Source organism: Anopheles darlingi, chromosome 3 (assembly GCF_943734745.1).
Source record: "Anopheles darlingi chromosome 3, idAnoDarlMG_H_01, whole genome shotgun sequence".
NCBI lineage: Eukaryota > Metazoa > Arthropoda > Insecta > Diptera > Culicidae > Anopheles > Anopheles darlingi.
The window spans coordinates 34,260,939-34,383,438 of NC_064875.1; the positions used below are offsets into that span (position 1 = coordinate 34,260,939).

A 122,500-nucleotide genomic window follows, 5' to 3' on the forward strand; every position below is an offset into this window, starting at 1 on the left:
GAACAGCGCGAAACACCCAAACTTAAATCACATCCGCCTTCCTCTTGAAAATGACTCACAATAACGCCGTCGAACCTTGAACGAGAGTGAGTAACGCCGCGCTGAAAACCGAATCCAGAACGGCCACCGTTGTGGATGCCGCTGATATTGGCCTGGACGCACTTCCATGCACTTTCCACTTTGGTGGTCGGCGAGTATTGATTTTCTCGCACGCCACCGCCGCCGACGACTGGCTAATCCCTTGCGGGAGGGAGCGTCTCCCGGACAGACAACTCTTGTTTACATTCGCGTTTCCGTGTTTCCGGAGCTCCCGATCGAGACTGTGCAAGACCCTTACTTTCCCTGCTCACCATTTGCAACGAAAAAGCCCATGCGTTTTGTGCTATTGAAGCCAGAAGAACGTAAGAAAACGACCGTGCCCTGTTCGCTCGTTACACGATTTCTACCACGATTTCATTGAAAACGATTTCATTCTGTAAAAATTCCGTTTTATGGTTTTGACTGATCGTTTGTAGGTCGTTTTTTATTTCGTTCGTTGTATCGTTTTGCTCGTTTTGGTCGTTTTATGTTCCGTTTATTTTGTTTATATCGTTTCACTTCTCGCTTCTCACAAATTCGCCGAAGGGCATCTCGCCTTCTCACGACCGCAGAATCACCCTGTACCGCCGCGCACCATGGAACATTTTTTGTTCCACGGAACAAATTTTAAATTTTAAAACGGAAAATTTTTTAAATTTTTTTGTTTTTTTTTTTTTTTTTTTAAAACGTGTTTTTTATTTTTTTTACAGATGTTTTTTTTTTAAACGTGTCAACCAGTCAGCCAGAAAAAAAATTGCCAGAAAAAAATGTGTAGTTACTTAAGTTATTCAAAAACTAGGAAAATTATTTATCGTATAATTAATTAAATAAAGGGGAATCTGACTAGACTTTTTGGTTTCCTTAAATTAATTCATTAAATTCAAAAACACGCTCAAAACCATGGTTGGCTAGTTAGGCTAGTCAAAAATTTTTATTGTTATTTAAGTTATAAGTTTAAGTTATATTGAATATAAGTTATATTGAGTTTAAGTTTAAGTTATATTAGAAAAAAATACAATAATACATAATTACATATATAATTACATTATATATTAGAAACCGCTACGACGAGTGGCCTGTGGTTGCGCTAGCATTCAGGCTATCATTCAGGGTTCCGGTTCCGTTTCATCCTGGGGGTCCAGTAACCGGTACCGGTAACATCATCTGTTCGTAGCTCTGTTCCGTACTATCAAGGGTCCAGATAATTTACGCCACCCGATGTTCCGAGTGCCGAGTGACGACAAATCGTCGCTCAAACAATCGCATCTGGCTGGTGGCAATCTCCAGTTCAGTCTGCAAAATTCGAAGCCTTTAGTTACAATCGTGCCTGTTCGCCTGTTGCCATCGCTGCGTGGCTCTCCACTTACCTCAAGATGTTTCAATTCTCTCCTCAGATCATGATGAATACGAAAATGGTTCGCCAGTTCGCTCACCGGTGGTACGTTGTTAACAGTGATCCCTGGTCGACCTTTCGGCGTTTTGGCTGGCTCCGGATTGAACCGTTTTAGCAGACACTCGAACACGAGCGGTAGGAGGGTTAACTCATCGGATTGTATCCGGAAACGGTTCGTGTTTTTGGCCGCGACGTCCATCGACCAGCGATTGTAATCCCAAGGCCGTCTGGCTACCTTCCGAAGTAAAAAACTCCGGAAACAGAGCACTCAATCCGGTACCTCCCACGGCCGCCACAGCATTGCTCGAGGCTGTTAGAGTGATCTTATGCTTGGCTTCCTTCGATGCGTTGCAGGACTCGTGTAATGCTTAGCTTGTTGGTGTAGGAACAGGATACGGTTACGGCTAGCGAGGCAGGCGTGGCCGCCTCGTACGGATACAGCCAAATCTCGAACAGTTCCGTTCCGAACAGGGCTGGCACCTTGAATAGCTCCGGCTCAGATCCGAGATAACCGATCGTAAGTGATCCCGTTTGACCGCTAACGACGGCACGACTGAGCGCTACTGGGATGTCCGGGAGTTGGGCCGACCAAAGGATTTGATCGTTTTCGTAGACCAACAGCGAACCGCTCTCCGATACGACGCCCAACAGTAACCGAGCACCGGGTTCTGTGGAGGAAAAAAATGATCAACAAGGGACTCTCAGAGGTGGGGAGGATCTTCGCTAGTAAACACAATACCCAGCCAGTACCAGCCGACGACGAACGCGTGGAAACAGATCGGTGAGTAGTCGGTGGGTGTCGGACACGCCCTCCAAGCACCAGGTTGTTCTCTCCACGCACCACGATGACGGATTCCGTGCTGGAAGCGAAAGAGCAGACATTCAGGCTTCTCGGTCAAATAAGTAATCGCACCTCGAGGGAGGACGTTTACCTGGAGATCTGATGGACGCTAAGATCGAGTGCGTACTCACCGACGGACAGTGACCAGATTGGATCGTGACGTCGCAACGCCTCCTGCGCCTCGACGGTCGGTCCGCACTACACACCTCACTGGTGATGGTAGATGGCGATCCGTGGCCAGCGTCCGTTCGTAGCTTATACCATCCTGCTCGAAGAACCGCAGCGAACTGTCCAGATGCTGCACGCACAGGAATTCGCGCCCCTTGATGCCCCCGAAAGGGCCTTGGCAGAAGGAGAAGGCAGGTTTGACGAGCGCATGATCGTACCAGCTTCGTGTTCAGCGATCCATGCTCAGCGATTCCTTCAACGCTGACGATCTGAAAGATGCACAATCGCATCGGATACAGTACGGCCAGCTGCTGCCGGGGATCGTTTCTGCTTGCTCTGCTTGCTGGAAAAAAGGTTATCAATCATTAGCTACATTACGGTCGACCGTGGTCCACTATTCTACGCTACCTACGTCATGAAACTGATTCTCGAAGGCATCGCCCGCCCTGAGGGCTGATAGATGCACAACTGTCCCGAGTGGCATCCAATCACGATACTGTCCTTCTCACCCTCTTCCAGACAAAGTCGGGCACAGTGTAGCGAGAACGAATCGTACGACGGTTCCACCGTGGGACACTGAGTTTTCCAGTAACCGATGAGGTTGTGTGAAGAGACGCTGTATCTGTTGAATCGGTTGACCAGCATTCACCGGTTCGTCAAAACGAAAATGGAATATATGAAAGCGTTTTTGTTGGTCACGGGAACGGACACAAGTAGGCTAGTCGTCTGGCCTGCGCTGTTGTTCGCAGAGTTATTTAACACACCCGTTGTCGTTCCTGACGACGTAGACGAAGACGGCCAGAGAAATCGGCTATGGAAGTCCGGCAATTTGAACCTGTTTGAGGGTGTATAAAGTGAACAATAATAAATCTCTCTCCCTGCCATCACCCTTTTTTCCACATCAACCAACCTGAACGTTTTGCAGTCCCGGAATTGACGCCATCGCACCGTGAAGACTGGTAAAGTTGAGTTCCTGCAAGTTAATCGTAGTTGGTACGGTCCGGTCGACGGTCGAGCATCACCCCCGCCCGCGTGATCTGGTGATCGTGCGGATGTCTGCTCCTGCCGCATCTCCTTTGATCGAGCGATCGATCAAAGCGAGCGGCCCACCGCTCCGGGTACTGGGGCTCACGCAGCTACGGAATTTCCGACAGGATTGCCCTTCTCGTACAACGTCGAGAGCGCCCGGGAAAACTCATCCTTTTCCTGTAGCCGTAGATAATGCTTGTACAGCTGCAGCGTCCTCGACGGAATCGTGCGTCTCCGACTGTATATTGATGCCGGAAAACTTGGTCAGATAGTCGACCACCTGCGTTCCTGCGTCGAGTTGTAATCATCCATGAACGGGACAACCTCATCCTCGCCCTGTCCCCGGATGCACGTGATGCGGACTACGCTCATGTGGCTCGGTTTCACCGTCGGAACAGATTGATGACGATGCGTGGCTGCCGCCCCTCCGGCCGGGGCTGCTGATATGACGCAGGTTGAAGATTTGCTGCAATCGAGATCGAACAATCAGAGAGGGCCATGAATAAATACCGACCGTGGACCTTACCGTGGATGTGCAAAGTGACAATCGACTCGTGAGCAGTTCGTCCCGTAACGACACATCTTGGTACTTGTGCTGGATCCGTTGAACGAAACGGCAATTCCCACGGTTCCGGATTGGTCTCCTGGTGATCCAGCTGGATGCTGTTGCTTCCTCCACTCCTTCCTTGTCCTTCGAGTGCGATAGGATCGCTTTGCGAAGCTTCATGATGAAGTACAGCACCTGCAGCATCGCGTTACAGTAAGCATTCGGGAGTTCCGTCTGGTTGTACTGCTCGAAGTCGAAATCCTGGCTACCGAGCTTACTGTACTTGACCTCTACCTTACCCTGCTGATCACTGGTACCGCTACAAGGTCCACCACCCGATGCACCGCCGACACCGCCGCCTTTAGCCGAAGATGCGAGATGCGACGTGCCCAAACTGCCAGCACCAGTTCCACCCTCCATTAGGTACGGTATCTGATTGCGAAGACGAGGGTACGGGCCTTGCATCTTCATCGTGGACAGAATCTGCGGATCGATTGGCTTCAGTCTCCGGTGTTCGTATGAATTCATCCAATCCTATCCAGGCCAATCTCTTAACCACCGATCACAGGTTACTAGATGTGGCAGCAGAATCGACGAAAGTGGAAAGTTGGTACAAACGGTGGTTGCTGCGATTCGATCTGTGTATCAGCAAACTCTGTTGCAATCTTGCGTCTGGCGTCTCATCATACATACCGATTTTTGGAAGCAGAAAACGATGTCGGAGGGAATAACGCCGCCTGCTGTCCAGATAGATAACGCGGACACCAACAATCCGAATGCCAGGGCCAGGGCTTCCGAGTGCGGCCAAACGTGCATCCTCGTTGCTGCAAAAGATAATCGAACATACGAATTACCGAGCAGGTAGGGGACGGAAACAGCAATTGTCGTAGCAAGGGCAAGCAGAACCAACGTGTTTCGTATCGACGACCGTTGCAGTTGATGTGCTGCTGCTTTTTTGCTCCCTTCAGCTGGGCTCCCTTCATACCATCCGGTCGCCGTCGTCGGTACGGCTTGTTTCCCATTTCCACGGCGTAGAATCCATTTCCTTCCCGTCTCCTTGATGCTAAAACCTGCAACCGAAAATGAATTAACAAAATAGGTCACCACAAGGCGAGCTATGCAGTTCTATCTCTTACATCGACACACTTGCTGCTGCTGGTCTCCTCCAAATACGGCTTTCGGCTGCGCTTGCCTGGGTGTTATGTTGTTGAGGGCTTATGTTGTTGTGTATGAAGAAACCCGCAAACAGCTATTCGTCGAACCGCTGGCTCATCTTGGATGGCATTCGCTGTTGTCCTCTCAGGCGCGGACGGCACGGACGGCGCGGACGGCACGGGAGGCACGGACGGCACGGACTGTACTGCTTTTCTTGCTTTTCTGTGGAGCTTGCGTTTTCTGTGGCTTGGCATTTCTTATCGCCCAGAAGAGCTAGGCGATCGAGCCTTCGTTCCCTTTGAGATGTTATGTGCCAATCGCCTGTGCTTACACATGGCACTTTGCGTCTTATAAATTTTACTGCACAATGAACATGGGAACTGTGCAGCTTTGGAGATCGGAGCCATCTCGGAGATCGGAGCGGTATATGGTGATGGCTCAGCTTCGATCTGCTCTGGGAACTCTTCCGGACTACCGGAAGAAGTAAATAAGACATCGTAGGTATAAGTAACCCACACATCGTGGATCTCTGTTGGTACATCGTCGAAGACGACGGAGCCTGTAGCAGGCCCTACGTCAATGGGCTCATCTACCTCTGCCGGACTGGCAGAAGTAAATGGGTCACCGTTGACGGAGTCCATAGCTTCGATGGTTACCTCTGCCTCTTTTGAGGGAGGAAGCACATCGTGGACCTCTGTTGCGGTAGATGAAGATGGTACATCGTCGAAGACGACGGAGCCTGTAGCAGGCCCTACGTCAATGGGCTCATCTACCTCTGCCGGACTGGCAGAAGTAAATGGGTCACCGTTGACGGAGTCCATAGCTTCGATGGTTACCTCTGCCTCTTTTGAGGGAGGAAGCACATCGTGGATCTCTGTTGCGGTAGATGAAGATGGTACGTCAATGGGCCCATCTACCTCTGCCGGACTGGCAGAAGTAAATGGGTCACCGTTGACGGAGTCCATAGCTTCGATGATTACCAATGGCCTGCTTAAAGTGCCGTCCGGCTCAATACCTACTTGCTTAATGAAGGTATAATCAAGCTGTGGAAAGAATATTATTTCATTTTAATTATTATTATATTATTATTATTAATGTTATTTAATTGTTAAATCTACATATATATAAAAATGAATCATGTCTGTCCGGATGTCCCTTATACGATCGGAATTGCATGCAGAAACATAAAAAGCAGCAGTAACCGAGTAGTAATAGAAAACAATACCAACAAATCCTATCTATCAGGAACGGTTTGCGATTGGAATGTCCACCGAGATCGTCCGAGAGAGAAGAAAGACCCTCGATCTGATCGATCGACGTTTGAGTAAATTTGAAGTGCGGTGCTTTTAGTTATGATCTACCATGTGACTATGTAAATCATCGTAAGATGAATACCGGAAAAATGGATCAAATGTGTCGTATTGTAATGTCGTTGACCCATACCACCATTCGAACTTAACGAGGTATGTGCAAACCGAACACTAAAGTCAAAGTATTTTATAAAAAAAATTCTTGGGAAAATATAATTCGTGGTCCCAAATGACATCATTTAGCCCGAAAGGCAAAGCCTTAAAACTCAAGCATCATTTCAAGTTTCCAGTTCATATTTACAATCACGTCGCATCTCTATTTCCAACATCACTAACAGACCTAACTATTGATTTGGTTTATTGATAAATCGAATACGACCAAATGATGGAATAGATAAAATAATATCTACTGAAATTTTCAAGTAGATATCTATATATATATATCAATGACGAATCCGGATCGATCATTGCGACACACTCTTCCCTCTTTATCGCCAACCTCCTGCTCCATAATACCGATGCTCCCTCCCTCCTCTCTGCCCTCCCGTTCTATGTCCCCTCACGTCGCCTTCGCGACAGACCACCATTCCTCATTCCTCCCCGCCGATCGCGATTTGGTGCCGTGGATCCTTTCCTGCGGGCGATTGTCTCGTTTAACTCCGTCGGATCCCTGTTTGACTTCCATCTCCCCATCTCCGTCTTCCGCTCTCGCCTCCGTGCCTCCTGTCCCCCTAGCCATTAAGACTCTAGAATGTAAGCAGTTATTGTCAAGCCAGCGGCGAACAATATTGAAATATATGAAATGAAATGAAATGAAATACTCGACCACGCTAAGGATGAACCACACCAATAGGATGAACCAACAGATGAAGCAAAAAACCGGTAAGGCTGTTCACCGGAATGCCAAGAAAGCTGTGACAAGGGAGACCGCGGTGGCCAAAAGGGTCCGCTACCCGAAACTAACCCAAGAGCCAGGGCAATTTATGGGGCGGAGCGTACACGCGGGGCCGCTGCCTGTAAACACAGATACATAATCACACATCTTAAACTTTCCATCATACCAGGTGTATGCATATGGAACCGCCTTTTTTGTCAGAAAAAAAACTTTTATTCTGCCAAAATGGAGCAACTCTTATTCTTCAAACAAATGGCAGTAGTTAGCTATACATTTTAACTATCTTTTGGGCAATTTACTATCTTTTGGGCAAATGAACGTTGATTCGATAGAGCCAAGTCTGGTGAGTTAGCCGCAAGCGATAAATGCTCGCAATTGAGGTCTCGTATAGTCTTCTTGGCCTTGGTCTTCTTCCACGGTGTGGCGGAGCATTTTTATCGAAAAAAACAATCGATCTATATTATCGATTTCGATATTCCAGTCGATTTATGCGGATTTCACGGTCCGAAATCGATTAAGTGTTGCTTGTATAGCTAATAACCGATTCGCGCAATACGGCATGCAATTCGATGTCTTCTAACGTTTTTGTTGGTTTTGGTTGGTTGGTTGTTGGTGAAATTTGGCGGAAACCCCAAAGATTGGCCAAATTTCAAAAAGACAATTTGCGACCGGCGGAAACTATTTGGGCACTATTTTAAAACCGGTTTGAAGTGTTTTTATTCTATTTTTAGATTTTATAGCCTGCTTCGATCGTTTTCACATTTTATGAAAATATTTAATAATAAATAATAAGTTTAATAATGAAACAAAACTGCATGGGTTTTGTACTTTTGGAGCACATTTTTGAATATTGAATTTCATATTATTATTTTGCACATTTTTTTATATCCATGTGATATTGTTTATATCGATGTGCTTCAGCACAGCCGATTCACCGCTTTGGCTTTGGCTTCGAAAGTTCTACGGCAGCAATGGGTCACGTACAATATACTGTTTTCGCTGTACACAACTATCTGCTTCTGTTCTTTTCACTTTCTGCTTCTTGATGTGATGCAGGAAATCTTGACTCCTCCCTGGTCCTCGGCGCAACTGCTTGTGTGTAGGATTGATATCAAACAATCTCTGTCGTCTTTACACGATCATACACCCGGTAGCTTTTAACCTGAAAAGCCGTGGCCACACGGGGCGAAAACTCTAGCGCAAACGAAAAAATTAATACCAAAACGGTTTCGCTTAACCCTTACACGCTGTCAAACTTTTATACGTCCGCGGACTTTTTCGCTGAACCCTTGACGCTATCGAACGCTTTATTTACGAAAATGTAGGTTCTTTTCGTATTGTTTTTGCATTTTTAATATAAATATAACAGCAACAGCAACAAAATCGTTAAAAACTGCAAAATTTATTCGGAAATCAACTTCAGCGGCCAAAACACAGATGAAAACAATACGTTTGACATTTCGGCATAAATTTTCGGGGTTTTACGCCTGCCACACGAAGCGAAAACATTTTGGCATTAATGTGCAAATTTGCTCGCAAATTTTCGCTCCGTGTGGCAGCATCTAAATGATCAGAGATCAGATAAATTTTCGAAACATAAATCTACTTCAAAACACAGCAATACTTACCATTGCACAAGCACTACACGAGTTTGCAATGCGCCTCTCAGTCGTTTTTTTCGCCAATGACTACGCGATGTAATTTTCCACTTTCGATCACAATCGCGGAATTAAATTTCTCACTCTTTCTTTGTCGAGAACGGGGTAACTGCATCATATTCACGGTTAGAAATTTCGTATCACACCAACGCGAAGTTGTAATTTCAAAAATAAAATAAATTAACGACCGACTGATTAGGCGACAAGTGTAGGAGCGTCTGGTATCCGCGTATGGTAACCGTGCGGGCGGCAACGCCATAGAGCGATAGGAATCCTAAACAGACAAATCAATGCGTTGGTCGCTTCTCAAAACATGGATGCACTTCGGGGTCTGTTTTATGTCAGCTAGGACTATCTTCGCGTTGGTGACTTTCCCACGCTATCACCAACAGGCTTCTTATATACATTTTGTAATCATTGCATGTGGTAGCATTTAAGGCATGCGGTATATCCGAAACGTATTTTCTAAATATGTAACTCTTGGAGCGAGATCATCCATCTCGCTCGCGCCTATCAATGATAGGAAACGAAAGGGTATATAAACCCTTAAACTTTGCATAAATCGTCACTTTACTTTCAGAAATCACGGTGTACTGTTTGATTCTAATCCCTCGGAGAACGGCAATTGAAGTTGAACACTGCTTGAAGTGATACACGTAGTCGATGATCATGCCCTCGCCCGGCATGGACACGTCAATCTTCCCGACCGCCTGAGCGACCAGGACACGGTCTAATAAGCTTTCTTATCGGTCGGATATCGGTCAATGCGCAAGCGCAAGCCCCGCTTATTCGCTTATTACGATAAGTACCTGGCGAAGTAGGATGGTGTGGAACGCCATCGCGTTATCCTTCGCATGATCGCCCCTCCCCATGTCCCCGAACGCCGATTCCCCTAATCAAAAAAACTTTTCTATTACCTTTTGCCATTCCTCCTCCTTCCTTCCTTCTTTAGCCAGGTCCTTTTCCATCACAACACAACTTTAAAGCCTGGCATCCACATTCATGCACGTCGTCATGCACGGAGCTCCTCCCACGTCCGCGGTTGCTCAACTAACGTTAGGATCAATCCAAGCTCAAAGCCTACTTCAATTTCAAGGCGCATTCAATTTGAGAGTTATAAACAACACCTGAAACTTTTTACTTTCTAAACCTCGCAGCACTCCTTGTAGAGTTGAATAAACTCTTTCTAAAAATATTTTTCACTCTCTTTCCGGGATTTGTAATCAATTTTGTAGTAGACAAAGTAAGTTTGTGTTTCATTTCGACCTGGCTGAAGTTTGGCAACACTTTGGCAGTGTTGCTTGCCAAATTAAACCGAGGGGCGTGGCCTATCGCCTTCATGCAAGCATAAATTTTCGGTCGAGCTCGAAAATCTCGGATCCGTCCAGATCCTAGCCAAGGTACTTTAAAAAGACAGGTAGCATCTTAACCGCTTTGACAGGTCACCATTTTCAATTTGTTTGACATTCATAGCAGGGCACTTTTATCAACAAAACCACGTGAGTTTCAAGAAGAAGAAGAAGAAGATATGGGCAAGTTTGGTGGTTTTATCAAGGAAAGTACCTGATTTCACTCTTTTTCGGATGTTTAAATGATTCATCTCTCTATTTAAGATCAATCGAGCAACCGAGTTATGTTTTACAGCGAGTGAGCACGGTCCAGGAACGCTAGCTAGCTCTTGTTCTAGGCCGGGTGGCAAGACCTACGGACCGATACCATATTGAAACACTAGGAAGAATTTTGAGAATATTTGCATAAACTTCAACTTTCGTGCCACTTTTCGTGAATTTGAACTGTTGTAATACCACAGAAAAGCGAAAACAGCTCCGAAAAGAGCGTTCCCGAAGTAAACATCCCACCATCCCGTGAATGTCAAACTCTGAAGTTTTTTCTAAAATACGATCGAGGATTTGTTCTGGATAAAGCTACCTGTCTTTTTAAAGTACCTTGATCCTAGCCACTCACTTTCCGATTTCGCCTCCGACATGGATTCCAGCTCCGTGCATGACGACCTGCATGAATGTGGATGCCGGGCTTAACTCACTCTGACTCTGACCACAAGTTAATCACTGGCCAAAAGTTAATCACTAACAACAAGTTAATTACTAACCACAAGTTGGCAAAAATACCAAACCAACCAAAACTGACTATGCATCAAAATGACTATCAACAAAAAGACTATGCGTAAACCAAAAATGACAGCAAAAACTTTTTATTTCGAGCAGTTGCCAAGGTCACTCCAAGATGGTGGGACTCTTGGAATGTCGTTTGCGAAAAACCAAGGTTACTGCATGTAGAACAAAAAACTTCAAGATTTGACAGTGAAAAGTGTGTGACGCGGTTTTTCGCTTTCGCGGTTTTTTCGCTTTCGCGGTTTCCGCTGTTCCCGTACCCGACCGACGCAGCTATGGGTCCGTCCGGCCCGTCCTGGTGTGGTGATGTACGCCGAAAGACCCCGATGAATTAAATTCGGCCAACTTTAATTCACAAGAGGTAAGCAGCAGCCTTCCTTCCTTACTTTACGGTTTTCGGTTACTCCCACTCTCCCTTGCAGCCTCTGATGTTGTTCTGTTTGGTGGCAAAACGTGTACGCTTCGACCGGTGCGCTGATCTTCTCGATCTACCTCGTCTACGATAATGCTCGGTGGTAGCCACAGTAGCCGGAGGAGGTTATTGATCGGTCCATGAAGCCGAGCTGGAGGCGGTGCAGGAAGGAATCCCGTACGCCGACAGCTTCTACGCGACCCAGCACTACGCACCAGCACTAACCCCAAACCAACATACAGAAAAGATACAGCGTATTATTCGTCGTAATAATGCCGACCAGCAGCAACAGCATCAGCATCAACAGTCGGTCAGTTATCAGTCAGTAGTCAGCACCAAACCTCTGCGCTTCTTGGTGAAATCGGATACTGGCGATGCTCAAGATCAAGATATCCGACATACTAGCGGAAAGGTGTGTCGTTACGGAACCTGAATCTCTTTGCCTCTTATAATAATCTGTATGTATAACGATGCTACAGCAACCTTCGTCGCAGCGTGAGGCTGATGAGTTATCGGAAGGCTTTAAACCGTTGGCAAGGAATGAAATCTTTAGCGCAGGCGATCTGGTCGCGATGGATGCCGAGTTTGTGACGCTGAAACCGGGGGAAAGTGAAATCCGTTCCGATGGAAAGATGTTGACGGTGAAACCCCGGGCATCACGTGCATCCGGGGACAGGGCGAGCATGAGATTGTCCCGTTCATAGATGATTACATCTCGACGCAGGAACGCAGGTGGTCGACTATCTGACCAAGTTTTCCGGTATCAATATACAGTCGAAGACGCACGATTCCGTCGAGGAATGCTTCTACAAGCATTACCTACGGCTACAGGAAAAGGATGAGTTTTCCAGGGCGCTCTCGACGTTGTACGAGAAGGGCAAGCCTGTTGGAAATTCCGTAGCTGCGTGAGCCCCAGTACCCGGAGCGGTGGGCCGCTCGCTTTGATCGATCGCTCGATCAAAGGAGATGCGGCAGGAGCGGGTGCTGGGGGAACGCGGGCATCCGCACGATCACCCGATCACGCGGGCGAGGGTGATGCCCGACCGTCGACCGGACCGGACCAACTACGGTTAACTTGCAGGGACTCAACTTTACCAGTCTTCACGGTGCGATGGCGTCCATTCCGGGACTGCAAAACGTTCAGGTTGGTTGATGTAGAAAACGAAAGTAAAGGTGATGGCAGGTAGTGAGATTTATTATTGTTCACTTTATGCGCCCTCAAACAGGTTCAAATTGCCGGACTTCCACAGCCGATTTCTCAGACTCTTTCGTCTACGCCGTCAGGAACGACAACCGGTCGACTAGCCTACTTAACCAGACGACTAGCCTACTTGTGTCCGTTCCAGTGACCAACACCACACAGGCTGCTGTGAACACCATCAACGCCGGTGCTAATAATACCATACTGTCTGGTAACTCGCAAACGACACAAACGGTCGTTTTGACGAATCCACAAACAAGTGGCTCCAGTCTACTCACTCTACCTACTGGTAGGTTTTTGGCCTTTGAAGGAATGCGCTTGGCAAACTCTTTCGTATATTCCATCTTCGCTTTGACGAACCGGTGGACCACTAACGGTGAATGCTGGTCAACCGGGTCAACAGATACAGCTACTGAACATCAGTCAACGGCCTAGGGCGGGCACACCGATTTCCGGTAGGTTAACGATTGCTAAATGATTCCCCAATATATACCGACGTATTGTGTTTGTATATTAAATGGTTTTATAATGGTTCCAACAGGTTCACATCACGGCGGCCAATGTTACTTCAAACACCACACCGAATCAGCTCCTCATGGCTACGAAGCAGCTACAATTGAAGATTCAACAACAGCAACACCATCATCAGTTGCAACAACAGCAGCAAATTATAACCGGAAGCAGTAACCAATCAACGGTTGGCGGAAATAATACCACGCAAATCCACATCCAGCCGCGGCCACGTCCACGTCCTCTCAGCATATTCATCTGTACATTTCTCACCATATACATGGTGTCTATGGCGGCTACATTAGCACGAAGAGCAAGGCGTCGCCGCTGCTCTCGCTCACGACGGGCGCGTCGTCCTGCTTGGCGCGTCCGGCGCCGGTTTCTTCCTCGGGATCCTGATGCTTCCTGATGCGGGACTTGTTGGGGCCCTTGCGCTGAATTTTGAGGCGGAATTTCAGCCTTCATTTCGGGACAACTCGGGGTCCACCTCAAGAAGCATGTCTTCCTCCAGAAGTCCTTCTTGGTCCTGATCGGACTTTAAATCGCCCTGCGTGGGGGAAAAAAGTGTAAAACAAGTTTTCTTCAAAAACTGTTTTCACAAGCTTACCATTTGTTCGCACAATTGTTCAATGTCCAATTCTTCCATTTTTACTTTTGTCGATAAGCCCATCATCGAGGAAGTAGTTCTAGCATGAAAATTTAAAAGTAATACGCTCTAATTTAAGGTGAGACGGAAGGAAGGGCGTGTTTCGCTGTGGAAATTTTCGCTGTTTTCCATTTTTAACAATATTTTATTCTGTACCAGCAGTGACGTTCAGCAACTTAAACGCGGCCGCGGCCACGTCCGTGGAACTCACCCATCCCGTAGCGCTGCGCTTCCCCGATCATGACCATTAGATGGTCATGAGACCGCGCCATATCCAGTGTCGTTAAGTGGGCGCGCAGAGCAAGGCGACGCCTCGCCTCGCGCTCACGGCGGGCGCGCCGCCCCGCTCTGCGCGTCCGGCGCCGTCTGGTGGTGGCGGATCCTGGTGGAGCTGGTGGTGGTGGTGTCGGGGGCACGGGGCCTGCCTGATCAGGGGGCGGTGTTCCCGAGGTGGCGGTGGCGGCGGCGGTGGCGGTGGCGTGGCGGTCAACCAGCAGTGGCGGTGTTAAGGCTTCCTCCTTGTTCTCCGGTGGCGGTGGCTCCTCCAGGAGCACATGCTCCATAAGCACATCCTGCGTGGGGGAAAAAAAGTGTAAAACAAAAAGTTTTCTTCAAAAACTGTTTTCACAAACTTACTATCTTTTCACAATGTTCATCAATGTCCATTTTTACACAGGAAAAAACCAATTGGTAAAAAAGCACAAACCACGCCGAACCACGCCGTCGAAATGAAATAAAATGTGACGAGGGGGTGGGCGGTGGATTTCCGGAAAAACGGTGTTGCTAAACTTTGACAGTCGATCGAACGATTTGTCGGATCGACGAATTGATTGACGAAAAAAATTGTTTAAAAACCCAAAAAAATTGGCAGCACGTTTTATGGCCAAAAGATTCCAAAATTAGGAAAGGGGGCACTTTTTAAACTATAAGTAAAATTAAGTGAGTGAGTCACAGTGAGTTTCTGAGTGACCGAATATTTTCGGTTTCAAGATATTTCATAAATTACCACTTTTTAGATAAACTAACCGTCATAAAAATATGTGGAACAGTGTTAGGAGGTTAGGGGGTGTAAAAGTTACATTTTACGGTTAAACAGCGATTTTTTGTGACACAAGGTGGGGGGTGAGGGGGTGGCGTATTTCGGCCTTTTACCGAAATGCAAAAAACATCGCACGGGAGAAGACGATTAAATTACATGATATGGATGGTTCGCCGTACCACCACCAAAATTATAACAAAAAACCATTCATCTTACAATAAATTCCATTTTTTTCAAATCAATAATATTTATCGATGATATCGATAAAAAAATGCATGCGGATGCTTTTAATCAATTTTTTTGTATTAATCGATGAAACGATTCAGCGAAAACGATTAATCGATTCGATCGATCGTTTCAGGTTATGTTCACGTAAAATCACGCACGTCACGCACAGCTTTGTTTTGTGCGAAGAAACACCCGTTTGTGCGAAGAAAGATTCTTAAGTGGAAGTGAGGTTGGATTTTGCATCCAAAATAATCCAAACAATTTTCAACAGCAACGTCCTGGGTAAGTGAATTTGGTTCAATTTGATAGATCACTCTATGATTTGAGAGATCACGGTATTAATACCAATTTTTTTTGTAACATATTTGCAGGTTGCAATTGATTACTAGTGCGACTTAGTACGAAAAAAGGAATATGGAAAAAAGAACACGGCCCATCATTCGAGAACCGTGAGTATCTAATAGTTTAATTCGTTTATATAGTTAAGTTTCGATAACAGTGTTTAGTACAGTTGCACTAAACAGTAGTGCAGTTCGTTGGATAACAGTGTTTAGTGCAGTTGCTCGTAGTGACGATTAAATGATCGCTCAGGAGGACATCATCTTCATCCAAGGACACCGTAAACGACAAAAGAGGAAGTCGTCGAGAGGTCCGGTTCGGTTGGCGTGATCAAACAAGATAAGCGCACCCAGAAGCCAAAAGTCTGGATGGACAAAGACAAGGAGAACATGAATGGTCACGTATGACGATACTAGGCTGCAGTGAATTTGCATGCACCGGAGGTGGTCCGCGATCGCGAAGGTGATTGGAACTGTGGTCATTGAAATAACAGGAACGCCTGGCGTAATAAGTGTAATCGCTGTAAGACTCCGAAGGGTGATAGTGGCAGTCTCGGTGGTGTTTACGGTAGAGGCGGCAACCGTAACAGGGGCAGACAGCGGTGGTTGCTGTGATCGAGGCTCGTTCGGAAGTAGTCGAGGAGTCTGCGGAGGAGGTGGACTGGACCGCGGACGAGCACATATTACTCCCATCCGGCTGAAGGATTCAAGGTCACATCACAAGCGCAATCGCTACGATGCCTATCACCAGTTGCGCGCGGTTATTTAATACTATCGATAGCATGTTCGATGTAAGGCAATCAATGTCGTAGTCGTGGAGCGCTGTCCTGGCCATCCTAAGCCAGGTGGTTCCATTTTCTGTTTGTTTGATGCGGTACATTTTTCATTAGATTAAACCCCGTAATCGACGAGCTGTTTCAACTCAAACTGTTAGTCTCTTGCTAAGAGATCTTCATAAAACCACGTTTATCATCAAGATGCTGGCAAAAGGTTTCCTCTTTTCACAAACCAGCGTGGCACCGGCACGAGACGGCTTATTTGCATTTCAGTTGCGACCTGTGGATTCGTAAGACTTCATTCGTCTCATTCTGGATTGGGGCAAATGGCATCAATCATGCTTACTGGCCAAAGCAGAATCATCTGGCTCTGGTCTGGCTCGGGGAATTCGAAATCCGAGAAAACTCTGACGCTATGATAAAGCCCCACACTTCTTACGGTCAACGATCGGTCTGGTGATCGGTCTGCAAATCAGCTCATTACCCCAAACCCACGGTGCTAGTTGGGTAGAAAAGTAGCTGCCATAGTTTGCTGGCCAAACTACTGTGGGGGGTGTTGGTCGTCCGACCAACCTGTGCGGTCGGTCGGTCGGTCATGGCGTTTCGAAGGAGAACACCCGTGGCGAGACGAAAGGTAAATTAACATCCTGCTAATCCTGCACCACATTAGCCGAGGTGCTAGGTGTAATGTCCTTCCCATAGCCCTGTCTCTCCGTGTCCTCCATCGTATGAACGGAGAATGGAGCTGATATGCATTGAAAGCGACGATGAAACGATGGCTACCATTCCAACTCGCCACCGATGGTGAATCGAGAGATCCAGATACTCCGTATGCTAATACGAGTAGTAGTGATGGTGTTGGTGATAAAAAAAATAATAAAAAAAATAAAACGATTAGCATCGGATAGCGGTGCTCTCACCAAAGGATCCAAACAGTCCACGGAACCTGCATTCGCTCAGCATGTCAACATGTTACTAAAACTAATGTTAACCAACATCCTGTAGCCGAGTAATCGCTCCCAGCATCCGATCTCGACATCAACAGCATCTCGGGATCCGATTCGTTTTTGTGAGTCACCAGTCCCTGGGTCGGTCATTCGTCGTCCCATTTCACCATACCAGTTCGCCAGTAGCAGCCGACAACAGATTCAAGAGGTTGTCAACACAAAGTGAGTGGCTGTTATTCGTGCCCGGGCACGCCATAACAGTTGGTTAGGAGTGAGGCAGAGTGTGATAGTCAGTATAAGATAGTATTAGATAGATAGATATAGTAGAGTCAGTGTGCAGAGTGTCAGAGTTAGTGTGTAAGAGAGTTAACTTAAAAATGAAAAAAAAAACAATAAAAATAAAAACAATAACATCAACTGTTGCTAACTGTAACTACCAATTGTTTTGCTCAACTGTCAACGGATTAATCATTTTGATATTAAAATGATACTCATCCTCTCCTTGCCTACCACATCCTTCGTCTACAAACGAAACGGCAACCTCGGCGATTGGGCCTTTCATGCTGTCCAGCAGGTCTTTTGTCAACTCGTATGCCAATAGATGACGGTTGTTGGCATTACGTCCAGAGCTGTTTTGAAAAGTCTAACCAATTCATTATGTTTCTATTATTATTAATATTTATTATTAATTGTAGCTCCCACGATCTGCATTGCAGGAACGTGCTTGGTGTGTAGCGATGCGACTTGATGGTCCTTGAACCTTGAAAGTAGACATAAAGTTGTCCAAAGATGTTGAAAACACCAATTGTATTTTCGAATGTTTTTAAGAAAACTCGTCGACCTACCAATAACTCATTGAGTTCGGCCTGGTCCAGGTCCAGACCCAACGAGGAAAGAGAGACCGTATTGATGCCCAATCCGCGGATTGTCTGATGCCCAAAGAGGTGCCCAATCCCAAAATATCAAGCAAATTTTCCATATATTTTTGCGTCCGTAGCACCTATTCGGCCGCAGCACAATCCGCGGATTGTCCCTCTCGATGGGCATCAATTTGGACGCTGTAGTGGGACAAATTGCGACCGGCGGAAACTATTTGGACACTGTTTTAAAACCGGCTTGGAGCGTTTTTATTCTATTTTTAGATTTTTTATATAGGCTTGGATCGTTTTCACATTTTATGAAAATATTTTATAATAAATAACATATTTAATAATGAAACAAAACTGCATGGGTTTTGTACTTTTGGAGCACATTTTTGAATATTGAATTTCATATTATTATTTTGCACATTTTTTTATATCCATGTGATATTGTTTATATCGATGTGCTACAGCACAGACGATTCACCGCTTTGGCTTTGGCTTCGAAAGTTCTACGGCAGCAATGGGTCACGTACAATATACTGTTTTCGCTGTACACAACTATCTGCTTCTGTAATTTTCACTTTCTCCTTCTTGATGTGATGCAGGAAATTTTGACTCCTCCCTGGTCCTCGGCGCAACTCCTTGTGTGTAGGATTGATATCAAACAATCTCTGTCGTCTCTACACGATCATAGACCCGGTAGCTTTTAACCTGAAATGATCAGAGATCAGATAACTTTTGGAAACATAAATCTACTTCAAAACACAACAATACTTACCATTGCACAAGCACTACACGAGTTTGCAATGCGCCTCTCAGTCGTTTTTTTCGCCAATGACTACGTGATGTAATTTTTCCACATTCGATCACAACCGCGGCCTTCAATTTCTCACTCTTTCTTTGTCGAGAACGGGGTAACTGCATCATATTCACAATTAGGAATTTCGTATCACACCAACGCGAAGTTGTAATTTCAAAAATAAAATAAATTAACGACCGACGCATTAGGCGACAAGTGTAGGAGCGTCTGGTATGCGCGTATGGTAACCGTGCGGGCGGCAACGCCATAGAGCGATAGGAATCCTAAACAGACAAATCAATGCGTTGGTCGCTTCTCAAAACATGGATGCACTTCGGGGTCTGTTTTATGTCAGCTAGGACTATCTTCGCGTTGGTGACTTTCCCACGCTATCACCAACAGGCTTCTTATATACATTTTGTAATCATTGCATGTGGTAGCATTTAAGGCATGCGGTATATCCGAAACGTATTTTCTAAATATGTAACTCTTGGAGCGAGATCATCCATCTCGCTCGCGCCTATCAATGATAGGAAACGAAAGGGTATATAAACCCTTAAACTTTGCATAAATCGTCACTTTACTTTCAGAAATCACGGTGTACTGTTTGATTCTAATCCCTCGGAGAACGGCAATTGAAGTTGAACACTGCTTGAAGTGATACACGTAGTCGATGATCATGCCCTCGCCCGGCATGGACACGTCAATCTTCCCGACCGCCTGAGCGACCAGGACACGGTCTAATAAGCTTTCTTATCGGTCGGATATCGGTCAATGCGCAAGCGCAAGCCCCGCTTATTCGCTTATTACGATAAGTACCTGGCGAAGTAGGATGGTGTGGAACGCCATCGCGTTATCCTTCGCATGATCGCCCCTCCCCATGTCCCCGAACGCCGATTCCCCTAATCAAAAAAACTTTTCTATTACCTTTTGCCATTCCTCCTCCTTCCTTCCTTCTTTAGCCAGGTCCTTTTCCATCACAACACAACTTTAAAGCCTGGCATCCACATTCATGCACGTCGTCATGCACGGAGCTCCTCCCACGTCCGCGGTTGCTCAACTAACGTTAGGATCAATCCAAGCTCAAAGCCTACTTCAATTTCAAGGCGCATTCAATTTGAGAGTTATAAACAACACCTGAAACTTTTTACTTTCTAAACCTCGCAGCACTCCTTGTAGAGTTGAATAAACTCTTTCTAAAAATATTTTTCACTCTCTTTCCGGGATTTGTAATCAATTTTGTAGTAGACAAAGTAAGTTTGTGTTTCATTTCGACCTGGCTGAAGTTTGGCAACACTTTGGCAGTGTTGCTTGCCAAATTAAACCGAGGGGCGTGGCCTATCGCCTTCATGCAAGCATAAATTTCCGGTCGAGCTCGAAAATCTCGGATCCGTCCAGATCCTAGCCACTCACTTTCCGATTTCGCCTCCGACATGGATTCCAGCTCCGTGCATGACGACCTGCATGAATGTGGATGCCGGGCTTAACTCACTCTGACTCTGACCACAAGTTAATCACTGGCCAAAAGTTAATCACTAACAACAAGTTAATTACTAACCACAAGTTGGCAAAAATACCAAACCAACCAAAACTGACTATGCATCAAAATGACTATCAACAAAAAGACTATGCGTAAACCAAAAATGACAGCAAAAACTTTTTATTTCGAGCAGTTGCCAAGGTCACTCCAAGATGGTGGGACTCTTGGAATGTCGTTTGCGAAAAACCAAGGTTACTGCATGTAGAACAAAAAACTTCAAGATTTGACAGTGAAAAGTGTGTGACGCGGTTTTTCGCTTTCGCGGTTTTTTCGCTTTCGCGGTTTCCGCTGTTCCCGTACCCGACCGACGCAGCTATGGGTCCGTCCGGCCCGTCCTGGTGTGGTGATGTACGCCGAAAGACCCCGATGAATTAAATTCGGCCAACTTTAATTCACAAGAGGTAAGCAGCAGCCTTCCTTCCTTACTTTACGGTTTTCGGTTACTCCCACTCTCCCTTGCAGCCTCTGATGTTGTTCTGTTTGGTGGCAAAACGTGTACGCTTCGACCGGTGCGCTGATCTTCTCGATCTACCTCGTCTACGATAATGCTCGGTGGTAGCCACAGTAGCCGGAGGAGGTTATTGATCGGTCCATGAAGCCGTGCTGGAGGCGGTGCGGGAAGGAATCCCGTACGCCGGCAGCTTCTACGCGACCCAGCACTACGCACCAGCACTAACCCCAAACCAACATACAGAAAAGATACAGCGTATTATTCGTCGTAATAATGCCGACCAGCAGCAACAGCATCAGCATCAACAGTCGGTCAGTTATCAGTCAGTAGTCAGCACCAAACCTCTGCGCTTCTTGGTGAAATCGGATACTGGCGATGCTCAAGATCAAGATATCCGACATACTAGCGGAAAGGTGTGTCGTTACGGAACCTGAATCTCTTTGCCTCTTATAATAATCTGTATGTATAACGATGCTACAGCAACCTTCGTCGCAGCGTGAGGCTGATGAGTTATCGGAAGGCTTTAAACCGTTGGCAAGGAATGAAATCTTTAGCGCAGGCGATCTGGTCGCGATGGATGCCGAGTTTGTGACGCTGAAACCGGGGGAAAGTGAAATCCGTTCCGATGGAAAGATGTTGACGGTGAAACCCCGGGCATCACGTGCATCCGGGGACAGGGCGAGCATGAGATTGTCCCGTTCATAGATGATTACATCTCGACGCAGGAACGCAGGTGGTCGACTATCTGACCAAGTTTTCCGGTATCAATATACAGTCGAAGACGCACGATTCCGTCGAGGAATGCTTCTACAAGCATTACCTACGGCTACAGGAAAAGGATGAGTTTTCCAGGGCGCTCTCGACGTTGTACGAGAAGGGCAAGCCTGTTGGAAATTCCGTAGCTGCGTGAGCCCCAGTACCCGGAGCGGTGGGCCGCTCGCTTTGATCGATCGCTCGATCAAAGGAGATGCGGCAGGAGCGGGTGCCGGGGGAACGCGGGCATCCGCACGATCACCCGATCACGCGGGCGAGGGTGATGCCCGACCGTCGACCGGACCGGACCAACTACGGTTAACTTGCAGGGACTCAACTTTACCAGTCTTCACGGTGCGATGGCGTCCATTCCGGGACTGCAAAACGTTCAGGTTGGTTGATGTAGAAAACGAAAGTAAAGGTGATGGCAGGTAGTGAGATTTATTATTGTTCACTTTATGCGCCCTCAAACAGGTTCAAATTGCCGGACTTCCACAGCCGATTTCTCAGACTCTTTCGTCTACGCCGTCAGGAACGACAACCGGTCGACTAGCCTACTTAACCAGACGACTAGCCTACTTGTGTCCGTTCCAGTGACCAACACCACACAGGCTGCTGTGAACACCATCAACGCCGGTGCTAATAATACCATACTGTCTGGTAACTCGCAAACGACACAAACGGTCGTTTTGACGAATCCACAAACAAGTGGCTCCAGTCTACTCACTCTACCTACTGGTAGGTTTTTGGCCTTTGAAGGAATGCGCTTGGCAAACTCTTTCGTATATTCCATCTTCGCTTTGACGAACCGGTGGACCACTAACGGTGAATGCTGGTCAACCGGGTCAACAGATACAGCTACTGAACATCAGTCAACGGCCTAGGGCGGGCACACCGATTTCCGGTAGGTTAACGATTGCTAAATGATTCCCCAATATATACCGACGTATTGTGTTTGTATATTACATGGTTTTATAATGGTTCCAACAGGTTCACATCACGGCGGCCAATGTTACTTCAAACACCACACCGAATCAGCTCCTCATGGCTACGAAGCAGCTACAATTGAAGATTCAACAACAGCAACACCATCATCAGTTGCAATAACAGCAGCAAATTATAACCGGAAGCAGTAACCAATCAACGGTTGGCGGAAATAATACCACGCAAATCCACATCCAGCCGCGGCCACATCCACGTCCTCTCTGCATATTCATCTGTACATTTCTCACCATATACATGGTCATCTATGGCGGCTACATTAGCACGAAGAGCAAGGCGTCGCCGCTGCTCTCGCTCACGACGGGCGCGCCGTCCTGCTCGGCGCGTCCGGCGCCGGTTTCTTCCTCGGGATCCTGATGCTTCCTGATGCGGGACTTGTTGGGGCGCTTGCGCTGAATTTTGAGGCGGAATTTCAGCCTTCATTTCGGGACAACTCGGGGTCCACCTCAAGAAGCATGTCTTCCTCCAGAAGTCCTTCTTGGTCCTGATCGGACTTTAAATCGCCCTGCGTGGGGGAAAAAAGTGTAAAACAAGTTTTCTTCAAAAACTGTTTTCACAAGCTTACCATTTGTTCGCACAATTGTTCAATGTCCAATTCTTCCATTTTTACTTTTGTCGATAAGCCCATCATCGAGGAAGTAGTTCTAGCATGAAAATTTAAAAGTAATACGCTCTAATTTAAGGTGAGACGGAAGGAAGGGCGTGTTTCGCTGTGGAAATTTTCGCTCTGTTCCATTTTTAACAATATTTTATTCTGTACCAGCAGTGACGTTCAGCAACTTAAACGCGGCCGCGGCCACGTCCGTGGAACTCACCCATCCCGTAGCGCTGCGCTTCCCCGATCATGACCATTAGATGGTCATGAGACCGCGCCATATCCAGTGTCGTTAAGTGGGCGCGCAGAGCAAGGCGACGGCTCGCCTCGCGCTCACGGCGGGAAAATTTTCGCTCTTTTCCATTTTTATTGTGGAAATTTTCGCTCTTTTCCATTTTTAACAATATTTTATTCTGTACCAGCAGTGACGTTCAGCAACTTAAACGCGGCCGCGGCCACGTCCGCGGAACCCACGCATCGCGTATCGTTGAGCATTTCCGATCATGGCCACTAGGTGGTCATGTGATCGCGCCATGTCTAGGGTGGTCATGTGAGCGCGCAGAGCAAGGCGGTGCCTGGCCTCCCGCTCACGGCGGGAAAATTTTCGCTCTTTTCCATTTTTATTGTGGAAATTTTCGCTCTTTTCCATTTTTAACAATATTTATTCTGTACCAGCAGTGACGTTCAGCAACTTAAACGCGGCCGCGGCCACGTCCGTGGAACTCACCCATCCCGTAGCGCTGCGCTTCCCCGATCATGACCATTAGATGGTCATGAGACCGCGCCATATCCAGTGTCGTTAAGTGGGCGCGCAGAGCAAGGCGACGCCTCGCCTCGCGCTCACGGCGGGAAAATTTTCGCTCTTTTCCATTTTTATTGTGGAAATTTTCGCTCTTTTCCATTTTTAACAATATTTTATTCTGTACCAGCAGTGACGTTCAGCAACTTAAACGCGGCCGCGGCCACGTCCGTGGAACTCACCCATCCCGTAGCGCTGCGCTTCCCCGATCATGACCATTAGATGGTCATGAGACCGCGCCATATCCAGTGTCGTTAAGTGGGCGCGCAGAGCAAGGCGACGCCTTGCCTCGCGCTCACGGCGGGCGCGCCGCCCCGCTCTGCGCGTCCGGCGCCGTCTGGTGGTGGCGGATCCTGGTGGAGCTGGTGGTGGTGGTGTCGGGGGCACGGGGCCTGCCTGATCAAGGGGCGGTGTTCCCGAGGTGGCGGTGGCGGCGGCGGTGGCGGTGGCGTGGCGGTCAACCAGCAGTGGCGGTGTTAAGGCTTCCTCCTTGTTCTCCGGTGGCGGTGGCTCCTCCAGGAGCACATGCTCCATAAGCACATCCTGCGTGGGGGAAAAAAAGTGTAAAACAAAAAGTTTTCTTCAAAAACTGTTTTCACAAACTTACTATCTTTTCACAATGTTCATCAATGTCCATTTTTACACAGGAAAAAACCAATTGGTAAAAAAGCACAAACCACGCCGAACCACGCCGTCGAAATGAAATAAAATGTGACGAGGGGGTGGGCGGTGGATTTCCGGAAAAACGGTGTTGCTAAACTTTGACAGTCGATCGAACGATTTGTCGGATCGACGAATTGATTGACGAAAAAAATTGTTTAAAAACCCAAAAAAATTGGCAGCACGTTTTATGGCCAAAAGATTCCAAAATTAGGAAAGGGGGCACTTTTTAAACTATAAGTAAAATTAAGTGAGTGAGTCACAGTGAGTTTCTGAGTGACCGAATATTTTCGGTTTCAAGATATTTCATAAATTACCACTTTTTAGATAAACTAACCGTCATAAAAATATGTGGAACAGTGTTAGGAGGTTAGGGGGTGTAAAAGTTACATTTTACGGTTAAACAGCGATTTTTTGTGACACAAGGTGGGGGGTGAGGGGGGGGCGTATTTCGGCCTTTTACCGAAATGCAAAAAACATCGCACGGGAGAAGACGATTAAATTACATGATATGGATGGTTCGCCGTACCACCACCAAAATTATAACAAAAAACCATTCATCTTACAATAAATTCCATTTTTTTCAAATCAATAATATTTATCGATGATATCGATAAAAAAATGCATGCGGATGCTTTTAATCAATTTTTTTGTATTAATCGATGAAACGATTCAGCGAAAACGATTAATCGATTCGATCGATCGTTTCAGGTTATGTTCACGTAAAATCACGCACGTCACGCACAGCTTTGTTTTGTGCGAAGAAACACCCGTTTGTGCGAAGAAAGATTCTTAAGTGGAAGTGAGGTTGGATTTTGCATCCAAAATAATCCAAACAATTTTCAACAGCAACGTCCTGGGTAAGTGAATTTGGTTCAATTTGATAGATCACTCTATGATTTGAGAGATCACGGTATTAATACCAATTTTTTTTGTAACATATTTGCAGGTTGCAATTGATTACTAGTGCGACTTAGTACGAAAAAAGGAATATGGAAAAAAGAACACGGCCCATCATTCGAGAACCGTGAGTATCTAATAGTTTAATTCGTTTATATAGTTAAGTTTCGATAACAGTGTTTAGTACAGTTGCACTAAACAGTAGTGCAGTTCGTTGGATAACAGTGTTTAGTGCAGTTGCTCGTAGTGACGATTAAATGATCGCTCAGGAGGACATCATCTTCATCCAAGGACACCGTAAACGACAAAAGAGGAAGTCGTCGAGAGGTCCGGTTCGGTTGGCGTGATCAAACAAGATAAGCGCACCCAGAAGCCAAAAGTCTGGATGGACAAAGACAAGGAGAACATGAATGGTCACGTATGACGATACTAGGCTGCAGTGAATTTGCATGCACCGGAGGTGGTCCGCGATCGCGAAGGTGATTGGAACTGTGGTCATTGAAATAACAGGAACGCCTGGCGTAATAAGTGTAATCGCTGTAAGACTCCGAAGGGTGATAGTGGCAGTCTCGGTGGTGTTTACGGTAGAGGCGGCAACCGTAACAGGGGCAGACAGCGGTGGTTGCTGTGATCGAGGCTCGTTCGGAAGTAGTCGAGGAGTCTGCGGAGGAGGTGGACTGGACCGCGGACGAGCACATATTACTCCCAATCGGCTGAAGGATTCAAGGTCACATCACAAGCGCAATCGCTACGATGCCTATCACCAGTTGCGCGCGGTTATTTAATACTATCGATAGCATGTTCGATGTAAGGCAATCAATGTCGTAGTCGTGGAGCGCTGTCCTGGCCATCCTAAGCCAGGTGGTTCCATTTTCTGTTTGTTTGATGCGGTACATTTTTCATTAGATTAAACCCCGTAATCGACGAGCTGTTTCAACTCAAACTGTTAGTCTCTTGCTAAGAGATCTTCATAAAACCACGTTTATCATCAAGATGCTGGCAAAAGGTTTCCTCTTTTCACAAACCAGCGTGGCACCGGCACGAGACGGCTTATTTGCATTTCAGTTGCGACCTGTGGATTCGTAAGACTTCATTCGTCTCATTCTGGATTGGGGCAAATGGCATCAATCATGCTTACTGGCCAAAGCAGAATCATCTGGCTCTGGTCTGGCTCGGGGAATTCGAAATCCGAGAAAACTCTGACGCTATGATAAAGCCCCACACTTCTTACGGTCAACGATCGGTCTGGTGATCGGTCTGCAAATCAGCTCATTACCCCACACCCACGGTGCTAGTTGGGTAGAAAAGTAGCTGCCATAGTTTGCTGGCCAAACCTGTGCGGTCGGTCGGTCGGTCATGGCGTTTCGAAGGAGAACACCCGTGGCGAGACGAAAAGTAAATTAACATCCTGCTAATCCTGCACCACATTAGCCGAGGTGCTAGGTGTAATGGCCTAATGGCATTGAAGGCGACGATGAAACGATGGCTACCATTCCAACTCGCCACCGATGGTGGATCGGGAGATCCAGATACTCCGTATGCTAATACGAGTAGTAGTGATGGTGTTGGTGATAAAAAAAATAATAAAAAAAATAAAACGATTAGCATCGGATAGCGGTGCTCTCACCAAAGGATCCAAACAGTCCACGGAACCTGCATTCGCTCAGCATGTTAACATGTACTAAAACTAATGTTATCCAACATCCTGTAGCCGAGTAATCGCTCCCAGCATACGATCTCGACATGAACAGCATCTCGGGATCCGATTCGTTTTTGTGAGTCACCAGTCCCTGGGTCGGTCGTTCGTCGTCCCATTTCACCATACCAGTTCGCCAGTAGCAGCCGACAACAGATTCAAGAGGTTGTCAACACAAAGTGAGTGGCTGTTATTCGTGCCCGGGCACGCCATAACAGTTGGTTAGGAGTGAGGCAGAGTGTGATAGTCAGTATAAGATAGTATTAGATAGATAGATATAGTAGAGTCAGTGTGCAGAGTGTCAGAGTTAGTGTGTAAGAGAGTTAACTTAAAAATGAAAATAAAAACAATAACATCAACAGTTGCTAACTGTAACTACTAACTGTTTTGCTCAACTGTCAACGGATTAATCAGTTTGATATTAAAATGATACTCATCCTCTCCTTGCTTACCACATACTTCGTCTACAAACGAAACGGCAACCTCTGTGATTGGGCCTTTCATGCTGTCCAGCAGGTCTTTTGTCAGCTCGTATGCCAATAGATGACGGTTGTTGGCATAACGTCCAGAGCTGTTTTGAAAAGTCTAACCAATTCATTATGTTTCTATTATTATTAATATTTATTATTGATTGTATAATTAATTAAATAAAGGGGAATCTGACTAGACTTTTTGGTTTCCTTAAATTAATTCATTAAATTCAAAAACACGCTCAAAACCATGGTTGGCTAGTTAGGCTAGTCAAAAATTTTTATTGTTATTTAAGTTATAAGTTTAAGTTATATTGAATATAAGTTATATTGAGTTTAAGTTTAAGTTATATTAGAAAAAAATACAATAATACATAATTACATATATAATTACATTATATATTAGAAACCGCTACGACGAGTGGCCTGTGGTTGCGCTAGCATTCAGGCTATCATTCAGGGTTCCGGTTCCGTTTCATCCTGGGGGTCCAGTAACCGGTACCGGTAACATCATCTGTTCGTAGCTCTGTTCCGTACTATCAAGGGTCCAGATAATTTACGCCACCCGATGTTCCGAGTGCCGAGTGACGACAAATCGTCGCTCAAACAATCGCATCTGGCTGGTGGCAATCTCCAGTTCAGTCTGCAAAATTCGAAGCCTTTAGTTACAATCGTGCCTGTTCGCCTGTTGCCATCGCTGCGTGGCTCTCCACTTACCTCAAGATGTTTCAATTCTCTCCTCAGATCATGATGAATACGAAAATGGTTCGCCAGTTCGCTCACCGGTGGTACGTTGTTAACAGTGATCCCTGGTCGACCTTTCGGCGTTTTGGCTGGCTCCGGATTGAACCGTTTTAGCAGACACTCGAACACGAGCGGTAGGAGGGTTAACTCATCGGATTGTATCCGGAAACGGTTCGTGTTTTTGGCCGCGACGTCCATCGACCAGCGATTGTAATCCCAAGGCCGTCTGGCTACCTTCCGAAGTAAAAAACTCCGGAAACAGAGCACTCAATCCGGTACCTCCCACGGCCGCCACAGCATTGCTCGAGGCTGTTAGAGTGATCTTATGCTTGGCTTCCTTCGATGCGTTGCAGGACTCGTGTAATGCTTAGCTTGTTGGTGTAGGAACAGGATACGGTTACGGCTAGCGAGGCAGGCGTGGCCGCCTCGTACGGATACAGCCAAATCTCGAACAGTTCCGTTCCGAACAGGGCTGGCACCTTGAATAGCTCCGGCTCAGATCCGAGATAACCGATCGTAAGTGATCCCGTTTGACCGCTAACGACGGCACGACTGAGCGCTACTGGGATGTCCGGGAGTTGGGCCGACCAAAGGATTTGATCGTTTTCGTAGACCAACAGCGAACCGCTCTCCGATACGACGCCCAACAGTAACCGAGCACCGGGTTCTGTGGAGGAAAAAAATGATCAACAAGGGACTCTCAGAGGTGGGGAGGATCTTCGCTAGTAAACACAATACCCAGCCAGTACCAGCCGACGACGCACGCGTGGAAACAGATCGGTGAGTAGTCGGTGGGTGTCGGACACGCTCTCCAAGCACCAGGTTGTTCTCTCCAAGCACCACGATGACGGATTCCGTGCTGGAAGCGAAAGAGCAGACATTCAGGCTTCTCGGTCAAATAAGTAATCGCACCTCGAGGGAGGACGTTTACCTGGAGATCTGATGGACGCTAAGATCGAGTGCGTACTCACCGACGGACAGTGACCAGATTGGATCGTGACGTCGCAACGCCTCCTGCGCCTCGACGGTCGGTCCGCACTACACACCTCACTGGTGATGGTAGATGGCGATCCGTGGCCAGCGTCCGTTCGTAGCTTATACCATCCTGCTCGAAGAACCGCAGCGAACTGTCCAGATGCTGCACGCACAGGAATTCGCGCCCCTTGATGCCCCCGAAAGGGCCTTGGCAGAAGGAGAAGGCAGGTTTGACGAGCGCATGATCGTACCAGCTTCGTGTTCAGCGATCCATGCTCAGCGATTCCTTCAACGCTGACGATCTGAAAGATGCACAATCGCATCGGATACAGTACGGCCAGCTGCTGCCGGGGATCGTTTCTGCTTGCTCTGCTTGCTGGAAAAAAGGTTATCAATCATTAGCTACATTACGGTCGACCGTGGTCCACTATTCTACGCTACCTACGTCATGAAACTGATTCTCGAAGGCATCGCCCGCCCTGAGGGCTGATAGATGCACAACTGTCCCGAGTGGCATCCAATCACGATACTGTCCTTCTCACCCTCTTCCAGACAAAGTCGGGCACAGTGTAGCGAGAACGAATCGTACGACGGTTCCACCGTGGGACACTGAGTTTTCCAGTAACCGATGAGGTTGTGTGAAGAGACGCTGTATCTGTTGAATCGGTTGACCAGCATTCACCGGTTCGTCAAAACGAAAATGGAATATATGAAAGCGTTTTTGTTGGTCACGGGAACGGACACAAGTAGGCTAGTCGTCTGGCCTGCGCTGTTGTTCGCAGAGTTATTTAACACACCCGTTGTCGTTCCTGACGACGTAGACGAAGACGGCCAGAGAAATCGGCTATGGAAGTCCGGCAATTTGAACCTGTTTGAGGGTGTATAAAGTGAACAATAATAAATCTCTCTCCCTGCCATCACCCTTTTTTCCACATCAACCAACCTGAACGTTTTGCAGTCCCGGAATTGACGCCATCGCACCGTGAAGACTGGTAAAGTTGAGTACCTGCAAGTTAATCGTAGTTGGTACGGTCCGGTCGACGGTCGAGCATCACCCCCGCCCGCGTGATCTGGTGATCGTGCGGATGTCTGCTCCTGCCGCATCTCCTTTGATCGAGCGATCGATCAAAGCGAGCGGCCCACCGCTCCGGGTACTGGGGCTCACGCAGCTACGGAATTTCCGACAGGATTGCCCTTCTCGTACAACGTCGAGAGCGCCCGGGAAAACTCATCCTTTTCCTGTAGCCGTAGATAATGCTTGTACAGCTGCAGCGTCCTCGACGGAATCGTGCGTCTCCGACTGTATATTGATGCCGGAAAACTTGGTCAGATAGTCGACCACCTGCGTTCCTGCGTCGAGTTGTAATCATCCATGAACGGGACAACCTCATCCTCGCCCTGTCCCCGGATGCACGTGATGCGGACTACGCTCATGTGGCTCGGTTTCACCGTCGGAACAGATTGATGACGATGCGTGGCTGCCGCCCCTCCGGCCGGGGCTGCTGATATGACGCAGGTTGAAGATTTGCTGCAATCGAGATCGAACAATCAGAGAGGCCCATGAATAAATACCGACCGTGGACCTTACCGTGGATGTGCAAAGTGACAATCGACTCGTGAGCAGTTCGTCCCGTAACGACACATCTTGGTACTTGTGCTGGATCCGTTGAACGAAACGGCAATTCCCCCGGTTCCGGATTGGTCTCCTGGTGATCCAGCTGGATGCTGTTGCTTCCTCCACTCCTTCCTTGTCCTTCGAGTGCGATAGGATCGCTTTGCGAAGCTTCATGATGAAGTACAGCACCTGCAGCATCGCGTTACAGTAAGCATTCGGGAGTTCCGTCTGGTTGTACTGCTCGAAGTCGAAATCCTGGCTACCGAGCTTACTGTACTTGACCTCTACCTTACCCTGCTGATCACTGGTACCGCTACAAGGTCCACCACCCGATGCACCGCCGACACCGCCGCCTTTAGCCGAAGATGCGAGATGCGACGTGCCCAAACTGCCAGCACCAGTTCCACCCTCCATTAGGTACGGTATCTGATTGCGAAGACGAGGGTACGGGCCTTGCATCTTCATCGTGGACAGAATCTGCGGATCGATTGGCTTCAGTCTCCGGTGTTCGTATGAATTCATCCAATCCTATCCAGGCCAATCTCTTAACCACCGATCACAGGTTACTAGATGTGGCAGCAGAATCGACGAAAGTGGAAAGTTGGTACAAACGGTGGTTGCTGCGATTCGATCTGTGTATCAGCAAACTCTGTTGCAATCTTGCGTCTGGCGTCTCATCATACATACCGATTTTTGGAAGCAGAAAACGATGTCGGAGGGAATAACGCCGCCTGCTGTCCAGATAGATAACGCGGACACCAACAATCCGAATGCCAGGGCCAGGGCTTCCGAGTGCGGCCAAACGTGCATCGTCGTTGCTGCAAAAGATAATCGAACATACGAATTACCGAGCAGGTAGGGGACGGAAACAGCAATTGTCGTAGCAAGGGCAAGCAGAACCAACGTGTTTCGTATCGACGACGCTGCTATGTGCTGCTGCTTTTTTGCTCCCTTCAGCTGGGCTCCCTTCATACCATCCGGTCGCCGTCGTCGGTACGGCTTGTTTCCCATTTCCACGGCGTAGAATCCATTTCCTTCCCGTCTCCTTGATGCTAAAACCTGCAACCGAAAATGAATTAACAAAATAGGTCACCACAAGGCGAGCTATGCAGTTCTATCTCTTACATCGACACACTTGCTGCTGCTGGTCTCCTCCAAATACGGCTTTCGGCTGCGCTTGCCTGGGTGTTATGTTGTTGAGGGCTTATGTTGTTGTGTATGAAGAAACCCGCAAACAACTATTCGTCGAACCGCTGGCTCATCTTGGATGGCATTCGCTGTTGTCCTCTCAGGCGCGGACGGCACGGACGGCGCGGACGGCACGGGAGGCACGGACGGCACGGACTGTACTGCTTTTCTTGCTTTTCTGTGGAGCTTGCGTTTTCTGTGGCTTGGCATTTCTTATCGCCCAGAAGAGCTAGGCGATCGAGCCTTCGTTCCCTTTGAGATGTTATGTGCCAATCGCCTGTGCTTACACATGGCACTTTGCGTCTTATAAATTTTACTGCACAATGAACATGGGAACTGTGCAGCTTTGGAGATCGGAGCCATCTCGGAGATCGGAGCGGTATATGGTGATGGCTCAGCTTCGATCTGCTCTGGGAACTCTTCCGGACTACCGGAAGAAGTAAATAAGACATCGTAGGTATAAGTAACCCACACATCGTGGATCTCTGTTGGTACATCGTCGAAGACGACGGAGCCTGTAGCAGGCCCTACGTCAATGGGCTCATCTACCTCTGCCGGACTGGCAGAAGTAAATGGGTCACCGTTGACGGAGTCCATAGCTTCGATGGTTACCTCTGCCTCTTTTGAGGGAGGAAGCACATCGTGGACCTCTGTTGCGGTAGATGAAGATGGTACATCGTCGAAGACGACGGAGCCTGTAGCAGGCCCTACGTCAATGGGCTCATCTACCTCTGCCGGACTGGCAGAAGTAAATGGGTCACCGTTGACGGAGTCCATAGCTTCGATGGTTACCTCTGCCTCTTTTGAGGGAGGAAGCACATCGTGGATCTCTGTTGCGGTAGATGAAGATGGTACGTCAATGGGCCCATCTACCTCTGCCGGACTGGCAGAAGTAAATGGGTCACCGTTGACGGAGTCCATAGCTTCGATGATTACCAATGGCCTGCTTAAAGTGCCGTCCGGCTCAATACCTACTTGCTTAATGAAGGTATAATCAAGCTGTGGAAAGAATATTATTTCATTTTAATTATTATTATATTATTATTATTAATGTTATTTAATTGTTAAATCTACATATATATAAAAATGAATCATGTCTGTCCGGATGTCCCTTATACGATCGGAATTGCATGCAGAAACATAAAAAGCAGCAGTAACCGAGTAGTAATAGAAAACAATACCAACAAATCCTATCTATCAGCAACGGTTTGCGATTGGAATGTCCACCGAGATCGTCCGAGAGAAAAGAAAGACCCTCGATCTGATCGATCGACGTTTGAGTAAATTTGAAGTGCGATGCTTTTAGTTATGATCTACCATGTGACTATGTAAATCATCGTAAGCTGAATACCGGAAAAATGGATCAAATGTGTCGTATTGTAATGTCGTTGACCCATACCACCATTCGAACTTAACGAGGTATGTGCAAACCGAACACTAAAGTCAAAGTATTTTATAAAAAAATTCTTGGGAAAATATAATTCGTGGTCCCAAATGACATCATTTAGCCCGAAAGGCAAAGCCTTAAAACTCAAGCATCATTTCAAGTTTCCAGTTCATATTTACAATCACGTCGCATCTCTATTTCCAACATCACTAACAGACCTAACTATTGATTTGGTTTATTGATAAATCGAATACGACCAAATGATGGAATAGATAAAATAATATCTACTGAAATTTTCAAGTAGATATCTATATATATATATATATATATCAATGACGAATCCGGATCGATCATTGCGACACACTCTTCCCTCTTTATCGCCAACCTCCTGCTCCATAATACCGATGCTCCCTCCCTCCTCTCTGCCCTCCCGTTCTATGTCCCCTCACGTCGCCTTCGCGACAGACCACCATTCCTCATTCCTCCCCGCCGATCGCGATTTGGTGCCGTGGATCCTTTCCTGCGGGCGATTGTCTCGTTTAACTCCGTCGGATCCCTGTTTGACTTCCATCTCCCCATCTCCGTCTTCCGCTCTCGCCTCCGTGCCTCCTGTCCCCCTAGCCATTAAGACTCTAGAATGTAAGCAGTTATTGTCAAGCCAGCGGCGAACAATATTGAAATATATGAAATGAAATGAAATGAAATACTCGACCACGCTAAGGATGAACCACACCAATAGGATGAACCAACAGATGAAGCAAAAAACCGGTAAGGCTGTTCACCGGAATGCCAAGAAAGCTGTGACAAGGGAGACCGCGGTGGCCAAAAGGGTCCGCTACCCGAAACTAACCCAAGAGCCAGGGCAATTTATGGGGCGGAGCGTACACGCGGGGCCGCTGCCTGTAAACACAGATACATAATCACACATCTTAAACTTTCCATCATACCAGGTGTATGCATATGGAACCGCCTTTTTTGTCAGAAAAAAAACTTTTATTCTGCCAAAATGGAGCAACTCTTATTCTTCAAACAAATGGCAGTAGTTAGCTATACATTTTAACTATCTTTTGGGCAAATGAACGTTGATTCGATAGAGCCAAGTCTGGTGAGTTAGCCGCAAGCGATAAATGCTCGCAATTGAGGTCTCGTATAGTCTTCTTGGCCTTGGTCTTCTTCCACGGTGTGGCGGAGCATTTTTATCGAAAAAAACAATCGATCTATATTATCGATTTCGATATTCCAGTCGATTTATGCGGATTTCACGGTCCGAAATCGATTAAGTGTTGCTTGTATAGCTAATAACCGATTCGCGCAATACGGCATGCAATTCGATGTCTTCTAACGTTTTTGTTGGTTTTGGTTGGTTGGTTGTTGGTGAAATTTGGCGGAAACCCCAAAGATTGGCCAAATTTCAAAAAGACAATTTGCGACCGGCGGAAACTATTTGGGCACTATTTTAAAACCGGTTTGAAGTGTTTTTATTCTATTTTTAGATTTTATAGCCTGCTTCGATCGTTTTCACATTTTATGAAAATATTTAATAATAAATAATAAGTTTAATAATGAAACAAAACTGCATGGGTTTTGTACTTTTGGAGCACATTTTTGAATATTGAATTTCATATTATTATTTTGCACATTTTTTTATATCCATGTGATATTGTTTATATCGATGTGCTTCAGCACAGCCGATTCACCGCTTTGGCTTTGGCTTCGAAAGTTCTACGGCAGCAATGGGTCACGTACAATATACTGTTTTCGCTGTACACAACTATCTGCTTCTGTTCTTTTCACTTTCTGCTTCTTGATGTGATGCAGGAAATCTTGACTCCTCCCTGGTCCTCGGCGCAACTGCTTGTGTGTAGGATTGATATCAAACAATCTCTGTCGTCTTTACACGATCATACACCCGGTAGCTTTTAACCTGAAAAGCCGTGGCCACACGGGGCGAAAACTCTAGCGCAAACGAAAAAATTAATACCAAAACGGTTTCGCTTAACCCTTACACGCTGTCAAACTTTTATACGTCCGCGGACTTTTTCGCTGAACCCTTGACGCTATCGAACGCTTTATTTACGAAAATGTAGGTTCTTTTCGTATTGTTTTTGCATTTTTAATATAAATATAACAGCAACAGCAACAAAATCGTTAAAAACTGCAAAATTTATTCGGAAATCAACTTCAGCGGCCAAAACACAGATGAAAACAATACGTTTGACATTTCGGCATAAATTTTCGGGGTTTTACGCCTGCCACACGAAGCGAAAACATTTTGGCATTAATGTGCAAATTTGCTCGCAAATTTTCGCTCCGTGTGGCAGCATCTAAATGATCAGAGATCAGATAAATTTTCGAAACATAGGGCCCTATTCCGAGTGTCTGTCTTGCAAACGAGACTGCTGTACTACTGCTGAAAAAATTTAGCAGTCTTGTTTAGCTCTTATGAATGAATTTGTGATTTTTTACAGCCGGATTTCAAAACAAATACTAATACTAACAAATTATTCACCAACACCACTAAAAACCAACATCTTTCGCTCCAATGGCAACTACGACCAAAACGAAAAAAAATACAATTTTCAGTCTCGTTTTCAAGACTCAGAGTCTGTTGCTAAAACCTACCAGACTCTGAGTCTTGAAAACGAGACTGAAAGACTCGTTGCCATTGGACCGAAAGATGTTGGGTTTTGGTGGTGTTGGTGAATAATTTGTTAGTATTAGTATTTGTTTTGAAATCCGGCTGTAAAATATCACAAATTCATTCATAAGAGCTCAACAAGACTGCTAAGTTTTTTTCAGCAGTAGTACAGCAGTCTCGTTTGCAAGACAGACTCTCGGAATAGGGCCCATAAATCTACTTCAAAACACAGCAATACTTACCATTGCACAAGCACTACACGAGTTTGCAATGCGCCTCTCAGTCGTTTTTTTCGCCAATGACTACGCGATGTAATTTTCCACTTTCGATCACAATCGCGGAATTAAATTTCTCACTCTTTCTTTGTCGAGAACGGGGTAACTGCATCATATTCACGGTTAGAAATTTCGTATCACACCAACGCGAAGTTGTAATTTCAAAAATAAAATAAATTAACGACCGACTGATTAGGCGACAAGTGTAGGAGCGTCTGGTATCCGCGTATGGTAACCGTGCGGGCGGCAACGCCATAGAGCGATAGGAATCCTAAACAGACAAATCAATGCGTTGGTCGCTTCTCAAAACATGGATGCACTTCGGGGTCTGTTTTATGTCAGCTAGGACTATCTTCGCGTTGGTGACTTTCCCACGCTATCACCAACAGGCTTCTTATATACATTTTGTAATCATTGCATGTGGTAGCATTTAAGGCATGCGGTATATCCGAAACGTATTTTCTAAATATGTAACTCTTGGAGCGAGATCATCCATCTCGCTCGCGCCTATCAATGATAGGAAACGAAAGGGTATATAAACCCTTAAACTTTGCATAAATCGTCACTTTACTTTCAGAAATCACGGTGTACTGTTTGATTCTAATCCCTCGGAGAACGGCAATTGAAGTTGAACACTGCTTGAAGTGATACACGTAGTCGATGATCATGCCCTCGCCCGGCATGGACACGTCAATCTTCCCGACCGCCTGAGCGACCAGGACACGGTCTAATAAGCTTTCTTATCGGTCGGATATCGGTCAATGCGCAAGCGCAAGCCCCGCTTATTCGCTTATTACGATAAGTACCTGGCGAAGTAGGATGGTGTGGAACGCCATCGCGTTATCCTTCGCATGATCGCCCCTCCCCATGTCCCCGAACGCCGATTCCCCTAATCAAAAAAACTTTTCTATTACCTTTTGCCATTCCTCCTCCTTCCTTCCTTCTTTAGCCAGGTCCTTTTCCATCACAACACAACTTTAAAGCCTGGCATCCACATTCATGCACGTCGTCATGCACGGAGCTCCTCCCACGTCCGCGGTTGCTCAACTAACGTTAGGATCAATCCAAGCTCAAAGCCTACTTCAATTTCAAGGCGCATTCAATTTGAGAGTTATAAACAACACCTGAAACTTTTTACTTTCTAAACCTCGCAGCACTCCTTGTAGAGTTGAATAAACTCTTTCTAAAAATATTTTTCACTCTCTTTCCGGGATTTGTAATCAATTTTGTAGTAGACAAAGTAAGTTTGTGTTTCATTTCGACCTGGCTGAAGTTTGGCAACACTTTGGCAGTGTTGCTTGCCAAATTAAACCGAGGGGCGTGGCCTATCGCCTTCATGCAAGCATAAATTTTCGGTCGAGCTCGAAAATCTCGGATCCGTCCAGATCCTAGCCAAGGTACTTTAAAAAGACAGGTAGCATCTTAACCGCTTTGACAGGTCACCATTTTCAATTTGTTTGACATTCATAGCAGGGCACTTTTATCAACAAAACCACGTGAGTTTCAAGAAGAAGAAGAAGAAGATATGGGCAAGTTTGGTGGTTTTATCAAGGAAAGTACCTGATTTCACTCTTTTTCGGATGTTTAAATGATTCATCTCTCTATTTAAGATCAATCGAGCAACCGAGTTATGTTTTACAGCGAGTGAGCACGGTCCAGGAACGCTAGCTAGCTCTTGTTCTAGGCCGGGTGGCAAGACCTACGGACCGATACCATATTGAAACACTAGGAAGAATTTTGAGAATATTTGCATAAACTTCAACTTTCGTGCCACTTTTCGTGAATTTGAACTGTTGTAATACCACAGAAAAGCGAAAACAGCTCCGAAAAGAGCGTTCCCGAAGTAAACATCCCACCATCCCGTGAATGTCAAACTCTGAAGTTTTTTCTAAAATACGATCGAGGATTTGTTCTGGATAAAGCTACCTGTCTTTTTAAAGTACCTTGATCCTAGCCACTCACTTTCCGATTTCGCCTCCGACATGGATTCCAGCTCCGTGCATGACGACCTGCATGAATGTGGATGCCGGGCTTAACTCACTCTGACTCTGACCACAAGTTAATCACTGGCCAAAAGTTAATCACTAACAACAAGTTAATTACTAACCACAAGTTGGCAAAAATACCAAACCAACCAAAACTGACTATGCATCAAAATGACTATCAACAAAAAGACTATGCGTAAACCAAAAATGACAGCAAAAACTTTTTATTTCGAGCAGTTGCCAAGGTCACTCCAAGATGGTGGGACTCTTGGAATGTCGTTTGCGAAAAACCAAGGTTACTGCATGTAGAACAAAAAACTTCAAGATTTGACAGTGAAAAGTGTGTGACGCGGTTTTTCGCTTTCGCGGTTTTTTCGCTTTCGCGGTTTTTCGCTGTTCCCGTACCCGACCGACGCAGCTATGGGTCCGTCCGGCCCGTCCTGGTGTGGTGATGTACGCCGAAAGACCCCGATGAATTAAATTCGGCCAACTTTAATTCACAAGAGGTAAGCAGCAGCCTTCCTTCCTTACCTTACGGTTTTCGGTTACTCCCACTCTCCCTTGCAGCCTCTGATGTTGTTCTGTTTGGTGGCAAAACGTGTACGCTTCGACCGGTGCGCTGATCTTCTCGATCTACCTCGTCTACGATAATGCTCGGTGGTAGCCACAGTAGCCGGAGGAGGTTATTGATCGGTCCATGAAGCCGTGCTGGAGGCGGTGCGGGAAGGAATCCCGTACGCCGGCAGCTTCTACGCGACCCAGCACTACGCACCAGCACTAACCCCAAACCAACATACAGAAAAGATACAGCGTATTATTCGTCGTAATAATGCCGACCAGCAGCAACAGCATCAGCATCAACAGTCGGTCAGTTATCAGTCAGTAGTCAGCACCAAACCTCTGCGCTTCTTGGTGAAATCGGATACTGGCGATGCTCAAGATCAAGATATCCGACATACTAGCGGAAAGGTGTGTCGTTACGGAACCTGAATCTCTTTGCCTCTTATAATAATCTGTATGTATAACGATGCTACAGCAACCTTCGTCGCAGCGTGAGGCTGATGAGTTATCGGAAGGCTTTAAACCGTTGGCAAGGAATGAAATCTTTAGCGCAGGCGATCTGGTCGCGATGGATGCCGAGTTTGTGACGCTGAAACCGGGGGAAAGTGAAATCCGTTCCGATGGAAAGATGTTGACGGTGAAACCCCGGGCATCACGTGCATCCGGGGACAGGGCGAGCATGAGATTGTCCCGTTCATAGATGATTACATCTCGACGCAGGAACGCAGGTGGTCGACTATCTGACCAAGTTTTCCGGTATCAATATACAGTCGAAGACGCACGATTCCGTCGAGGAATGCTTCTACAAGCATTACCTACGGCTACAGGAAAAGGATGAGTTTTCCAGGGCGCTCTCGACGTTGTACGAGAAGGGCAAGCCTGTTGGAAATTCCGTAGCTGCGTGAGCCCCAGTACCCGGAGCGGTGGGCCGCTCGCTTTGATCGATCGCTCGATCAAAGGAGATGCGGCAGGAGCGGGTGCTGGGGGAACGCGGGCATCCGCACGATCACCCGATCACGCGGGCGAGGGTGATGCCCGACCGTCGACCGGACCGGACCAACTACGGTTAACTTGCAGGGACTCAACTTTACCAGTCTTCACGGTGCGATGGCGTCCATTCCGGGACTGCAAAACGTTCAGGTTGGTTGATGTAGAAAACGAAAGTAAAGGTGATGGCAGGTAGTGAGATTTATTATTGTTCACTTTATGCGCCCTCAAACAGGTTCAAATTGCCGGACTTCCACAGCCGATTTCTCAGACTCTTTCGTCTACGCCGTCAGGAACGACAACCGGTCGACTAGCCTACTTAACCAGACGACTAGCCTACTTGTGTCCGTTCCAGTGACCAACACCACACAGGCTGCTGTGAACACCATCAACGCCGGTGCTAATAATACCATACTGTCTGGTAACTCGCAAACGACACAAACGGTCGTTTTGACGAATCCACAAACAAGTGGCTCCAGTCTACTCACTCTACCTACTGGTAGGTTTTTGGCCTTTGAAGGAATGCGCTTGGCAAACTCTTTCGTATATTCCATCTTCGCTTTGACGAACCGGTGGACCACTAACGGTGAATGCTGGTCAACCGGGTCAACAGATACAGCTACTGAACATCAGTCAACGGCCTAGGGCGGGCACACCGATTTCCGGTAGGTTAACGATTGCTAAATGATTCCCCAATATATACCGACGTATTGTGTTTGTATATTAAATGGTTTTATAATGGTTCCAACAGGTTCACATCACGGCGGCCAATGTTACTTCAAACACCACACCGAATCAGCTCCTCATGGCTACGAAGCAGCTACAATTGAAGATTCAACAACAGCAACACCATCATCAGTTGCAATAACAGCAGCAAATTATAACCGGAAGCAGTAACCAATCAACGGTTGGCGGAAATAATACCACGCAAATCCACATCCAGCCGCGGCCACGTCCACGTCCTCTCAGCATATTCATCTGTACATTTCTCACCATATACATGGTGTCTATGGCGGCTACATTAGCACGAAGAGCAAGGCGTCGCCGCTGCTCTCGCTCACGACGGGCGCGTCGTCCTGCTTGGCGCGTCCGGCGCCGGTTTCTTCCTCGGGATCCTGATGCTTCCTGATGCGGGACTTGTTGGGGCCCTTGCGCTGAATTTTGAGGCGGAATTTCAGCCTTCATTTCGGGACAACTCGGGGTCCACCTCAAGAAGCATGTCTTCCTCCAGAAGTCCTTCTTGGTCCTGATCGGACTTTAAATCGCCCTGCGTGGGGGAAAAAAGTGTAAAACAAGTTTTCTTCAAAAACTGTTTTCACAAGCTTACCATTTGTTCGCACAATTGTTCAATGTCCAATTCTTCCATTTTTACTTTTGTCGATAAGCCCATCATCGAGGAAGTAGTTCTAGCATGAAAATTTAAAAGTAATACGCTCTAATTTAAGGTGAGACGGAAGGAAGGGCGTGTTTCGCTGTGGAAATTTTCGCTGTTTTCCATTTTTAACAATATTTTATTCTGTACCAGCAGTGACGTTCAGCAACTTAAACGCGGCCGCGGCCACGTCCGTGGAACTCACCCATCCCGTAGCGCTGCGCTTCCCCGATCATGACCATTAGATGGTCATGAGACCGCGCCATATCCAGTGTCGTTAAGTGGGCGCGCAGAGCAAGGCGACGCCTCGCCTCGCGCTCACGGCGGGAAAATTTTCGCTCTTTTCCATTTTTATTGTGGAAATTTTCGCTCTTTTCCATTTTTAACAATATTTTATTCTGTACCAGCAGTGACGTTCAGCAACTTAAACGCGGCCGCGGCCACGTCCGTGGAACTCACCCATCCCGTAGCGCTGCGCTTCCCCGATCATGACCATTAGATGGTCATGAGACCGCGCCATATCCAGTGTCGTTAAGTGGGCGCGCAGAGCAAGGCGACGCCTCGCCTCGCGCTCACGGCGGGCGCGCCGCCCCGCTCTGCGCGTCCGGCGCCGTCTGGTGGTGGCGGATCCTGGTGGAGCTGGTGGTGGTGGTGTCGGGGGCACGGGGCCTGCCTGATCAGGGGGCGGTGTTCCCGAGGTGGCGGTGGCGGCGGCGGTGGCGGTGGCGTGGCGGTCAACCAGCAGTGGCGGTGTTAAGGCTTCCTCCTTGTTCTCCGGTGGCGGTGGCTCCTCCAGGAGCACATGCTCCATAAGCACATCCTGCGTGGGGGAAAAAAAGTGTAAAACAAAAAGTTTTCTTCAAAAACTGTTTTCACAAACTTACTATCTTTTCACAATGTTCATCAATGTCCATTTTTACACAGGAAAAAACCAATTGGTAAAAAAGCACAAACCACGCCGAACCACGCCGTCGAAATGAAATAAAATGTGACGAGGGGGTGGGCGGTGGATTTCCGGAAAAACGGTGTTGCTAAACTTTGACAGTCGATCGAACGATTTGTCGGATCGACGAATTGATTGACGAAAAAAATTGTTTAAAAACCCAAAAAAATTGGCAGCACGTTTTATGGCCAAAAGATTCCAAAATTAGGAAAGGGGGCACTTTTTAAACTATAAGTAAAATTAAGTGAGTGAGTCACAGTGAGTTTCTGAGTGACCGAATATTTTCGGTTTCAAGATATTTCATAAATTACCACTTTTTAGATAAACTAACCGTCATAAAAATATGTGGAACAGTGTTAGGAGGTTAGGGGGTGTAAAAGTTACATTTTACGGTTAAACAGCGATTTTTTGTGACACAAGGTGGGGGGTGAGGGGGTGGCGTATTTCGGCCTTTTACCGAAATGCAAAAAACATCGCACGGGAGAAGACGATTAAATTACATGATATGGATGGTTCGCCGTACCACCACCAAAATTATAACAAAAAACCATTCATCTTACAATAAATTCCATTTTTTTCAAATCAATAATATTTATCGATGATATCGATAAAAAAATGCATGCGGATGCTTTTAATCAATTTTTTTGTATTAATCGATGAAACGATTCAGCGAAAACGATTAATCGATTCGATCGATCGTTTCAGGTTATGTTCACGTAAAATCACGCACGTCACGCACAGCTTTGTTTTGTGCGAAGAAACACCCGTTTGTGCGAAGAAAGATTCTTAAGTGGAAGTGAGGTTGGATTTTGCATCCAAAATAATCCAAACAATTTTCAACAGCAACGTCCTGGGTAAGTGAATTTGGTTCAATTTGATAGATCACTCTATGATTTGAGAGATCACGGTATTAATACCAATTTTTTTTGTAACATATTTGCAGGTTGCAATTGATTACTAGTGCGACTTAGTACGAAAAAAGGAATATGGAAAAAAGAACACGGCCCATCATTCGAGAACCGTGAGTATCTAATAGTTTAATTCGTTTATATAGTTAAGTTTCGATAACAGTGTTTAGTACAGTTGCACTAAACAGTAGTGCAGTTCGTTGGATAACAGTGTTTAGTGCAGTTGCTCGTAGTGACGATTAAATGATCGCTCAGGAGGACATCATCTTCATCCAAGGACACCGTAAACGACAAAAGAGGAAGTCGTCGAGAGGTCCGGTTCGGTTGGCGTGATCAAACAAGATAAGCGCACCCAGAAGCCAAAAGTCTGGATGGACAAAGACAAGGAGAACATGAATGGTCACGTATGACGATACTAGGCTGCAGTGAATTTGCATGCACCGGAGGTGGTCCGCGATCGCGAAGGTGATTGGAACTGTGGTCATTGAAATAACAGGAACGCCTGGCGTAATAAGTGTAATCGCTGTAAGACTCCGAAGGGTGATAGTGGCAGTCTCGGTGGTGTTTACGGTAGAGGCGGCAACCGTAACAGGGGCAGACAGCGGTGGTTGCTGTGATCGAGGCTCGTTCGGAAGTAGTCGAGGAGTCTGCGGAGGAGGTGGACTGGACCGCGGGCGAGCACATATTACTCCCATCCGGCTGAAGGATTCAAGGTCACATCACAAGCGCAATCGCTACGATGCCTATCACCAGTTGCGCGCGGTTATTTAATACTATCGATAGCATGTTCGATGTAAGGCAATCAATGTCGTAGTCGTGGAGCGCTGTCCTGGCCATCCTAAGCCAGGTGGTTCCATTTTCTGTTTGTTTGATGCGGTACATTTTTCATTAGATTAAACCCCGTAATCGACGAGCTGTTTCAACTCAAACTGTTAGTCTCTTGCTAAGAGATCTTCATAAAACCACGTTTATCATCAAGATGCTGGCAAAAGGTTTCCTCTTTTCACAAACCAGCGTGGCACCGGCACGAGACGGCTTATTTGCATTTCAGTTGCGACCTGTGGATTCGTAAGACTTCATTCGTCTCATTCTGGATTGGGGCAAATGGCATCAATCATGCTTACTGGCCAAAGCAGAATCATCTGGCTCTGGTCTGGCTCGGGGAATTCGAAATCCGAGAAAACTCTGACGCTATGATAAAGCCCCACACTTCTTACGGTCAACGATCGGTCTGGTGATCGGTCTGCAAATCAGCTCATTACCCCACACCCACGGTGCTAGTTGGGTAGAAAAGTAGCTGCCATAGTTTGCTGGCCAAACTACTGTGGGGGGTGTTGGTCGTCCGACCAACCTGTGCGGTCGGTCGGTCGGTCATGGCGTTTCGAAGGAGAACACCCGTGGCGAGACGAAAGGTAAATTAACATCCTGCTAATCCTGCACCACATTAGCCGAGGTGCTAGGTGTAATGTCCTTCCCATAGCCCTGTCTCTCCGTGTCCTCCATCGTATGAACGGAGAATGGAGCTGATATGCATTGAAAGCGACGATGAAACGATGGCTACCATTCCAACTCGCCACCGATGGTGAATCGAGAGATCCAGATACTCCGTATGCTAATACGAGTAGTAGTGATGGTGTTGGTGATAAAAAAAATAATAAAAAAAATAAAACGATTAGCATCGGATAGCGGTGCTCTCACCAAAGGATCCAAACAGTCCACGGAACCTGCATTCGCTCAGCATGTCAACATGTTACTAAAACTAATGTTAACCAACATCCTGTAGCCGAGTAATCGCTCCCAGCATCCGATCTCGACATCAACAGCATCTCGGGATCCGATTCGTTTTTGTGAGTCACCAGTCCCTGGGTCGGTCATTCGTCGTCCCATTTCACCATACCAGTTCGCCAGTAGCAGCCGACAACAGATTCAAGAGGTTGTCAACACAAAGTGAGTGGCTGTTATTCGTGCCCGGGCACGCCATAACAGTTGGTTAGGAGTGAGGCAGAGTGTGATAGTCAGTATAAGATAGTATTAGATAGATAGATATAGTAGAGTCAGTGTGCAGAGTGTCAGAGTTAGTGTGTAAGAGAGTTAACTTAAAAATGAAAAAAAAACAATAAAAATAAAAACAATAACATCAACTGTTGCTAACTGTAACTACCAATTGTTTTGCTCAACTGTCAACGGATTAATCATTTTGATATTAAAATGATACTCATCCTCTCCTTGCCTACCACATCCTTCGTCTACAAACGAAACGGCAACCTCGGCGATTGGGCCTTTCATGCTGTCCAGCAGGTCTTTTGTCAACTCGTATGCCAATAGATGACGGTTGTTGGCATTACGTCCAGAGCTGTTTTGAAAAGTCTAACCAATTCATTATGTTTCTATTATTATTAATATTTATTATTAATTGTAGCTCCCACGATCTGCATTGCAGGAACGTGCTTGGTGTGTAGCGATGCGACTTGATGGTCCTTGAACCTTGAAAGTAGACATAAAGTTGTCCAAAGATGTTGAAAACACCAATTGTATTTTCGAATGTTTTTAAGAAAACTCGTCGACCTACCAATAACTCATTGAGTTCGGCCTGGTCCAGGTCCAGACCCAACGAGGAAAGAGAGACCGTATTGATGCCCAATCCGCGGATTGTCTGATGCCCAAAGAGGTGCCCAATCCCAAAATATCAAGCAAATTTTCCATATATTTTTGCGTCCGTAGCACCTATTCGGCCGCAGCACAATCCGCGGATTGTCCCTCTCGATGGGCATCAATTTGGACGCTGTAGTGGGACAAATTGCGACCGGCGGAAACTATTTGGACACTGTTTTAAAACCGGCTTGGAGCGTTTTTATTCTATTTTTAGATTTTATAGCCTGCTTGGATCGTTTTCACATTTTATGAAAATATTTTATAATAAATAACATATTTAATAATGAAACAAAACTGCATGGGTTTTGTACTTTTGGAGCACATTTTTGAATATTGAATTTCATATTATTATTTTGCACATTTTTTTATATCCATGTGATATTGTTTATATCAATGTGCTACAGCACAGACGATTCACCGCTTTGGCTTTGGCTTCGAAAGTTCTACGGCAGCAATGGGTCACGTACAATATACTGTTTTCGCTGTACACAACTATCTGCTTCTGTAATTTTCACTTTCTCCTTCTTGATGTGATGCAGGAAATTTTGACTCCTCCCTGGTCCTCGGCGCAACTCCTTGTGTGTAGGATTGATATCAAACAATCTCTGTCGTCTCTACACGATCATAGACCCGGTAGCTTTTAACCTGAAATGATCAGAGATCAGATAACTTTTGGAAACATAAATCTACTTCAAAACACAACAATACTTACCATTGCACAAGCACTACACGAGTTTGCAATGCGCCTCTCAGTCGTTTTTTTCGCCAATGACTACGTGATGTAATTTTTCCACATTCGATCACAACCGCGGCCTTCAATTTCTCACTCTTTCTTTGTCGAGAACGGGGTAACTGCATCATATTCACAATTAGGAATTTCGTATCACACCAACGCGAAGTTGTAATTTCAAAAATAAAATAAATTAACGACCGACGCATTAGGCGACAAGTGTAGGAGCGTCTGGTATGCGCGTATGGTAACCGTGCGGGCGGCAACGCCATAGAGCGATAGGAATCCTAAACAGACAAATCAATGCGTTGGTCGCTTCTCAAAACATGGATGCACTTCGGGGTCTGTTTTATGTCAGCTAGGACTATCTTCGCGTTGGTGACTTTCCCACGCTATCACCAACAGGCTTCTTATATACATTTTGTAATCATTGCATGTGGTAGCATTTAAGGCATGCGGTATATCCGAAACGTATTTTCTAAATATGTAACTCTTGGAGCGAGATCATCCATCTCGCTCGCGCCTATCAATGATAGGAAACGAAAGGGTATATAAACCCTTAAACTTTGCATAAATCGTCACTTTACTTTCAGAAATCACGGTGTACTGTTTGATTCTAATCCCTCGGAGAACGGCAATTGAAGTTGAACACTGCTTGAAGTGATACACGTAGTCGATGATCATGCCCTCGCCCGGCATGGACACGTCAATCTTCCCGACCGCCTGAGCGACCAGGACACGGTCTAATAAGCTTTCTTATCGGTCGGATATCGGTCAATGCGCAAGCGCAAGCCCCGCTTATTCGCTTATTACGATAAGTACCTGGCGAAGTAGGATGGCGTGGAACGCCATCGCGTTATCCTTCGCATGATCGCCCCTCCCATGTCCCCGAACGCCGATTCCCCTAATCAAAAAAACTTTTCTCTTACCTTTTGCCATTCCTCCTCCTTCCTTCCTTCTTTAGCCAGGTCCTTTTCCATCACAACACAACTTTAACTCACTCTGACTCTGACCACAAGTTAATCACTGACCAAAAGTCAGAAATCACACAAGTTAATTACTTACCACAAGTTGGCAAAAATACCAAACCAACCAAAACTGACTATGCATCAAAATGACTATAAACAAAAAGACTATGCGTAAACCAAAAATGACAGCAAAAACTTTTTATTTCGAGCAGTTGCCAAGGTCACTCCAAGATGGTGGGACTCTTGGAATGTCGTTTGCGAAAAACCAAGGTTACTGCATGTAGAACAAAAAACTTCAAGATTTGACAGTGAAAAGTGTGTGACGCGGTTTTTCGCTTTCGCGGTTTTTTCGCTTTCGCGGTTTTTCGCTGTTCCCGTACCCGACCGACGCAGCTATGGGTCCGTCCGGCCCGTCCTGGTGTGGTGATGTACGCCGAAAGACCCCGATGAATTAAATTCGGCCAACTTTAATTCACAAGAGGTAAGCAGCAGCCTTCCTTCCTTACCTTACGGTTTTCGGTTACTCCCACTCTCCCTTGCAGCCTCTGATGTTGTTCTGTTTGGTGGCAAAACGTGTACGCTTCGACCGGTGCGCTGATCTTCTCGATCTACCTCGTCTACGATAATGCTCGGTGGTAGCCACAGTAGCCGGAGGAGGTTATTGATCGGTCCATGAAGCCGTGCTGGAGGCGGTGCGGGAAGGAATCCCGTACGCCGGCAGCTTCTACGCGACCCAGCACTACGCACCAGCACTAACCCCAAACCAACATACAGAAAAGATACAGCGTATTATTCGTCGTAATAATGCCGACCAGCAGCAACAGCATCAGCATCAACAGTCGGTCAGTTATCAGTCAGTAGTCAGCACCAAACCTCTGCGCTTCTTGGTGAAATCGGATACTGGCGATGCTCAAGATCAAGATATCCGACATACTAGCGGAAAGGTGTGTCGTTACGGAACCTGAATCTCTTTGCCTCTTATAATAATCTGTATGTATAACGATGCTACAGCAACCTTCGTCGCAGCGTGAGGCTGATGAGTTATCGGAAGGCTTTAAACCGTTGGCAAGGAATGAAATCTTTAGCGCAGGCGATCTGGTCGCGATGGATGCCGAGTTTGTGACGCTGAAACCGGGGGAAAGTGAAATCCGTTCCGATGGAAAGATGTTGACGGTGAAACCCCGGGCATCACGTGCATCCGGGGACAGGGCGAGCATGAGATTGTCCCGTTCATAGATGATTACATCTCGACGCAGGAACGCAGGTGGTCGACTATCTGACCAAGTTTTCCGGTATCAATATACAGTCGAAGACGCACGATTCCGTCGAGGAATGCTTCTACAAGCATTACCTACGGCTACAGGAAAAGGATGAGTTTTCCAGGGCGCTCTCGACGTTGTACGAGAAGGGCAAGCCTGTTGGAAATTCCGTAGCTGCGTGAGCCCCAGTACCCGGAGCGGTGGGCCGCTCGCTTTGATCGATCGCTCGATCAAAGGAGATGCGGCAGGAGCGGGTGCTGGGGGAACGCGGGCATCCGCACGATCACCCGATCACGCGGGCGAGGGTGATGCCCGACCGTCGACCGGACCGGACCAACTACGGTTAACTTGCAGGGACTCAACTTTACCAGTCTTCACGGTGCGATGGCGTCCATTCCGGGACTGCAAAACGTTCAGGTTGGTTGATGTAGAAAACGAAAGTAAAGGTGATGGCAGGTAGTGAGATTTATTATTGTTCACTTTATGCGCCCTCAAACAGGTTCAAATTGCCGGACTTCCACAGCCGATTTCTCAGACTCTTTCGTCTACGCCGTCAGGAACGACAACCGGTCGACTAGCCTACTTAACCAGACGACTAGCCTACTTGTGTCCGTTCCAGTGACCAACACCACACAGGCTGCTGTGAACACCATCAACGCCGGTGCTAATAATACCATACTGTCTGGTAACTCGCAAACGACACAAACGGTCGTTTTGACGAATCCACAAACAAGTGGCTCCAGTCTACTCACTCTACCTACTGGTAGGTTTTTGGCCTTTGAAGGAATGCGCTTGGCAAACTCTTTCGTATATTCCATCTTCGCTTTGACGAACCGGTGGACCACTAACGGTGAATGCTGGTCAACCGGGTCAACAGATACAGCTACTGAACATCAGTCAACGGCCTAGGGCGGGCACACCGATTTCCGGTAGGTTAACGATTGCTAAATGATTCCCCAATATATACCGACGTATTGTGTTTGTATATTAAATGGTTTTATAATGGTTCCAACAGGTTCACATCACGGCGGCCAATGTTACTTCAAACACCACACCGAATCAGCTCCTCATGGCTACGAAGCAGCTACAATTGAAGATTCAACAACAGCAACACCATCATCAGTTGCAACAACAGCAGCAAATTATAACCGGAAGCAGTAACCAATCAACGGTTGGCGGAAATAATACCACGCAAATCCACATCCAGCCGCGGCCACGTCCACGTCCTCTCAGCATATTCATCTGTACATTTCTCACCATATACATGGTGTCTATGGCGGCTACATTAGCACGAAGAGCAAGGCGTCGCCGCTGCTCTCGCTCACGACGGGCGCGTCGTCCTGCTTGGCGCGTCCGGCGCCGGTTTCTTCCTCGGGATCCTGATGCTTCCTGATGCGGGACTTGTTGGGGCCCTTGCGCTGAATTTTGAGGCGGAATTTCAGCCTTCATTTCGGGACAACTCGGGGTCCACCTCAAGAAGCATGTCTTCCTCCAGAAGTCCTTCTTGGTCCTGATCGGACTTTAAATCGCCCTGCGTGGGGGAAAAAAGTGTAAAACAAGTTTTCTTCAAAAACTGTTTTCACAAGCTTACCATTTGTTCGCACAATTGTTCAATGTCCAATTCTTCCATTTTTACTTTTGTCGATAAGCCCATCATCGAGGAAGTAGTTCTAGCATGAAAATTTAAAAGTAATACGCTCTAATTTAAGGTGAGACGGAAGGAAGGGCGTGTTTCGCTGTGGAAATTTTCGCTGTTTTCCATTTTTAACAATATTTTATTCTGTACCAGCAGTGACGTTCAGCAACTTAAACGCGGCCGCGGCCACGTCCGTGGAACTCACCCATCCCGTAGCGCTGCGCTTCCCCGATCATGACCATTAGATGGTTATGAGACCGCGCCATATCCAGTGTCGTTAAGTGGGCGCGCAGAGCAAGGCGACGCCTCGCCTCGCGCTAACGGCGGGAAAATTTTCGCTCTTTTCCATTTTTATTGTGGAAATTTTCGCTCTTTTCCATTTTTAACAATATTTTATTCTGTACCAGCGGTGACGTTCAGCAACTTAAACGCGGCCGCGGCCACGTCCGTGGAACTCACCCATCCCGTAGCGCTGCGCTTCCCCGATCATGACCATTAGATGGTCATGAGACCGCGCCATATCCAGTGTCGTTAAGTGGGCGCGCAGAGCAAGGCGACGCCTCGCCTCGCGCTCACGGCGGGCGCGCCGCCCCGCTCTGCGCGTCCGGCGCCGTCTGGTGGTGGCGGATCCTGGTGGAGCTGGTGGTGGTGGTGTCGGGGGCACGGGGCCTGCCTGATCAGGGGGCGGTGTTCCCGAGGTGGCGGTGGCGGCGGCGGTGGCGGTGGCGTGGCGGTCAACCAGCAGTGGCGGTGTTAAGGCTTCCTCCTTGTTCTCCGGTGGCGGTGGCTCCTCCAGGAGCACATGCTCCATAAGCACATCCTGCGTGGGGGAAAAAAAGTGTAAAACAAAAAGTTTTCTTCAAAAACTGTTTTCACAAACTTACTATCTTTTCACAATGTTCATCAATGTCCATTTTTACACAGGAAAAAACCAATTGGTAAAAAAGCACAAACCACGCCGAACCACGCCGTCGAAATGAAATAAAATGTGACGAGGGGGTGGGCGGTGGATTTCCGGAAAAACGGTGTTGCTAAACTTTGACAGTCGATCGAACGATTTGTCGGATCGACGAATTGATTGACGAAAAAAATTGTTTTAAAACCCAAAAAAATTGGCAGCACGTTTTATGGCCAAAAGATTCCAAAATTAGGAAAGGGGGCACTTTTTAAACTATAAGTAAAATTAAGTGAGTGAGTCACAGTGAGTTTCTGAGTGACCGAATATTTTCGGTTTCAAGATATTTCATAAATTACCACTTTTTAGATAAACTAACCGTCATAAAAATATGTGGAACAGTGTTAGGAGGTTAGGGGGTGTAAAAGTTACATTTTACGGTTAAACAGCGATTTTTTGTGACACAAGGTGGGGGGTGAGGGGGGGGCGTATTTCGGCCTTTTACCGAAATGCAAAAAACATCGCACGGGAGAAGACGATTAAATTACATGATATGGATGGTTCGCCGTACCACCACCAAAATTATAACAAAAAACCATTCATCTTACAATAAATTCCATTTTTTTCAAATCAATAATATTTATCGATGATATCGATAAAAAATGCATGCGGATGCTTTTAATCAATTTTTTTGTATTAATCGATGAAACGATTCAGCGAAAACGATTAATCGATTCGATCGATCGTTTCAGGTTATGTTCACGTAAAATCACGCACGTCACGCACAGCTTTGTTTTGTGCGAAGAAACACCCGTTTGTGCGAAGAAAGATTCTTAAGTGGAAGTGAGGTTGGATTTTGCATCCAAAATAATCCAAACAATTTTCAACAGCAACGTCCTGGGTAAGTGAATTTGGTTCAATTTGATAGATCACTCTATGATTTGAGAGATCACGGTATTAATACCAATTTTTTTTGTAACATATTTGCAGGTTGCAATTGATTACTAGTGCGACTTAGTACGAAAAAAGGAATATGGAAAAAAGAACACGGCCCATCATTCGAGAACCGTGAGTATCTAATAGTTTAATTCGTTTATATAGTTAAGTTTCGATAACAGTGTTTAGTACAGTTGCACTAAACAGTAGTGCAGTTCGTTGGATAACAGTGTTTAGTGCAGTTGCTCGTAGTGACGATTAAATGATCGCTCAGGAGGACATCATCTTCATCCAAGGACACCGTAAACGACAAAAGAGGAAGTCGTCGAGAGGTCCGGTTCGGTTGGCGTGATCAAACAAGATAAGCGCACCCAGAAGCCAAAAGTCTGGATGGACAAAGACAAGGAGAACATGAATGGTCACGTATGACGATACTAGGCTGCAGTGAATTTGCATGCACCGGAGGTGGTCCGCGATCGCGAAGGTGATTGGAACTGTGGTCATTGAAATAACAGGAACGCCTGGCGTAATAAGTGTAATCGCTGTAAGACTCCGAAGGGTGATAGTGGCAGTCTCGGTGGTGTTTACGGTAGAGGCGGCAACCGTAACAGGGGCAGACAGCGGTGGTTGCTGTGATCGAGGCTCGTTCGGAAGTAGTCGAGGAGTCTGCGGAGGAGGTGGACTGGACCGCGGACGAGCACATATTACTCCCATCCGGCTGAAGGATTCAAGGTCACATCACAAGCGCAATCGCTACGATGCCTATCACCAGTTGCGCGCGGTTATTTAATACTATCGATAGCATGTTCGATGTAAGGCAATCAATGTCGTAGTCGTGGAGCGCTGTCCTGGCCATCCTAAGCCAGGTGGTTCCATTTTCTGTTTGTTTGATGCGGTACATTTTTCATTAGATTAAACCCCGTAATCGACGAGCTGTTTCAACTCAAACTGTTAGTCTCTTGCTAAGAGATCTTCATAAAACCACGTTTATCATCAAGATGCTGGCAAAAGGTTTCCTCTTTTCACAAACCAGCGTGGCACCGGCACGAGACGGCTTATTTGCATTTCAGTTGCGACCTGTGGATTCGTAAGACTTCATTCGTCTCATTCTGGATTGGGGCAAATGGCATCAATCATGCTTACTGGCCAAAGCAGAATCATCTGGCTCTGGTCTGGCTCGGGGAATTCGAAATCCGAGAAAACTCTGACGCTATGATAAAGCCCCACACTTCTTACGGTCAACGATCGGTCTGGTGATCGGTCTGCAAATCAGCTCATTACCCCACACCCACGGTGCTAGTTGGGTAGAAAAGTAGCTGCCATAGTTTGCTGGCCAAACTACTGTGGGGGGTGTTGGTCGTCCGACCAACCTGTGCGGTCGGTCGGTCGGTCATGGCGTTTCGAAGGAGAACACCCGTGGCGAGACGAAAGGTAAATTAACATCCTGCTAATCCTGCACCACATTAGCCGAGGTGCTAGGTGTAATGTCCTTCCCATAGCCCTGTCTCTCCGTGTCCTCCATCGTATGAACGGAGAATGGAGCTGATATGCATTGAAAGCGACGATGAAACGATGGCTACCATTCCAACTCGCCACCGATGGTGAATCGAGAGATCCAGATACTCCGTATGCTAATACGAGTAGTAGTGATGGTGTTGGTGATAAAAAAAATAATAAAAAAAATAAAACGATTAGCATCGGATAGCGGTGCTCTCACCAAAGGATCCAAACAGTCCACGGAACCTGCATTCGCTCAGCATGTCAACATGTTACTAAAACTAATGTTAACCAACATCCTGTAGCCGAGTAATCGCTCCCAGCATCCGATCTCGACATCAACAGCATCTCGGGATCCGATTCGTTTTTGTGAGTCACCAGTCCCTGGGTCGGTCATTCGTCGTCCCATTTCACCATACCAGTTCGCCAGTAGCAGCCGACAACAGATTCAAGAGGTTGTCAACACAAAGTGAGTGGCTGTTATTCGTGCCCGGGCACGCCATAACAGTTGGTTAGGAGTGAGGCAGAGTGTGATAGTCAGTATAAGATAGTATTAGATAGATAGATATAGTAGAGTCAGTGTGCAGAGTGTCAGAGTTAGTGTGTAAGAGAGTTAACTTAAAAATGAAAAAAAAAACAATAAAAATAAAAACAATAACATCAACTGTTGCTAACTGTAACTACCAATTGTTTTGCTCAACTGTCAACGGATTAATCATTTTGATATTAAAATGATACTCATCCTCTCCTTGCCTACCACATCCTTCGTCTACAAACGAAACGGCAACCTCGGCGATTGGGCCTTTCATGCTGTCCAGCAGGTCTTTTGTCAACTCGTATGCCAATAGATGACGGTTGTTGGCATTACGTCCAGAGCTGTTTTGAAAAGTCTAACCAATTCATTATGTTTCTATTATTATTAATATTTATTATTAATTGTAGCTCCCACGATCTGCATTGCAGGAACGTGCTTGGTGTGTAGCGATGCGACTTGATGGTCCTTGAACCTTGAAAGTAGACATAAAGTTGTCCAAAGATGTTGAAAACACCAATTGTATTTTCGAATGTTTTTAAGAAAACTCGTCGACCTACCAATAACTCATTGAGTTCGGCCTGGTCCAGGTCCAGACCCAACGAGGAAAGAGAGACCGTATTGATGCCCAATCCGCGGATTGTCTGATGCCCAAAGAGGTGCCCAATCCCAAAATATCAAGCAAATTTTCCATATATTTTTGCGTCCGTAGCACCTATTCGGCCGCAGCACAATCCGCGGATTGTCCCTCTCGATGGGCATCAATTTGGACGCTGTAGTGGGACAAATTGCGACCGGCGGAAACTATTTGGACACTGTTTTAAAACCGGCTTGGAGCGTTTTTATTCTATTTTTAGATTTTATAGCCTGCTTGGATCGTTTTCACATTTTATGAAAATATTTTATAATAAATAACATATTTAATAATGAAACAAAACTGCATGGGTTTTGTACTTTTGGAGCACATTTTTGAATATTGAATTTCATATTATTATTTTGCACATTTTTTTATATCCATGTGATATTGTTTATATCGATGTGCTACAGCACAGACGATTCACCGCTTTGGCTTTGGCTTCGAAAGTTCTACGGCAGCAATGGGTCACGTACAATATACTGTTTTCGCTGTACACAACTATCTGCTTCTGTAATTTTCACTTTCTCCTTCTTGATGTGATGCAGGAAATTTTGACTCCTCCCTGGTCCTCGGCGCAACTCCTTGTGTGTAGGATTGATATCAAACAATCTCTGTCGTCTCTACACGATCATAGACCCGGTAGCTTTTAACCTGAAATGATCAGAGATCAGATAACTTTTGGAAACATAAATCTACTTCAAAACACAACAATACTTACCATTGCACAAGCACTACACGAGTTTGCAATGCGCCTCTCAGTCGTTTTTTTCGCCAATGACTACGTGATGTAATTTTTCCACATTCGATCACAACCGCGGCCTTCAATTTCTCACTCTTTCTTTGTCGAGAACGGGGTAACTGCATCATATTCACAATTAGGAATTTCGTATCACACCAACGCGAAGTTGTAATTTCAAAAATAAAATAAATTAACGACCGACGCATTAGGCGACAAGTGTAGGAGCGTCTGGTATGCGCGTATGGTAACCGTGCGGGCGGCAACGCCATAGAGCGATAGGAATCCTAAACAGACAAATCAATGCGTTGGTCGCTTCTCAAAACATGGATGCACTTCGGGGTCTGTTTTATGTCAGCTAGGACTATCTTCGCGTTGGTGACTTTCCCACGCTATCACCAACAGGCTTCTTATATACATTTTGTAATCATTGCATGTGGTAGCATTTAAGGCATGCGGTATATCCGAAACGTATTTTCTAAATATGTAACTCTTGGAGCGAGATCATCCATCTCGCTCGCGCCTATCAATGATAGGAAACGAAAGGGTATATAAACCCTTAAACTTTGCATAAATCGTCACTTTACTTTCAGAAATCACGGTGTACTGTTTGATTCTAATCCCTCGGAGAACGGCAATTGAAGTTGAACACTGCTTGAAGTGATACACGTAGTCGATGATCATGCCCTCGCCCGGCATGGACACGTCAATCTTCCCGACCGCCTGAGCGACCAGGACACGGTCTAATAAGCTTTCTTATCGGTCGGATATCGGTCAATGCGCAAGCGCAAGCCCCGCTTATTCGCTTATTACGATAAGTACCTGGCGAAGTAGGATGGTGTGGAACGCCATCGCGTTATCCTTCGCATGATCGCCCCTCCCCATGTCCCCGAACGCCGATTCCCCTAATCAAAAAAACTTTTCTATTACCTTTTGCCATTCCTCCTCCTTCCTTCCTTCTTTAGCCAGGTCCTTTTCCATCACAACACAACTTTAAAGCCTGGCATCCACATTCATGCACGTCGTCATGCACGGAGCTCCTCCCACGTCCGCGGTTGCTCAACTAACGTTAGGATCAATCCAAGCTCAAAGCCTACTTCAATTTCAAGGCGCATTCAATTTGAGAGTTATAAACAACACCTGAAACTTTTTACTTTCTAAACCTCGCAGCACTCCTTGTAGAGTTGAATAAACTCTTTCTAAAAATATTTTTCACTCTCTTTCCGGGATTTGTAATCAATTTTGTAGTAGACAAAGTAAGTTTGTGTTTCATTTCGACCTGGCTGAAGTTTGGCAACACTTTGGCAGTGTTGCTTGCCAAATTAAACCGAGGGGCGTGGCCTATCGCCTTCATGCAAGCATAAATTTTCGGTCGAGCTCGAAAATCTCGGATCCGTCCAGATCCTAGCCACTCACTTTCCGATTTCGCCTCCGACATGGATTCCAGCTCCGTGCATGACGACCTGCATGAATGTGGATGCCGGGCTTAACTCACTCTGACTCTGACCACAAGTTAATCACTGGCCAAAAGTTAATCACTAACAACAAGTTAATTACTAACCACAAGTTGGCAAAAATACCAAACCAACCAAAACTGACTATGCATCAAAATGACTATCAACAAAAAGACTATGCGTAAACCAAAAATGACAGCAAAAACTTTTTATTTCGAGCAGTTGCCAAGGTCACTCCAAGATGGTGGGACTCTTGGAATGTCGTTTGCGAAAAACCAAGGTTACTGCATGTAGAACAAAAAACTTCAAGATTTGACAGTGAAAAGTGTGTGACGCGGTTTTTCGCTTTCGCGGTTTTTTCGCTTTCGCGGTTTTTCGCTGTTCCCGTACCCGACCGACGCAGCTATGGGTCCGTCCGGCCCGTCCTGGTGTGGTGATGTACGCCGAAAGACCCCGATGAATTAAATTCGGCCAACTTTAATTCACAAGAGGTAAGCAGCAGCCTTCCTTCCTTACCTTACGGTTTTCGGTTACTCCCACTCTCCCTTGCAGCCACTGATGTTGTTCTGTTTGGTGGCAAAACGTGTACGCTTCGACCGGTGCGCTGATCTTCTCGATCTACCTCGTCTACGATAATGCTCGGTGGTAGCCACAGTAGCCGGAGGAGGTTATTGATCGGTCCATGAAGCCGAGCTGGAGGCGGTGCAGGAAGGAATCCCGTACGCCGGCAGCTTCTACGCGACCCAGCACTACGCACCAGCACTAACCCCAAACCAACATACAGAAAAGATACAGCGTATTATTCGTCGTAATAATGCCGACCAGCAGCAACAGCATCAGCATCAACAGTCGGTCAGTTATCAGTCAGTAGTCAGCACCAAACCTCTGCGCTTCTTGGTGAAATCGGATACTGGCGATGCTCAAGATCAAGATATCCGACATACTAGCGGAAAGGTGTGTCGTTACGGAACCTGAATCTCTTTGCCTCTTATAATAATCTGTATGTATAACGATGCTACAGCAACCTTCGTCGCAGCGTGAGGCTGATGAGTTATCGGAAGGCTTTAAACCGTTGGCAAGGAATGAAATCTTTAGCGCAGGCGATCTGGTCGCGATGGATGCCGAGTTTGTGACGCTGAAACCGGGGGAAAGTGAAATCCGTTCCGATGGAAAGATGTTGACGGTGAAACCCCGGGCATCACGTGCATCCGGGGACAGGGCGAGCATGAGATTGTCCCGTTCATAGATGATTACATCTCGACGCAGGAACGCAGGTGGTCGACTATCTGACCAAGTTTTCCGGTATCAATATACAGTCGAAGACGCACGATTCCGTCGAGGAATGCTTCTACAAGCATTACCTACGGCTACAGGAAAAGGATGAGTTTTCCAGGGCGCTCTCGACGTTGTACGAGAAGGGCAAGCCTGTTGGAAATTCCGTAGCTGCGTGAGCCCCAGTACCCGGAGCGGTGGGCCGCTCGCTTTGATCGATCGCTCGATCAAAGGAGATGCGGCAGGAGCGGGTGCTGGGGGAACGCGGGCATCCGCACGATCACCCGATCACGCGGGCGAGGGTGATGCCCGACCGTCGACCGGACCGGACCAACTACGGTTAACTTGCAGGGACTCAACTTTACCAGTCTTCACGGTGCGATGGCGTCCATTCCGGGACTGCAAAACGTTCAGGTTGGTTGATGTAGAAAACGAAAGTAAAGGTGATGGCAGGTAGTGAGATTTATTATTGTTCACTTTATGCGCCCTCAAACAGGTTCAAATTGCCGGACTTCCACAGCCGATTTCTCAGACTCTTTCGTCTACGCCGTCAGGAACGACAACCGGTCGACTAGCCTACTTAACCAGACGACTAGCCTACTTGTGTCCGTTCCAGTGACCAACACCACACAGGCTGCTGTGAACACCATCAACGCCGGTGCTAATAATACCATACTGTCTGGTAACTCGCAAACGACACAAACGGTCGTTTTGACGAATCCACAAACAAGTGGCTCCAGTCTACTCACTCTACCTACTGGTAGGTTTTTGGCCTTTGAAGGAATGCGCTTGGCAAACTCTTTCGTATATTCCATCTTCGCTTTGACGAACCGGTGGACCACTAACGGTGAATGCTGGTCAACCGGGTCAACAGATACAGCTACTGAACATCAGTCAACGGCCTAGGGCGGGCACACCGATTTCCGGTAGGTTAACGATTGCTAAATGATTCCCCAATATATACCGACGTATTGTGTTTGTATATTACATGGTTTTATAATGGTTCCAACAGGTTCACATCACGGCGGCCAATGTTACTTCAAACACCACACCGAATCAGCTCCTCATGGCTACGAAGCAGCTACAATTGAAGATTCAACAACAGCAACACCATCATCAGTTGCAATAACAGCAGCAAATTATAACCGGAAGCAGTAACCAATCAACGGTTGGCGGAAATAATACCACGCAAATCCACATCCAGCCGCGGCCACATCCACGTCCTCTCTGCATATTCATCTGTACATTTCTCACCATATACATGGTCATCTATGGCGGCTACATTAGCACGAAGAGCAAGGCGTCGCCGCTGCTCTCGCTCACGACGGGCGCGCCGTCCTGCTCGGCGCGTCCGGCGCCGGTTTCTTCCTCGGGATCCTGATGCTTCCTGATGCGGGACTTGTTGGGGCGCTTGCGCTGAATTTTGAGGCGGAATTTCAGCCTTCATTTCGGGACAACTCGGGGTCCACCTCAAGAAGCATGTCTTCCTCCAGAAGTCCTTCTTGGTCCTGATCGGACTTTAAATCGCCCTGCGTGGGGGAAAAAAGTGTAAAACAAGTTTTCTTCAAAAACTGTTTTCACAAGCTTACCATTTGTTCGCACAATTGTTCAATGTCCAATTCTTCCATTTTTACTTTTGTCGATAAGCCCATCATCGAGGAAGTAGTTCTAGCATGAAAATTTAAAAGTAATACGCTCTAATTTAAGGTGAGACGGAAGGAAGGGCGTGTTTCGCTGTGGAAATTTTCGCTCTGTTCCATTTTTAACAATATTTTATTCTGTACCAGCAGTGACGTTCAGCAACTTAAACGCGGCCGCGGCCACGTCCGTGGAACTCACCCATCCCGTAGCGCTGCGCTTCCCCGATCATGACCATTAGATGGTCATGAGACCGCGCCATATCCAGTGTCGTTAAGTGGGCGCGCAGAGCAAGGCGACGCCTCGCCTCGCGCTCACGGCGGGAAAATTTTCGCTCTTTTCCATTTTTATTGTGGAAATTTTCGCTCTTTTCCATTTTTAACAATATTTTATTCTGTACCAGCAGTGACGTTCAGCAACTTAAACGCGGCCGCGGCCACGTCCGCGGAACCCACGCATCGCGTATCGTTGAGCATTTCCGATCATGGCCACTAGGTGGTCATGTGATCGCGCCATGTCTAGGGTGGTCATGTGAGCGCGCAGAGCAAGGCGGTGCCTGGCCTCCCGCTCACGGCGGGAAAATTTTCGCTCTTTTCCATTTTTATTGTGGAAATTTTCGCTCTTTTCCATTTTTAACAATATTTATTCTGTACCAGCAGTGACGTTCAGCAACTTAAACGCGGCCGCGGCCACGTCCGTGGAACTCACCCATCCCGTAGCGCTGCGCTTCCCCGATCATGACCATTAGATGGTCATGAGACCGCGCCATATCCAGTGTCGTTAAGTGGGCGCGCAGAGCAAGGCGACGCCTCGCCTCGCGCTCACGGCGGGAAAATTTTCGCTCTTTTCCATTTTTATTGTGGAAATTTTCGCTCTTTTCCATTTTTAACAATATTTTATTCTGTACCAGCAGTGACGTTCAGCAACTTAAACGCGGCCGCGGCCACGTCCGTGGAACTCACCCATCCCGTAGCGCTGCGCTTCCCCGATCATGACCATTAGATGGTCATGAGACCGCGCCATATCCAGTGTCGTTAAGTGGGCGCGCAGAGCAAGGCGACGCCTTGCCTCGCGCTCACGGCGGGCGCGCCGCCCCGCTCTGCGCGTCCGGCGCCGTCTGGTGGTGGCGGATCCTGGTGGAGCTGGTGGTGGTGGTGTCGGGGGCACGGGGCCTGCCTGATCAGGGGGCGGTGTTCCCGAGGTGGCGGTGGCGGTGGCGTGGCGGTCAACCAGCAGTGGCGGTGTTAAGGCTTCCTCCTTGTTCTCCGGTGGCGGTGGCTCCTCCAGGAGCACATGCTCCATAAGCACATCCTGCGTGGGGGAAAAAAAGTGTAAAACAAAAAGTTTTCTTCAAAAACTGTTTTCACAAACTTACTATCTTTTCACAATGTTCATCAATGTCCATTTTTACACAGGAAAAAACCAATTGGTAAAAAAGCACAAACCACGCCGAACCACGCCGTCGAAATGAAATAAAATGTGACGAGGGGGTGGGCGGTGGATTTCCGGAAAAACGGTGTTGCTAAACTTTGACAGTCGATCGAACGATTTGTCGGATCGACGAATTGATTGACGAAAAAAATTGTTTAAAAACCCAAAAAAATTGGCAGCACGTTTTATGGCCAAAAGATTCCAAAATTAGGAAAGGGGGCACTTTTTAAACTATAAGTAAAATTAAGTGAGTGAGTCACAGTGAGTTTCTGAGTGACCGAATATTTTCGGTTTCAAGATATTTCATAAATTACCACTTTTTAGATAAACTAACCGTCATAAAAATATGTGGAACAGTGTTAGGAGGTTAGGGGGTGTAAAAGTTACATTTTACGGTTAAACAGCGATTTTTTGTGACACAAGGTGGGGGGTGAGGGGGGGGCGTATTTCGGCCTTTTACCGAAATGCAAAAAACATCGCACGGGAGAAGACGATTAAATTACATGATATGGATGGTTCGCCGTACCACCACCAAAATTATAACAAAAAACCATTCATCTTACAATAAATTCCATTTTTTTCAAATCAATAATATTTATCGATGATATCGATAAAAAAATGCATGCGGATGCTTTTAATCAATTTTTTTGTATTAATCGATGAAACGATTCAGCGAAAACGATTAATCGATTCGATCGATCGTTTCAGGTTATGTTCACGTAAAATCACGCACGTCACGCACAGCTTTGTTTTGTGCGAAGAAACACCCGTTTGTGCGAAGAAAGATTCTTAAGTGGAAGTGAGGTTGGATTTTGCATCCAAAATAATCCAAACAATTTTCAACAGCAACGTCCTGGGTAAGTGAATTTGGTTCAATTTGATAGATCACTCTATGATTTGAGAGATCACGGTATTAATACCAATTTTTTTTGTAACATATTTGCAGGATGCAATTGATTACTAGTGCGACTTAGTACGAAAAAAGGAATATGGAAAAAAGAACACGGCCCATCATTCGAGAACCGTGAGTATCTAATAGTTTAATTCGTTTATATAGTTAAGTTTCGATAACAGTGTTTAGTACAGTTGCACTAAACAGTAGTGCAGTTCGTTGGATAACAGTGTTTAGTGCAGTTGCTCGTAGTGACGATTAAATGATCGCTCAGGAGGACATCATCTTCATCCAAGGACACCGTAAACGACAAAAGAGGAAGTCGTCGAGAGGTCCGGTTCGGTTGGCGTGATCAAACAAGATAAGCGCACCCAGAAGCCAAAAGTCTGGATGGACAAAGACAAGGAGAACATGAATGGTCACGTATGACGATACTAGGCTGCAGTGAATTTGCATGCACCGGAGGTGGTCCGCGATCGCGAAGGTGATTGGAACTGTGGTCATTGAAATAACAGGAACGCCTGGCGTAATAAGTGTAATCGCTGTAAGACTCCGAAGGGTGATAGTGGCAGTCTCGGTGGTGTTTACGGTAGAGGCGGCAACCGTAACAGGGGCAGACAGCGGTGGTTGCTGTGATCGAGGCTCGTTCGGAAGTAGTCGAGGAGTCTGCGGAGGAGGTGGACTGGACCGCGGACGAGCACATATTACTCCCAATCGGCTGAAGGATTCAAGGTCACATCACAAGCGCAATCGCTACGATGCCTATCACCAGTTGCGCGCGGTTATTTAATACTATCGATAGCATGTTCGATGTAAGGCAATCAATGTCGTAGTCGTGGAGCGCTGTCCTGGCCATCCTAAGCCAGGTGGTTCCATTTTCTGTTTGTTTGATGCGGTACATTTTTCATTAGATTAAACCCCGTAATCGACGAGCTGTTTCAACTCAAACTGTTAGTCTCTTGCTAAGAGATCTTCATAAAACCACGTTTATCATCAAGATGCTGGCAAAAGGTTTCCTCTTTTCACAAACCAGCGTGGCACCGGCACGAGACGGCTTATTTGCATTTCAGTTGCGACCTGTGGATTCGTAAGACTTCATTCGTCTCATTCTGGATTGGGGCAAATGGCATCAATCATGCTTACTGGCCAAAGCAGAATCATCTGGCTCTGGTCTGGCTCGGGGAATTCGAAATCCGAGAAAACTCTGACGCTATGATAAAGCCCCACACTTCTTACGGTCAACGATCGGTCTGGTGATCGGTCTGCAAATCAGCTCATTACCCCACACCCACGGTGCTAGTTGGGTAGAAAAGTAGCTGCCATAGTTTGCTGGCCAAACTACTGTGGGGGGTGTTGGTCGTCCGACCAACCTGTGCGGTCGGTCGGTCGGTCATGGCGTTTCGAAGGAGAACACCCGTGGCGAGACGAAAGGTAAATTAACATCCTGCTAATCCTGCACCACATTAGCCGAGGTGCTAGGTGTAATGTCCTTCCCATAGCCCTGTCTCTCCGTGTCCTCCATCGTATGAACGGAGAATGGAGCTGATATGCATTGAAAGCGACGATGAAACGATGGCTACCATTCCAACTCGCCACCGATGGTGAATCGAGAGATCCAGATACTCCGTATGCTAATACGAGTAGTAGTGATGGTGTTGGTGATAAAAAAAATAATAAAAAAAATAAAACGATTAGCATCGGATAGCGGTGCTCTCACCAAAGGATCCAAACAGTCCACGGAACCTGCATTCGCTCAGCATGTCAACATGTTACTAAAACTAATGTTAACCAACATCCTGTAGCCGAGTAATCGCTCCCAGCATCCGATCTCGACATCAACAGCATCTCGGGATCCGATTCGTTTTTGTGAGTCACCAGTCCCTGGGTCGGTCATTCGTCGTCCCATTTCACCATACCAGTTCGCCAGTAGCAGCCGACAACAGATTCAAGAGGTTGTCAACACAAAGTGAGTGGCTGTTATTCGTGCCCGGGCACGCCATAACAGTTGGTTAGGAGTGAGGCAGAGTGTGATAGTCAGTATAAGATAGTATTAGATAGATAGATATAGTAGAGTCAGTGTGCAGAGTGTCAGAGTTAGTGTGTAAGAGAGTTAACTTAAAAATGAAAAAAAAAACAATAAAAATAAAAACAATAACATCAACTGTTGCTAACTGTAACTACCAATTGTTTTGCTCAACTGTCAACGGATTAATCATTTTGATATTAAAATGATACTCATCCTCTCCTTGCCTACCACATCCTTCGTCTACAAACGAAACGGCAACCTCGGCGATTGGGCCTTTCATGCTGTCCAGCAGGTCTTTTGTCAACTCGTATGCCAATAGATGACGGTTGTTGGCATTACGTCCAGAGCTGTTTTGAAAAGTCTAACCAATTCATTATGTTTCTATTATTATTAATATTTATTATTAATTGTAGCTCCCACGATCTGCATTGCAGGAACGTGCTTGGTGTGTAGCGATGCGACTTGATGGTCCTTGAACCTTGAAAGTAGACATAAAGTTGTCCAAAGATGTTGAAAACACCAATTGTATTTTCGAATGTTTTTAAGAAAACTCGTCGACCTACCAATAACTCATTGAGTTCGGCCTGGTCCAGGTCCAGACCCAACGAGGAAAGAGAGACCGTATTGATGCCCAATCCGCGGATTGTCTGATGCCCAAAGAGGTGCCCAATCCCAAAATATCAAGCAAATTTTCCATATATTTTTGCGTCCGTAGCACCTATTCGGCCGCAGCACAATCCGCGGATTGTCCCTCTCGATGGGCATCAATTTGGACGCTGTAGTGGGACAAATTGCGACCGGCGGAAACTATTTGGACACTGTTTTAAAACCGGCTTGGAGCGTTTTTATTCTATTTTTAGATTTTATAGCCTGCTTGGATCGTTTTCACATTTTATGAAAATATTTTATAATAAATAACATATTTAATAATGAAACAAAACTGCATGGGTTTTGTACTTTTGGAGCACATTTTTGAATATTGAATTTCATATTATTATTTTGCACATTTTTTTATATCCATGTGATATTGTTTATATCGATGTGCTACAGCACAGACGATTCACCGCTTTGGCTTTGGCTTCGAAAGTTCTACGGCAGCAATGGGTCACGTACAATATACTGTTTTCGCTGTACACAACTATCTGCTTCTGTAATTTTCACTTTCTCCTTCTTGATGTGATGCAGGAAATTTTGACTCCTCCCTGGTCCTCGGCGCAACTCCTTGTGTGTAGGATTGATATCAAACAATCTCTGTCGTCTCTACACGATCATAGACCCGGTAGCTTTTAACCTGAAATGATCAGAGATCAGATAACTTTTGGAAACATAAATCTACTTCAAAACACAACAATACTTACCATTGCACAAGCACTACACGAGTTTGCAATGCGCCTCTCAGTCGTTTTTTTCGCCAATGACTACGTGATGTAATTTTTCCACATTCGATCACAACCGCGGCCTTCAATTTCTCACTCTTTCTTTGTCGAGAACGGGGTAACTGCATCATATTCACAATTAGGAATTTCGTATCACACCAACGCGAAGTTGTAATTTCAAAAATAAAATAAATTAACGACCGACGCATTAGGCGACAAGTGTAGGAGCGTCTGGTATGCGCGTATGGTAACCGTGCGGGCGGCAACGCCATAGAGCGATAGGAATCCTAAACAGACAAATCAATGCGTTGGTCGCTTCTCAAAACATGGATGCACTTCGGGGTCTGTTTTATGTCAGCTAGGACTATCTTCGCGTTGGTGACTTTCCCACGCTATCACCAACAGGCTTCTTATATACATTTTGTAATCATTGCATGTGGTAGCATTTAAGGCATGCGGTATATCCGAAACGTATTTTCTAAATATGTAACTCTTGGAGCGAGATCATCCATCTCGCTCGCGCCTATCAATGATAGGAAACGAAAGGGTATATAAACCCTTAAACTTTGCATAAATCGTCACTTTACTTTCAGAAATCACGGTGTACTGTTTGATTCTAATCCCTCGGAGAACGGCAATTGAAGTTGAACACTGCTTGAAGTGATACACGTAGTCGATGATCATGCCCTCGCCCGGCATGGACACGTCAATCTTCCCGACCGCGGTCCGGTCAATCTTCCCGACCGCCTGAGCGACCAGGAAATGGTCTAATAAGCTTTCTTATCGGTCGGATATCGGTCAATGCGCAAGCGCAAGCCCCGCTTATTCCCTTATTACGATAAGTACCTGGCGAAGTAGGATGGCGTGGAACGCCATCGCGTTATCCTTCGCATGATCGCCCCTCCCATGTCCCCGAACGCCGATTCCCCTAATCAAAAAAACTTTTCTCTTACCTTTTGCCATTCCTCCTCCTTCCTTCCTTCTTTAGCCAGGTCCTTTTCCATCACAACACAACTTTAACTCACTCTGACTCTGACCACAAGTTAATCACTGACCAAAAGTCAGAAATCACACAAGTTAATTACTTACCACAAGTTGGCAAAAATACCAAACCAACCAAAACTGACTATGCATCAAAATGACTATCAACAAAAAGACTATGCGTAAACCAAAAATGACAGCAAAAACTTTTTATTTCGAGCAGTTGCCAAGGTCACTCCAAGATGGTGGGACTCTTGGAATGTCGTTTGCGAAAAACCAAGGTTACTGCATGTAGAACAAAAAACTTCAAGATTTGACAGTTGTGTGACGCGGTTTTTCGCTTTCGCGGTTTTTTCGCTTTCGCGGTTTTTCGCTGTTCCCGTACCCGACCGACGCAGCTATGGGTCCGTCCGGCCCGTCCTGGTGTGGTGATGTACGCCGAAAGACCCCGATGAATTAAATTCGGCCAACTTTAATTCACAAGAGGTAAGCAGCAGCCTTCCTTCCTTACCTTACGGTTTTCGGTTACTCCCACTCTCCCTTGCAGCCTCTGATGTTGTTCTGTTTGGTGGCAAAACGTGTACGCTTCGACCGGTGCGCTGATCTTCTCGATCTACCTCGTCTACGATAATGCTCGGTGGTAGCCACAGTAGCCGGAGGAGGTTATTGATCGGTCCATGAAGCCGAGCTGGAGGCGGTGCAGGAAGGAATCCCGTACGCCGGCAACTTCTACGCGACCCAGCACTACGCACCAGCACTAACCCCAAACCAACATACAGAAAAGATACAGCGTATTATTCGTCGTAATAATGCCGACCAGCAGCAACAGCATCAGCATCAACAGTCGGTCAGTTATCAGTCAGTAGTCAGCACCAAACCTCTGCGCTTCTTGGTGAAATCGGATACTGGCGATGCTCAAGATCAAGATATCCGACATACTAGCGGAAAGGTGTGTCGTTACGGAACCTGAATCTCTTTGCCTCTTATAATAATCTGTATGTATAACGATGCTACAGCAACCTTCGTCGCAGCGTGAGGCTGATGAGTTATCGGAAGGCTTTAAACCGTTGGCAAGGAATGAAATCTTTAGCGCAGGCGATCTGGTCGCGATGGATGCCGAGTTTGTGACGCTGAAACCGGGGGAAAGTGAAATCCGTTCCGATGGAAAGATGTTGACGGTGAAACCCCGGGCATCACGTGCATCCGGGGACAGGGCGAGCATGAGATTGTCCCGTTCATAGATGATTACATCTCGACGCAGGAACGCAGGTGGTCGACTATCTGACCAAGTTTTCCGGTATCAATATACAGTCGAAGACGCACGATTCCGTCGAGGAATGCTTCTACAAGCATTACCTACGGCTACAGGAAAAGGATGAGTTTTCCAGGGCGCTCTCGACGTTGTACGAGAAGGGCAAGCCTGTTGGAAATTCCGTAGCTGCGTGAGCCCCAGTACCCGGAGCGGTGGGCCGCTCGCTTTGATCGATCGCTCGATCAAAGGAGATGCGGCAGGAGCGGGTGCTGGGGGAACGCGGGCATCCGCACGATCACCCGATCACGCGGGCGAGGGTGATGCCCGACCGTCGACCGGACCGGACCAACTACGGTTAACTTGCAGGGACTCAACTTTACCAGTCTTCACGGTGCGATGGCGTCCATTCCGGGACTGCAAAACGTTCAGGTTGGTTGATGTAGAAAACGAAAGTAAAGGTGATGGCAGGTAGTGAGATTTATTATTGTTCACTTTATGCGCCCTCAAACAGGTTCAAATTGCCGGACTTCCACAGCCGATTTCTCAGACTCTTTCGTCTACGCCGTCAGGAACGACAACCGGTCGACTAGCCTACTTAACCAGACGACTAGCCTACTTGTGTCCGTTCCAGTGACCAACACCACACAGGCTGCTGTGAACACCATCAACGCCGGTGCTAATAATACCATACTGTCTGGTAACTCGCAAACGACACAAACGGTCGTTTTGACGAATCCACAAACAAGTGGCTCCAGTCTACTCACTCTACCTACTGGTAGGTTTTTGGCCTTTGAAGGAATGCGCTTGGCAAACTCTTTCGTATATTCCATCTTCGCTTTGACGAACCGGTGGACCACTAACGGTGAATGCTGGTCAACCGGGTCAACAGATACAGCTACTGAACATCAGTCAACGGCCTAGGGCGGGCACACCGATTTCCGGTAGGTTAACGATTGCTAAATGATTCCCCAATATATACCGACGTATTGTGTTTGTATATTAAATGGTTTTATAATGGTTCCAACAGGTTCACATCACGGCGGCCAATGTTACTTCAAACACCACACCGAATCAGCTCCTCATGGCTACGAAGCAGCTACAATTGAAGATTCAACAACAGCAACACCATCATCAGTTGCAATAACAGCAGCAAATTATAACCGGAAGCAGTAACCAATCAACGGTTGGCGGAAATAATACCACGCAAATCCACATCCAGCCGCGGCCACATCCACGTCCTCTCTGCATATTCATCTGTACATTTCTCACCATATACATGGTGTCTATGGCGGCTACATTAGCACGAAGAGCAAGGCGTCGCCGCTGCTCTCGCTCACGACGGGCGCGCCGTCCTGCTCGGCGCGTCCGGCGCCGGTTTCTTCCTCGGGATCCTGATGCTTCCTGATGCGGGACTTGTTGGGGCGCTTGCGCTGAATTTTGAGGCGGAATTTCAGCTTTCATTTCGGGACAACTCGGGGTCCACCTCAAGAAGCATGTCTTCCTCCAGAAGTCCTTCTTGGTCCTGATCGGACTTTAAATCGCCCTGCGTGGGGGAAAAAAGTGTAAAACAAGTTTTCTTCAAAAACTGTTTTCACAAGCTTACCATTTGTTCGCACAATTGTTCAATGTCCAATTCTTCCATTTTTACTTTTGTCGATAAGCCCATCATCGAGGAAGTAGTTCTAGCATGAAAATTTAAAAGTAATACGCTCTAATTTAAGGTGAGACGGAAGGAAGGGCGTGTTTCGCTGTGGAAATTTTCGCTGTTTTCCATTTTTAACAATATTTTATTCTGTACCAGCAGTGACGTTCAGCAACTTAAACGCGGCCGCGGCCACGTCCGCGGAACCCACGCATCGCGTATCGTTGAGCATTTCCGATCATGGCCACTAGGTGGTCATGTGAGCGCGCCATGTCTAGGGTGGTCATGTGAGCGCGCAGAGCAAGGCGGTGCCTGGCCTCCCGCTCACGGCGGGAAAATTTTCGCTCTTTTCCATTTTTATTGTGGAAATTTTCGCTCTTTTCCATTTTTAACAATATTTTATTCTGTACCAGCAGTGACGTTCAGCAACTTAAACGCGGCCGCGGCCACGTCCGTGGAACTCACCCATCCCGTAGCGCTGCGCTTCCCCGATCATGACCATTAGATGGTCATGAGACCGCGCCATATCCAGTGTCGTTAAGTGGGCGCGCAGAGCAAGGCGACGCCTCGCCTCGCGCTCACGGCGGGCGCGCCGCCCCGCTCTGCGCGTCCGGCGCCGTCTGGTGGTGGCGGATCCTGGTGGAGCTGGTGGTGGTGGTGTCGGGGGCACGGGGCCTGCCTGATCAGGGGGCGGTGTTCCCGAGGTGGCGGTGGCGGCGGCGGTGGCGGTGGCGTGGCGGTCAACCAGCAGTGGCGGTGTTAAGGCTTCCTCCTTGTTCTCCGGTGGCGGTGGCTCCTCCAGGAGCACATGCTCCATAAGCACATCCTGCGTGGGGGAAAAAAAGTGTAAAACAAAAAGTTTTCTTCAAAAACTGTTTTCACAAACTTACTATCTTTTCACAATGTTCATCAATGTCCATTTTTACACAGGAAAAAACCAATTGGTAAAAAAGCACAAACCACGCCGAACCACGCCGTCGAAATGAAATAAAATGTGACGAGGGGGTGGGCGGTGGATTTCCGGAAAAACGGTGTTGCTAAACTTTGACAGTCGATCGAACGATTTGTCGGATCGACGAATTGATTGACGAAAAAATTGTTTAAAAACCCAAAAAAATTGGCAGCACGTTTTATGGCCAAAAGATTCCAAAATTAGGAAAGGGGGCACTTTTTAAACTATAAGTAAAATTAAGTGAGTGAGTCACAGTGAGTTTCTGAGTGACCGAATATTTTCGGTTTCAAGATATTTCATAAATTACCACTTTTTAGATAAACTAACCGTCATAAAAATATGTGGAACAGTGTTAGGAGGTTAGGGGGTGTAAAAGTTACATTTTACGGTTAAACAGCGATTTTTTGTGACACAAGGTGGGGGGTGGGGGGGGGGGGGGGGGCGTATTTCGGCCTTTTACCGAAATGCAAAAAACATCGCACGGGAGAAGACGATTAAATTACATGATATGGATGGTTCGCCGTACCACCACCAAAATTATAACAAAAAACCATTCATCTTACAATAAATTCCATTTTTTTCAAATCAATAATATTTATCGATGATATCGATAAAAAAATGCATGCGGATGCTTTTAATCAATTTTTTTGTATTAATCGATGAAACGATTCAGCGAAAACGATTAATCGATTCGATCGATCGTTTCAGGTTATGTTCACGTAAAATCACGCACGTCACGCACAGCTTTGTTTTGTGCGAAGAAACACCCGTTTGTGCGAAGAAAGATTCTTAAGTGGAAGTGAGGTTGGATTTTGCATCCAAAATAATCCAAACAATTTTCAACAGCAACGTCCTGGGTAAGTGAATTTGGTTCAATTTGATAGATCACTCTATGATTTGAGAGATCACGGTATTAATACCAATTTTTTTTGTAACATATTTGCAGGTTGCAATTGATTACTAGTGCGACTTAGTACGAAAAAAGGAATATGGAAAAAAGAACACGGCCCATCATTCGAGAACCGTGAGTATCTAATAGTTTAATTCGTTTATATAGTTAAGTTTCGATAACAGTGTTTAGTACAGTTGCACTAAACAGTAGTGCAGTTCGTTGGATAACAGTGTTTAGTGCAGTTGCTCGTAGTGACGATTAAATGATCGCTCAGGAGGACATCATCTTCATCCAAGGACACCGTAAACGACAAAAGAGGAACTCGTCGAGAGGTCCGGTTCGGTTGGCGTGATCAAACAAGATAAGCGCACCCAGAAGCCAAAAGTCTGGATGGACAAAGACAAGGAGAACATGAATGGTCACGTATGACGATACTAGGCTGCAGTGAATTTGCATGCACCGGAGGTGGTCCGCGATCGCGAAGGTGATTGGAACTGTGGTCATTGAAATAACAGGAACGCCTGGCGTAATAAGTGTAATCGCTGTAAGACTCCAAAGGGTGATAGTGGCAGTCTCGGCGGTGTTTACGGTTGAGGCGGCAACCGTAACATGGGCAGACAGCGGTGGTTGCTGCGATCGAGGCTCGTTCGGAAGTAGTCGAGGAGTCTGCGGAGGAGGTGGACTGGACCGCGGACGAGCACATAGGATTCAAGGTCACATCACAAGCGCAATCGCTACGATGCATATCACCAGTTGCGCACGGTTATTTAATACTATCGATAGCATGTTCGATGTAAGGCAATCAATGTCGTAGTCGTGGAGCGCTGTCCCGCGTTAGGATGGCCAGGTGGTTCCATTTTTTGTTTGTTTGCTGCGGTACATTTTTCATTAGATTAAACCCCGTAATCGACCGGCTGTTTCAACTCAAACTGTTAGTCTCTTGCTAAGAGATCTTCATAAAACCACGTTTATCATCAAGATGCTGGCAAAAGGTTTCCTCTTTTCACAAACCAGCGTGGCACCGGCACGAGACGGCTTATTTGCATTTCAGTTGCGACCTGTGGATTCGTAAGACTTCATTCGTCTCATTCTGAATTGGGGCAAATGGCATCAATCATGCTTACTGGCCAAAGCAGAATCATCTGGCTCTGGTCTGGCTCGGGGAATTCGAAATCCGAGAAAACTCTGACGCTATGATAAAGCCCCACACTTCTTACGGTCAACGATCGGTCTGGTGATCGGTCTGGTGATCGGTCTGCAAATCAGCTCATTACCCCACACCCACGGTGCTAGTTGGGTAGAAAAGTAGCTGCCATAGTTTGCTGGCCAAACCTGTGCGGTCGGTCGGTTGGTCATGGCGTTTCGAAGGAGAACACCCGTGGCGAGACGAAAAGTAAATTAACATCCTGCTAATCCTGCACCACATTAGCCGAGGTGCTAGGTGTAATGGCCTAATGGCATTGAAGGCGACGATGAAACGATGGCTACCATTCCAACTCGCCACCGATGGTGGATCGGGAGATCCAGATACTCCGTATGCTAATACGAGTAGTAGTGATGGTGTTGGTGATAAAAAAAATAATAAAAAAAATAAAACGATTAGCATCGGATAGCGGTGCTCTCACCAAAGGATCCAAACAGTCCACGGAACCTGCATTCGCTCAGCATGTCAACATGTTACTAAAACTAATGTTAACCAACATCCTGTAGCCGAGTAATCGCTCCCAGCATCCGATCTCGACATCAACAGCATCTCGGGATCCGATTCGTTTTTGTGAGTCACCAGTCCCTGGGTCGGTCATTCGTCGTCCCATTTCACCATACCAGTTCGCCAGTAGCAGCCGACAACAGATTCAAGAGGTTGTCAACACAAAGTGAGTGGCTGTTATTCGTGCCCGGGCACGCCATAACAGTTGGTTAGGAGTGAGGCAGAGTGTGATAGTCAGTATAAGATAGTATTAGATAGATAGATATAGTAGAGTCAGTGTGCAGAGTGTCAGAGTTAGTGTGTAAGAGAGTTAACTTAAAAATGAAAATAAAAACAATAACATCAACAGTTGCTAACTGTAACTACTAATTGTTTTGCTCAACTGTCAACGGATTAATCAGTTTGATATTAAAATGATACTCATCCTCTCCTTGCTTACCACATACTTCGTCTACAAACGAAACGGCAACCTCTGCGATTGGGCCTTTCATGCTGTCCAGCAGGTCTTTTGTCAGCTCATATGCCAATAGATGACGGTTGTTGGCATAACGTCCAGAGCTGTTTTGAAAAGTCTAACCAATTCATTATGTTTCTATTATTATTAATATTTATTATTGATTGTATAATTAATTAAATAAAGGGGAATCTGACTAGACTTTTTGGTTTCCTTAAATTAATTCATTAAATTCAAAAACACGCTCAAAACCATGGTTGGCTAGTTAGGCTAGTCAAAAATTTTTATTGTTATTTAAGTTATAAGTTTAAGTTATATTGAATATAAGTTATATTGAGTTTAAGTTTAAGTTATATTAGAAAAAAATACAATAATACATAATTACATATATAATTACATTATATATTAGAAACCGCTACGACGAGTGGCCTGTGGTTGCGCTAGCATTCAGGCTATCATTCAGGGTTCCGGTTCCGTTTCATCCTGGGGGTCCAGTAACCGGTACCGGTAACATCATCTGTTCGTAGCTCTGTTCCGTACTATCAAGGGTCCAGATAATTTACGCCACCCGATGTTCCGAGTGCCGAGTGACGACAAATCGTCGCTCAAACAATCGCATCTGGCTGGTGGCAATCTCCAGTTCAGTCTGCAAAATTCGAAGCCTTTAGTTACAATCGTGCCTGTTCGCCTGTTGCCATCGCTGCGTGGCTCTCCACTTACCTCAAGATGTTTCAATTCTCTCCTCAGATCATGATGAATACGAAAATGGTTCGCCAGTTCGCTCACCGGTGGTACGTTGTTAACAGTGATCCCTGGTCGACCTTTCGGCGTTTTGGCTGGCTCCGGATTGAACCGTTTTAGCAGACACTCGAACACGAGCGGTAGGAGGGTTAACTCATCGGATTGTATCCGGAAACGGTTCGTGTTTTTGGCCGCGACGTCCATCGACCAGCGATTGCAATCCCAAGGCCGTCTGGCTACCTTCCGAAGTACAAAACTCCGGAAACAGAGCATTCAATCCGGTACCTCCCACGGCCGCCACAGCATTGCTCGAGGCTGTTAGAGTGATCTTATGCTTGGCTTCCTTCGATGCGTTGCAGGACTCGTGTAATGCTTAGCTTGTTGGTGTAGGAACAGGATACGGTTACGGCTAGCGAGGCAGGCGTGGCCGCCTCGTACGGATACAGCCAAATCTCGAACAGTTCCGTTCCGAACAGGGCTGGCACCTTGAATAGCTCCGGTTCAGATCCGAGATAGCCGATCGTAAGTAATCCCGTTTGACCGCTAACGACGGCACGACTGAGCGCTACTGGGATGTCCGGGAGTTGGGCCGACCAAAGGATTTGATCGTTTTCGTAGACCAACAGCGAACCGCTCTCCGATACGACGCCCAACAGTAACCGAGCACCGGGTTCTGTGGAGGAAAAAAATGATCAACAAGGGACTCTCAGAGGTGGGGAGGATCTTCGCTAGTAAACACAATACCCAGCCAGTACCAGCCGACGACGAACGCGTGGAAACAGATCGGTGAGTAGTCGGTGGGTGTCGGACACGCCCTCCAAGCACCAGGTTGTTCTCTCCACGCACCACGATGACGGATTCCGTGCTGGAAGCGAAAGAGCAGACATTCAGGCTTCTCGGTCAAATAAGTAATCGCACCTCGAGGGAGGACGTTTACCTGGAGATCTGATGGACGCTAAGATCGAGTGCGTACTCACCGACGGACAGTGACCAGATTGGATCGTGACGTCGCAACGCCTCCTGCGCCTCGACGGTCGGTCCGCACTACACACCTCACTGGTGATGGTAGATGGCGATCCGTGGCCAGCGTCCGTTCGTAGCTTATACCATCCTGCTCGAAGAACCGCAGCGAACTGTCCAGATGCTGCACGCACAGGAATTCGCGCCCCTTGATGCCCCCGAAAGGGCCTTGGCAGAAGGAGAAGGCAGGTTTGACGAGCGCATGATCGTACCAGCTTCGTGTTCAGCGATCCATGCTCAGCGATTCCTTCAACGCTGACGATCTGAAAGATGCACAATCGCATCGGATACAGTACGGCCAGCTGCTGCCGGGGATCGTTTCTGCTTGCTCTGCTTGCTGGAAAAAAGGTTATCAATCATTAGCTACATTACGGTCGACCGTGGTCCACTATTCTACGCTACCTACGTCATGAAACTGATTCTCGAAGGCATCGCCCGCCCTGAGGGCTGATAGATGCACAACTGTCCCGAGTGGCATCCAATCACGATACTGTCCTTCTCACCCTCTTCCAGACAAAGTCGGGCACATTGTAGCGAGAACGAATCGTACGACGGTTCCACCGTGGGACACTGAGTTTTCCAGTAACCGATGAGGTTGTGTGAAGAGACACTGTATCTGTTGAATCGGTTGACCAGCATTCACCGGTTCGTCAAAACGAAAATGGAATATATGAAAGCGTTTTTGTTGGTCACGGGAACGGACACAAGTAGGCTAGTCGTCTGGCCTGCGCTGTTGTTCGCAGAGTTATTTAACACGCCCGTTGACGTTCCTGACGACGTAGACGAAGACGGCCAGAGAAATCGGCTATGGAAGTCCGGCAATTTGAACCTGTTTGAGGGTGTATAAAGTGAACAATAATAAATCTCTCTCCCTGCCATCATCTTTTCTTTCGTTTTCTACATCAACCAACCTGAACGTTTTGCAGTCCCGGAATTGACGCCATCGCACCGTGAAGACTGGTAAAGTTGAGTACCTGCAAGTTAATCGTAGTTGGTACGGTCCGGTCGACGGTCGAGCATCACCCCCGCCCGCGTGATCTGGTGATCGTGCGGATGTCTGCTCCTGCCGCATCTCCTTTGATCGAGCGATCGATCAAAGCGAGCGGCCCACCGCTCCGGGTACTGGGGCTCACGCAGCTACGGAATTTCCGACAGGATTGCCCTTCTCGTACAACGTCGAGAGCGCCCGGGAAAACTCATCCTTTTCCTGTAGCCGTAGATAATGCTTGTACAGCTGCAGCGTCCTCGACGGAATCGTGCGTCTCCGACTGTGTATTGATGCCGGAAAACTTGGTCAGATAGTCGACCACCTGCGTTCCTGCGTCGAGTTGTAATCATCCATGAACGGGACAACCTCATCCTCGCCCTGTCCCCGGATGCACGTGATGCGGACTACGCTCATGTGGCTCGGTTTCACCGTCGGAACAGATTGATGACGATGCGTGGCTGCCGCCCCTCCGGCCGGGGCTGCTGATATGACGCAGGTTGAAGATTTGCTGCAATCGAGATCGAACAATCAGAGAGGGCCATGAATAAATACCGACCGTGGACCTTACCGTGGATGTGCAAAGTGACAATCGACTCGTGAGCAGTTCGTCCCGTAACGACACATCTTGGTACTTGTGCTGGATCCGTTGAACGAAACGGCAATTCCCCCGGTTCCGGATTGGTCTCCTGGTGATCCAGCTGGATGCTGTTGCTTCCTCCACTCCTTCCTTGTCCTTCGAGTGCGATAGGATCGCTTTGCGAAGCTTCATGATGAAGTACAGCACCTGCAGCATCGCGTTACAGTAAGCATTCGGGAGTTCCGTCTGGTTGTACTGCTCGAAGTCGAAATCCTGGCTACCGAGCTTACTGTACTTGACCTCTACCTTACCCTGCTGATCACTGGTACCGCTACAAGGTCCACCACCGGATGCACCGCCGACATCGCCGCCTTTAGCCGAAGATGCGAGATGCGACGTGCCCAAACTGCCAGCACCAGTTCCACCCTCCATTGGGTACGGTATCTGATTGCGAAGACGAGGGTACGGGCCTTGCATCTTCATCGTGGACAGAATCTGCGGATCGATTGGCTTCAGTCTCCGGTGTTCGTATGAATTCATCCAATCCTATCCAGGCCAATCTCTTAACCACCGATCACAGGTTACTAGATGTGGCAGCAGAATCGACGAAAGTGGAAAGTTGGTACAAACGGTGGTTGCTGCGATTCGATCTGTGTATCAGCAAACTCTGTTGCAATCTTGCGTCTGGCGTCTCATCATACATACCGATTTTTGGAAGCAGAAAACGATGTCGGAGGGAATAACGCCGCCTGCTGTCCAGATAGATAACGCGGACACCAACAATCCGAATGCCAGGGCCAGGGCTTCCGAGTGCGGCCAAACGTGCATCGTCGTTGCTGCAAAAGATAATCGAACATACGAATTACCGAGCAGGTAGGGGACGGAAACAGCAATTGTCGTAGCAAGGGCAAGCAGAACCAACGTGTTTCGTATCGACGACCGTTGCAGTTGATGTGCTGCTGCTTTTTTGCTCCCTTCAGCTGGGCTCCCTTCATACCATCCGGTCGCCGTCGTCGGTACGGCTTGTTTCCCATTTCCACGGCGTAGAATCCATTTCCTTCCCGTCTCCTTGATGCTAAAACCTGCAACCGAAAATGAATTAACAAAATAGGTCACCACAAGGCGAGCTATGCAGTTCTACCTCTTACATCGACACACTTGCTGCTGCTGGTCTCCTCCAAATACGGCTTTCGGCTGCGCTTGCCTGGGTGTTATGTTGTTGAGGGCTTATGTTGTTGTGTATGAAGAAACCCGCAAACAGCTATTCGTCGAACCGCTGGCTCATCTTGGATGGCATTCGCTGTTGTCCTCTCAGGCGCGGACGGCACGGACGGCGCGGACGGCACGGGAGGCACGGACGGCACGGACTGTACTGCTTTTCTTGCTTTTCTGTGGAGCTTGCGTTTTCTGTGGCTTGGCATTTCTTATCGCCCAGAAGAGCTAGGCGATCGAGCCTTCGTTCCCTTTGAGATGTTATGTGCCAATCGCCTGTGCTTACACATGGCACTTTGCGTCTTATAAATTTTACTGCACAATGAACATGGGAACTGTGCAGCTTTGGAGATCGGAGCCATCTCGGAGATCGGAGCGGTATATGGTGATGGCTCAGCTTCGATCTGCTCTGGGAACTCTTCCGGACTACCGGAAGAAGTAAATAAGACATCGTAGGTATAAGTAACCCACACATCGTGGATCTCTGTTGGTACATCGTCGAAGACGACGGAGCCTGTAGCAGGCCCTACGTCAATGGGCTCATCTACCTCTGCCGGACTGGCAGAAGTAAATGGGTCACCGTTGACGGAGTCCATAGCTTCGATGGTTACCTCTGCCTCTTTTGAGGGAGGAAGCACATCGTGGACCTCTGTTGCGGTAGATGAAGATGGTACATCGTCGAAGACGACGGAGCCTGTAGCAGGCCCTACGTCAATGGGCTCATCTACCTCTGCCGGACTGGCAGAAGTAAATGGGTCACCGTTGACGGAGTCCATAGCTTCGATGGTTACCTCTGCCTCTTTTGAGGGAGGAAGCACATCGTGGACCTCTGTTGCGGTAGATGAAGATGGTACATCGTCGAAGACGACGGAGCCTGTAGCAGGCCCTACGTCAATGGGCTCATCTACCTCTGCCGGACTGGCAGAAGTAAATGGGTCACCGTTGACGGAGTCCATAGCTTCGATGGTTACCTCTGCCTCTTTTGAGGGAGGAAGCACATCGTGGACCTCTGTTGCGGTAGATGAAGATGGTACATCGTCGAAGACGACGGAGCCTGTAGCAGGCCCTACGTCAATGGGCTCATCTACCTCTGCCGGACTGGCAGAAGTAAATGGGTCGCCGTTGACGGAGTCCATAGCTTCGATGATTACCAATGGCCTGCTTAAAGTGCCGTCCGGCTCAATACCTACTTGCTTAATGAAGGTATAATCAAGCTGTGGAAAGAATATTATTTCATTTTAATTATTATTATATTATTATTATTAATGTTATTTAATTGTTAAATCTACATATATATAAAAATGAATCATGTCTGTCCGGATGTCCCTTATACGATCGGAATTGCATGCAGAAACATAAAAAGCAGCAGTAACCGAGTAGTAATAGAAAACAATACCAACAAATCCTATCTATCAGGAACGGTTTGCGATTGGAATGTCCACCGAGATCGTCCGAGAGAGAAGAAAGACCCTCGATCTGATCGATCGACGTTTGAGTAAATTTGAAGTGCGGTGCTTTTAGTTATGATCTACCATGTGACTATGTAAATCATCGTAAGCTGAATACCGGAAAAATGGATCAAATGTGTCGTATTGTAATGTCGTTGACCCATACCACCATTCGAACTTAACGAGGTATGTGCAAACCGAACACTAAAGTCAAAGTATTTTATAAAAAAAATTCTTGGGAAAATATAATTCGTGGTCCCAAATGACATCATTTAGCCCGAAAGGCAAAGCCTTAAAACTCAAGCATCATTTCAAGTTTCCAGTTCATATTTACAATCACGTCGCATCTCTATTTCCAACATCACTAACAGACCTAACTATTGATTTGGTTTATTGATAAATCGAATACGACCAAATGATGGAATAGATAAAATAATATCTACTGAAATTTTCAAGTAGATATCTATATATATATATATATATATATATCAATGACGAATCCGGATCGATCATTGCGACACACTCTTCCCTCTTTATCGCCAACCTCCTGCTCCATAATACCGATGCTCCCTCCCTCCTCTCTGCCCTCCCGTTCTATGTCCCCTCACGTCGCCTTCGCGACAGACCACCATTCCTCATTCCTCCCCGCCGATCGCGATTTGGTGCCGTGGATCCTTTCCTGCGGGCGATTGTCTCGTTTAACTCCGTCGGATCCCTGTTTGACTTCCATCTCCCCATCTCCGTCTTCCGCTCTCGCCTCCGTGCCTCCTGTCCCCCTAGCCATTAAGACTCTAGAATGTAAGCAGTTATTGTCAAGCCAGCGGCGAACAATATTGAAATATATGAAATGAAATGAAATGAAATACTCGACCACGCTAAGGATGAACCACGCCAATAGGATGAACCAACAGATGAAGCAAAAAACCGGTAAGGCTGTTCACCGGAATGCCAAGAAAGCTGTGACAAGGGAGACCGCGGTGGCCAAAAGGGTCCGCTACCCGAAACTAACCCAAGAGCCAGGGCAATTTATGGGGCGGAGCGTACACGCGGGGCCGCTGCCTGTAAACACAGATACATAATCACACATCTTAAACTTTCCATCATACCAGGTGTATGCATATGGAACCGCCTTTTTTGTCAGAAAAAAAACTTTTATTCTGCCAAAATGGAGCAACTCTTATTCTTCAAACAAATGGCAGTAGTTAGCTATACATTTTAACTATCTTTTGGGCAATTTACTATCTTTTGGGCAAATGAACGTTGATTCGATAGAGCCAAGTCTGGTGAGTTAGCCGCAAGCGATAAATGCTCGCAATTGAGGTCTCGTATAGTCTTCTTGGCCTTGGTCTTCTTCCACGGTGTGGCGGAGCATTTTTATCGAAAAAAACAATCGATCTATATTATCGATTTCGATATTCCAGTCGATTTATGCGGATTTCACGATCCGAAATCGATTAAGTGTTGCTTGTATAGCTAATAACCGATTCGCGCAATACGGCATGCAATTCGATGTCTTCTAACGTTTTTGTTGGTTTTGGTTGGTTGGTTGTTGGTGAAATTTGGCGGAAACCCCAAAGATTGGCCAAATTTCAAAAAGACAATTTGCGACCGGCGGAAACTATTTGGACACTATTTTAAAACCGGTTTGAAGTGTTTTTATTCTATTTTTAGATTTTATAGCCTGCTTCGATCGTTTTCACATTTTATGAAAATATTTAATAATAAATAATAAGTTTAATAATGAAACAAAACTGCATGGGTTTTGTACTTTTGGAGCACATTTTTGAATATTGAATTTCATATTATTATTTTGCACATTTTTTTATATCCATGTGATATTGTTTATATCGATGTGCTTCAGCACAGCCGATTCACCGCTTTGGCTTTGGCTTCGAAAGTTCTACGGCAGCAATGGGTCACGTACAATATACTGTTTTCGCTGTACACAACTATCTGCTTCTGTTCTTTTCACTTTCTGCTTCTTGATGTGATGCAGGAAATCTTGACTCCTCCCTGGTCCTCGGCGCAACTGCTTGTGTGTAGGATTGATATCAAACAATCTCTGTCGTCTTTACACGATCATACACCCGGTAGCTTTTAACCTGAAAAGCCGTGGCCACACGGGGCGAAAACTCTAGCGCAAACGAAAAAATTAATACCAAAACGGTTTCGCTTAACCCTTACACGCTGTCAAACTTTTATACGTCCGCGGACTTTTTCGCTGAACCCTTGACGCTATCGAACGCTTTATTTACGAAAATGTAGGTTCTTTTCGTATTGTTTTTGCATTTTTAATATAAATATAACAGCAACAGCAACAAAATCGTTAAAAACTGCAAAATTTATTCGGAAATCAACTTCAGCGGCCAAAACACAGATGAAAACAATACGTTTGACATTTCGGCATAAATTTTCGGGGTTTTACGCCTGCCACACGAAGCGAAAACATTTTGGCATTAATGTGCAAATTTGCTCGCAAATTTTCGCTCCGTGTGGCAGCATCTAAATGATCAGAGATCAGATAAATTTTCGAAACATAAATCTACTTCAAAACACAGCAATACTTACCATTGCACAAGCACTACACGAGTTTGCAATGCGCCTCTCAGTGGTTTTTTTCGCCAATGACTACGCGATGTAATTTTCCACTTTCGATCACAATCGCGGAATTAAATTTCTCACTCTTTCTTTGTCGAGAACGGGGTAACTGCATCATATTCACGGTTAGAAATTTCGTATCACACCAACGCGAAGTTGTAATTTCAAAAATAAAATAAATTAACGACCGACGCATTAGGCGACAAGTGTAGGAGCGTCTGGTATCCGCGTATGGTAACCGTGCGGGCGGCAACGCCATAGAGCGATAGGAATCCTAAACAGACAAATCAATGCGTTGGTCGCTTCTCAAAACATGGATGCACTTCGGGGTCTGTTTTATGTCAGCTAGGACTATCTTCGCGTTGGTGACTTTCCCACGCTATCACCAACAGGCTTCTTATATACATTTTGTAATCATTGCATGTGGTAGCATTTAAGGCATGCGGTATATCCGAAACGTATTTTCTAAATATGTAACTCTTGGAGCGAGATCATCCATCTCGCTCGCGCCTATCAATGATAGGAAACGAAAGGGTATATAAACCCTTAAACTTTGCATAAATCGTCACTTTACTTTCAGAAATCACGGTGTACTGTTTGATTCTAATCCCTCGGAGAACGGCAATTGAAGTTGAACACTGCTTGAAGTGATACACGTAGTCGATGATCATGCCCTCGCCCGGCATGGACACGTCAATCTTCCCGACCGCCTGAGCGACCAGGAAATGGTCTAATAAGCTTTCTTATCGGTCGGATATCGGTCAATGCGCAAGCGCAAGCCCCGCTTATTCGCTTATTACGATAAGTACCCCGCAGGCTAGAATCGAGTACGAATTCGAGCAGTCCCTGCATAACATACAAAAAATCCCTCCATAATCTAAGGTTCGAACCCTGCAAAGCGAAATGGTCAATGCTCCTTATGGAGGTCGTCACTCATTCTCGAGCAGTTCTGCGCCTGTATTAGTGTCATGCACGTCGTAGTGGTGTGCGTGTGATGGTACCCCTAGGTTCATCCTTCCCCCGCCCCTTCCTATGTTCCTTGTACCCCCACCCCCCTAACCCTGTTTCGGATGCACGCATAAAATACTCCGAAGATTTAATTTCATTTTAAATATTTTATTGACACTTTTTAACAACACTTTAGGTACATCACAACAGCTAGGTCGCAACACTATACTTACCCGACTCGTTTACCGCTTCCTTCGTTGGTCGTCTAAGGTGGCCGATCAAGGACATTCGGTCGCCCGTATACGACTTGCAGCTCACGACGCGAAGGTGGCTGAAAATACACAAAAAAGGATATTATTCACTTTTATAACACATAAATCACTGTTATCACTGCTCACAAGCACTTTTTACTTACCGCAAAACTATTCCGCTGCCCGAAGATGCACGTCCAGAAAACGTTTTCGTTACGTTTTCGGAAAAAGCCGTGGCCACACGGGGCGAAAATTTGCGCGCAAATTTGCACATTAATGCCAAAATGTTTTCGCTTCGTGTGGCAGGAGTAAAAACCCGAAAATTTATGCCGAAATGTCAAACGTATTGTTTTCATCTGTGTTTTGGCCGCTGAAGTTGATTTCCGAATAAATTTTGCAGTTTTTAACGATATTGTTGCTGTTGCTGTTATATTTATATTAAAAATGCAAAAACAATACGAAAAGAACCTACATTTTCGTAAATAAAGCGTTCGATAGCGTCAAGGGTTCAGCGAAAAAGTCCGCGGACGTATAAAAGTTTGACAGCGTGTAAGGGTTAAGCGAAACCGTTTTGGCATTAATTTTTTCGTTTGCGCTAGGGTTTTCGCCCCGTGTGGCCACGGCTAAACAACATTAGCCGTGGCCACACGGGGCGAAAACTCTAGCGCAAACGAAAAAATTAATGCCAAAACGGTTTCGCTTAACCCTTACACGCTGTCAAACTTTTATACGTCCGCGGACTTTTTCGCTGAACCCTTGACGCTATCGAACGCTTTATTTACGAAAATGTAGGTTCTTTTCGTATTGTTTTTGCATTTTTAATATAAATATAACAGCAACAGCAACAATATCGTTAAAAACTGCAAAATTTATTCGGAAATCAACTTCAGCGGCCAAAACACAGATGAAAACAATACGTTTGACATTTCGGCATAAATTTTCGGGTTTTTACCCCTGCCACACGAAGCGAAAACATTTGCGAAAATTTGCGCGCAAATTTGCACATTAATGCCAAAATGTTTTCGCTTCGATATGTTTACATGGCCGGGTTGAGGAAATTAAAATCGTTTTTTTGAAGAAAAGGATTGAATACACTAGCAATGATCACTCACTGTCGATGTAAACCACAAAAAGAACATATTGTGAGCCCTACCGTTTGCAAAAAGCTTTTACGCTAGGTTTTACGCTCCACGGACCAATAATCGTTTGACAGCATGTAAACGGCAAGCGTAAACGTTTTGGCATTAATTTTTTCGTTTGCGCTAGAGTTTTCGCCCCGTGTGGCCACGGCTTATTGATTTCGGTTCTCAAGAGCCGTGGCCACACGGAGCGAAAATTTGCGCGCAAATTTGCACATTAATGCCAAAATGTTTTCGCTTCGTGTGGCAGGGGTAAAAACCCGAAAATTTATGCCGAAATGTCAAACGTATTGTTTTCATCTGTGTTTTGGCCGCTGAAGTTGATTTCCGAATAAATTTTGCAGTTTTTAACGATTTTGTTGCTGTTGCTGTTATATTTATATTAAAAATGCAAAAACAATACGAAAAGAACCTACATTTTCGTTAATAAAGCGTTCGATAGCGTCAAGGGTTCAGCGAAAAAGTCCGCGGACGTATAAAAATTTGACAGCGTGTAAGGGTTAAGCGAAACCGTTTTGACATTAATTTTTTCGTTTGCGCTAGAGTTTTCGCCCCGTGTGGCCACGGCTAAACGTTTAACACGGCTCGATTCTATCACTGACTGATTTTTTAACCACAGCCTACTCAAGATCCAGTACGGTTTACGCTTCAAACTCGATCGCATACAGATGCATTCGCGTTGAGCACCGCGTGTATTTACACGGATGACTCTCGCGGAATCGGCGAAGAGCGAGACGGGAAAAAAAATTTGTCTTGAGCGAAAAGAGGACAGCACTAATAGAAGCGCGAAGAGCGAGTAAGGAAAGGAAATTTGCCTCGAGCCAAAAAAGGATAGCACTACGGTGCTCATCGACTTCCCCACCCGAGAGGGGAAGCTGCCCGCTGGGAAGTACCTGGCGAAGTAGGATGGTGTGGAACGCCATCGCGTTATCCTTCGCATGATCGCCCCTCCCCATGTCCCCGAACGCCGATTCCCCTAATCAAAAAAACTTTTCTATTACCTTTTGCCATTCCTCCTCCTTCCTTCCTTCTTTAGCCAGGTCCTTTTCCATCACAACACAACTTTAAAGCCTGGCATCCACATTCATGCACGTCGTCATGCACGGAGCTCCTCCCACGTCCGCGGTTGCTCAACTAACGTTAGGATCAATCCAAGCTCAAAGCCTACTTCAATTTCAAGGCGCATTCAATTTGAGAGTTATAAACAACACCTGAAACTTTTTACTTTCTAAACCTCGCAGCACTCCTTGTAGAGTTGAATAAACTCTTTCTAAAAATATTTTTCACTCTCTTTCCGGGATTTGTAATCAATTTTGTAGTAGACAAAGTAAGTTTGTGTTTCATTTCGACCTGGCTGAAGTTTGGCAACACTTTGGCAGTGTTGCTTGCCAAATTAAACCGAGGGGCGTGGCCTATCGCCTTCATGCAAGCATAAATTTTCGGTCGAGCTCGAAAATCTCGGATCCGTCCAGATCCTAGCCACTCACTTTCCGATTTCGCCTCCGACATGGATTCCAGCTCCGTGCATGACGACCTGCATGAATGTGGATGCCGGGCTTAACTCACTCTGACTCTGACCACAAGTTAATCACTGGCCAAAAGTTAATCACTAACAACAAGTTAATTACTAACCACAAGTTGGCAAAAATACCAAACCAACCAAAACTGACTATGCATCAAAATGACTATCAACAAAAAGACTATGCGTAAACCAAAAATGACAGCAAAAACTTTTTATTTCGAGCAGTTGCCAAGGTCACTCCAAGATGGTGGGACTCTTGGAATGTCGTTTGCGAAAAACCAAGGTTACTGCATGTAGAACAAAAAACTTCAAGATTTGACAGTGAAAAGTGTGTGACGCGGTTTTTCGCTTTCGCGGTTTTTTCGCTTTCGCGGTTTTTCGCTGTTCCCGTACCCGACCGACGCAGCTATGGGTCCGTCCGGCCCGTCCTGGTGTGGTGATGTACGCCGAAAGACCCCGATGAATTAAATTCGGCCAACTTTAATTCACAAGAGGTAAGCAGCAGCCTTCCTTCCTTACCTTACGGTTTTCGGTTACTCCCACTCTCCCTTGCAGCCTCTGATGTTGTTCTGTTTGGTGGCAAAACGTGTACGCTTCGACCGGTGCGCTGATCTTCTCGATCTACCTCGTCTACGATAATGCTCGGTGGTAGCCACAGTAGCCGGAGGAGGTTATTGATCGGTCCATGAAGCCGAGCTGGAGGCGGTGCAGGAAGGAATCCCGTACGCCGGCAGCTTCTACGCGACCCAGCACTACGCACCAGCACTAACCCCAAACCAACATACAGAAAAGATACAGCGTATTATTCGTCGTAATAATGCCGACCAGCAGCAACGGCATCAGCATCAACAGTCGGTCAGTTATCAGTCAGTAGTCAGCACCAAACCTCTGCGCTTCTTGGTGAAATCGGATACTGGCGATGCTCAAGATCAAGATATCCGACATACTAGCGGAAAGGTGTGTCGTTACGGAACCTGAATCTCTTTGCCTCTTATAATAATCTGTATGTATAACGATGCTACAGCAACCTTCGTCGCAGCGTGAGGCTGATGAGTTATCGGAAGGCTTTAAACCGTTGGCAAGGAATGAAATCTTTAGCGCAGGCGATCTGGTCGCGATGGATGCCGAGTTTGTGACGCTGAAACCGGGGGAAAGTGAAATCCGTTCCGATGGAAAGATGTTGACGGTGAAACCCCGGGCATCACGTGCATCCGGGGACAGGGCGAGCATGAGATTGTCCCGTTCATAGATGATTACATCTCGACGCAGGAACGCAGGTGGTCGACTATCTGACCAAGTTTTCCGGTATCAATATACAGTCGAAGACGCACGATTCCGTCGAGGAATGCTTCTACAAGCATTACCTACGGCTACAGGAAAAGGATGAGTTTTCCAGGGCGCTCTCGACGTTGTACGAGAAGGGCAAGCCTGTTGGAAATTCCGTAGCTGCGTGAGCCCCAGTACCCGGAGCGGTGGGCCGCTCGCTTTGATCGATCGCTCGATCAAAGGAGATGCGGCAGGAGCGGGTGCTGGGGGAACGCGGGCATCCGCACGATCACCCGATCACGCGGGCGAGGGTGATGCCCGACCGTCGACCGGACCGGACCAACTACGGTTAACTTGCAGGGACTCAACTTTACCAGTCTTCACGGTGCGATGGCGTCCATTCCGGGACTGCAAAACGTTCAGGTTGGTTGATGTAGAAAACGAAAGTAAAGGTGATGGCAGGTAGTGAGATTTATTATTGTTCACTTTATGCGCCCTCAAACAGGTTCAAATTGCCGGACTTCCACAGCCGATTTCTCAGACTCTTTCGTCTACGCCGTCAGGAACGACAACCGGTCGACTAGCCTACTTAACCAGACGACTAGCCTACTTGTGTCCGTTCCAGTGACCAACACCACACAGGCTGCTGTGAACACCATCAACGCCGGTGCTAATAATACCATACTGTCTGGTAACTCGCAAACGACACAAACGGTCGTTTTGACGAATCCACAAACAAGTGGCTCCAGTCTACTCACTCTACCTACTGGTAGGTTTTTGGCCTTTGAAGGAATGCGCTTGGCAAACTCTTTCGTATATTCCATCTTCGCTTTGACGAACCGGTGGACCACTAACGGTGAATGCTGGTCAACCGGGTCAACAGATACAGCTACTGAACATCAGTCAACGGCCTAGGGCGGGCACACCGATTTCCGGTAGGTTAACGATTGCTAAATGATTCCCCAATATATACCGACGTATTGTGTTTGTATATTACATGGTTTTATAATGGTTCCAACAGGTTCACATCACGGCGGCCAATGTTACTTCAAACACCACACCGAATCAGCTCCTCATGGCTACGAAGCAGCTACAATTGAAGATTCAACAACAGCAACACCATCATCAGTTGCAATAACAGCAGCAAATTATAACCGGAAGCAGTAACCAATCAACGGTTGGCGGAAATAATACCACGCAAATCCACATCCAGCCGCGGCCACATCCACGTCCTCTCTGCATATTCATCTGTACATTTCTCACCATATACATGGTCATCTATGGCGGCTACATTAGCACGAAGAGCAAGGCGTCGCCGCTGCTCTCGCTCACGACGGGCGCGCCGTCCTGCTCGGCGCGTCCGGCGCCGGTTTCTTCCTCGGGATCCTGATGCTTCCTGATGCGGGACTTGTTGGGGCGCTTGCGCTGAATTTTGAGGCGGAATTTCAGCCTTCATTTCGGGACAACTCGGGGTCCACCTCAAGAAGCATGTCTTCCTCCAGAAGTCCTTCTTGGTCCTGATCGGACTTTAAATCGCCCTGCGTGGGGGAAAAAAGTGTAAAACAAGTTTTCTTCAAAAACTGTTTTCACAAGCTTACCATTTGTTCGCACAATTGTTCAATGTCCAATTCTTCCATTTTTACTTTTGTCGATAAGCCCATCATCGAGGAAGTAGTTCTAGCATGAAAATTTAAAAGTAATACGCTCTAATTTAAGGTGAGACGGAAGGAAGGGCGTGTTTCGCTGTGGAAATTTTCGCTGTTTTCCATTTTTAACAATATTTTATTCTGTACCAGCAGTGACGTTCAGCAACTTAAACGCGGCCGCGGCCACGTCCGTGGAACTCACCCATCCCGTAGCGCTGCGCTTCCCCGATCATGACCATTAGATGGTCATGAGACCGCGCCATATCCAGTGTCGTTAAGTGGGCGCGCAGAGCAAGGCGACGCCTCGCCTCGCGCTCACGGCGGGAAAATTTTCGCTCTTTTCCATTTTTATTGTGGAAATTTTCGCTCTTTTCCATTTTTAACAATATTTTATTCTGTACCAGCAGTGACGTTCAGCAACTTAAACGCGGCCGCGGCCACGTCCGCGGAACCCACGCATCGCGTATCGTTGAGCATTTCCGATCATGGCCACTAGGTGGTCATGTGAGCGCGCCATGTCTAGGGTGGTCATGTGAGCGCGCAGAGCAAGGCGGTGCCTGGCCTCCCGCTCACGGCGGGAAAATTTTCGCTCTTTTCCATTTTTATTGTGGAAATTTTCGCTCTTTTCCATTTTTAACAATATTTTATTCTGTACCAGCAGTGACGTTCAGCAACTTAAACGCGGCCGCGGCCACGTCCGTGGAACTCACCCATCCCGTAGCGCTGCGCTTCCCCGATCATGACCATTAGATGGTCATGAGACCGCGCCATATCCAGTGTCGTTAAGTGGGCGCGCAGAGCAAGGCGACGCCTCGCCTCGCGCTCACGGCGGGAAAATTTTCGCTCTTTTCCATTTTTATTGTGGAAATTTTCGCTCTTTTCCATTTTTAACAATATTTTATTCTGTACCAGCAGTGACGTTCAGCAACTTAAACGCGGCCGCGGCCACGTCCGCGGAACCCACGCATCGCGTATCGTTGAGCATTTCCGATCATGGCCACTAGGTGGTCATGTGAGCGCGCCATGTCTAGGGTGGTCATGTGAGCGCGCAGAGCAAGGCGGTGCCTGGCCTCCCGCTCACGGCGGGAAAATTTTCGCTCTTTTCCATTTTTATTGTGGAAATTTTCGCTCTTTTCCATTTTTAACAATATTTTATTCTGTACCAGCAGTGACGTTCAGCAACTTAAACGCGGCCGCGGCCACGTCCGTGGAACTCACCCATCCCGTAGCGCTGCGCTTCCCCGATCATGACCATTAGATGGTCATGAGACCGCGCCATATCCAGTGTCGTTAAGTGGGCGCGCAGAGCAAGGCGACGCCTCGCCTCGCGCTCACGGCGGGAAAATTTTCGCTCTTTTCCATTTTTATTGTGGAAATTTTCGCTCTTTTCCATTTTTAACAATATTTTATTCTGTACCAGCAGTGACGTTCAGCAACTTAAACGCGGCCGCGGCCACGTCCGCGGAACCCACGCATCGCGTATCGTTGAGCATTTCCGATCATGGCCACTAGGTGGTCATGTGAGCGCGCCATGTCTAGGGTGGTCATGTGAGCGCGCAGAGCAAGGCGGTGCCTGGCCTCCCGCTCACGGCGGGAAAATTTTCGCTCTTTTCCATTTTTATTGTGGAAATTTTCGCTCTTTTCCATTTTTAACAATATTTTATTCTGTACCAGCAGTGACGTTCAGCAACTTAAACGCGGCCGCGGCCACGTCCGTGGAACTCACCCATCCCGTAGCGCTGCGCTTCCCCGATCATGACCATTAGATGGTCATGAGACCGCGCCATATCCAGTGTCGTTAAGTGGGCGCGCAGAGCAAGGCGACGCCTCGCCTCGCGCTCACGGCGGGCGCGCCGCCCCGCTCTGCGCGTCCGGCGCCGTCTGGTGGTGGCGGATCCTGGTGGAGCTGGTGGTGGTGGTGTCGGGGGCACGGGGCCTGCCTGATCAGGGGGCGGTGTTCCCGAGGTGGCGGTGGCGGCGGCGGTGGCGGTGGCGTGGCGGTCAACCAGCAGTGGCGGTGTTAAGGCTTCCTCCTTGTTCTCCGGTGGCGGTGGCTCCTCCAGGAGCACATGCTCCATAAGCACATCCTGCGTGGGGGAAAAAAAGTGTAAAACAAAAAGTTTTCTTCAAAAACTGTTTTCACAAACTTACTATCTTTTCACAATGTTCATCAATGTCCATTTTTACACAGGAAAAAACCAATTGGTAAAAAAGCACAAACCACGCCGAACCACGCCGTCGAAATGAAATAAAATGTGACGAGGGGGTGGGCGGTGGATTTCCGGAAAAACGGTGTTGCTAAACTTTGACAGTCGATCGAACGATTTGTCGGATCGACGAATTGATTGACGAAAAAATTGTTTAAAAACCCAAAAAAATTGGCAGCACGTTTTATGGCCAAAAGATTCCAAAATTAGGAAAGGGGGCACTTTTTAAACTATAAGTAAAATTAAGTGAGTGAGTCACAGTGAGTTTCTGAGTGACCGAATATTTTCGGTTTCAAGATATTTCATAAATTACCACTTTTTAGATAAACTAACCGTCATAAAAATATGTGGAACAGTGTTAGGAGGTTAGGGGGTGTAAAAGTTACATTTTACGGTTAAACAGCGATTTTTTGTGACACAAGGTGGGGGGTGGGGGGGGGGGGGGGCGTATTTCGGCCTTTTACCGAAATGCAAAAAACATCGCACGGGAGAAGACGATTAAATTACATGATATGGATGGTTCGCCGTACCACCACCAAAATTATAACAAAAAACCATTCATCTTACAATAAATTCCATTTTTTTCAAATCAATAATATTTATCGATGATATCGATAAAAAAATGCATGCGGATGCTTTTAATCAATTTTTTTGTATTAATCGATGAAACGATTCAGCGAAAACGATTAATCGATTCGATCGATCGTTTCAGGTTATGTTCACGTAAAATCACGCACGTCACGCACAGCTTTGTTTTGTGCGAAGAAACACCCGTTTGTGCGAAGAAAGATTCTTAAGTGGAAGTGAGGTTGGATTTTGCATCCAAAATAATCCAAACAATTTTCAACAGCAACGTCCTGGGTAAGTGAATTTGGTTCAATTTGATAGATCACTCTATGATTTGAGAGATCACGGTATTAATACCAATTTTTTTTGTAACATATTTGCAGGTTGCAATTGATTACTAGTGCGACTTAGTACGAAAAAAGGAATATGGAAAAAAGAACACGGCCCATCATTCGAGAACCGTGAGTATCTAATAGTTTAATTCGTTTATATAGTTAAGTTTCGATAACAGTGTTTAGTACAGTTGCACTAAACAGTAGTGCAGTTCGTTGGATAACAGTGTTTAGTGCAGTTGCTCGTAGTGACGATTAAATGATCGCTCAGGAGGACATCATCTTCATCCAAGGACACCGTAAACGACAAAAGAGGAACTCGTCGAGAGGTCCGGTTCGGTTGGCGTGATCAAACAAGATAAGCGCACCCAGAAGCCAAAAGTCTGGATGGACAAAGACAAGGAGAACATGAATGGTCACGTATGACGATACTAGGCTGCAGTGAATTTGCATGCACCGGAGGTGGTCCGCGATCGCGAAGGTGATTGGAACTGTGGTCATTGAAATAACAGGAACGCCTGGCGTAATAAGTGTAATCGCTGTAAGACTCCAAAGGGTGATAGTGGCAGTCTCGGCGGTGTTTACGGTTGAGGCGGCAACCGTAACATGGGCAGACAGCGGTGGTTGCTGCGATCGAGGCTCGTTCGGAAGTAGTCGAGGAGTCTGCGGAGGAGGTGGACTGGACCGCGGACGAGCACATATTACTCCCATCCGGCTGAAGGATTCAAGGTCACATCACAAGCGCAATCGCTACGATGCCTATCACCAGTTGCGCACGGTTATTTAATACTATCGATAGCATGTTCGATGTAAGGCAATCAATGTCGTAGTCGTGGAGCGCTGTCCCGCGTTAGGATGGCCAGGTGGTTCCATTTTTTGTTTGTTTGCTGCGGTACATTTTTCATTAGATTAAACCCCGTAATCGACCGGCTGTTTCAACTCAAACTGTTAGTCTCTTGCTAAGAGATCTTCATAAAACCACGTTTATCATCAAGATGCTGGCAAAAGGTTTCCTCTTTTCACAAACCAGCGTGGCACCGGCACGAGACGGCTTATTTGCATTTCAGTTGCGACCTGTGGATTCGTAAGACTTCATTCGTCTCATTCTGAATTGGGGCAAATGGCATCAATCATGCTTACTGGCCAAAGCAGAATCATCTGGCTCTGGTCTGGCTCGGGGAATTCGAAATCCGAGAAAACTCTGACGCTATGATAAAGCCCCACACTTCTTACGGTCAACGATCGGTCTGGTGATCGGTCTGCAAATCAGCTCATTACCCCACACCCACGGTGCTAGTTGGGTAGAAAAGTAGCTGCCATAGTTTGCTGGCCAAACTACTGTGGGGGGTGTTGGTCGTCCGACCAACCTGTGCGGTCGGTCGGTCGGTCATGGCGTTTCGAAGGAGAACACCCGTGGCGAGACGAAAAGTAAATTAACATCCTGCTAATCCTGCACCACATTAGCCGAGGTGCTAGGTGTAATGGAATGTCCAGGCGGTGGCGGAAGGTCCTCAGAGTGGTGTCTAGCCTTCTGGAGCCCGAATACCAGTCTTGGCTTAAAGGACGTCTATCATGATATTTTTGCACATCTTTCATATTGTTTTCTACAAATGATATTAATGTGAAAAAACAATTGACAAAATGGATATTTAAAAAAGTCATTCTTATTCTAGTTGCTTATTCTTCCTCAAAGTTGTAACATTTGTGAAGTTCTGCTTCAACTAAAATGTAACTAATAAAAATTAGTTAATCGATTGTGATGTTCCTGTTACTCCCCCGTATGTTATCCACAAATGTACTTGTTGTATAGCGTGAATGTTTGTCTATTAGCTAGAAAAAGATTGACCGGTGGAAATCTATTCAGTAAGAGATTAAAAAATAATACCTTTTGAAATACAAGGAAAATCTTTACCATACACTGGTAGCTTTGTGTGAATGTACTGTGTAATCGTGAATGTCCTTTGATCTGAATAGCTGCTCGTAAATTTGTGAGCAATACCTTAAAAATCACGGCTTATGTTTTACAAAGTTCACTATTTAGTATTGTGCATTTCTTTCTTACTAAAAATGTTGCATCATAATTCGCTTTCACATCTATAGCATCAAATTCGTACAAATGGTTTAAAAATGTAAATGTGCTTGCAGTCTAGGTCACTATAGTCAGCATCACTAGTAACAATTGTGTGGGTTGTGCAAGTCTCTTTTGACGATTTAAAACAGTTTTATTCGAAGCAATAATTGATTTCATTAAAACAATTGCAGCAAAATTCCATCACTTTTCGATTTTAATGCTTGCCTTACGACGTACTCGGTAGCGAATATATGAAGGGGTATATATTGTGTTCCTTGTTTTTACTGATTTGAATGTTGTTGTTATTATAAAACAAAAACACGTTTCCAAATAACCCTTAAATTAGTTCTAGTGCACTACTTTTGTCCTAGCGGCGGAACAATCAATTAACTATGCAATGGACATGAGCGGAGTACACGGGTGACCAACCGAGAGTTGGTTGATGAGATTTTTATCCTAGAAGGCATAGCTCAGACCGGATTAAGCATTCTGAGGCAATACGCATAATTCGAATTGTGATCGATCGAAATGTGGCAGCAATCCTTGGGTTTGAGGAAAGCTCAAATGAGTCCCACAAAAAAATTATGTATAAAAATGCAAAATGTGCACGCACATTGCAAAAGGTGCAGGTTGTTGCACAGTTAGGAGTTTGGATATTTAGTTTATTTGAAAGCATTAACTACATCATTAGCTATTAACTAAATCATACTGAAAGTCAGTGTATACCATATATAAACATTTTCATAAGTGCTGTTGCGCGAGGTCCTAATTCCAGGCGATCGCGTTAGGAGCTTAGGGGAAACTAAAGGCGACGGGATTGCATCCGAAATTATTCGTCCCCGTTTACTCGCTGCGCAGCAAGGCTACCGATCCTTCGCGTGCAAAAGGGAAGCATGCCAGCTGAGTATCAAATGCCAATGATAGTTTAGTTATTAACCTCGCTCATCAATTTATGCAACCGAAAAATAAGTTCAAAACCATGGCTGGCAAGCATGTTACCAATGTTAAATCCTCAACAAATACAGGCCATCTAGACAGCACCTATTTGAGTAACTCCGTCATTTTCCAGCCGATTTTAAGTCGAGGTTAAACCATTTATTGAAAATGAATTTAGAATACAATATCGATCAAATGAACGTATGCATTGGGCTCACAAAAAGAGGCCTTTGATAGGAATTTTTAATTTTATTTGACCGCATTTCGGGTTTAATAGCAGCATTTTCCACTCTGCTATATGAGGTTTTAGTTCTTCAATAGCCCTCGGTTTGCTGACGTACGGCTTACTGTTTAAATAGGATCACAGAAAAAAAGTCCAGCACCGTTAAATCCCGCGAACGAGGTGATCACGCACAGTTTTAATATTTAAAGGATTATTTTCAATGTACTGCAATACGATTTCAGTCCTTTTTTTATATTAATCGCATAAAATTGCATAGACTGACGATTCAGAATCTGGCCGCTTTGTCTAAATCGAATGAAAAATGACGAAGATATTCAACATTTAAATAGGTCTTGTCTAGATGGCGTAGCCTGTATTAACAACAATCAATAAACACAAAGTAGTAGCTCAAAGATATAGAAACTTTCTGATAACCCTAGTCTTTTACTGCTCATGCTGATCAAAAAATATATACAAAACTTAGAGTGCTATGCAGACAGTATGAACTGTTTTGCACTTTGCGATCTTTCAGATAAGTTTGTTCGATTATCATCTCGCGATCCACGGTGATCACTTCCGCAAAGAGATGCGGTTGGCCATGTTTCCCGTCGCGAAGGATGGCACCGTTTGGCGCGAGCAATAAGAGAGATTAGGATTAACGCTATTGTTTGCTGGTACATGTACTTTGGAAGTGATAATCTCATGGTTGGTTGTAGGAGGAATGCTTTATTGAGTAGCATCATCAATTCGATTTTTTAAAAAAACTGGACGAATTTCTCTTTCTTATCTGGGATGCCGTTTGCATTCCACGCTGAGCATCTAAGATAATTACTTTTATGACTAAGGTGATGAGATCCTTTTTTAAGTGAACTGTGCTCATGCCGTCGAAATGAAAGATCGAATCAGTAGGTTTTGCTATACGCGCACAAAACATAGTAGGGTAGCACGCTCTCTTTTATATCAACATTTGAGTTTATTTTTCTCAGAGGGATTACCTAGATAGATTCATTAGTTTTTAAAATAAATGTCCAAAGTATAAGGTCCAGAAGGAGCGTTGTTTGAAAAGTTAATTTGTCAGAGATTCGATAAAATTATCATCTACTATCGCTCCTAAACTCGAATCAAATCGCTTCTTAAGGGGGGGCTTTGGTTATTTCGGGTTCAAAAAAGCCTTATTTTTGACGATTTTTAGTGCAGAAACCATTCAACTTAATTTTTACAAGTGAATGTCAAATTAAACTACAACTTTTCAAGAATATTTGGTTCTATTCTGGGGAAGATTTGATCAAAACTATCGAGAAAGGCAATTTTGCAAAAATGTACTTTTTGCGGTGCCCATCGTAGCGACGTGCTGGGTCATCTGAAACATACAAATGGGTATTTTTTTGTTAGATTATAAGTTTATCCAGGTAGCCCCGTTGAGTTTTTGTTAAAATTCCTATTTTTCGATTTTTGGCAGATTTTTAAAGTTGAAAAAGTGTTACTTTTTTCGATGTTGCCTCAAAAAACGAGTTTTAAATAATTAAAAGAATTATCAAAAAAAAGTATCAACAATTTTAACAAAAACTTGACGGGGCTACCTGGCAAATAGTGTACAGATTAAGTGTTCAAAATTTCAAATCGATCGGACCAGTAGTTTTTATGCTACGATGGGCACCGACTTTGAAAACGCAGATTTTGGAAAACGTGATACAAAGTCGAGAGATGCGTTAAGCCTTGTATGAAACTCTGTTTTTCAAAAATCAATATCTTTGTCAGTTTAGCTTCGATTGATCCCAAAACTTTACACAATACTCTTGAAAGGATAAGCACTCATAAGAAAATATAAAAAGTAAATGCGAAGAATTAAAATAAAATACCGAAGCCCCCCCTTAATCGAGGCAAGTTAATTTAATGGTTTACCATTTTTCATACCGAATCGAGCTGATAGGCATGTTGATTTTTTTTTCAATTTCCCCTTTTATTTTTCCTTTTCATTTCCTTAAAATTTTCCTTAAAATTTCATTATTTAGATGAAATTATATAAAAAGTTAAATAACGCAATTATGATATAAAACACACCAAAACGACTATTGAGATTTTCGGAAAAAGAATCATATTTTTTTTTTATTCTGATTGGTTCTCAAATTTGGCGTCGATCAGCTGATCCTTCAAGGTCATGTTTGTTGTTAAACCTGTTCGATCATCGAACGATCATCTTGGCAAAAAAAAATCATCTTTAGAGGAAACGACCGAAAAGGATCATCAAAGACTCCAGGGTTGAAGCCCACGAGCTTTTTTCTGAACTTTTTTCTGGTTGCTGCTGCATGGGACAAACCCCCGGGAACCGTGGCCGGTATTAAACGGAGACGAGTGGTCCGGTAACATGGTGAACCCTTTGCTAGTGACACGGGTAGAAAGATGCGATGTAATTCCGATCAAGCCAGAGCGTTGGAGGCGGTGATGTTGATATTGACCAATAATCCCATGATTACAGTAGATACCACCAAAAAGGATGTGATATTATATGGGTAGTCAACTGCAAATTAAAGTAGGTCGAGTAAAAGTCGTAGAGGTTATACGTCTAGTATACGTCCAATATTGAGGCAACATACACCACAAAATGCTTGAAATTTACAGTTTTTTTTAAAGGTGTGAAGCATTTTTGGGTTTTGTTTGATTATTGCTATTGTTTGCTGATTATTACTATTGATGCCACGTGATTAAAACAGAGGAATCGATCGATTAGAAGACAAAATTCCAACTCCATTATCGCCAGTTACCGTATCTCATAGCAACGAACTACTAGTATAGTATAGTTTATCATGAATGGGCAACCTCTGTTGCTAACTACTTGATACGATTCCGAAATTGAACTGTTTCGTCTGACCCTTTTTTCGGATGCGTATGTTTATCATGGCCGTGCTTAAAAAACATTGATCTTTATTTGCAAAAGAGTCAACTACTTAATCCATCACTATGGTCCTTATCAGTAACGAGTATAATTTGAGTTATTCAATACATTTTTAGAATGTTTTGCCACCAATACGAGCGACATGGTTGTTTATTGTTTTGTGTTCAAACCCGCGTTGTACCTTCAATGAAAGAAAACTGTTCAATTCAAGGAAATTAATGGGATTTCTTTTGCAGCCGAATCAATGTGAGTGGTTTGGTTTTAGCAGCCTTTTGAGGTTCCTCGGTTTTCAGGCATCACTAATCTCTAATCATAAGACATTTGCCGCATATAATTGGAGCAGCTTCATCCAATTGATCATTGCCGCAAAAAGGCACTATTGGGAATATTGCTTTGTTTCTTGAGGTTTTGTTGCAGCTGAGATAATGTCGTTATACTGCAGAGCTGGATCCTTGCGCATAAAGCACTGCATCGTGGATTGTGGGGAAAATGTTAAACCCTCCTTCTCCGATCGCTTCCGCATGCAAAAGTCCGTCGTATACACAGTCAGCCGGAGCAGCCAACAGTAACGCTACATTTACCTTTTCGAGCTGAGTTTTAATTTCCGTCAGCATCTTACAGGCTGCAGTATCGACGTGCGGAACACTACTCAAATCAATGATGACCGTTTTGGTTGCCTGAAGTCCTGTCGATTCGCCATTGTAGCGTGGAACAAGTGATACATTTGTTCGTTGCAACACCTTCGTTTCTTTGTACAACGCCTTCTTGAAGGTACTCTTGTTGGCAAAGTTGATCGCACCGGTGTACTTGAAGATCTTTATATACGGTAGCTCTTCAGCCCGCTGATGGCTACCAATGTCTACGTAAATAGCTGTATCGGGTACCGTTCCCAGCAAGCTATAGTAAGTTTTCCAGCCCTTCACATACAACGCAATTAACGAAATGACCACGCCGATGAGCAATCCAATGTCGATGTCAATAATGACGACTGATAGGAAGGTTACACACCACACGAACAGCTCAAGGTGACCTTCGCGGTGAAACTTCTTAATATGATAAACCTGCACCAACATTCCTTTGAGGGCAACCACGATGATAGCGGCTAGGACACAGCGTGGCAAACTTTCAAAGTACGGGCCGACCCATAGCAGTATCACCAGCATGATGAGGGACGAAAATACTGCAGCAATTTGCGTTTTTCCTCCCGTTTGGTGCTGAATGACGGACCGCGATAGTGAACAAGCCGTGGGGATGCAGGAGAAAAACGATCCAACCAGATTGGTAGCACCAAGCGCCACAAGCTCCTGGTTTGGGCGCACCTCATAATTATCCTTCTGGGCGAAGATCATACCCATCGACATGACGATCGAATATCCAACGATCGTGACTGCTATACTATCCACGGCTACAGCCTTGATGAGAGCCAACGGTGGAAACTCTGGTGCTGGAAGACTGCAACGACAGACCGTATGAAGCATTAGAATCGGTCTGAGCATCCTCATTATATACTCAGGACACTACTCACCCAGTAGGTATAGTACCAACCAATCCAACGTCATAGTTAGGACCCAATCCGATTAAATAAGATACCACCGTACCACCGACGACAGCGATCAATTCAGCAGGAAGCGGAAATCGACACTTCTTAGAGAGCCACGGTTTCACCATCTCGTTCATGCACATCATGAACAGAATCACAACAATAGACGTATAGACCGCCGTCAGGTTGGATTTGGGGGATTCTACAACGATGGCACTCAACGAAAGTATCACCTTAAAGGCTCCTTTGTAGCGTGGAATCGAGATACCAAGAAGGTCTTTTACTTGTGTGACCATCACATGGACGGCGGCCGCCGTCGTGAAACCACTAACCAGCGGTTCTGATAGAAGAGACGATAGCATTCCCAGTCGAGCCACGCTCATCATAAACTGAAATTGAAAGAAACAAATTACAAAAAGTTAAGTGCTGTGTGCGATGTACAATATGAGTAACTTACATAGAATATTCCTGCCACAAAAGAGACGGCTGTGGCTACCTGAATCGGGGTGTAGAAAACGTCAGCTGGTACTATATCTGGTAGCACGTCTGTTCCATTCGACTGGAAAACAAATAACCACGGGAGGGGCTTCTTAATGACAAAGTTCAGTTGCAAAACGGATTCAAAACGAACTTACTGCCAGCGTTGGAATGGGTGTTGCATAGGTAGCGACAATTTTCGCTGTCATCAAACTGGTCACAGCAAAAGTTCCCATCGAAATATGACGTGATGTACCGAATACAGCATACACGAGACAGTGGAAAAATGCCATGTATAGTCCAACATTGGCCGCCACTCCTGCGAGTATACCATACGCCATACCCTGAGGTATCTGCAGAACGGCTACAGTTAGGCCAGCGGTCATATCACTCAGTAGATCATTCTTCAGGGAGTAATGCGGTAGCCATTGCAGAATTGGGAAGAAACCTTTCAGTGTCGAAAGACATTTGACGCTGCGAATTGAAGATCCAATAGAGTCCAGCGCTGGATAATGGTAGAAAAACGACAAAAGAGTTATAATTATGCTAGATTGTAGTAATTACACAGTTTAAACACAGACGAGGTACGTTTAACGATTTTGCTACCCATGAGCAAAGAATATAATGCGAAAAAATGATTTCGAAGGAGGAATAAAGATCCCCTCGTGTAAACCGCAACCAATCTACAATCTCCTCAGGAATGACCCCGGACGTTCAATCAATGGCTGCATTATCTTTAAACGTTGTTAATCGTACTACTCAGCAACACGCAAAGGTAAGGTGGGCCAATAATGTCCCAAAATCGTTTACAACTTAGTCCATTAGATTATGAGTACGAACCCATCATAATCGTGTAGCTTCCTTATCTAACGTAAGGTCCATAGCTATTGCACGGCACGCGGCAATAATACCCAATCTGGGGATCCTATGCAGAACTGATCTACGCTAATGCCGCCTGTTGCGCGCGATGACACTGCTGGTTATCCCAAAGGGCAGGTGGTACCAAGCAAATACTAAGATCGTCTCACGTCATGACCGACCCATATGTGCCGTCAACAGCTGGGTGGATTTCATAAGTTTAAGCTAATATTTGCTTTAGCAATTGGGCCAGTAACTGGCGAAAGGCGAAATAAATCCAGCCGTATGAATAGTCCGTATGAATAGTTGAAGGTTTAAAAATATTAACTATCTTTTGGCATGTTACCAGCAATGATGGGACGTCAGAATATAGCAAAAAATAAAATAAAAAAAACTATCTCAAATCCTGATGGATGTGGCAAAAAGTAACGATGAACTGTGCTAATGAGTGTGGGGAGAATCGCGTGATTTGGTCGTGATTGCCAAAAATGGGATTGTAAGTATCAAACATAGCTATTAGCACATTAGCAAAGTGCTAAGAAGTAAGATGACCTACACTTAGCGTAGTATATACAATGTTTGGTTGGGTGCTGTAGTGTTATCTGCTGGAAGAGAACGCGAGAGATCGCGCCATAACACACGGATGCAACTCGATATCGGCATACACTTACCGGTCGGCTTGAGCCGTTCGTATTGCGAAAGCTGATTAAAATCCTCCTGCTGCAGGCACTGGCGGCTGACGAGATACGTCTGCTCGTTGAACTGAGGCTTCGCTTTCGTCGATCTTCGTGATGGTTGGAGCACAGGGAGCCACGGCCGGATGAAGCAGCAGTACAAAGAAAACAAAATTAGATCACACGCGCTCGGGCGACGGGAAAAATCAACACAAACCTGCCATCCTCGATTGGCGTCTTTTGATTGATCATTTTTCCTGGCGTACAAGCAAAGCACTCAGCTGCCAATGACACTTTCAGCTGATCGTGCAATACACCAGACTACCGGGGCAGGAGTGATGGTATAGTTGCACCGACGCCACTGTATGGTTAATGATTATCAGTAAAGCACACGCGCCGCTACTTGCATAACGATAGCTCGGGTGCGTTGCTGCATGCACGACAAAGTAATAACGATCACGATCAAGCACATTCACGATGCTCACAAACAGTAGTAACAGCGCACATTGATAGCACGATGAGTTTCACCCGATGAACAGCTGTAGTCACTTGGTAAAGGGGTATTTCCCTGCGGTTCTTGCCCTATAGTGATGGCCGCACCAGTGCGTGATCCCCGCGTGTTTCGTGGAGCATTGAGGGCGACCGCCGCGATTGTTGGTCGATAGTGTTCTGAAAAGTGAGAAGTCGAGAGTAGTGTGACAACATTTGAGAGATGTTTTCCAAGACTTGGGAGAGAGAGCTCGGCGACGAAGACGATTACGAGTAAATAGCTGTACAGGGTGTATCGAGAAACAGTTGATGGTACGATCATCCTAACTATTTTAATAGCAAATCGTTTGAATCTCTGATCATTCAGTTCAATTGGGCATAGTACATAGATGCTGATACGTTGTGCATATTTTAAATTTTTGCTCGATTCTTGCACAGCACTCAACACCGGCCAATGGTGAACAATAGCTATAGTGATGTAAAAAGGGAGAATTCGAAACAAAGATAGCACGTGAAATGAAGATAAGTCACATCTCCATACAAAACATAGCGAATGGGATCCAGTTAGGAAACTGCCATCTCTTAAATATATTCCTCATAGATGCGGTGAATTTAAGTGACTTCGAAAGGTTCATATTACTTGCAAAACGTATTGTTCAGGGCATAGTATATTCTTTAATTTTGAAACAATTATCTACAAATGAAACGATCATTCCTAATGGTGTTTACTTCATCATGCTAGAAGTTTACTAAAAAATAATTATATTAATTGTTTCTGATTTGCATTGTCTTTTAATTTGAAACTTCACCATCGGAATATATGGAAAATATGTGTAATGTTGGTAAGGTAATGATAAAATTTAAAAAATGAAATGCTCTGAATGTACCTGCGTGCGAATTGAGTTATTTTACCGAGTTAGAACTGTTATCAAACCCTGGGGTGAAATGTTAGAATTATTTTCTGCTACTTCCGACATGTTGCATGTATCACATGCCTGTAACATGTTGTTAACAAACCAGAACTAAGAAAACTGGTTACAATTTTACGGCAACGGAATGTGTATCACTTTCACATTGTCACCCTGTAAATCCGGATGAGCGAAGTGAGGTTGAGGCAACTCTCATTTCAAAATTCGCAGAGAGACGCATCATCACTCCACATCGGGCAATGATTAGGCGCTTCAACGACGATGCGGTCATGGGTCGTTTGAACTAGCAGCTGATTGAGAACGCTTGGGCAGGGAGATAAGACGGGTTGTCACAGCGTTCCAGTGCTTAGATAATATTTTCACTTTCGATTTGATGAACTTTTAAATGTACGACATTTTCATGACGATGATTGATGATGAGCCTTCCTGCCAGGAGGTTATTGACTGCCACCAGAAGATCAATATCAACCGCCACATGGCACTTGTACGTACCTTACGATAACGGTAACTGATTCAATGTCAATGCCGTAAAACACGGATGTACTGTTCATCGATCGCCCTTGGACTTGGTCCGGTTGAAAGACTACGTAATGGCAAACACCTGCCATCGGCGCCGGCTATCCTTCAAACAGATGGTCATCGTTTGGCGTTCAAGTACGGTCAAACACCAATGCAATTCTGATACAGTGTTCACGTGATGCAACAAATGGCTCAATTGTTTCTGAGGAATCGATGATTTAAGCTCATCGTATTTCCATGCTGCCCAACAATCGTTTAATACGAGCATATTAATTAACTGATGCTATGTGAATGTCATGTATAATTGATCAAATATTTGCATACCACAGGCGACGTGGACAGTTTTTGATGGTACTTTACCCTGGCAATTGATTGAGGAACGTTGGTGAGAAATGATTTAGATGGCGAGGTTATCATCAATTTCAATTGACCATACACGCGCTGTTCTTTTCTGCAGATGTTTTCATCTGCGATTCGACGTTTACGGTTTGCTTGATGTGATTGGTACTCAATTCTATTAGATCAAGCGTCAATCATCAGAGCCCACAAGATGTTAAATGAAGAGCGCATAGCTGTAACTCCATTCAATGAACATAATGAATACAACCTCGAATTTTTGTTACCATCCTGTTAAGCGCGTACACCCATACTGCTAAATTGATAGTGAAATCAGAAGAAATTCAACTGATGCCTTCAAGATTTTACTACAAAACATGTATTGGAAGATTCTCCGTGGTATTCTCCACGTTGTTTGTACTATCGGACGTTGTTCGTTTTGGATTTCTCGTGATTGCATTGCAGGTCAACAGAGATTATAGCGTACCTTTGATATGCTGTTATCTGTGAGTATTTCAGAAACCTCCCGGCTAACAGTAAGAGAGTTCAAAAAATAGGTAGACTGCCTCTGGTCCCTCAATTCTCGTATCATGTTATACGCGGGTTCATCATTATTAATTAATTTTGAATTCTAGAACACACATTCCCTGAAGTACACACACGTATAACACTGCCTATGATTGTGTTATCACCACTTCACACTGCTCTCGTCCGCTCACTGTATTTTAGATTTCGTGAACACCAAAAACACCAAGCTACGGTGCTAGAGCACGCTCGCATTAGCCCGTTGGTAAATTCCTTTTAGCAAAACCCGTGTCTCAATGCGTGATAATTCAGCAAAAATCTAACCAAAACGAACATTTCGATCGCCTGGTATTACCAACCGGTGCCAATAGACTGAGAGCGACGCGCTACGATTGATTTATCAACATTCAGTGGCACACAACATGTACGTCATCGGTTGTGATAATAACTGCTAATCGATAGGATCTCCCTCTCTTGTGCGTTAGATATCGGATCGTCACCATCGTAACCGAAGATAACGGGCTAATGTATTTGCAACAGGTTGTTGCCACTTCACTGGCATTTGGCAGCCAGTCTGGCAATATTTGGGCAGTAACAGATAGAGTATAACCTTGGCTAAACCTTGTGATGTAACTAATGCAAACTGTTTTATCTCCTACAAATGGCATGACCTTGAGCAAGATGCCCATCTGCTCTGGGCAAATCAATAGTAAACGATTTACATACCCGCTGTGTTTCGACGATTGCTGATGAATCCAATGAGAGCGTTTCTTGCTGGTATTGATTCCTTGTCCAGTGCTGATGATAGGAGTCCGAAGCAAAACGAAACGAATCACACACATTCACAGGAAATCGTATCACTTTCAACGAGGGAGCAGCATGGGAAACCTTCCAACTGAGGACTAGCGTCTTAGCCGCACGATATGTTTCCCATGCCCACAGCGGTTTATATATGAAAGCAATCGATCTGCAGAAGGCAAATTTATATAGCTGCTGTTAAACTTGCGTGAATTCACGGACCGCGACAGATCTCTTTTAGTATCAGCTGTTAATGGGCGACGTTTTGCCCGCCCATGAACGATGTTGCGTGGTACGTGTTGTCTTCGCGAACGACCGGCAGTGAACTGTCAACTGTAGAACACGCGCTGGCGCACTGGGCCACTCCGGTAGCAAGCTGTTCCATGTTTGTTGCCTCTCCCAACTCTATCTCTTGCAACTGAAATGGCTTCTTGATAGAACTTCTCTGTTGAATGGGAATCGCCTACATGAGACCGATTCGAAGACCTTTGAATCAACGGGAGGCCGTATGAGAATGAAAAACGGAATTCTGAGAGAGCGCATTCTGTAGAGAGCAGAAGAACGCTCTTGGAACAATATTTTTCCGGATGTCGGTGACCCTTGTTTTAGGATTTTGAGAGGGATATACTTTTACAGATAATTTTTTTAAATCTAAAGCACAGGTATTCCTTACCGTGCTATACTTCGAAACATGTTCAAGAGTTAGTGTTTAAGGAATAGAAAAATTAAAAAAAAAACAACAAAGGCCGACCAAGGCTTTCGTCCGGATATGCCGACAGCGTGTGATAACGGGATAGAAAAAGGGTCAAACAAGGCCGAACATGCATATCTCAAGCAATCGACAAGCGGAAATAAGTTGTCCCAGTCATGCTTGTTCCGTAAACGTTTCATGAGGAAGGTCATTTTGTGTACCCACGTATTTTCTACTATTCCTATTTATTGCAGTTTGTCCCTCAAACAAGAACGTTTGTAGCAAAGTTCCTTCAATTTCTACTTTCTGGCATAAAGAAAGAGATTTCAAAAGATGTTTGACGATTTCCAGCCATTAAATCATTACTCCTCATACAAAGTTAACACTTGATGCTGAACAACGACTCATAAAATAGATATCAAGAGAAAATCAACCATATTACCCACGTATATCAACTTATCATGATAGCAGATTTACGCGAGATTTGACCTTATAAAGTGCTCATTTGTGCGGCTTATTGATGACGAAACCATACAACTTTTCATGGTCGCAATTTGAGGTAAATATGTTAAAAAACACAGCATATACAATAATTCCGTGAAGGCATGGCTTCAAAATAGTAATTTTTTAAGGTCCATCGCACCTCCTAACAGAAGCAGCTTTGTAAAAATCGCTATGTTCCGAATTGTAAAAATATTTTGTTACATACTCAGTTTTTCTAGGAAAGTATGGTCAATTTGACAAATTTAATCAGCATTTTCCAAGCTGATGTATCCATTTCAGTTTTATCTGTTGGTAAATGATACTTTTTTAATCCGGAAGACCCCCTCTACCTTAAATCAGTGGTATCAAAACTGCCTGATAGGAACTCACTGAAACAGCCATCAACAACAGTTCGATCTAGTCACCCGCGATGCAAAGAAACAAACAGCCATTAATAACCACATGACGGTTTATTATAACCTCTCTTACTAATTAATCACACAAACTTTATTATATAAACACACAAAGCACCATGTTGCTCAAGTGGGCAGTTTTTGGCGGCGCGTACTGCTGTCTGGTTGAAAGTGACTGGCAGACAGTTGATAACGCCAGTTGCGCACCTCTTGATCATGCTCCATCTCTGCTAAAATGGCAACCGGCGGCTCACAAGGCGTTCGTGACCGATGCGTCCCAATCACGTTTCGATTGCTAGCACTAACTCCACTGCCATCGGCCGTACCTCGGCTAATGCTTTCACTGATCTTTCGGAAGTTTTCGCCGTATAGTGGATTAGTACGAATGACACGCTCCTGGGTCCTGATCCGATGGCTGATGCCCGTAACCTGAAACTCATCCTCATCTCCCATGCTGCTTACGTCCGGCTTTTTGCGGCGATTCTTCCGATCAAAGAGGCTCGATCGGAAGAAAAACTTATGTCATAAGATGCTCGACAGGCTTTTGTTGGTGTTCTTTTTCAGTATGTATACGCACATGCACAGCACTGCCAGCAACATGCACACCAGGGTCAGCATCGAAAAGAACGCATGCTTGTACTTGGACGCCGCGGCCGTTTCGCGGAACAAATCCTGCTCCTCCTCAAGCGTAAGATCGATCCGTCGGTTGCGCAACTTCTCCTGATTCGTTTCGTTTACGATGTGGCTCAGCTTGGGCAGGAACTCGTCCCAAAAGCTATTGATTTTACGCAAATAGTAAAAGTACTCGGAATCGCGCGCGTTACTAAGATATACTGCGCTTTTCGATGTCCGCGAACTCTCTTGGTCGGCCTGAACGTTCGAGTTAAGATCGTAGGGGTTCTGGGGTGGTGCGACAGTAACCACGTTTCCAGCCGGAACGCCACCAGTGCCATCGGCGCTGAGCAACTTCTCTTCTATTTCTTGCAAATTATCCTCGAATGTGTTTTCCAGCGACGAGTGATCGTTTCTGTGGACTGTTTCGGGCTTTGCCGAAATTATTTTGATGTACTTTAGCTTCTCTGTATACGGCGTCCACGAATCAAACTGACGGCCAGGAGTAGGGTTTCTGAAAGATAAGCAACAAGCACCGGTAGAGAATTCACATGGAGATGACGCACTCCGGACCAATGTACTTACCCGCCTTTAATGAACTCGGCGAACAATGATCGGATTTTCTTGCATAGCTTATCTTCCAGCTGCGTTAACCGTTTCCGTCCAATCTCACGGTACAAGCTAGGGCCCATCAGGAAAGGCAAATCGGACGAATGCGATGCTCCACCGAAATAGTTGATACGTCCTCGCATGTCCATCGAGTTGGGATGGTGGAACAGGTACGCATACACAGGGCCAGTAGCTTGGGACGATCGAGTCTGCTGTTCGGCGGTGACATACTCTGCCTCGACCGTACCGATCGCGATCAACTTTGGCGGTGGCTTTGGAGTACTGAACATTTGCACCGTACGGTAGAACGGTATTTCGTGGCGTGTTTCCGACACGAGCTTCACTAGTGCCCGTAGATGATGGGCAGTTGTCTCTGGGATTTGATCGAAGAAACGCCAATTGATGGTTTCTCTTATCTGAAATGCAATTACCGGCGATGAGATGGAATTAAATTGGGACAGTAATTGTACAGGTTGTGCGGTGGTACCTGTTCTTGTCCAACACCTTCAAAGTGATACTGTTCGATAATATTTGGAAGCAGCGTTTCGTTAATATACTTCCTCAGAGAAGCGTACCCCTGACGAGCCAGTTCGATCCACTGGCTGGACAGGAAAGCTGCCTCGTTGCTGGTAATGCCAAACATGATCGGCATGTCCTCGTTCACAAGTGCCTTCGCTTCGTGTAGCGTTCGAGGATCATCCAGTACGTAGCGATCGCCAATCGGTAAGTAGTGATCCAGAATCGGTCCAAGATTCATGGTGTAGTTCCCGTTGCGATAAATATACTCGTAGGCTCGCAGTAGATCGTAGACGCTTTTCTGCTGCAAACACTTGTGTATGTTACGGCCAACGTCGTAGTTGCAGGCCAGAATCTTAACAATCTCCTGCGAAAGCCGGTTATCCACGTTCACCGCCGAGTACGGAGAGTAGATCGTACCGGACATGATGATGGCACGCGCGAAAAGCCCTCGTGCCCTGGGACTCACCATGTGGGTCATCACATTCGGCGCACCGGTACTACCGTGGCCAAGCAACGTGACCCGATTTGTGTCCCCACCAAACTTCTGTATGTTATCCTTGATCCAGACCAGCGCCAGATGCTGATCCAACAGGCCGAGATTCCCTGGGGCATACTTTTTAGCCAACGACAGCCATCCAAACACGTTGCTTCGATACTGAACCGTCACTACGATGATGCCATCGGCTGCTAGATCGAGACCACTCGCTCGGTTAGCATTCCAATCGAATGCCATCTCTTCGCCGGTGATCATCACTAACACAGGGAACCCTCCGTACCGCATGGCCGTTTCCGGTATCCAAATGTTAAGATACAGACAGTCTTCACTGGTCTCACGCGATCGATATTGGTTCCCATTGCCAAGATCCTCGTAGCTGTTATTCTCTAGCTGTGGACAGATGGGCTTGAAATCGCGCGCATATAACGTTCGATTCCATCCCGGACTCGGTACGGGAGGGGCGAAACGAAGTTCGCTTGTTGGAGGTTTCGCATAAGGGATTCCAAGGTACGTATAGATCGGTATGCGTGATGTTTCCGGGAACACTTTAAGCTACAAAAAAGTTATAGGAAAAAAGTTACAGAAAGCAACAGTCTAAGGCGTGTAATCTATGAAGCACGTACCCCAACTAAAGTGCCCTGCCCGAGCACGACGGTAACATCTTGAATTTGACCACGAGTCAATCCTGCTGCAACTACCAGTAGATAAAGTACTAGTTTTGGGTGAAAAAACTGCATTCTGTAATTCAGTTCGTGTTGCTGTGCATTACGTAGAGTGAGCCGCTGAATATTCGAATCAACAGCGGAACGAAATTCATTTTCTATTCGATACTCCGGATGACAAGCTGCAAGCTGAAAGTGAAAACCACATGATCTACTCAGTGTCGCAAACATATCATTACGAGGCTGGCACAAACATTACGCTGTAGTTGTGTAGGTGTACTGTATGCCCTGATTAAACCTAGGGACTTATTCACTCAAAAGATGAGTTTAATGCGCGTTTTTTTTTTGTTTTGCTTGATATGGATGACAAATTCAAATGATTGCACTGCGATAGCCTCCGTACGGCGACGCCGAGGTCGAGCTTGGCGGAGAGACAAGCTAACCGAACAGTTCCATTTGATTGCGAAGAATCATGCAAACCAACGAAATTTGATAGCGTGGACTGGGGGAAACTCTTTCCAATAGCAACGAAAACATTGCCAAAACCATATCTCAAGCGGCTTTTTATGCGTGAGGCCGTTTTATGCTTGGCATCTGTCACGAAACAAATTAATTAACCTTTCCAGGCTTGGACACGAATAACCCATTGAAACATGGGGACAATTAGCTTATACTTGATATTTCATTAGTTCTGCAACATTCGGAACTTATTAGTGATACTATATGCAGACTAATTAATTAATGCTCATCGTCTGAATAGTGTGGTCTTCCTGTGTATTGCTCGTGTTCGTGAAGCTGTATGCTAACAAAACGTATGCATCGTTTGAATGCATGCTCGTAAGGTTTTTGGATACTAGTTGGCTTATTCCAACTAGTGATTAACGATACCACAGGTTATGTTTGCAGTCATTTCGTGTCATTGGAAATGTTCTGATAGACATCAATCAATCAACCGCCATCAACCACCAGTTTCTGTGAGGCTGGTAATACATTCTAGAACAACGCATGGTGCATAGCTTTGCGGTCAAATGAAGGTAAAGCAGCCTCATACGCTGGAAAAATGTTTGGACGCAGATGAACGAAAACGATGATTCCGGTCATGCATTAACATGAAAATGGACAGTGAGTGAGGCCGTTCGGAATGGGAGGAAATAACAGAACAATTTTCTATTCATGGCCCCCGTGTATGTTGGCTGCTTTTTACAAAAATGTTGCACTCCTATTCGCACTCTGGCGATCCACCAGTCCACTTCCGTGATACATTTATTTGTCTCGCTCGCCACGGTTAGGGTGACAATGACTGACCCAGCGCGGCTGCTGGACCGGTGCCGGTGGATCGTTCTGGTTGAGTGGTTTCCGTTCTACCCTGCCTCTTGGGAAACACTAGGGATAGGAGAATTTTCCAGTTCCAACAGTTTCACCATAGAAGGGGGTTGTTTATAAATTATTTTTGATAAATATTATTAGTGGTGATCACAGTGTAATGATAAGTTGTTCACCTTTTAATAAGCCACTATAATTCTATTGCTGGGTAGTCGCCAGAATTTGAGATATTTCAAATTTCGTCATTACACAAGACTGCTTTTCACTATTTTGAGTCACTATTTCTCATGCTGACTTAGACCATTGGTCATCACTTAAATCACTGTGACTCTTCCACACTCAGCACGTTAACCGCATTAAAAATGCGCCGTTTCGGTCTGGCGATTTACGCCCGATGATTCTTGTCTTGATAGCTTTAAAGATACACCATCTTCTTGTCAAGGTCAAAAAATAACACCACAAAAACACAGACCGCCAAAAGTGCCACAGGAATAATTCAGGAGTAAGGTGGAATTTTGCACTGGTTGACGAGCGTTCTGCTTCCTTCTCATCGCAACATCCGAACAGTGACTGAATCGAAAGCATGAATGATCTGTTGTGGCGACCCTTTGAACCGGGTTCGTAGCTTGTTGTTCATGCTGGTTTCCCCAACAGCGGAACTCGACGACCGGGATGTGGAGTAGTTTGGATCGCTTGGTAATCATCAGTGATACAGCTGGGTGAATCGGAGAGGGAGTCGTACAGAACAAAAGTTGTTTTTCACACAACCCGTACTGGGGCGTCCGTCCATGCCGATGTTAATATGTGTTGGTGATTGCCTTGTTTCCATGGTAAACCAGTGACGTCACTGTAGCAAGTGTGAAGCACGTGATGCTTGAGGAGGAACAATTCACCGGCAGCGTTGTCCTCGCATGCCCAAGATTCAATTGCCATTGCTATCGATCATGGGGAATGTTTTCTTTAAGGGAGAATTCTGGTTAATTCGGGTAAAAAAACTTTAAACTAAAATAATGTCATATTAAACTACAACTTTTCAGAAGTATTTGGTTCTATTTTGGGGAAGATTTATTAAAAACCACGTTCATGGCATGGCAATCTAGAAGGGCAAGTTTGCAAACATGTACTTTTTGCGGAGCCCATCGTATCTACGTGCTGGGTCATCAGAAATATTCAAATGAATATTCTTTTGTTAGATTATAAGTTTTTATTCAGGTAGCACCGTCGAGTTTTTGTATATTTTCTCGTTTATCGATTTATGGCAGTTTTTTGATGTTGAAGAAGTAATGCTGTTTTCGATGTTGCTCTCCGAATCGATGTGCGAATAGATTGATTTTCCGCCAATAAAGAACAAACCTTTCATGAGCGATGAGTGAATCAAACGATTCAGATTTGATGCAAATTGGACCATGGGAAGTATTTTAATTAACGCCTCGAACGTCATCCAAAACTAAATTGTAGCATTAAGGGGGGGCTTTGGTTATTTCGAGTCCAAAAAAGGCTTATTTTTGACGATTTTTAGTGCAGAAACCATCCAATTTAATTTTTCAAGTGAAAGTAATATTAAACTACAACTTTTCAAGAATATTTGGTTCTATTTTAGGGAAGATTTATTCAAAACTACGTTCATGGCATTCAATCTAGAAAGGCTAGTTTGCAAAAATGTACTTTTTGCGGTGCCCATCGTAGCCACGTGCTGGGTCATCAGAAACATTCAAATGAATATTCTTTTATTAGATTATGAGTTTATCCAGGTAGCCCCGTTGAGTTTTTGTTAAATTTCCCATTTTTCGATTTTTGGCAGATTTTTGAAGTTGGAAAAGTGCTGCTTTTTTCGATATTGCCGTAAAAAAGACACTTTACATAATTAAAAAAATTATTTTAAAAAAAGTATCAACAATTTTAACAAAATCTCGACGGGGCTACCTGGCAAAGAGTATAAAGATTAACTGTTCAAAATTTTAAATCGATCGGTCCAGTAGTTTTTATGCTACGATGGGCACCGACTTTGAAAAAGTAGGTTTTGGGAAACGCTGTTCAAAATTGCGAGATGTATTGATCCTTGTATGAAAGGCGGATTTTCAAAAATCCATATCTTTGTCAGTTTTGCTTCGATTGATCTCAAAATTTCACACAATACTCTTGAAAGAATAAGCACTCATATAAAATATAAAAAGTAAATGCGAAGAATTTAAATAAAATACCGAAGCCCCCCCTTAAAACAGGTCTTTTTGACGCAGGACCTTTGTTACGTACAGAAATATCTAGCAATTAATGAGAGACGATCGCGAGTGATAACGATGAATGGAAAACCGATCACTTTTTCCGCTGGACGCAAGGCTACCTGAAAGAGAACTTTTTCCATCCAGTTGGCTTTCCAGCTCCTAGCCAGGAACTTCTCTATCTGGTTGAGCATGGCATTAAACTAGGTCTCCTCTTGGATGGAATACTTCCCTCACACTAAGTTATCCGGATCACGATTTGGCTTCGAAAGTATCACCATTGACGCTCAAGGAGGTCCTTCAAGGCTTCAACAAATCGGAAGTACATTATCTTACTTGTGCGAGACGTCTTGCCTTCTTCTTTAAAGGAAAGCCTGCCTTTTCCGTCATAAGTTGTAGAAAAAAACCTCGGATCGGCACCGGTTGGCCGTATGGCTAAAAGGACATCCCGGCATGGAGCTGGAGCAGTTTTTATTGAATAAAACAAGCCTGTTGAATTTATGTTGAATTGAAATTGTGCTTAAACGATGCTCGGTGTATCGAATTCATTGGTCTAGACCAGAGACAAACGCTTTTTGTTTGGTCGTCGCTCGGTTTCTGTTGCAAGCAGTCTATCAGTCCTCGCAAAAATGCTGAGAATGCTACTCTTCCTGGTTTCCTTGATGGTCGATGATACGAATCAGATTTAACGATCCCTCGGAAAGATGAGACGGTACAGACGCCTGGAGCTAAGGAATTGATGCGCGGATCAAGCCGGCAATAGAACTGGTGGTATCCCAAAACCGATGATTTCCCAGAAGGGCTTGTTTAAGGAAAGACTGGCGACTGGAACCAGTCTTAGCAGACACTACGCTATCATATCCGAGAGGATGTAGTTCCTGGACCGGAGTGAACCGCCTTTAGGGCCGTCGAATCTGAAAGATAAGGAACGGTGTTTCTGTGCTCCAAAACTGACCGTATCGGTTTGAGGGGCAAGATCTTCCGCCAGCTTGTTCTTGAGTTCCGTTCGGGCAGAAAATCTTGTGTTCTGTTCGGCAGAAAAAAGTTTGTTTGGAAGGAAGCATCTGAATTCAAAAGAAATGAGGTGTTGTATAAGGACTGAAAGCACCTTATTGTAATGGTGAAACTCTGAATAATAAGAGTACTCTAGAATTGTGTCGTTCAAAGGAAAATAATCTTCTGAAAAAACAAATATCCACAATTGAACATTAACAATTAACAGCCAGTTCAGGACGATTAGAAAAAAGGGCAACGACTTTTGAGCGTTTTTTGCTTAGACTGTGGTCTGGCTCTATCGGAACAATCCTAGGTGCACCCAAAATAGTGTGGGCTGCGGTCCTGGAAGTGAGTCGGCGGAGGGTCCTCAGAACGGTGTTCGTCCTTCTGGAGGTATGGTTCGAGGCTCTAAGGGACCTAAGGGCCGGTCGATCGATCTCCGCCTGACTTTGGGGCTCTTTGAATATGAAAATCTACCCTTGTAAGCCAGAACGGGCCTTGCCGTACTACGCATCCAGGATGCGAGGTCTCTCTGGTATGGCCAAAGTATGGTGAAGGGTTTGGAATCCTCTTTCCATGTTTTGGGAAGACAGGTGAAGACAACGGAAGTAAAGCTCTGCCACGATGAATGAATCTCGGATGTCCGGGTGTGCAGTTTCAGCGCACAGCTATATATTTAACAGAGTAATTTTCAATCTAACCACCTAATAAAATAAATGATTAGTTTTTTCGAATAAGAATCAATAACGGGGTGGGGGGGGGAGAGGGGGGGGGGTTGTTATTTGTCGGGTCCTAAAAGGGTTATTTTTGACGATTTTTAGTGCAGAAACCATTAACGGTTGAATTTAAATTTGGTTTTCGGGTCGGTTTGAAAGTGCTGAAGCGAGAGCTCTAAACGCACGAAAGAGTGAGCGTGTGCATGAACCACACCAGTTCAACGGGTAGATGGCGCTGTGCCGTCTCGGGCGTCTTCGGCTTTTTGAATTTGAAACGACCGTTAACGAACCCGGATTGAACATGCCTATCTAGATTGGATGCCATGAACGTAGCTTTGAACAAATCTTCCCCAAAATTGAACCAAATATTCTTGAAAAGTTTTAGTTTAATATGACATTAACTTGAAAAAAATAAGTTGAATGGTTTCTGCACTAAAAATCTTCAAAAATAAGCCTTTTTGTTCCATCTCGCTGCCAGGACCGCAGCTCTGACTGTTTTGGGTGCAGACCTCAGTGCATCTAAGGTAGTTCCGGATGGGCCGACCTGCGCCAGAACTTCGGATCAACCTCTGCCCGTTCAATCGATTGCGTCCTACATCACCATCACCATCCAACCACTCCGTGTTAATGTCCACTTCCCACAAGGACTGCCCGCAGACCATCAGGACCATATCATCGGCAAAACCCACAACCAACAAGCTTGCTCATCTGCAGGATCGTGTCGGACATCACGTTCCAGAGAAGGTACACCTGCCATAAGAGGCACTTCCTGTTGACCTGAGTCAGTATCAGAAATTAAGACACGATCCTCGAAGTAGCTTGTGAGCATGTAACACAAGTAACTACGAACCATGCGAATAGCATCAGTTGTAGATCTTCTTCTATGAAACCCATCTACTGCCTATCTGATAACCCTCGTTTTCTGTTTCTCTCGTCCCATTGGCCACCAGGACGCTAATCCAGTTGGCCAGATGGTCCTCCTAAGTCACAGGAGGTTGGGCACAGGGCTAACGTCCCGGCCCCGTCAACATTTGCAAGTTTACGAAGCCTACTGACGAAGAATTCAGGAATCCTGGAACCTAACGATTACGACTTTACGCGATCAGATTCATCAGATCGAAGGAGGCGCGACGCATCCAGAACTAGATCTCGCAGCATTCCCTGAAAGTACTAACGAAGATGGAGGAAATCGTGATCAGCCGAGCGAAGAAGGAATACCAGCACGTTTAACGTTGGTGCGAGCACAATGAGGACTGGTACGACCCTCAAGTATCTTGGAGGTTCATGATCACCTCAGATGAAAGAGCCTCGTGGATTATGCTGTCGACAAAGCAAATCGCGTGACCAGAGCTCTGAGCATGAAGCACCATGGCCAGTCCTACTAGTGGCAAGAGAAAGCTGTCAGATGCTTGCGCGGTTGCAAGGTTTGGCAGCGCGTGGTATTGCGAGCACGTTCTGCTCAGTATCTGTGAAGGTAGCAAGCCTGCTGGCTGGGATGGTGCCTATTGACCTGCTTCTGCTAGAGGATGTCCGGCTATCGGTTAGAGTCTGGATACTTTAGGATACTTTAAGATGCTTCAAGTTTCCTCACTACTCCTCGTTGCCTCGCTCCTGGAAGATCGCACTTCGCGTATCCACGTGGGTGAATCCTTGTCCTTTTCTTTCCCTCTTCTTTCGGATGGTCTACCGGTGCTAAGCGTTCCTGAAGATTCAATCGTTTTGATACCAATAACCGTACGGTACATAGCACTAGATCGCGAATTACGATCGATTACGATATAGGGCTATATTTCTGTTCCTTCTCGTGTAACCGAGATACGGCAAGCTTCTTGGCATGCCGTTAACATTTTTTTAGCTACATCATTTAATCCTCATCTCGTTACAGTCTATACATTAATAAATGAGACACAAACTAACTACGATCTTCAAAGGATGTTCTTTACCAAAGTAACTTCGACAACGATTCGATTTCTGTTACAGGCTATGGGATTTAACCATTTGCCCGGTTGCTGGTAATATTCCGGATCGGGGATGTAACATCCCGATGGGAAAATCCTGCTACTATTCACGATTCTCGAAAGCGTTAGAAAGATACAAATTTGCGCAAAATATAAACATACATGATTTGCTACTCGCGCGGTTTATGAGCACATAAACCGAACTACCTTTGGATCAGGACCCTCTGAAAAATGTCGCATTATCCCTCACCCTAGTGGCGTTTTCGAAATGATAAAGCGCGTTATTGCGCTCCCATCGTGACAGGAACTCTGTGTGCAGGCGTCAACGTTTCTTCTAAACATTTCTAGGCATTTCAACGTTTCTTCTAAAACTTACTCTATTATCTGTCCAGTACGAAAAGCGATCCTTCGAAGGATTGAAATTTCCTTTCCGCAGTCGGTGACGATCAATACTTTCAGAAAATACGTTACAGATGAGATACGGCCGAATATTCATTCAGGATGGTTGGGCTGATCGTTGCCTAAATGTGATCCTTTTTTATCATAATCCTTTGTGTTTCTATCATAACCGCAACTCATTTGATCATAACTTGTGCAATCCATGATACGAACGGGTGGACGCATCTTCGGCATATGTTTATATACTTAGTAGCGAGGTTAAAAAGATTTCACTGCATACTGCAAGTTTACCGCAAAAATATAGAGGCCACATAATAAGTCATGATCATGTGGTGTATGAAGGATCCTTGTTTAGCCGCAAGAGGAGTCGTTTTCAGTGCGACAAAGAGTTGAGAGGCTCCTTCCGTCCCAAGCAGTGAAGAAAGACTTGCAACAGATTATACAGACTAGCACGGACGAGTATTATCAGCGACTCACTAGCCGTGGCCACACGGGGCGAAAACTCTAGCGCAAACGAAAAAATTAATGCCAAAACGTTTACGCTTGCCGTTTACATGCTGTCAAACGATTATTGGTCCGTGGAACGTAAAGCCTAGCGTAAAAGCTTTTTGCAAACGGTAGGGCTCACAATATGTTCTTTTTGTGGTTTACATCGACAGTGAGTGATCATTGCTGGTGTATTCAATCCTTTTCTTCAAAAAAACAATTTTAATTTCCTCAACCCGGCCATGTAAACATATCGAAGCGAAAACATTTTGGCATTAATGTGCAAATTTGCGCGCAAATTTTCGCTCCGTGTGGCCACGGCTACTAGAAAAACAAAGTCAAAGCGGGGGCAGCCGACTGTGAGCCAAAATGGAAAAGTGATTGTGTCATGGTGTTTTCACAGACCGCTTAAAATGTTCACAGAGATGGTGATCGTAACTGTTAGTAATGCTAGCTGCCAAAACCGATTCAGCCGACCAAAACCAGTATCTCACTTCGTGGCCATTTACTATATCAAACCATCATAAGCGACGAAGCACACATAATTAACAAAGATTCAATCAGTGTGGCCTTCATTCTGGAAGATAAATGACAGATTTTGCATTTGACACTTTTCCAGAAATGTTCCTTATGGGGCAAAAGGGCGCTCTCATTGTTAGGGCAAAAATTGGCAAAAATGAGTGTAGAAGCAATTTCTTGGAATTATTTATCTCAAAAAAGTAATCTGTATGTATTAAAACATAAAAATGTGTTTTAACATATATTCCTCAAGTTGTGGTACCCACAAAACGCAAACCTGCTACTGAACATGTTGCTTTTTAAAGCTACAGACCCATACTTTCATTGTGGTGTACATATCTAACAGGACGAACGCTTCTTTCATTAGAGAAATACAGCGAGTCAAAAGTTAAATGCTTTGCTCTCTATGGGTCTTTACTCTATGGAAAGATGTGATCTTCAATGATGAATCTAAATTTCCAATCTTGCGTACAGATGGTTGCGGTTTGTTCTAGTTCTTGTACACATTTCAGGAAACTAGTGGTAGTAGATATCACCCAAAAGGAAAGCATGGTGGTATTATTTATTTCACAGCACATTTCCTTTATCTTGTTAAACAAAATAGCCAAACATCTTATGGCAATTGTGTTGAGGATCGTAGGTATTTTTTCTTTTCCTTCTTATTTCTGATTCCTTTGCAAGAAAGTATAATTCCCTCCCCTAAATATCAACAGGTACTGTTTCATGTTACAAATAAATTGGATGAAATACTTCAGGTAATTAAAATAGATGAGTTTATCACAGTGTGTGAATGTTTATTGATTGTTATAAGAAAGTGCTAACATTGAGCTGACAAAAAAAAAACCAATTCTTTAGACAAAGCATGGAATCAGATCGTTTGTCGACTTCCTAAAGAATTCAAACAAACATTGATTAATTGTTATTTTATGTATTACCTCCTTCGATAAACATTCTGGTTAGAATACATATACACTTTACTAATAATGATTGTTGCTAAAATCACAAATGGCAGCATAAAGCCCGGACCACGTACGGATGCAAAAGCATGCACTGTGATGAGTCTCGTGCCGAGTGACTAATCTTTTATGCAGCGCCGGAGCAACGCTTTTTGGCACCAGCGGCCATGGTGCAATCCTAGTGTCATTGGGCATTGCAGTGGTCACCAGTTGCCCAATTTCTTCCAAGAGATACTGCATACCGCAATCGCAATTCGATTCCGCATTCGATGTCCTTGCAGAGCCCATCGTCACCCGGTTGCTCCCGGTGTCACGATCGTCCGGTTGTGAGTTTCGCGGTGCCACGGAGCATATGCACCAGGCGGACCGGCCGCTGCCGCCGCCGCCGCCGAGGGGGCAACTCCATCAAGTATTCACGCTTTGTAGATTTTCGCTTGACCGGGCAAACGTTTGATTCGATATTTATGAGCTGTTTTGCTGTGTTCTTAAAATTGGTGAATAAAACATTAGCACTTTCCTCTGCCGGTTTCTTAGAAGGTTCTGAAAACCGACCATTCCTCTGGCGCGCGACACCTCGCCCTATCGCAGGCCACCCAGCCAACTGGCCGTCTGTCCGTTCGTGGGCAGCAGGAGCAATCCCTTTCCGCTTCATGCTTCATATGAGCTCGGCATACGTCGGCACCGGCATGTTCAACTAGCAGTCAGTGTAAGGTAAGGTGGGACTTCAAATGGAATTCTGGTACCTTCTTCACTCCTCGAGTTGACGCAAAAGCAAGACGCGTCGAAAGATGTTGAATTATGGTGAGGGCAAGAATGTGAAACTCAGCATAGTGTTGGTTGACAAAACAGACTTGTTCAATAGCAGACACAATTTCTTACCTATTCAAAGTGACCTTTCTATCGCTGATCGCTTTTGCAGATGCATCACGCACTCAGTGGTGCATTTTAAATATGTGAAAAAGTCTGGTCCAAAGGGGTGCGGATTTTCTAAATGCCATCAGTAACGGGAGTGTGCCATTAAAACGTCATTGCTGTAACTGCCAGCTAATCATGTGGGCTTGTCGCGTGCGTACCATTACGTATGCGAGTTGAATAGCTTCGCTTGCTGATACATATTGTTTCCCGTTGTTCCTTTTTATGACATCGTCTGCTTTCTTCTGCGTGCGTCTCGGAAGGAAGAACCGTATCCTTGGGTTTGGGCGGATTCATAAGCAGACACCCGTCGCTCGAAGAAGAAACCTAACGGGTGCAATAAAGCAACCGCTTTTACCATTGCGAGACATTATTTTATCGCAGATACCCATTATCATACATCGTTGCATTGGTTTTTGCAACAAAAGCAAACCACCGAACAGCGACAGGGATTGGGCGACATGAGGAGTGCACGAGAGGCAGATCGCTGGCACTGACAACTGAATAGGAGTTGGATATGAATAATTTCTTTTTGATTCACGGCGCATACCGATGATACATCTGCTCGTGCATGCATGCGGCGGTCGTCCATGCAAAATAAATGTGAAACCATTGGTTTACGACCCATTTTTCCACACCACCACCCTTAGCGGTACGTCTTTTTAGTCCGCAGACCCGCATCCCAATGGCCATCAGTCGACATCAGGCGAAAGCTGTAGGCCGTTGAGTTCGCACACCGATTACGATCACCGGATGAGATGAGGTGGGTTACATGCGAAACCAACCACCGGCTTCAAAGATGAACCGCCTGTGCTGGAAATCTACCTGTAACAATCAAACGCGCATCAATAAGCCAAAACAATATCCTAATGGTGCCATAAATATATGAATCCCAAGTGAAAGCCAGTCCTGGGGTGAATGAATTCGGTCATAATGTAATCTAGGTTACATTATTGTAATGTTTATGTAATTTACATTCCTACTCTTATAGAATAGCAGTTTTCACAATACAACAACATTTTTATACTGTTTCATACATGATTTGTTGCTCTTTTAGTGTAAGTTTTGTTTTGTTTCAAATCATTAACACGCGTTTATAAAAAATCCATTAAATGGAATATAGATCGCAATCAAATTAATCTTCTAGCAGAAAGGGGTTCTGTAACAAAAACATGAGGCAAAATTGAGAAAAATGTAAACTTTTGAAAAATTATAAACATTTCGATGATTGACATCCACAAAGTTTTACATTTTATATGATTTTCTTACTAAGCAATTCATGCTTTGCCTTTGGACTCTCTTTAGAAATATAGGATACTGATAAATCGTTTCGTTTGTTACCTATGTTGGCTTACAGGTTCATCGCTCTTCAACCAAAACTCATCAAAAATGACTGACGTAACAGATGGTGAACAATTTAAATTGATTTTTTTTGCGTCCTGACACGCACAAAGTTTTCTTCTAATAGCTACTATTGCAGTAAATTCAATACTTACAGTCTGTTCATAATGTTAGTATCCTGCGAGAGATGAGTGGTTCATATTTCACCCAGGTATTGCACATTATTAGCCAATAGCTTTGAATGAGTTTGCAAACAAAAACAACATTGTATTCGAAAATATGGCTGCCTCTTTTATGAACCCAAAGCTTTATGTTTTCACTCGATCATTTCCAACTCGTCTTTGAGCAGTTCTTATGCGGTATCAGAGCAGATGGCCCCTAGTAAACCTAACGTGTGTTATTGACTGCACCTCAATTCGCAACATTGAGTATAAGTTCATGGCAGACATGATCTCTCACCAGCCACGCAAATTTTCCAGACTACAGCGCAAATTTGTATCAAAATCCGGCACGAAGATAACGAGCTTCACGAAATCAAATTGTTCACGCCCTTTTTACCGAACGTCGCGTACAGCTGCAAGGACATAACTTTACAAACACTTA

General features: G+C 45.6%; 4 protein-coding genes, 7 long non-coding RNA genes and 3 pseudogenes across 19 annotated transcripts in view; 6 read left to right on the forward strand and 8 right to left on the reverse strand.

The window, feature by feature from the left end:
* Window positions 1–483, reverse strand: part of LOC125955758 (exostosin-1) — a 42,457-nt gene extending 41,974 nt beyond the window's left edge. For 2 of the 5 annotated variants that reach the window (XM_049686904.1, XM_049686905.1), the window contains exon 1: window positions 60–446. The gene's annotated coding sequence lies outside the window, so the exon portion shown is untranslated. Of the gene's footprint in view, window positions 39–59 lie in introns of those variants that run through there. The other 3 variants (XM_049686906.1, XM_049686908.1, XM_049686903.1) reach the window with 3 other exon arrangements.
* Window positions 484–1,158: 675 nt separating this feature from the next.
* Window positions 1,159–3,125, reverse strand: LOC125955470 (protein PTHB1-like; annotated as a pseudogene).
* Window positions 3,126–20,791: 17,666 nt separating this feature from the next.
* LOC125955769 (uncharacterized) lies at window positions 20,792–21,864 on the forward strand. Its single transcript, XR_007469108.1, has 3 exons — window positions 20,792–20,906; window positions 20,968–21,369; window positions 21,437–21,864. It is a non-coding gene; the product is annotated as an uncharacterized LOC125955769 (long non-coding RNA).
* Window positions 21,865–21,968: 104 nt separating this feature from the next.
* On the forward strand, window positions 21,969–22,901 carry LOC125955767 (uncharacterized). Its single transcript, XR_007469106.1, has 3 exons — window positions 21,969–22,101; window positions 22,184–22,613; window positions 22,700–22,901. It is a non-coding gene; the product is annotated as an uncharacterized LOC125955767 (long non-coding RNA).
* Window positions 22,902–28,261: 5,360 nt separating this feature from the next.
* Window positions 28,262–30,228, reverse strand: LOC125955472 (protein PTHB1-like; annotated as a pseudogene).
* A 17,771-nt stretch (window positions 30,229–47,999) lies between these two features.
* On the forward strand, window positions 48,000–50,878 carry LOC125955763 (uncharacterized). 2 transcript variants are annotated; one of them, XR_007469099.1, is made up of 5 exons: window positions 48,000–48,240; window positions 48,302–48,703; window positions 48,771–49,435; window positions 49,518–49,947; window positions 50,034–50,878. It is a non-coding gene; the product is annotated as an uncharacterized LOC125955763 (long non-coding RNA). The 2 variants fall into 2 exon arrangements; XR_007469098.1 differs by having other exon boundaries at window positions 48,302–49,435.
* A 6,739-nt stretch (window positions 50,879–57,617) lies between these two features.
* Window positions 57,618–69,579, forward strand: LOC125955765 (uncharacterized). Of its 3 annotated transcripts, XR_007469104.1 has the most exons (5): window positions 57,618–57,832; window positions 67,505–67,906; window positions 67,974–68,638; window positions 68,721–69,150; window positions 69,237–69,579. It is a non-coding gene; the product is annotated as an uncharacterized LOC125955765 (long non-coding RNA). The 3 variants fall into 3 exon arrangements; XR_007469102.1 differs by having other exon boundaries at window positions 67,505–68,638; XR_007469103.1 differs by lacking the exon at window positions 57,618–57,832 and adding an exon at window positions 67,306–67,443 and having other exon boundaries at window positions 67,505–68,638.
* LOC125955764 (uncharacterized) lies at window positions 57,985–60,703 on the forward strand. Of its 2 annotated transcripts, XR_007469101.1 has the most exons (4): window positions 57,985–58,295; window positions 58,363–59,027; window positions 59,110–59,539; window positions 59,626–60,703. It is a non-coding gene; the product is annotated as an uncharacterized LOC125955764 (long non-coding RNA). The 2 variants fall into 2 exon arrangements; XR_007469100.1 differs by having other exon boundaries at window positions 57,985–59,027.
* Window positions 69,580–74,290: 4,711 nt separating the features above from the next.
* On the reverse strand, window positions 74,291–76,257 carry LOC125955473 (protein PTHB1-like; annotated as a pseudogene).
* Window positions 76,258–76,916: 659 nt separating this feature from the next.
* On the reverse strand, window positions 76,917–77,666 carry LOC125955474 (uncharacterized). Its single transcript, XM_049686606.1, has 2 exons — window positions 77,175–77,666; window positions 76,917–77,114 (listed from the first exon to the last, which is right to left on the reverse strand). The coding sequence occupies exons 1-2, from the start codon at window positions 77,664–77,666 to the stop codon at window positions 76,974–76,976; spliced, it is 633 nt and encodes a 210-aa protein (XP_049542563.1). The 3' UTR covers window positions 76,917–76,973.
* A 246-nt stretch (window positions 77,667–77,912) lies between these two features.
* LOC125955768 (uncharacterized) lies at window positions 77,913–78,520 on the reverse strand. Its single transcript, XR_007469107.1, has 3 exons — window positions 78,332–78,520; window positions 78,106–78,265; window positions 77,913–78,019 (listed from the first exon to the last, which is right to left on the reverse strand). It is a non-coding gene; the product is annotated as an uncharacterized LOC125955768 (long non-coding RNA).
* An 8,682-nt stretch (window positions 78,521–87,202) lies between these two features.
* Window positions 87,203–88,717, forward strand: LOC125955766 (uncharacterized). The gene is made up of 3 exons (XR_007469105.1): window positions 87,203–87,990; window positions 88,073–88,502; window positions 88,589–88,717. It is a non-coding gene; the product is annotated as an uncharacterized LOC125955766 (long non-coding RNA).
* A 9,774-nt stretch (window positions 88,718–98,491) lies between these two features.
* On the reverse strand, window positions 98,492–105,870 carry LOC125955760 (prestin). The gene is made up of 7 exons (XM_049686910.1): window positions 105,516–105,870; window positions 102,209–102,660; window positions 101,989–102,101; window positions 100,618–100,964; window positions 100,440–100,541; window positions 99,968–100,371; window positions 98,492–99,894 (listed from the first exon to the last, which is right to left on the reverse strand). The coding sequence occupies exons 2-7, from the start codon at window positions 102,241–102,243 to the stop codon at window positions 98,874–98,876; spliced, it is 2,022 nt and encodes a 673-aa protein (XP_049542867.1). The 5' UTR covers window positions 102,244–102,660; window positions 105,516–105,870; the 3' UTR covers window positions 98,492–98,873.
* A 1,681-nt stretch (window positions 105,871–107,551) lies between these two features.
* LOC125955759 (carboxylesterase 5A) lies at window positions 107,552–111,873 on the reverse strand. The gene is made up of 5 exons (XM_049686909.1): window positions 111,572–111,873; window positions 110,034–110,261; window positions 108,883–109,962; window positions 108,372–108,811; window positions 107,552–108,300 (listed from the first exon to the last, which is right to left on the reverse strand). Exons 2-5 carry the CDS (start codon window positions 110,145–110,147, stop codon window positions 107,697–107,699), a joined length of 2,238 nt encoding a protein of 745 aa, XP_049542866.1. The 5' UTR covers window positions 110,148–110,261; window positions 111,572–111,873; the 3' UTR covers window positions 107,552–107,696.
* Window positions 111,874–122,500: the final 10,627 nt, after the last annotated feature.

Excerpts from the sequence above, each read along its gene's own strand:
- LOC125955760 (XM_049686910.1), bottom strand. The coding sequence starts at position 102,243 with ATGATCAATCAAAAGACGCCAATCGAGGATGGCAG. Across the intron at positions 100,965-101,988 it reads CGAACGGCTCAAGCCGACCG|CGCTGGACTCTATTGGATCT; the intron begins GTAAGTGTATGC and ends ACCATTATCCAG. Across the intron at positions 100,372-100,439 it reads TTGTGGCAGGAATATTCTAT|TTTATGATGAGCGTGGCTCG; the intron begins GTAAGTTACTCA and ends TTTCAATTTCAG.
- LOC125955759 (XM_049686909.1), bottom strand. The coding sequence starts at position 110,147 with ATGCAGTTTTTTCACCCAAAACTAGTACTTTATCTACTGGTAGTTGCA. Across the intron at positions 109,963-110,033 it reads GGCAGGGCACTTTAGTTGGG|CTTAAAGTGTTCCCGGAAAC; the intron begins GTACGTGCTTCA and ends ACTTTTTTGTAG. Across the intron at positions 108,812-108,882 it reads AAGGTGTTGGACAAGAACAG|ATAAGAGAAACCATCAATTG; the intron begins GTACCACCGCAC and ends ATTGCATTTCAG.
- LOC125955474 (XM_049686606.1), bottom strand. The coding sequence starts at position 77,666 with ATGAAGATGCAAGGCCCGTACCCTCGTCTTCGCAATCAGATACCGTAC. Across the intron at positions 77,115-77,174 it reads TGTCACTTTGCACATCCACG|CAAATCTTCAACCTGCGTCA; the intron begins GTAAGGTCCACG and ends TCTCGATTGCAG.